Source organism: Rhineura floridana, chromosome 10 (assembly GCF_030035675.1).
Source record: "Rhineura floridana isolate rRhiFlo1 chromosome 10, rRhiFlo1.hap2, whole genome shotgun sequence".
Taxonomy (NCBI): domain Eukaryota; kingdom Metazoa; phylum Chordata; class Lepidosauria; order Squamata; family Rhineuridae; genus Rhineura; species Rhineura floridana.
Genome location: NC_084489.1, coordinates 59,205,421 through 59,349,599, shown reverse-complemented (window position 1 = coordinate 59,349,599; position 144,179 = coordinate 59,205,421). Strand labels below are relative to the sequence as shown.

Below are 144,179 nucleotides of genomic sequence, written 5' to 3'. Positions count from 1 at the left end.
TCTTTAAAACAAAAGACTTTAAAACATATTAAAACAAAACATCTTGAAAATGTCTTTTTAAAAACACCTTTAAAAGCAATTTCAAAAACAGACACAGACTGGGATAAGGTCTTTACTTAAAAGGCTTGTTGAAAGGGGAAGATCTTCAGTAGGTGCCAAAAAGATAACAGAGATGGTGACCGTCTAATATTTAAGTGGAGGGAATTCCAAAGTGCCACAATACTAAAGATCCACTTGGTATCTTCAGGAGGCCCTCACCTGCACAGCTCAGTGATCGACTGGGTTTATGAGGGTTAAGATGAGCTTTCACGTATCCTGGTCCCAAGCTGTGTAGGGCTTTGTACACCAAAACTAGAATCTTGAACTTAGCCTGGTAGCTAGTATGCAACCAGTTCAGTTCTTTCAGCAGCGAGGTAACATGATGGCGATACCTTGTCCCAGTGAACAGTCACACCACCACAATTTGCACCACCTGCCGCTTCCAGACCAACCTCAAGGGCAGCCCCACATAGAGCCCATTACAGTAATCCATCCTGGAGGTTACCAGTTCATGGACAACAGTGGTCAGGCTATCCAGGTCCAGAAACGGCCACAGCTGTCCTTCCAGCCAAAGCTGGTAAAAAGCACTCCTAGCCACTGAGGTCACCTGGGTCTCTAGCGACAAAGATGGATTCAGGAGCACCCCCAGTCTATGAACCTGCTCTTTCAGAGGGAGTACGACCCCATCCAAAGCAGGCAACTGACCGATTATCTGAACTCAGAAACCACCAACCCACAGCACCTCCGTCTTGCTAGGATTCAGACTCAGTTTACTAGCCCTCATCCAGCTTACCACCAAGTCCAGGCACTGCTCCAGGACTCAGACAGCCTCTCCCAATTCAGATATTATCAAAAAACAGAGCTGGGTATCAGTGTACTGCTGACAATCATTAGAACCCATCCAAGGGGTGGCATTCCCTGTCTGCTTCCTCCTCCTTACTCTGTGTTGCCCCTTATAGAACTCAGCAGGGAGGAAAATGGGGACAAAACTAGAAATTAGTTGGCTCTGCCTGTTATTGCCTCTGGCTCCACCCAGTACCAGTCTCCTTGCCTTCTGCCATACCAGTCCCAAAGAGCATCAGCAACCAGTAAGCCGGAGAGAAGAACTAAATCCGTCCCCACCCCACCCCCAAAATGCTTTCTCTCAACCACTTTTCTCTCGATGAGGGTTATTTCTAGTCACAGAATCCCATCAGGAGAAGAATGGCTGGGAATGGACACTTTAGTCGCCGCCGAGATCACATCACACCAGTGTTGTTCGACCTACACTGGCTACCAGTTGTTTTCCGGGCCCAATTCAAGGTGTTGGTATTGACCTTTAAATCCCTACATGGTTCCGGCCCAGTTTATCTCACGGAGCGCCCTCAACGCCACCAATTATGCCGCCCGACAAGATCGGCCACACAGGGCCTTCTCTCAATCCCGCCAACAAAAACAGCCAGATTGGCGGGTACAAGAGAGAGGGCATTCTCAGTGGCGGCCCCCACTCTTTGGAACTCCCTCCCACAAGATCTCCGGCACGCCTCTTCTTTAAATGTATTTCGGAAAGCCTTAAAGACCTGGCTCTTTCAGCAGGCCTTCGGGGTATCCGGGGAGGGTTAATTGTTATAACTGAAATGCCTCCTGCCCAGTTTTAATATTGTTGCTGCAGATGTGTTGTTTTTATATTGTATTACTGTATTTTATCAAATGTATTTTAACCATTTTGTAAGTCGCCTAGAGTGGCCATTGGCCAGATAGGCGACGAAGAAATTAAATTTATTTATTATTATTATTATTATTATTATTATTATTATTATTATTATTATTATTATTATTATTTATGATAGAAAAGGGCAAAGGCAGGAAAGTGCTTGAATTATATTTAAAGGGTATACAGTGCTCCTAGTCATATACCTTCTGTGGTGGCCCCCTTGTTGTCTGTCTTCAGAACGCTTCAGGGAGGCTTGATCTGGCTAAAACTGAGAGTCTGGGGCTTCTGAATTTCATTACAGGGACCACATGTTCTCACCCATGTTGTACATTGGTTAAATCTTTCCACTCTGCTTTATCTGTAATCAGCAGTGACTTGATGACCACTGAGACATTTACTTTCATCTTTACTCAAGAGCAGATGGGTGTTCTGTGTCTTATTATCCTTTACTGCCATCTAGTTGTGGTGTGCCATTCCCAATATTGTTTAGTACTTAACAAACCTGTGCTTTACAAAAATACCACCTCTATCTCACCTAAGAAAACCTCTATGGAATTAAACTTCACAGCTGCTCATATGCAGTCTTCAAGAAGTTGCTTGGTAAGTGATTAAAAATAATCATCATTTTAAAAGATACAAAATTGCAAAACACACACAAAAGTCAGTTTTATATACAGTACTACCAAGGATTAGGGAAATGAGGAAAGGTGGATCCAAAGTGAGGAAGGCACAAGCTCCTTGGGAGATCCTTAGGACTTTGGATTCCACAGATCCAAAACTTCTGAAACTGCAACCCCACCCTGAAACTCATTCTTTGATGGCTTTCTGGCAATGATAGCCCGCCCCCTACCACTGTAGAGCCTGGGGCCTTTGCCACAGTGGAGCCCCCACCACCAGCAACCTTCCTTTCCATTGGCAGTGGACAGAAGAAAAAGGCCTATGCTCCACCCAAGCACCCCATTCAGCCATTATCATTGAGGCGTTAGGATTGTGTCTCCTGTCACTAAACTGCAAATTAAAATTAAAGCACCCAATACCATGATGCAATTGCCTTTGGCTCAGTGGCAGAGCACAAAAGTGAAACTAAATTCAGTGATAATTTGCTTACACAAAAGCTTGGAAAACCTCTTGCACAAATGGAAGCAGGAGAACTTCCACTGAATCTACATATTATAGCACCATGTGAACCCCTTTGCAAGATCTTGCACAAATGTCTGCACAATAATACTAAATGGCTGTTTCCCTTCTACTCACAGCTCTTCAGATTCAACCCAATATTAAAGAATATTAGAAAGGAAAATTGATACTCACAAATAATGTGTTATGATAGTTTATGACTGGATATTCACTGAATTACCAAGATCATTGGAATTGATACCAGCTGCTGTTATTAGACAGAACATCCCTTGCTGCGTGTGGGGTGGGGGTGTTGTAACAGCTATAATATTAAAGTTACAAAAACAAGCCAGCAGAGAAACATTATAGAAAATGGTGGTTTAGGGCAGTGCTTTGGCCATAATGATGTCCTGGTCCCCTCCAGCCTGATTATTCTAGATACTATATTAAAACTTTCATTTTGACATTGCCTGACCAGACCTACCAAAAATTAAATCCTAAAGGGGAAGCATTGCTCTTCTCCATGAGTGATGAAAAAGAAAAAAAGAGGCAAGTAGTTATGGAAGAACATTGTCCTTAATTTTTTAGGAGGTTAGGTTAATATTCAAATGTAACTTTTCACAATTAGTGTTTAAAGTATTATCCCTTTGATTAAATATTTCATAAATGGAGTCAAGTGGTCCATTGTTCCATGACAAAAAAAATCTAGCAATACTTAAATCTTTACAGAACAAGACTGTATAAAAATGAGAAAGCTACACAAAAAGATTGAAATAAAAACATAAGGAAGTTAGCTCCTCGTTTATGGCATTGCCAAGTCTTCAAGGGAAAAACAAGGCTCAGAAGGTATGCATATTTCTCAACAAGTAGGAATTAAAAAGCTATGACAAAATGTAAACGTTCAAGAGGTTACTCAAACCAGAGACTGTCATATTTAGAAGTCTAATCTTAGCAACGTTAAGATGTACATATAAGGGGGAAATTAGAAGACAGAGTATTTAAGAAAAGAAAAGAAAATAGCTCCAAATTAGAAACACCAGAGTAGTATCAGGAGTAGAAAGATTATATAAAAACTGCTAAAAAGGAACTGTTAAAAAAGGAAAAAGGAACACCAGCTAATTAAAAAGGAGATTAATCTCTACCACAAAAAAATGAATGAATTGCCCATCCTGAAAAAGTACTTTACTGTTATGAATGTGATTGAGAGTACGTTGTCATAAGTAGTGGTGCCAAAATAAAGAGAACAAATGGGTTTTCTGGCACAGAAGGTGTAAGGCTAAGAGGAGCTGGAGAAGGGTAGGATATTTGAGGGGATAAGTTTGAACTGGTAGAACAGCATTAGCAGTCTCCAATACATAGTTATAATGGCCATATCAGATCAATTATATCACAAACCAATAAAACCATGCATTACCCAATGAAGTAAATTAGTCAAATTAAAAATAAAGGACATTCAAGAATTTGTAAAATAAGCAGAATCAAGTCATAAAGGATTCCTAGATGTGCCATCTCAAGCTGCAGACTGGGGTTGTATTTCTGAAGGGAACACACACATACGACAAGCTCTCCTTTTCTCATTGTCATGCTAGTATCTATGTGCAGAGAGGCTTTGTTCCCCAGCAGCGTCATTTAAAAATGCAGCCCACTCACCCAAAGCAGCCCAATTCAGGGAAAGCCTATGTATCACAATGAACCCTTGAGAGAATTTGAAATTAATGGATTTTTTTTTATTGATATTTTTAGCTCCACAGTTTGAAAATGATGGCAAACATGCCGAAAAATGAAAAGAAACCAAAAAGTTCAAATCCATTATTTCTAACTCCATTTATAAAGGCTATCCAGAGTCTGATTAAGTTCTTCAAATTTGAAGCCACAGTGTTAAATCAAGAATATTATAATACACGCATCATACATTCTAAATATAGTTTGGCCTTGTTCTCCAAGTGCTGGTTAAATAGTGTTTACTAACATATTGTTAAAACCAGGGCTGAAACCTTTGGTGGATTTGATTAATGGGGAATAGATGTAGCTCATATACTTCACAAGCGAGAGGTCCCAGGTTCCATAGGACTGGGAAGGACACCTGCTTGAAACCCCGGAGAGCTGCTGCCAGTCAGTGTGATTTTAAAAGATGATATTTATTTATTTGTTTATTTATTAAATTTTTATACCGCCCCACTAGCATAGCTCTCTGGGCGGTGAACAACAAAGCAATACAAGTATATACAATAAAATCCAATAAAACATACAGCAAAGTACAGAGAATGAAAGATCTAAAAACAATTACAACACACTTTAAAACTAAATTAAGTTAGATTAAAAGCCCTAGAAAAGAGGAAGGTTTTAACCTGGCGCCGAAAAGACAGCAGCGTCGGCGCCAGGCGCACCTCATCAGCCAGACTGTTCCACAGTTCGGGGGCCACCACAGAGAAGGCCCTAGTTCTTGTTACCACCCTCCGAGCCTCTCTGTGGGTCGGAGCTCGGAGGAGGGCCTTCGATGTGGAACGCAGTGTACGGGCAGGTTCATATTGGGAGAGGCGTTCCAACAGGTATTGTGGTCCCACGCCGTATAAGGCTTTATAGGTCAAAACCAGCACTTTGAATCTGGCCCGGAAGCAAATTGGAAGCCAGTGCAAGCGGGCCAGAACAGGTGTTATGTGTTCGGACCGCTTGGTCCTTGTTATCAATCTGGCAGCCGCATTTTGCACGAGCTGTAGCTTCCGAACTGTCTTCAGAGGCAGCCCTACGTAGAGCGCATTGCAGTAATCCAATCGCGAGGTTACCAGAGCATGTACCACTGATGTGAGGTCGTCCCTGCTCAGATAGGGACGTAGCTGGGCTACCAACCGAAGATGGTAGAACGCATTCCGTGCCACCGAGGCTACTTGAGCCTCCAGTGACAGGGAAGGATCTAAAAGAACTCCCAGACTACGAACCCGCTCCTTTAGGGGGAGTGTAACCCCGTCCAGGACAGGGTATATATCCACTGTCTGAAGAGAGAAACCCCGCACCAACAGCATCTCAGTCTTGTCTGGATTGAGTCTGTTTGTTAGCTCTCATCCAGTCCATTATCGAGGTCAGGCAACGGTTCAGCACATTGACAGCCTCACCTGAAGAAGATGAAAAGGAGAAGTAGACTTGCGTGTCATCAGCATACTGATGACAACGCACTCCAAAACTCCTGATGACCGCACCCAACGGCTTCATGTAGATGTTGAAAAGCATGGGAGACAAGACCGACCCTTGCGGGACTCCACATTGGAGAACCCACGGTGTCGAGCAATGTTCCCCAAGCACTACCTTCTGGAGACGACCCGCCAAGTAGGAGCAGAACCACTGCCAGGCAGTACCACCAACTCCCAGCTCCGCGAGCCTCTCCAGAAGGATACCATGGTCGATGGTATCAAAAGCCGCTGAGAGATCAAGGAGAATCAACAGAGTTACACTCCCTCTGTCCCTCTCCCGACATAGGTCATCATACAGGGCGACCAAGGCTGTCTCGGTGCCGAAACCAGGCCTGAAACCCGATTGAAATGGATCTAGATAATCGGTTTCATCCAACAGCGCCTGGAGCTGGCCAGCAACCACTCGTTCCAAGATCTTGCCCAGGAATGGAACATACGCTACTGGTCTGTAGCTGTTGAAATTATCTGGGTCCAAGGAAGGTTTTTTCAGAAGTGGTCTCACTGCCGCCTCTTTCAGAGGGCCAGGGACCACTCCCTCTCGTAAAGAGGCATTTATTACCTCCCTGGCCCAACTAGCTGTTCCATCCCTGCTAGTTTTTATTAGCCAAGAGGGGCAAGGATCCAGTATCGAAGTGGTTGCACGTACCTGTCCAAACACCTTGTCCACGTCCTCGAGCTGAACGAACTGAAACTCATCCAATAAAACATGACAAGACTGTGCTCCAGACACCTCATTAGGATCAACTGCTATAAACTGGGAATCTAAGTCCCTTATGTTTCAGGAGATGACCCAAGGCAGCTAATAATAGCTTGTAAACCACCCAGAGAGCTTCGGCTATGGGGTGGTATACAAATGCAATAAAATAAATAAATAAATAAATAATACAATCTTCAAAAATAAAAAAGTCAAAACAATTAACCAACCGAAAACAGCAGAAGCAAAAAAAATTAGGAAGACTCCAAAACAACAACTAAAAAATCCAGACAAACTAGCCAACAGAAGAATCAAAGAGCAACAACACCCATCAGTTTAATACAAATGTCTTTCGAAATACTTAGGATTTAGCCTGTTGCCTAAAAATTGTACAATATCTTAACCTGTTGGGCTTCTCTGAGGAGGGCATTCCATAATACTAGTGTCACGAATAAAAAGGTCAGGATCCTAGTGGACATTTAGTAGAGCTGATGTAGTAGAGGCATCAGGAGCAAGACAACTGATGCTGAATGGAGTACATGGGTGGGATGTACAGGAGAAGGCTATATATATTCAATTGTTTGTTTCCAGGCTTAATTGAAGGTGTTGGCTTTAATGTTTAAAAACGTAAATGGCATGGGATCACAGAGAAAAGTCTCCCCTGCTCAGAAGATTGGACTTAGGCCATTTGTAGTGCAAATCTATACACGTCTACTCAAAACCAAGTAAGTTCCACTGAGTTCAATGGTGCATACTCCCAGGTAAATGATTATAAGTTTACAGCCTAAGGCATGCTGAAATAGGCCTGGATGTCAAGTGGTAGAGAGTATAGTTCATGTATGATCTGTATCACATGGCCCAAAGTAACTACACACTGACTGGAAGGTCAAACGTCATATTTTGCAACAGCTGAAGCTTCCAAACACTTTTCAGGCATGACCCTACATCGAGCACACTACAGTAAAGCTTGCATGGATAATAGCTATCAATCCCTGCCTCTCCAGATAAGCTAGAGCCAGTGAATTAAATGAAGCATAATGGCAGCAATGGCAACAAGTCATGATGGCTCTATTATGTCCAGTATCACAGGCAGTGTGACTCTGAATAACAGTTGCTGGGGATCAAGAACAGAAGAGTGCCTATGTCCTGTTTGTGAGCTTCCCATAAGCATAAGGCTGGCCTCTGTAAGAACAGACTGATGGTCTAGATAGGCGTTTAGTCTGAGCCTGCTCTTATGTTTTTAAATCTACTGACATTCCAGAGTCTAAAAGAGGAGGAAATATGGTGCAATTCCTGAATTAATGAGCTATTGCCAGACTTTGCATCTGGAGTGACACTAAGCAAGGGCACAAAGTTCTAGTACCAAAACCAACTGCAACTTGTTCTCTGTCCAGGGACATTTGTTGTCAGGCTGGCAAAGTTTCCTGTTAAAGAAGTTTTCCTGGTAGAGTTGTCTAAACTGCAACCACTGCAGGACAGAGACACACCAGCAATGATTCTGCAAGATCTTGGCTCTGACATTCTGAAAAGTCATTAAGATTTACAGAGAAGCTCAGAACAGGAACAGCATACATACGGAGATCCCCCTTTAAATCAATGGTGCACCAGGATGGCATCACTAATTCAGCTTCTTCCCACAGAGAAGCCCATGACTTGCTGTTCTGTTTAGATGTTGTGTCTCTGCCCATAACCTCAGAACTTGATCATTATGAAGAAGAAGAGGTCACACTAATTCCATAGAAATAATCGTAAGACTTGAGAAAAAGCAGCATGGGCGGAAGAATTCAAATTCTGCAGTAGCTTCAACAAGAGTTAACAAACAAGCCTTTTAGTCAAGAAAACCTTAAGTGTAACCCCTTTCATCAAAAGCAGCAGTAATTATGTGTGGTTCTGCAAAGGATGGCTGCTGATCCTGAACATAACGTATGTGAATAACGAAAAGGTTCAGCGTTAGTTTTGTTACAATTCTGAATTTAAGTAATATATGTTTTACTTTACCTTCAGTCATGTTTATCTCGCAGCTAAAGAGTTGATTAGAGACTGCAGAGAACAGCACTGAAAATAAGTGACTCCACCCACAATTATTCCCACTAGTTCAAGTGGCTCTTCAAGCCAGGGTTTCCATCTGCAAAGTTATGCAGGCAAGGCACTCCCAGTTGGGGATTTATGTATGTTATTTTACGCTTTTTCAATTGTTCTTCACTTTTAATTTTTCTGCTGCTTTTAATCTGCTTTCAATCTGGATTTATTTAGAAGCCATTTTGAGTAATATTGCAAAAAAAAGTAGTTTCCTAAAAATTTTTAAAAATAAACAAATGTATAAATATTGAATCTTCAGTGAAATACATGGTTATTCAAACAGATTTTTTTTAAAAAAAGGGTCTTAGTATTATTTTTATTTAAGCAGAAAACATTCCACCACCTCTTTCATTATTGAAAACTGCATTGCTGTTCCATTTAAAAAGCAACACTTCTGACTGCAAATTTCACACCACCTCATGGACTTCACTCCATAACCTATGGAGTAATGGTATGAGGACTAATGCCTTTCAATGTCAGCCAACCAAATATCATGTTATCAAGAAGAAATATGTGGTTAAAATATAGATAAATTATATATTTTAATTTGTCACCTCTAGATACTTTACAACTTTATTTATCAGTGACAGGTATTCATTCACTTCACACCATCACTCCAGATATGGTACCTTATCAGTTTCACAGATAGCAAATAGTATCTTTGTGTATCACAGAAACCAACACTGTGGAAAGCTGTTTAATAAGCATCTTGTTGCCCACCTTCTTGGAGCCTGGCTCTAATTTAATAATCAAAACAACAGGAAAAGGGAGAAAGCAGTGAAAAGCAGATAACATTTTTTGTTTGTAGATATTTTATTTATTAATCTTTCACATCTCCCAGAAGAAGGTCAAAGATGGGGAGAAATTATCAGATTGACACCAGCATGGATTAACACCAGCATGAAACAAAATAATTATAATGGTAAATGGTTATAATGTTAGATTTCTATTACCAAGACTAAAGATCAGCGTCACTTTAGACTACAAAAGAACTGGCCCTTGCAACCCTGAGGAAGAGCTAACAAATCAGAACATGACAAATGTATCTTGAGAAAAAGATACATTGTTTGGAATCATGATCACTATATATTGTACTTGTGCAAAGGTTTGTTTGGTTTTTTAGCAAAAGAACTGAGTGGAGTCAGAAAAACCTGAAGATACGCCCAGGATATTTTAATATTCCTTCACAAAATGTTCATCCAGAGTACTTCTTTTCAGCTGAGTTACTGTAATTGCTTTTTTTCTGGTTTACTTATTTCAGCATTTTTAATTCTAGGGACACCTGTACTGTTGTTTTTGTTAATTGTTACTGCCTTGTAGGTTTTTATATATATATATATATATATATATATATATACACTATATACATTAACCATCATGAAAAAGTAGTAATTGTGTTAAAAACATTGTACGCAAGATGTTGCTATATTTCTGATGGGTTTGAAACATTCAGCAGCAATCTGAATAATCTTTTTAATAATCCTTTGGAACTGGAAGGATTATTCCAGTGAACTATGTGAACTATGAACTAAGTGAACTATGGTAAGGAACACATCTCATATACATGCTTGCATATATCTACATATATATAGCAGAAAATAGCTCCCTTTTCAATAACACTGAAAAGCAGAGACAAAATACGGGTTTAGAAAGCAAAAGACACCTTCTCACACATACAGTTATCGCAAATAGTACACACACATTTCCTTAAAATAGCACAATCCTACTAAGTTGAATGGTACTTACTGCCAAGCAAACATGTAGAGGATCACAGCATCAATCTCTGAAACGTTCAGTGAGAACAACTAAAGAGCAGAATGTCACAGTACAGAAAGTAACAGGTAGAAAATAGTTGCTGAAACATGAAAAACACCTACTGTGCTAAGGAAATAATCATGGCAACACACTCTTACACTTGTGCTTTTCAGAAAGTAAAAAGTGTTTGTCTGGCTTTAAGTATAGCTAAGTCATGGTTTTCTTACATTAACACATCCCAATACACTAAAATAAAATAAAATAAAAATCATACAGACAATGGTTCCGTACAGTCATTATAAGGGTCAGAATCTTTAGTGGGCTCTTAAACATGCACAACTACACATTTCTATCCCCTCTATTCCTCCATTATCTTAGTTATGAGTACGACAGCATGGTTAAAGGAGTAACTATCACTTTATACATTTTCAGCATCAACCTGTATTGTATACATAACAAATCATAGTGTTTTATTAAAATATATGCAATAAGGACCTGCCACAATAGCTCCTGATTGACCACAGCTGTCCCTGTATTCCATGTACCCATATGGGGAAAAATGCATTTTCCTGACCTAATGTGTTAGGCAGTTGCCTCTCTCCCACTAGCTTTCCAAAGTTGGGTTGTTCATACTGCTCAGATTTCCCTACAACAAACACTTTCTTTTAAGCTACTAGGGCTGAGTCTGAACAAAGACAAGATCTTTGGAAGGTCTAACACGACATATTCAAGACCATTTAGGGTGAATATTAACCATCGTGGCCTGGTTTGCACATCACATTCTCTACATTTGATCACTGTAGGCCAACTGATGAGTGGCAATGAAGTGTACACAGATTCCACTGAGGAGCACTATGTGGTGGGTGGGGGTGGGATCAACAACCAGCAAACCAACAGTTCAGATTATGGAGTTGTATCTGTGATGGTCCATTCACACATGCAGGTCATCACCTGATCCTGCAGTGATCACATGATGAACACCCACTTGTGAAGAATCTTCTTGTTGCAGTCATAATTAGGGGAATGAATAGTGCCCCCCTCCCTGCCATAATCTGAGTGCATGCTTATAAGTAAAGATTTTCATTTACACCTGTGCTTCTTAATAAAGAACCAAAGGTGGAGATAGTTGTTCCAGTTCCAGATTAATCAGCTAAGGCCTGGAATCCTAAACTCACTCTGAGAAATAAATCTTATAAAACAGAAAGGGTCTTACTTCTGAGTAAATGCCTTTAGGATTGAGCTGCAACCCTAAATATAATTGCATGTGACAAAAATCCCACTGAACACAGTACAGCTTACTTCTGAGTAAACCACACACAGCACTGGGGTGGTTAGGCTGCAGTGTTATGCACACTTACCTAGGAGCATATCCTACTGAACTCTGTGAGATTTACTTCTAAGTAGACATTCCTAGAATCAGTCTGCACCAGTACAAATGGAGCAGAATTTCACCCTATGTCCAATCTAGGATTGGTCAATAAAGGTGTCTCCTCAGCTTTTCCCTTTGAAGTGTAGCTTCACCTTCTGTAGTGGATGCCAGATTTTTAAAAAAAATTATTGTCAAGTATTCACAATAGGTATAATAATAATAATAATAATAATAATAATAATAATAATAATAATAATAATAATATACTTTGCCCAGACATTAGGCGCCAACCACCTTGGGCAGGAGCCACGCGGAAAGAAAAACACCCCCAGCTTGGCCAGCCGCCCCTTCCCTTCTCATGACCCTCCACCCTAAGACTGTACCTGCTGCACTGCCGTGACTAGCGCCGGGGGATTGTCCAGTAACTCCATCTGCATCTCCTCCGCCGCCGCTGCTGGAGTGGGAGGCGATTTGGACATGTCACTTTGGACCATTGGAGAGAGCGGGGCGGAGGGGGGGGTGAGCCACCGATAGTTTCAACAACAAAGCCTCAGCGAAGAAGCAACAGCAAAGGAGTCCGGTTTCACACACACACACCAGCCGCCGCCGCCGCCGCCGCTTTTTTTTTTTTAAAATCGGCGGTGGTCGTTGCACGAGGACTGCTCTGTGCTCCTCAGGGATGGGCCATTTTGAAACGTTTAAGCGTCTTGCTTTCTTGCCTGGTTGCTGATTGAGCAGATGATGAAAACAAAAAGGGACACGGAGACTCCGGGCTCCTGCCCAGCTGCTCGCCTCGCCCAACGTCAAGGACCGCGGTTCCTTGCCTTGGAGAACACGGAGCACGGCAACTGCTACTACAGCCAAGCAAAGGGGGAGGAGACGGGGAGGAGGCGCCTGAGGAAAGCAGAAAGTGACAACAACGACCCTCTTTCTCTTCCTCCCCCCTCCAAGAAAGGTGGGCGATGAAAAAAGCGCGGGAAAAGCGGAGACGATGGGCAGCGCGGTCGAATAATGGGAAAAGTTTAACGTTCCTGAATTTCTCCTCATGTTTTGAAGCCTGGGACAAGCCATCCAACAAAGCAAACTCCTTTCTTTTTTAAACAAAACTAACAGCAATTCCCCAGTCTGGGGCGCTGCTTGCAAACTACTGTGTGTGTAACATTGCCCCTATTCATTCTGAAGGAAAGGCAGCCCATCAGCACCCTTTTTCTCTCTTCCCTTCACCTGCCAGGCAGCAGGGCCTGTAAAAGAGCCACCCCAGCCAGGAACCCCTCTCTTTGCAGCACCTTCTCATCTGAGCTTTGCTGCTGAGAGGGGGAGCGTATAAGCAAGAGAAGCTACTGCCACTCACTCCACTCTTGCTTACACTCTCTAAGTCAGGCATCACCAATGCCGTGCCCATGGGCACAAAGCTGCTCACCACATTACCTATAGTCCTCACAGGAAATGGAAATGGACTACCTTCAAGTCGATTCCGACTTGTGGGCAACCCTATGAATAGGGTTTTCATGGTAAGCGGTATTCAAAGGTGGTTTACCATTGCCTTCCTCTGAGGCTGAGAGGCAGTGACTGGCCCCAGGTCTCCCAGTGAGCTTCATGTCTGTGTGGGGATTCAAACCAATCCACAATGTGTGACAGACTGTTTGATCATCCTGCTCAGTTCCTGTGCGCATTTGCTTGGTCTCTTCTACATGACCCTCTGCCCACTTCCTCATCAGGGGTGTAGTCGTGCAGGGTCTCAGGGGGTCTTAGACTTTACTTTTTTGGGAGCAGGTCCCAATGTCTCCAACATCCTCACAAGCCAATCAACATGAAAAGGGAGTGTCTTAGCCACTGAGAACAGTCTTCTAACATGCTTCCTTGTCCTTTCCTGAGGATTAGAGCCAATCAGAGTGAACGGAGATGACTCTTCTCAGTAGCTAACACTCCTCTTTCATGCTTATTGGTTTCTGGTGTTATCAAGGATCTCATTCTCAACCCCCCAGCAAAAAAAAATGGGGAGGGGACATGGCTGTGATTAACATGAAGGGATTCTGCACTTCTGGATTTGCCACTACACTACTGTTCCTCACCCCCCTTCCTCTGGCCAGTACGGCATGGAGTTGGTCATGGTCACGGAAGGCACAGCCACATCTTCCTCTAATTTTCTCACCTGAGTTCTTTCTCTGGTCATCTCAACAGTGGGATTCAACTAGTGAGGCAAATCTCCCGCCCCCTGCAGTGACACCCAAGAGAGAGCAAAATGGTGATCAAGGGGAGGCAGAGGAGTAGCTACCGCCACTTTAAGTCAGTGGGACTGGCAGAGCATTTATCTTATATGCAGAAGGTCCCAGGTTCAATCCCTGGCATTTCCAGATAGGGTTTTGAGTGTTCTCTCTTTGAAACCCTGGAGAGTTGCTGCCAGTCAGTGTAGATAATACAAGACTACACAAGACAAAACTAGATAGACGAATGAGTGACTCAGTATAAGCACCTCTTGCTGTTCCTTTTCTTTTTCTCAGCAAGAATGGTTCAAGAGACGGCTGCCAATTACTTGGATCTCTCACCTGTGGAAGGCTCTTACTGCTTATGTGCTTGTTCACTCTCCTGGGGCAGTGCAACAGGAAAGAATGGAGCCAACAAGGCCTTCCGGAGAGAGGGAGTGAACAAAAGGAGACAGCTAATCTTTGGAAGAGCCGCTGTGCTTACTCATCCTCTCTCACTAGGCAGCAGGTTCAGGAGCAAATTGGTCTTATTGGGCCCATTCCTTACCACCATGCCACCCAGAAGGAGAGCGCAGGTGAGCAAGTGAGAAAATGAGGTGGCTCTTCTTTCTATGACCAACTTCCTCTGTCCTACCCTGGCCAGAGAAAGAGAGTGAATGAGAAGAGTACTTTCTTTCATTTGTGCCTTCCATGATATCTGCTTGTGCCCAGAGAGAGTGAGAAGAGATAGGCAGTATTTTGCTTAGATGCTTCACAAATACGTGTTGCATAGTGTTACGAGGCAGGGCCATGGAGCCTGCTAAACTACAATTCCCATCCCACACCCCCACCTAATGGTATGGCTGGTTATGCTTTCCCACGAGGTTTTGTGTGAAGAGTAACAAGGGCAGAAATTAAGATATAAAACTAAAGCTATGGCATAAATATTCTGCATAATTGTTATCTTGTTCTTTGGCAAATTTCCCTCACCCACAGTGAATCCCATTGTTTGTTAGGAGCCTTAGTTTTCAGGGTCAGTTAGAGATACACACACACATACACAACATCACCAGACTTTCATACCCTCCTTGGCAGGAGGGGGAAAGAGGAAAAAGTATTTTAAAACCGAGACTTGAAGGTAGAAAAAGAAGAGAGGAAGAAAGAGGAAGGGGGGCTGAGGAACATCAGAGCTCCCACACACGTGTACTACGCTCTCAAGGAACGCATCAAGGACTGCAGGGACAGAACCGGGGAGATTCTGGGTCTCGGTGCAAAACCTTGAGACCAAGAGATTCCTCCCTGGTTTTGGATCAGAGCTCTTCCACATAGCTTCAGCTGTATTCAGCCGCCCACTCCGGGCATAGGATAGGTAATCTCTCCTACCTTTCACCTCTTATAGTAATAGGGTCCTTTGATTTCTTAACTTTAAAGTTATGAATGGGTTAGGATATTAATGATAAATGCTGCCACGCACCCAAGTAATTCTGTCATGCTTTCCTACTCTTTCTCTCAATAAAATCAAGCTTTGCTTTATTTTGGTTTGGACCTGCATTTCTTGGGTTAAATATATACACCATTTAGGCACATTTCAGGGCAAAGTGCTTGTTTTATCCCTAGCAAAAGATCCCCTCCTCTCAAGGAGGTGTGTTTCATGGGACATGAGGGTGGCAAATGCACACACTCAGGTTCCCAAGAGCACATGTCGTAACAATAGGGAGGAGGTGATTTTCATCAGGACTATATATAGCATGTTGGGAGGGAGGTTTAACTCTTCCCTTTCAGCTACAATTAAGGATGGGGGAGAATATTCGCTAAATTGGATTTATTACTGGATTTTGACATAATCTGACAATCCACATTGTTTCCAGACTGGCATTGTTTTCTTGTGGCGGGTCACAGCTGTCATTGGCACCATTTTAAAAAAAATCCACTCTGAATTTTACATTATTGTCTTCGTAATCAGCTTTCCTCTAAGATGATGCATTCTTAACTCAGTGGAACAAGTGCCTACAGCATAAGCATTTTCATTCACATTTTCGTAAGCAATTACTTAATTTTTTTCACTGGCAAAAACCTTAATGGGCAATTGTGCAAACAATCAGGAACAAACAAATGGTGAATCAGTACTGAAAGCCAGACTATCAGAATTCAAACGGATAGGAACCACCTACAAAACCCTATCCTTAGCCAGAATCCTGATGAAAATCCCTCCATGCTGCAATTAGTATTAGAAAAGCATTTTAAAAAGGACAAATTGCTTTATTTAAAAAAGCAAAAGAAATGTAAAATTCCCTAGTCAGGTGTGTTGAATACCAAGCCAAACTTCTCTGCCACTTTTATTTTGAAGAAAAGCAGCTGATCAGCATTTACTGGTGAGAAATTATCAAAAGGTAATAGGGAAATTTTCTAGTCTTGCACCTATTGGAGAATTTGTTTTCTTAAGTTTTTTATGTTTTTGAACTACTCAATCAAATTCATTAGCACAAATAACCCATTTTTCGGTATATTTTAACAAGATATTTGTCCATATATTTAAAAGGATGGATTTCTCCCCTTGTGTATAATAATTCCTCTTGTGCATGGTTTTCCACGTTGCAATTTAAATTGTGGCACTGTTCACTATTTTTAGCATAATACATTGGTTGCTTTAGGATTTGTTTTTGTTTGTTTTTTAACAAATGAATATGATAGCCGCTATAAAGTAGAGCAATTTTTTCATTGACAAATGAGATAGAAGTGCAAAAGCAGTGGGCGTGAAATTTGGCCTAACTGTCTGCTCAAGTAGTTTATATTCATATCTTCGACGGTTCTTCTTTTTAAAAAAAACCCCACAGTAATAGGCTCTTGGTACATTAAACATACCACTGTATGAAGCAACTGTATAAGGAGAGAGTCAGAAGGGAGGAATGCAACATTGCTCTACTAAGATGAATTTTGTCACCACTCGTCATTCACAAACCCGTATGTCTGTTTATCTCCAAAGTCAAACAAGGAATCTTACAAAATGCAGCTAGTCTCTTTTTAAAGTATCTTCAAACAAAGTTCTAAGGATAACTCATATGGTTAGCAAGCTGAAATTATATTCAGTTACAATTTGTACAACCACAGCTTTTAATTAAACAAACACAAATCTTTAGAGTGACAATAAAGCATTACTAGTGAAATCCCACTAAGAAGATGTACTGTCTTATTGCTTTCATTGATATTCCTTAAACTTTTTTTTGCTAAACAAAAGCCTCTACATTTACCTCAGTTTTTTTTCTTTCAGCAAAACTAGTGGCAAGTTGTGCACACAAGCATGCACACAAATCCTAGAGACATTTATTTAATCATACTAAAGCACTTTGAGTTTCCCCCAAAATTCTTCAGATCTTTTACCAAAGAAGAATTGTGCAAATAAGCTTCAAATGTTGCCTCAGATTAAATGTGGTAGCAGTTCTATTGTTTATATTTTTTAAAAAATGTAAACTCTTTAAGAGCATGCAATCGTGCTAAACTTGTATGCATATGATGTCCTTGCACTTCTTATTCATCTCACTGTAGAAATGTCAGAAGTAGATTATATATGTTGCTGGAACTCCCATAAAATTTTGCCTGGACTCTGTTCAAAAATAAATATATAAATATATTTTGAAGGTGAGAATAGGGCCCATGTCTTTATAAAATACTCTTCAAATGTCTGTTGCTGGATGCTTTCACAGCTGATCAACCCCTGTAAACCTGGTTGTTTGTGTTATCTCTGTCTTAGCCTGGTGAAAGAGAACTCTTTAATAGATCCCCCCAAATATGTATTCTAGAAAGCCAGGAAGTGAAAGCAAAGATGGGAATTGTGTGGGCCCCCCAGCTGTTGTTGGAATCCAACTCCCATCAGCCCCAACCAGCAAAGTCAATGGTCAGGGATGATGGGAGTCCAACAACAGCTGGAGGCCACAAGTTCCCTATGGTTAAACTTAGGGTTGCCAGGTCAAAAGCATCCCATACCCAGAGATTTCACGGGGTGGGCCCTAGTGTTGTCATAGGGGTGGGCCCAAGAGATGTCACAGGCAGGCCCAAGTGATGTCATTAAGTATGAAACATTAAGCATCACAGTTCCTTGCCACATACTATTCAAACAAAGACATTTATTTGATTGGAAATTAAGACCGAAATCTTAGCTAAAAGATGGAGTCTGGGTAGGGAACATTTAATCTAACCTACTTGCTTCTGGCACGAAGGGTTTATGTGCCCTCAGGACAGGACAGTCCCCAGAAGGCCATTGTAGGAAGAAAGGATTCTACTGTTGTGGAGATGTTCGATGGGAGCACTCAGAAGTCCAGATGGACGCCCCTGTAGGCTGCAATTCAAAATACACTTACTAAGGGACTAAGTCCCATAGAACTCAATAGGACTTACTTCTGATATGGTTTAGATATGGTTTGAATTGTGTTGGTGGTAAAATTTGACTAGGGATCCTCTGCAAAGATATCCATATCCTGCCCCTACCTTTTAATATGGCTGCTCCAAATTTGACCCTTCACTTCAGAAAGAGGTCTGAGAAATGAGTAAGAATAAGAAGATTCTCTACCCTTTTCTGTCTACCCTGTGGGCTGCTATAAACTCACTTTGACAGCCAACCCAATTCCAGTGAATAATATTTGACAGCGAGAAAACACACATGGTTTGGTCTACCTTCACAGGCGGCAGCTTGGGAACAACAACTGTAGCCACACTTCCCAGTATGTGAATTCTCTTTTATCACTATTGGGCAAAAAACAAACCACCATGCAACCAACAAGGTGCATCATCAGTGGGTTTAAGGGGGTTGCGCTGAGCACATGGAGCCACGGTTGTTGCTTCTACGGAGTGAGCTTAAAGGTAACTGAAATGCAAATAGAAAAAGGAAAGATGGTGATGATTTACAACAATTAAAAACATTAAAAACAAATATACAAATTTAAAACACATTTTTAAAAAGCAATTTAAAAACACATGCTAAAATGCCTGGGAGAAGAGGAAATGTTAGAGTCACTGTGCCCCTTGGGTCTCTTTCCAGTTTTAGGAACAAGGGAATATGTCTTATACTGACTCAGGCCATTTGATACCATCAAGCACAGTACTGATGAGATGGACTAGCATTGGCTCTCCAGGATTCCAGGCAATAGTCTTTTGCAGAAATTGAATTTTGGACCTTTACATGCAAAGCATATGCCTGACCACTGAGGTACAGCCTTTCCCCTGTTTAAAAAAGTATCTTTTAAATTGTTATTTTCAATTCACTAATGAATTCACATCATACCTAGGGCAGATCCACACCATTCATTTAAAGTACATTCAACGCACATTTAAAGCACATTAATCCCACCACAGAATCATGGGAGCTGTAGTTTGTTAAGGGTGGTGGGAACTATAACTGTGAGGGGGAAACTACACTTCCAGGATTCTTTAGGGGAAGTCATGCACTTTAAATGTGAGTTGAATATGCTGTAAATGTATTGTGTGGATCTACTTAATAAACTTTGGCTGCATGTAAATTGTTTTAATTAATTTTTTAAAATGGAAATGAGCTATACAGTTTACTGGGTGATGACGAGCTACTCACCATTTCTCAGCCTAATCTGCCCCTTGGGATGAAAAAAACAGAGGGAACCATGACCACCCCAAGGAAGAAGGGCACACTGAAACTGTAGAGGAAATAATGATGTACAACCATAGTGTGAAATCAGATACTTATCCGGACATAGTATGAAGAAATATTTATATAAGCATGCCTGTCAAAGATATTTATTATTTACACAACCTGTAAATATATTTATAGTGCAATCCTATATCTGTTTACTCAGAAGCAAGTCCCAATGTATTCAGTGGGGCTTACTCCAACAGGGAAGCGTGCACAGAACTGCAACCTAAAGTGATAAGGAACTTCACTCACCCAGCTCAAAATTCAGAATCATGCCACTTTTAAGCTGTTGTGCAACTGTTTATATTTGATTTATGGTTACTGGATTTTAAAGGGATTTATTTCTTGTTGTGAGCTGTTTTGGTTTGCAGTCCGCAACCCTACCTCACAGGGTTGTTAGAAAGACTCCATATATATATACACACACTTGAAATGTAAAAATACATACACCCCCTATAATATTTTATTGTCAAAACCAGTTGGCCATTGCAGAACATTTTTTAAAAAATCAGTATTTGTTTCTACATAATAAAAGCAGTGATACCTAAGTAAGGTAAGGTAAGCCCTGCCTAATTGCTTTAACAAATAGGATTGGAGGGAAACACGATCCTTTGCTATGTTCATCCAAAAGTCCCATTAATTTACAGCACAATCCTAAGCATGTCTACTCAAAAGTAAGTCTTGTTGTTTACTCCCAGAAAAGCGAGTATAGGATTAAAGCTTCATATTGGGAAGGTTTTCAAAACACTGCCTTCTTCAACAGCCCAGGAAAATTTAAACTTGTTTTGACTCCTACACACAAGAGAGGAAAAGACAAAGCTATATACTTACTCAATTTATGAGATCAGATAAGCAGGAAAAAATAACAGTTTTGTGGCCTTGCAATAGGGGTCTAGCTACTGCCTTGTCAATCACAACCCTGACTTCACTTATTGGCTACAAACCTGAAACAGCAGCTACCAGCTCATTTAACAGAAGTTGGGGGGGGAGCTGATGTTTTGGTGTATATCTCTTGAACCAGACGACCTAGAAACTTTTTAAAAAATGAAAGCTGAAAATGTGGAGATTAAGGTGACTAACCCAGAGACCTGGACCCCCAAAATTTGGAGTCTCTTGGTGAAAACCGGAGACCTGGCAACCCTAGTTAACCTATATGGATATATAGAGATCTGTAAGGACAATCAGTGCTGTCTTCTTTGTTACTACTCTATTATTTATTTTATTTATTTATTTAATTCAATTTTTATACCGCCCATAGCAAAGCTCTCAGGGCGGTGTACAACAAATAAAAATATGTCTTTACATTTCAATATTAAAAAACCATCTAATTCTCAAATCAACAATTAAACAAACAAATAAAACATATAACTAACAAATACAACATTAAATACAAATACTAAAATACTAAAATGTTAAAAATATTAAAAATATTAAAATGCCTGGGGAAAGAGGAAGGTTTTCACCTGGCGCCGAAAGGATAGTAAAGTAGGTGCCAGGCGTACCTCGTCATTTTGTTCATTTTAATTCTGAGGAAACCAAGAGAGGTTTTTTGATTGAACAATTCTGTGAAAGACAATCATTACGTTCCTGGGGCTTATTTCTACTCGTGGTGGTGTGGTGGCATTATTTGTAGTTGATAAGTCTATTGTGTCATAAAATCTTGCAAAGCACTTTAACTGAAGGGTATTTCATAACATTGTACAGAAGCCTGCCACCTATATGCTCAACAGGGAGCTGTAGCCAACCAGAAGAATGTACCAGTATTAGGAGTATCACCATTCTGTTGGCACTCTCAATTGAGCCTCTAGCTATCACCATGAGAAGGAACTCAAAGATAACTGGAGTCAAAATAAGTTAACACCTGCCATACAGTAAATATGTTTGCAGATGACATTGCACTGATATTATCTAGTCCAATGAAAACCTTACCTAAAATGCTGAGAACTATTAGAGAATATGGAAATGTGGCAGATCTACAAATTATTTTTGGGAAGTAAGAAATGTCATGTGTGAACATGGGGTCCCAGATGGAACAGAGGGAGCAAACAGGAATAAAAAAGTATTCTCGGATTACCTAAAATATTTAGATAAAGAAGCTAAATCTCTTTAATAAAAAAAAAACCTTCAAGGTCTAAAGTCAATTTGTCTTGAGTAGGCTGAGTGGCCATAGTCAGGAATGCCAACAGGATTTTCTGGGCCTGGTATACTGGCCCTCTGCTGCACTCCCCAACAACATAAATTTGCATACAAATTGCATATACTTTATGTCAAATGCAGATTTGTAGCCTCTTCTGCAGATGGGAGTGGAGTGCCAGAGATAAAGCAGGGGGTCACATACAAGTAATAATATCAACATGTGAAGCTTTCCCAATTCCATGCCATAAAAAACTTACTCTGTTTAATATCTGCCTGCCACATAGTTGTTAAAGGCATGAGAACTCTGCTGTCCTCCAATGCCAACCCCAAACTGTGCAAAGAACTTTCAAGTTTCATGAGTTGTAAATGAATTAACTTATTGTAGGTTAGTAGTCCACAAACATTTTTTCCTATGGTCCACTTGAAAATTGCTGAGTGTCTTGGCAGACCACTTAATGACTTTTCTCCCTATTGTAGCAATTGTAATATACTGTGCTAGATGCTGCATTGTTTCCTTTATTGTATTACAATTTGAATTCCATAGAATACAATATAAAATACAATAAACAATAAAATACAATATAAACAATAATGATACAGTTAAAAATCAATAGGAATATTTAATGTGTTGTGAACTTACAAGATCTGAACAGGGCGGTCCACGACAGATGCTCTTGGAGGTCACTGATTCATAGGGTCGCCATAAGTCATAATTGACTTGAAGGCACATAACAACAACAACAAAGTGTTGTACCCCGTTGACAGCTGCTGCTGCCGCTGCTGCTGTCACAATTTCTGGTGTAATTTATGCCAGAATACCCATACGGTACTCATAGGTAATCCCCCAATGAATTCCATGGGGATTGCTCCCTAGTTAGTATGTACAGGATTGCAGCCTGGTTAGTCATAAAAGTGTCACAAAGGTCTGTTAACAAGGGACCCATACATTTCCAGACCTGTGAGAAAATATTGTTTCCCCCTCCCCCTGCTTATTTATTTCCACATCTTTTTTCAGAATTTGGAATAAAATGTAGGGAAATAAAGTGGACTAGGACCTGGGAGACTATAGTTAAAATCACAACTCAGCCAGGAAACTCACTGAATGACCTTGGGCCAGTCACTGTCTCTTTGCCTAACCTATGTCACAGAGTTGTTGTGAGGATAACATGGAGGAAAGGAGATCCATGAATGCCGCCGTGAGTTTCTTGGAGGAAGGGTAGAGTGGTTGTAAACGTAATAAGATCAACAACAACAACAACAATAATCCATCTCCAGTCTGCCTGTCCCTGGTTTTGAATTGGGGGAGGGTGGAGGGTGCAGGTTTGGAATCATGGGGAAAAAAACTAAAAAAAAAACAAAGAAAAAAGAATCTGGAACAAAGCCAAGATATTCAGACCTACAAACACTGGACTTTGCATGTACAGTGTGTAGTTGCTTTCTGGGACAGGCTTGCAGGGTGCGTGCAGGCAGGGTGTAATCCAGGCTCCCCATATTACGTATAGGCTCTGCACACTGCATTCTGATCTGAATCTTCCCCTGCAGCTTTCTATTTTATAATAATAATAATAATAATATTTAATTTGTGTGTCGCCTATCTGGCAGATAGCCACTCTAGGCGACGTACATTAAAATGAGAGAAAATACAATAATATCAAATGCAGTCACATTAGTCTCAATAAATAAAATACTGGACAGTCATCAATACATTTATAAAATATTTACATTTGCAGCATATAATAGATGACAAAATCATGGAGATTAACCCATCCCAAGGATCTCAAAGGCCTGTTGAAATAGCCACGTCTTCAGGGCCTTGCGGAATACATCCAGGGAAGGGGCGTGTCGAAGATCAAATGGGAGGGAGTTCCAGAGAGTGGGGGCCACCACAGAAAAAGCCCTCTCCCTAGTACCCACCAACCTAGCTGTTTTGGTTGGTGGGATTGAGAGAAGGCCTTGCGTGGCTGATCTGGTCGGGCGGCATAATTGGTGGCGGTGGAGGCGCTCTTTCAGGTAAACTGGGCCGAAACCGTACAGGGTTTTAAAGGTTAATACCAACACCTTGAATTGGGCCCGGAAAACAACCGGCAGCCAGTGTAGATCAAATAACACCAGCATAATGTGATCACGGCGGCGGCTGTTGGTAAGTAAGCGCGCCGCTGCATTCTGTATAAGTTGCAATTTCCGGGTCGTTTTCAAGGGTAACCCCACGTAGAGCGCATTACAGTAGTCCAATCGAGAGGTGACCAGGGCATGTACCACGATGTACCATTTTTTATAATGGCATTTTAAATTTGCCAAAGTGTTTTATAGGCTTTTATCCTCACAACAAATCTGTAACATTACAGTTTTAGCATAACAGAGCATTACTAACATCTTAAAGACTAAAAAATGTATTGTGGCATAAGCTTTCTTGGGCTAGAGTGCATTCTTGGTAATCCATGAAGTTTACGCAACAATCAAGGCAAAATTAGTGTGGTTGGGGCCCCTGGTGCAGTTTCCACAATAGGGCCCCTTTGTCCCAGAAAGGAACATCAAATAAGGTCCCACAAAATAAGTCTTTTACAGTCTTCAAACTAACAAATTTATTATAAGCTGTTGTGGACTAAAAAAAATGCTCTGAGCATGTTCTGTTTCACAACTCTCAGCAAAACACACACAAAAACATTTTGTTAAACTTGATAAACAGAAAGAAAATACTCTGAGCATGTGTAGTTTCATATTTTAAACTCATTTAACTCATTGTTTTTTCTCACTTCTTGCCTTACTTAGTTATCACATTTATATTCCATCTTTTCTCCAAAGAGTTCAAGGTGGTGTGCATGGTTTCCCCCACGCTCATTTTATCCTTACAACAACCCTGTGAGGTAGGTTAGGCTGAGAGCATACAACTGGCCCATGGTCACCCAGAGAGCTTCACAACTGAGTGGGGATGAACCCTGGTGTCCCAGATCCTAGTCTGACACTCTGACCACTATTCCACACTGGCTCTCACACTGGCATTTCGGCCAGTTACTAATTCTCAACCTAACCAACCTCACATGGCTGTTGCAGAGATATAGAAGGAGGAACAAAAGGCAAAAAGCAACTTAGCGCTTATATCATAGGCACCAAATTTTGGTTCCTTTTATCAGAGTGAAGCATCTTTGTATAATAAAGGGCCATATTTTTCTGCCCATCCCCCTGCAAATGAGTGTGGCTCTAAGGCTTCAGACAATCTTAATCTGGCCTGATCAGCACATGTTTTAGATGCATAAATCTGTCTTGTGTTCAATTGATTTTACTCCCAAATTAGCATGCACACGGGACTGACTCCCAAGAAATGTTATTTTAGGTCTACAGCCACTGGGAGGGGGGTTGTGGAAAGCAGAGTGATTTGTTTTCATTTTAAAAATGATTTTAAGAAAAAATCACTATTTTACTTTTACAGGTAAAATAGCAAGGAAAAACATAGAAAGGTGGGTGAGACATTAGGAGAGTGGACACTTACTGCAACCTCCTGCTCCCAACTTTTCAAAAGCCTTTGGGAGCAAATACACTTCCAGAAGAGGAGGACAATTACCAAGCATATGAAGGGTGGACATGTTGGGGAATTAGAAAATAACCAGCTACCCTCCCTCCCAATAGTCCATCAAGTGTTGGGGCACAGACTACAGTCTACTATTTCTCCTCCCAATCCTTTAATAACATCTCCTAGCCTATTCACAAAAATAAATGCAAATAGTTTTAAAGGTTTAAAAAATAGATAAATATTGATTATATAAAGAAACACTGTCCACTATTATGCTCTTTCTGTTAACAAATGCTAATAATAATTACTCAAGATGCTCAAACTAACAACCACTCACTTCTCCTATATGCCTACAAAGAGCCTGCTTTGAGGTGTGGTCTTGAAGGTAACAGCTCTGAGCATGTTCAGAACAGCTGGTGGATCTACTCAAAAAGTAGCCCAGTTAAGCTTAGATACTGGGAACAGGAGGAATAATGACAAAAGGAGGGTGCTGTGAGACTCACAGACAGGGTTTTTAGCAAAGAGAGTGAAACCTGAAGCAGAAGGGTTAAGCCGTGAGAACAGAGCTCCAGGTTTGCCAAGGTCAGTAGCTGGCTGGGAAGCCTGATAAGGTGGGATGCTTGGAAAAACTCAGTGTGGGGGAAAAGCTGTCTGTGAAGAGAACTGTGTCTAATGTCTTTGCCTAGTAAAGACTCTTACAAGAAACTTGCCTGGCCTGGCTTATTCCTGTTCTATGCGACTCTTGGATTCCATCCTTGTATGATCTATACACGCACACGCCAACAGGGGTTATGGGCCCAGCTTATCATACAAGGTAGCGGGTTCGAGAGCAGTTGACGTGACGTTGGTGCAGAGAGAAACAAAGTGCAAGTAAGAGGCAAGTAAGAGTGGGCAACATGGCTGTAAACCTGTTATCCGGGATGCCGATGGAGAGGCTGAATGCTGTAAACTACTCCAGCTGGAAATGGAGAATGAGAGCAGTTCTAATTAAAGAAGATTTGAATGATGTTGTAGAAAAAACCCCTCCGGCAGCTCCTTCAGCAGCGTGGTTGAAGAAAGACGAGAAAGCGAAGGCTTTTATTACTCTGGGGCTGTCTGATTCTCAACTGTTGCTGGTGAGTAATGAGCCGACAGCTAACCAGATGTGGGAGAAGCTAAGAGCCGCTCATGTGCAGCAAACTGCGGGGAGCAGGCTGTGTTTAGCACGGAAACTTTATCAGATGCGTTTTACAGATGAAGTGACTATGACAGAGCATCTGGCTGAATTCCGTAGATTAAATGCTGAGCTGCAAGATAGAGGAGTGCATCATAGTGACATTCACATGGTCTATATACTGTTATCTTCATTTGATCAAAAATGGGACGTCATGGTCTCTAGCCTGGAAAGTTTACCAGACGGAAATCTAAATTTGGACTTTGTAGAACAGAAACTTCAACAAGAGTGGAATAGAAGACAAGAGAATAAGAAAACAGAGTTAAAAGAGACTGTGGCTGTACAACAACAACAATATCAAAGAAACAGTCAAGAGAATAAAATATGTTATTTTTGTGGGTCCCGTGGACATATACAGAGACATTGTTTAAAGAAGAGAAATAACAGGGACTTTGAAAGTCAGAGAACAAGCGTGAACTTTGTTACTAAGGAGGACAATAAACTCATTAACTCTAAGTGGCTTCTCGACAGTGGAGCGTCTAATTGCCTAATCACAGACTCTAGTTTATTTTACACTTCAAAGCCGACGCAGGAGAAGATTTATCTGGCTGACGGATCGACTCAGGACGCGATTGCAAAAGGCACGCTCAGGTTATGTAATTTGGGAACTATATTAACAGATGTGTTATTGGTTTCTGGTTTAAAATATAACATTCTATCAGTAAGAAAATTGGCTCAAATAGGTTGTAAAATTACATTTGAAGGGGATAGATGTTTTGTGAGAAAAGATGGTGAAATATGCATGCAAGGGAAATTACAGAACCAAATGTTTATGGTTGAGTGCAATCTTGATAAACCCACGTGTGCTTGGATAAGAGTTAATAAAGATAAACATGATAATTGTTTACATGAATGGCACAGAAAATTAGCACACGCACATTTCGAAAAGGTACAAAACACCCCCAAGCATAGTCAAGATTTGAAATTAACACATTGTGAGCATGTGGATGAGTGTGAAGTATGCTATAAAACAAAAATGACTGTGACTCCAGTAAATAAGAGCTGTGAAAGCACGACCACTGAACCCTATCAGCTCATACATGTGGATTTGGCTGGTCCTTTCCAGTGCTCAAAAGGTGGAGCAAGGTTTTATTTAGTGATTGTGGATGATTTCTCCAGATTTACACATGTATTCTTATTGAAAAAGAAAAGTGAAGCAGAAGAGAAATTAAAGGCATTTATACAGAGGACAGAGACACAATATGGGGTTGTTATCAAAAATATCAAATCAGATCAAGGTGGAGAATTTACCAGTAATTCATTTAAAACATATTTGGAAAAGAAGGGAATAATACAGAGTCTCACTGCTCCCTTCAGCCCATCCTCCAACGGAACTGCAGAGAGGAGGAACCGGTCATTGCAGGATTCAATGAGAGCCATGCTAGCAGATGCAGATATGAATAACACTTATTGGGGTGAATGTATTCTGTACACTGTTTATATTCAGAACCATCTCATGCACAGAACAATAGGCATGTCTCCCTATGAGAAACTGACTGGAAGAAAGCCCAGGGTGAAACACATAGAACGTTTTGGGGCAAAATGCTGGGTACATGTTGCAAAACAGAAAAGGCATGGTAAATTAGGCTCAAGAGCTCAGGCAGGACGCATTTTGGGATTTCAGAATTCATATTATAGAGTTTGGTTGCCTGAGAAACAACAAGTAGTGTTAAGCAGAAGCATAAAGGTGATAGATAAACCTTGGAGAGACAGTCAAACAGTTATACTTGATAGTGCAAGCAAGCAGGAAGCAGCAGATGTTCCTTTTGGGCAGCAAATTCCATTAAGAACTGCACTGACTGATCTAATACACGGTGGCAAACGTACTGTAAAAAGGCTGAGAGGTGAAGACATGGCAATGCAAGATACAGAAATGCCAAGTACAAGTACAGGAACAGGTGCAGGTCCAAGTAAAATAGAGAGTGAGGAAGAAATGGAAATAGATAATGTTAGAAGATCAGAAAGAAAAACGAAAGGTCAACCACCTCAGAGATTCACATTTAATGATACACAACAGAATAATGAAACAGATAAATATCCAGTAGAATGGGAAAAAGAAGGACCAATAGATAAAGAAACAATGGATCTCATGTGGAAGTTTTGTGTTGAGGAATGAAATATAAATGTGTTATCAAATAAAAGTGAACAAAATGAATCTGTAAAACCTGTGTGAATAAAGAAATAAAGAAACAAGAACTGAACTGAAAAATGTAAATAGAAACTGTAAGAAAACAAACCATGTACTGATATGTATTGTAATGAAAAGTTAATATTGTAGAAATGTAATAATGAACAATGAAGTTTTGTAATCTGTGAGTCTCAGGTGGGGGCTGTTGGTCAGTGAAGCATGCTGTGAGACTCACAGACAGGGTTTTTAGCAAAGAGAGTGAAACCTGAAGCAGAAGGGTTAAGCCGTGAGAACAGAGCGCCAGGTTTGCCAAGGTCAGTAGCTGGCTGGGAAGCCTGATAAGGTGGGATGCTTGGAAAAACTCAGTGTGGGGGAAAAGCTGTCTGTGAAGAGAACTGTGTCTAATGTCTTTGCCTAGTAAAGACTCTTACAAGAAACTTGCCTGGCCTGGCTTATTCCTGTTCTATGCGACTCTTGGATTCCATCCTTGTATGATCTATACACGCACACGCCAACAGGGGAAACTGCACAACTAGGGCAAATAAACAAGTAGCACTGGTAGGATTAAAAAAAAAATCACTTGGCTTTTCTGCCTGGAGTCAGGTGGGTGGGACCTCCTGGCCATAGCAATCCTTTTGGATTAAGATTGGCTGAGTGGTGCAGAGCTCTGATTGGCTCTCCTGTCAAACAGGAGATTGACAGGAAAGTATCCAGGATTCTCTCTACATTGAAATGGACTGTGAAAGAATGTGTGGGACAGGAAAGGGTGTGGCTTTGAGATTTTGGGAAAAACTTTGTTACAAATTTGCTGGGCATTTCACTTGGTAGGGCTGAGCCATGGTGGCCCTAATGGACCAGTTACACCCCTGCTATATGTATTGGAAGAAAAGCTTCCATTTGCACCAACAGAAATGTTTCTTCCAATGCAAATAGCAGACATTGGACATCCCAAATTGGATCGAGATAGTAGCAGGAGGAAAAGGATTAATGCTCCCCTAGACCCATGCCAGAATACCAATTAGGATCAGGGAGTCACACTATTTACTGTTTAAAAGCCATTCATGTGTGAATAGTATCTTTGTCTAGTTTGGCCCTGACTGGAAGCAGCTCTCCAGATTTTGAGACAGAGGTCTTTCCCAGAGTTATCTGGAGATGACAGGGATCGAATCTGAAACCTATGGCTCTTCCCTAAACATACTTGATATGTTAGGTGTACACTTAAAATGCCTTCCCTAAAAATATGATGTGCTATATGGTCTTGACAATATTAAGGAGAACAGTGCTTAAATGGGCTCTCTATTCATTGAAATGGAAGAGAGGCAGGTTATAACTCACAGTAAATAAATTAGAGCTAATAGGTAGGATTTAAGCCTTATAATAATAGCTTGGTGCTGGCCAGTTTTGGAAAGAAAGAAGAAGGGGAAAGGGATGTTTATTGTCTGTTTTGGATGTGCTGTTTTATAAATGCAAAGCAAACGTGTTGGTGCGGTTGTGAATCCTTGTAATCTGAATGCCTTGTTCTTCATTCCTAGGTCTGCTTTGAAGTTCTCAATCTGACTCATGTCACAAGTAGCATCTGCAATTGTTATGTCTCTGCAAACTTAACCATGGCATGGAGAACTGCATGCTTTGGGTTTTTTTTTTCCAATTAATTTTTATTCAAATTTTCAAAACCAAAACAATACAAAAAGAAAAAACACAAATCAATAACTAATACAATAAAAAAAGAAAAAATATATTAAAATATTGACTTCCGGTTTGTCGTAGTTCAGCTATAAGTCTATAATATATAACAAGCCTGTCTCTTAGTAGATTATAAAATCACCTTCCTCCAGCGGTTATCTTCATTGGTATCAAATCTCATTAACATCATATCATTTTATTCTTCCACAAAAAGTCAAAGAGAAGTTTCCAATCCTTGAGATATATGTCCATCAATTTTTTTTCTAGATAAACATGTCAATTAATCCAACTCATCAAGTCTACTAAGTCCAGTAATTTCAAATCGCTCTTCTTCCATTATCCGTGTTGGTTCCATCTTCCATCTTCCATCTTTATGCACCCAATAATCTTGCTGTCATAGTCATATAGTAAGAGTCTGATAGGAATATCCTTTATCACAAATATTTCCTTGCCATCAATTCCGAACATATCACTGAAGTATTGTTTCAAAGCCGCATCTCTGTTCCTCTTTTTTACAGAATACAGTAGCACATCTCTTGAAGATTTTTCCATTGACACAAAACAGGGATTAATTCTGTTAACTTTCTCCATTTCAAGTTCCATCAAATCCTTCCAGTCCAGGAATTTTTTCGAACTGATAATATCTTTATCTCCAATCTCTTCATCAATTCCTTCAGGGACAGCGCTGAATTCCAAACCGTAATATTTGTCTCCAGGATCCATCACAGCCAGGAAATCCAAATCTTTTTCCATGTCCATATTTAATCCAATCTCCATAGTTTGAACCTTGCCTTTAATTTTTCTTTCATCCTTTTTTGGTTTTCCAGGTCTATCTTTATTCTCCTTTCTCATAGAATCCTGAATTTCTTTCAGCTCCTGTCTCATTTCGTCAAATTCAATTCTCAACGCTTGACTATTATTTCTCAGTTGTTTTATTGAATTAATCCCATTCATTATTTTCTGAAACATGTCTAAAGATAAAGTCCCTTCTTGTACATCCATAATCTTCTTAATTGTCATTCCTAAAACCAAAGGAACAAAACTCCTTCAATTTTCAATGTCCCAAGCAAAGAGCAGTTTATTTCTTTATCCAGTTACAAAGGATTTAATCTTTCAAACCAACTGACGTCACACTCTAGACAGCCCTTATCTCTTATATGCCCAGAAGTGCGAAAACAGCTTTAGTTCACAGCGTCCAAATAACTAGTAGCAGAAAGAATGAGCACATTCGTCAAAAAAAAAAAAGTAGACCAGAAAAAATAGTCCCAGACATATATTACCCCGAGGAGGTGCGCCTGGCCCCGACACTATCATCTTTTCGGCGCCAGGTTAAAACCTTTCTCTTCTCTGAGGCATTTTAATTCCTGTTAATTGTAAATTATTATATTTTGATTTTAGACTGTACAGTTTTGTGTACAGTTTTGTGTTATTTTTATTGTATTTTTAATGTTCACCGCCCAGAGAGCTGTTGCTAGTCGGGCGGTATATAAGCTTAATTAAATAAATAAATAAATAAAAGTCTTATAAATCAAAAAGATTTTTCTTTTCTCTTCCAATCAGAAACCCCTCATCCATTGTAATCTTTATAATGCTAATTTCCATGTCAGCTTTTTGCAATAAAAAAAAGATAGGCTATTTTTATTTTCTTCCCCCTTAGTTCCGTGAGTAAAAGAGAAAGTTTTGGCTCACCCAGGTTTTCTTAATTGCTGGTTCTTTGACAAATCTCTTTAGCTGTATAGATATCAAAATAATGAGTGTAGACAGGAGAATGCTTGCCTGTTAGTCCGCTTTTCTTTGAAGAAGAAAAAAATGGGTCACTTATTCAGCTGAGCTAGCTAGAAATCCTCGCTCCGTCCGAGCTGCTGGAAGACCTTCTTTCACAGACAATTCTGACGAATTCCAGTCTCCAACAAACACAACAAAGCTGTGTGGGAAATCTCACGTTTCTTCCTTATCCGGAATAAATTATCCCCAGTCAAAAAAAAACCTTCTGACTGGATTTAAAACTGAAAAAGTTTCATCCAAGATGGGAGCCCGTCTCAGAGGCTGCACAGGCGGAGGGATCCTCCTGGGAAGTCGAGAACTGCATGCTTTGTTCATGGTGAACAAGTTAGACGATCCTTTTACCATGAAGAGGGAGCCATGCAGGTAAAAAAATGTTAAATTTCTGTCATGGTAAATGTAATTGGTGACACTGTAGCAGGGAGGGGAGGTTTTCATCAAAACAAATTGAATGTATGACTGGGAGGAGGGGAAAATCTTCCATAGCACGCAAAGGAAGCAGGTGATAACTGAAAAATACACAAGGCATTTCTGACATGCTTTTCTCCAAATTATATTCTTGGCTGAAGACAGGACAAAATAATTCTTCACAGTGACTTGAATTACATCTGAAGAAATTGTAAATTTTATCTGATATTTTACTTCATGTTTTCGATAATCTCAGGGTTAGCCTCAGCTTTTTTGCCACCTAAAATTTATTCATGCTCTCCTCCCTGATCAACGTCCCTCTCCTCACTCTGCTTCTATTTGGCTGTAACAAACTGTCAGGGCTATATTAGGGAGCAAATGCATTACACATAGACTGCCTATAGCTATGGATGGGTAAATCAATAAATTTCAGTTTCTCTCAGTTTTGCATTTTTCCAATCTTGAGTTCTAATTTTCCACATCAGTTTGCAAATTTATTTTTAAAAAACTCATGAAAATTAATCAGCATTTTAGTATGAATTTCTCCTGATATACACACGTGTATGCTATTTTGCCTATTATACACATTTTTGAAAAGCAGTTCCCCCTAAAATAATGCTGTTCTGTATGTTATTTGTACTAATATATGCATTTTTATCCCAGGATATGCATTTTTGCACACATTATTTTGGCTGGAGAATTATGTTGCAAAATTCAGAGAGCTGTGAATTTGAAAGAAGGGCTGTGTTTGGTTCTGGTATTGTTTCAGAAAGTGCAAATTAGATAGATTCACCTTCAAATGCAAACTCAATTGAATTTCTCTGCCATCTCTATCTATAGCTCCAGAGTTCTCTTTAGGTATGAGTGAGGGAGGGGCAAAGTGCTGTGCAGGGGGAATAAGATTCACAGCAAGCAGCAAAGGCCTTTTTCTTAATATAATCAACATTAAAGAGGATGAGGAGAGAATTTTCTGAACATTTGTTGTGCACCTTTTTTATATGCTTCTTTTAGGCTCCTGTGGAATAATCATGGACACAGAGGCAGGATAACTATCCCACACCCCCACCCAAAAAAAACCCCTCCACCATGGTGGTTGCTCTAGGGTGGTGCCAACATAATCATACTTAGCCTTTATATAATGCTTTGGAATATTCAAAGCATTTCATATACACTATACATTATCCCAGCAATCATTACAACAACCTGTAAACTAACAGAGCAATCCAACTCAGGGGGAGCCAGCTCAACAGAAGCCATGTAAAGTACTGTTGTATCCAATTGCCCATTTGGGAGCCTCTGGGCTGGCTGAATGCTGGCTCAGTCAGCAGAGCTGCATGCAGGGACCAGAAAGCATGAGCCTGTATTCCCAAATACCCCTGCTGGGGAGTAAACCCCAGAAAAGGTGAGTGCACTCCTGTTGAGAACACAGACATGGGGCCAGAATAGCAGGGAAGCACAGGCTTCCGGCAGAGCACTTGTTGCAGCAGCCACCCCAGGGAAGAATAGGGGACACTCACCAGGCATCATGCTGCTGCCAGGCACACAAACAAAACCTGTACCCACAGCCCCCGGGAAGCAGGCCGGGATTGGCAGCAATAGAATACACACACACCATGGAGTCAGCACAACTGTGCATCGTCCATAGCACCCCGCTAGCCAAGCACAGCAACATATCCACACACACACCATGCACACCCACCACCTGCTATGCCAATCACACACCTACACCCACAGGCAACATGACACAGCGTGACCAGGTAAACAAACACACATCACCACACACACACCCCATCGCACCCCTATTGCATACCCCGACAGCACCCCCACCACACACGCAGGAAGCCGCCACCCCAAAGAGCAAGCACCATACATGGGCAGATGCAGGAAGACCATTTATTGAAAGGCACCAAGCATATACATACCGTGTGTGTGAGTAAGTGAAGTGAGGTAAGGCTGGGGCATGCTCCGTTTAAATCCTGTTGCTGCTGCCACTTGATTGGCTGGGAGTTCCACTGAATCCATCAAGCTGTTTTGGCCAGGTACAGGTGGGGCTGGCCAGTGTGCCTGAGTCATCTCTGTTGACTTCTGTTGTAAATATTTTCTTACTGGCCTTTTTCCTGGCATAACTTTAGCTTGACATGGGACATGGGGAGTGCTCTGAACAGGAGTTGGATGTGGCCTAAGTCCCATTGGCCCCTCCCCCTCCACACCCCTGGAATGCCCCTTTTTATTTATTTTTTAGGCTTCTGCCGGGCTGGGCTGGCTGAGCTGCAGTTGAGCCAGGCTGAGGGACTTCTGTCAGTGTAGCCTGGCTGAGCCGGGACCTAGCCAACTCAGCCAGAGATCCGCTGCATCCAATTCCCCTCAGCCTGGTATAAATGCGAGTTGGATTTCACCCTATGTCAGTATTATCCCTATACTGCAATGTGAACATTTGCTGAGAGAATTATTAAGGATCTCTGGCCATAAATGTTTACATTTATTTACATAATGCTGAGAGATCAGTTTCTCTCTCTCACTTTGCACTATAAGTGGCTTCTTAGTGTGATTTTTAAAAGCTGGATTTTAAAAATTCAGCACATACAAAAGTTATTATTTATTTATTTGATTTCCTACCTGTCATTTACCATAAGATCCCAGGGTGGGTTACAACAATATAAAAACACAATAAAAACACAATATTAAAATCAGTTTATAGTCAGAAGAACAGGATGGGTCCTAAAAATATATTTCAAATGTCAGACTAGGGTAAATAAGTGTGTCTTCAGCATATGACAAAAGCTATACAATGAAGGTGCCAGACACACCTCTGTGCAGAAGGAATTCCACAGAGTAGGGGCTGCCACCTATCTGTACTCTACAGCAGATTTATTCAGGAAAAACCCAGTACATTTTGGAACCCAATCCTTCATTAGGGTAATTAGTGTATAGTTCCACGCTTGTTGTTCATGGTGCATCCATGTATTCTTTCAACTAAAACTCTTCTGTTGCACTTTGCTGTGTAGTTTTCCAGCATCTGAAGTATGAACATAGTCAGGATTAAAGATTTCTCCCCACCCTGTCCCTTCCTCCACCCAGTCCCCATACTGATTTTGCAGAGCTTGGAAAAGTTACTTTTTTGAACTACAACTCCCATCAGCCAAATCCAATGGCCATGCTGGCTGGGGCTGATGGGAGTTGTAGTTCAAAAAAAGTAACTTTTCCAAGCTTTGTGATTTTGTCATGATTCACTAATTTCTTTGGCATAGATATACTCATTTTCATTCTGTAGTATCTCTGCCATAAGGTACATAATAGAGCAATATAATATTGAAGGCTATTGCAGTCCGGAGCGTTATGTACTCAATCAGAAAACCCTAGCTAATTTATGCCAGAATAATATACTTTTAATAGCCACCTAAACAGGTATAAAGGCATAATGCAGCTTTTGTTTATGGTGCTTAGATATTGTGAGGCTGAACGCTATAGCAATCTTAGACAGGAGGGAGGTATTAAAATAACTGTGCATTTTAATTATGTCCCATTATTTATTACCTGGAGGTTTGTATGTGTGATAGGGTCAGGAAGAGAGAGATTCGGATAATGACAAACTGAATAAACTTCATTGTAAGATGCAAAGTTAAAACTCTGGGCTTATCTGAAGCTAATAGAGAACAGAAGCTCCATGGCAACAGGGACAAAGTAACACACTCTCAGTAAGAAATTTTATTCGCCACAGGGAGTAAGACTTTGCTTTCCTAATCACAACATGTAGGACAGAAGAATGTTCTTTGTTTTGTTTCTACTTTATATATTTTACAGTTTTCTAAAGTCTCCTTCATGCCATATGAATTAATATTGCTGTGAATAGTGATCATAGTATCAAATCTATGGAATCAAATAGACAACTACACTAATCAGTATGTATGTCTACTATGTTCAAATAGCTGTTCCTTCCAGCAGAAGAACAAAACGAATCTAGCATCTGTGTTCTGAAGTATAATCTCCCAAATAACACACATGTTCTTTTATATACGAAATAGACTCTTTATATAAAAATAAATATAAAAGACAGATACAAGCAGTGAGATTATAGAAGACAATAATCAGTCTTACTAGTACTTAAATAACAATTATTCAGGTTTCTATTTTTAAAGAAATTCCTTATATAAATAATTAAGCATTAAACTATATATGGATATATTGTAAAATATGTCCAGTTTTCACCAGATTTTGGCCCATTTTTGTTTTCCTTCCTTCATTTTAATTTAAAGTATTAATTTTACAATAAGAGCATACTCCCACATTTTATCTATCCTACCAACAAAGAGGCTTGTACTACCTTAAAGTCTAACCAATTTTATTACAGCATAAGCTTTCATGAACTAGAGCCCAATTCATCATATACATCTGGTGAAATGAACTCTAGTTGTCCACATAATAAAATAGTTTTTAAGGAGCCACAAGACTCATTTTGATTTTGCTGCAATAGACTAATGGCACAATCTAACTCACCTTTCTGCCAGGATTGGGTGAGTTGGATGCTGTGGAGCCTGGGCTGCGCTGGCAGGCTCCCGGCTGCGCTGGGCTCTGCTGGGCTCTGCTGGGCTCTGCTGGCAGCAGCCCTCCACCAGGGCTGAGCCATGGTGCTGCCAGGAGCCTGCTGGCGCCACTAGGGATCCACTGGGGACAGCCAGCCTGGTAGACGGAGGGCCAGCAAAAGCCAGTGGAAGCCCCCAAAAAGGGGTGTGGTGGGGGTGCGCTGCGGAAGGAACCGTGGGGGGGGCTTATGCAAGATCCTCCAAAAGGCCAGCGTGGTAAAATAATTGTCTTAAATTCCTATTGTCACCTACAGAGGGTGCATACGCCCCAGTAGGCCTATTTGTCGGAGCTGGCACTTCCTGGTCAGCTTGTGTGTGCGGCTCCTAACAGAGCCAGCGTTCAGCCAGATCCGCAGTTCCCAAGCAGGAGGAGGATCCCGCAGAGCTTTCCACTGCATCCTCCTCTGCTACCCCCCCACCTCCAACTTTCAGACATTTGGATTGCTCTGCAACACAGGTATCTGAAATAGACTATAATCACAATTATAATATGTATCTATTTATTTGGTTAAAATATTTTATACCACCTTTCATAAAAACATTTTAAAAAACCAAAATTCAGTAAAAATACATTAAAGTGATAAATTCTAGGGGTGTGCACACTACAAGATTTGCCTTGTGACTTTCCAGTTCAGCTTGTTATTTGGGTCCAAATCAGATATTTTAAACCTGAAGTTCTGTTCCCCCCCCTTATAATGGGGAATCAAAATCTGTTTATATAGCTTTCCCTTTTCATAGAAGTGGGTGAAATTTGCAAGCAAAGCAGCCCCTCCAGTGTGGATCTAAGCTTGCCAAAATGCAGATTGATCTATCTATTTTTTTCATGCAGAGAACCTTTCAAATTTAAGAAAATAAAAAAAACTCTAACTTTTTATTTTCTTCCTGGATTGGCGCAGTATGCAGATATAGTTGCCCCTTCTGAGAATGTGAATTCTGCTGACTTTCAGAATGATGGGTGTTCTGGTTCTCCCGCAAGGGTAGGCTTTACCATTTTGGAGTGGATTAAACAGAAATCCCATAACCTACACTAGCGCTTTTGGACAATCAGTCTGAAAACTGATGACATGAAATAAGTAATAATAGGTTGGCAAGGAGCAACAACTGGGAGTTTATCTAAGGGACAAGCAGACTTATAGAGCAATCCAGCTCAGGGGAAGCTGGAACAAGAGAAGTCAGAGTAAAGTTCCGCCACATCCAATTGCCTCCTTGGGTTCCTGCTAGGAGGAAGGGAGGGATATAAATCAAATAATAAAATAAATAAATAAATAGGTATTCAGGAGCCTCTGGGTTGGCTGAACACCAGCAGGGACCAGATAGTAAAAGCCTGCTCTCCCAAATACCACTACCGGGGAATAAGCCCTCTCCATTGACGACTATTACAATTCTTTTCTTAGAATAATCTTTTTCCCAGCGTAACTTTTGCCTGGATTGGGACCTGCAGGAGTGCACTGAACAGAAGCTGGATGTGGCCTAAGTCCCTTCACTTTGGCACCTCCCCCAACACCCCCCGACATGCCCCTTTTTTGGGCCTTACCCTGCTTATGCTGACTCCATTTGCGCCAGTTGTGGCTGAACAGGCTGGGTCCCAGCTGAGCCAGGCTGGCCTGGTTGATTCCTGGCTGAGCTGGGCTGAGGGACTTACGCCGGCATAGCCCAGCTGAGCCAGGACCCAGCTGGCTCAGCTGGAGATCAGCCGCATACCATTCCCTTCAGCCTGGCATAAATGCGAGTTGGATTGCGCCCTTAGCTGAGTTGGAGTGGGGAGAGAGAGTTCCAGACCTAGGGGAGAGTAGTAGCAGCAGGTGGGGCAGTGGAGACTCTTCAGACTTGTTTGCACAAAAATATAAGAAAAAACAAATGAAATGAAAAACAAAGCATGTGTTATTTGCTGGAAAACAAAAACTTATTAGAATAAAAAGGTACAAATAAATCAAATGAAGTCCTGCAACTGAACTCAGGGGGAGATAGTGAAATAACCCTATACTGAGTTCTCCTAAAAGTCTGCAAACTAAGACCCAAACGAACACAAATTAGAAAAACAAACAGTGGAATGAAACCTAACTGACTGAAATATTGATTTTTAATTGTTTGTTAGGAAACAGAAAGTAATTGGGAAGAACACCAGCATCCCTCCCGTTAATCACTGTGATTGGAAAATAATCACTGTAATTAAAAGCTAGACCTGACTGTCAAACGGAAAGATTCCTCCATCTCTCCACCCCCTCCCCGTTCAAGCTCAGGATGTTTCCCAACCAAGTCAAGCTTGGTTGTGTGTTGTTGTTTTTTAATGCAGCAGTTTCACAGAATCATAGAATAGTAGAGTTGGAAAGGGCCTATAAAGCCTTCAAGTACAACCCCCAGCTCAATGCAGGAATCCAAATCAAAGCATTCCCAACAGACGGCTGTCCAGCTGCCTCTTGAATGCCTCCAGTGTTGGAGAGCCCACTACTTCTCTAGGTAATTGGTTCCATTGTTGTATGACTCTAACAGTTAGGAAGTTTTTCCTGATGTCCAGTCGAAATCTGGCTTCCTGCAACTTGAGCCCATTATTTCATGTCCTGCACTCTGGGACGATCAAGAAGAGATCCCGGCCCTCCTCTATGTGGCAACCTTTCATGTACTTGAAGAGTGCTATCATATCTCCCCTCAGTCTTCTCCAGGCTAAACAGGTCCAGTTATTTCAGTCTCTCCACACTGGGCTTTGTTTCCAGTCCTCTGATGATCCTTGTTGCCCTCCTCTGAATCTGTTCCATTTCATTATTTTTAAATGGCAAAATGTATTTTGGGGGCAGCTGAGTCCACAGAGCAACTCACAACTTTAAGAGTCCTTGATCTGACTCAAGAGGACACCTTGTTAATGGTGCAGTCCAACTCTGGAATGTGAAAACCTCACCCAGATCACCCCTTTTGCTTCATCATTTGGTCGCACACAGCTGAAATATTTCCCCAATAAATTCAGCAGCTACAAACTGCAGGGCAAACATTCCTTTAAAACAAATACCACAAGTTGGCATCAATGGCCAGCAAAGGTCTCTGAGAACAAATGTGTTTTTAGCAGGTTTCATAACATCTAATTCAGCGCCTGTCCTTTTTCAGATGGAAGGTCATTTCACAGATTGGGCACCACAATTGAAGCCTAATTGTTAATCTCATACATTAACATAGCCATTGTAATCTTGTTGGTTAAAAATGGTCCTGTATCTGTTAAGTACCAAACTGTGGCTATCACTTTTTGTGAAACAAAGGTTGCAGGTTGTTAACATAAATATTTTGACAGATAGGTATAGTGGAACTTGGAAATTTAGGTCTACATTTTAACTCAATGGCTGAGATCCAGAGGACTATAATGGCATTCTGCATGTCCAAAAGAAATTTGGGCAGCGTACCATCCCACATGTCAAATCACTTTTGAGCTTAAAGGGACTTCTAAAAACAGTTGGGAGTGCTGTTCAAAGAAAATAATAAAAAATCTCTCTGGGCATGCCCAGGACTTAGGTGTGCCTAAGGAGTGCTTTACAATATTTGAATTTATTTACTAATATCCAGGTTGAGCATAAGTGTAGGCATAGCTTAAACGCTGCAACAGATCATTCATTGGTAGGGAATGCAGTGATAGTCCCACCATACAGCAGACAGCACTTCTCATCTTTATGGACTCAGTCACAACACCACAGGTCTCATTGCATCCTACCTAATCAGGCCAAAAGTAAGCAAAGTCCTGAGTAATAATAGCTTCCATTTTTGAAACTGAATGGAAGCTTCAATTCTCACACAATTGCTCTTCAAGCAGGAATGACAAGAGAGCTTACTCATAGGCTTGTTGAGGGCTGTTAGTTCCTCATGCTCCCTCGAGGTAGTGGTTACAAGACTGATTTGTAGAGGTGGTTGCCAGTTCACAGAGACAGTAAATGCTGACGGTACACCATCTATGCAAATATAGGCAAATAATTATGTTTGGAGAACCAAGGGTCATAATAATGGTATCTTGGTGTCCCATGCATAAATCACATCACATACTCATATTGAGAACATTTCTGTTGCTCCGACTGTCCCACTGAATACAAGTTTAAAGATATTTTTTATTTTGCTGCTGTGACCACATCCATACACACTGTGTGCTCCAAATGCTCCAAGATATTAACACAGCTGGAGTCTCTGTTCCAACAGTTGTGCTAACTAAAGGGACTATTCTCTTGATGCAGTGAGGGAGTCTCACATACAACTTCCATTAACACTAATCTCTATGCATTAAGAGCAAAGGAAGATTAGACTCCTGTGGCGATGCTTTCCAACTAAATTCCAGATTGTGAGGGAATCTCTAGTGTAATCAAGAGAACCATATAGAGTCTCATTTTCCCCCTACAGCTTGTAAATGAATTACTGGCAAAGAGAAGGGGCTTGTGCTGAAACAAAACCAATTCATTTAAAGAGCAGCATGTTGCTCCCTGAAACTGTCTAGGAATATTGTGTGAAGTGTCAAAGAGGCAACTAAAGCATGTAAATTCAAGGCAAGGACAATGGGCCTGAGAGGGGTGATGATGATAAGCTTCCTGGAACATCAGATAATTAATCTTATTTGGAGGATTTTTAGAGTGTTGGCTAATATAATTGCTATTCCCTTTCATGGTAGGAAAATGTAAAACAACAGACAGCCAAGAGGCTTGCCATTATAGTTTTCCAGATTTCTTCGACTAGGAAAAAGAAAGAATCCTTAATCTCAGCAAAAAGAGTACAATAGTACTAAGACAACACTTATGATAAGGAGGCAAAGTGATGTAAAGGGGACACTGTAGGAATTTTCATGCAAAGGATGTTTGATCAGAGGTGCTGTTTGAAAAAGTCACAAAACTACGTTATTCACTTCTGGCAGGCACTGGTCCAACTTTTATCTTGCAGTTGTGAATACCTGGAGGCACAAATTCCAGTTATCCACATATGGAATTCTCAAACTGCTTATAAGGAAATGTTAATGTGAGGAAGTTAAAAACAATTAGCAATATGAAGACTGATGAAGCAAGAAATACAAAGTATTGAGGCAATTAGCTATACAAATGTAGGGCAATTTACCTTACCTGTATCTAAATTGTATCAAACTAAGAATCTGCAGCCAAAATACAGATTCCTAGTTTTGCAACTTATTTCTGGTCATCCATCAAATTGTCGTTCTTTCTTTCTTTCTTTATTAAATGTATATCCTGTCTTTCTTCCCATAGGGAAACCAGGGCAGCAAACAGATGACAGCACTAAAAATTTCTTAAAAGGGAAACATCTTAAAAAACAATTCCAATACAGATCTGGAAGCAGTGACTACCACTCCTGCCTCCTTCATTCATCAGTCCAGGAAGGTTCCTTGTCTCATCTTTTGTCCAACTGAGTTAGCCCCCCATTTTGACCTTTACCTAAACATTTGGCTCATTGCTGTTAAGCATCAACTACTGAGGCACATTTTAAAATTCTTGAAGCCAACAAGGCAACATTATTGACTACAGTTCTTTCCTTACCTACAGACTATAGAAATACCTTAACCCATATTAAAGTGTTACTGACAAATACAGCTTGCATTTTAAACCTTGCTATTATTTAAAATCTTCCTTCTTGAATCCCAGCCTTATCAGGAATCCCAGAAGTAGGGAGAGCTCAAAGAGATGTGAGATTAAAAAAATACATTAAAAATGGGTCCCAACTTTACTTAAAATACACAGGATTGTATTCAATTAAGCCCTACTCAGAACAGACCCAATGAAATTAATGAACCTAAATTAGTCATATCTATTAACTTCAATGGGTCTACTCTGAGTTGGACTAGCACTGAATGCCATCTACAATTTGTGGATGTTTTAAAATGGTAGAAGGACTAGAAGCTCATTGTTCACAGCTCAGCCTCTTCATTCTCTCAGTCTCAACACACTTCCTCTCTATAGACACACAGGTTAGCTCAGTTCAGCTTGACTCCTCCCGACATAGCAAAGCTGTGTGCCAAGGCACAGCCACAAGACAATGCAGTCAGCTGGTGGGACCTAGAAAACAGTGTCCTTCTCCCTGTTCTGTATCAATCAGCCTTGACTACAAAGGCAGGCATCTTACTCTGATCATCCCTCGGGTGTTCTGCCCACCTTGGCTAATCTTAGGGGAACTCTAGCCCCCTCTGCTCCCTCTCTTCTGGGTTTCTGAGCCTAATTCAAATGAGTGAAGGAGAAATAGAATTCTCTCAGCAGCACACATTCTTATGTATTGCCCCCAAAGAAGAAATGTATCACCAAAAAAAGAGGACAGAAGAGAGAAGAGATTGCATAAAATTTGCATATGCTGGATTATAATTATAGATCCAATTTAGAAATAATTACCATAATTTAATTAGGAATACAGCCCTCTGTAATGGGGAGATTGTGACCATGTGACCTGTGTATCTGCTTAACTGTTATCCAGGTGCTAACTGTTGATGGACAAATTCAAGACCGCTAATTTTAAGGGTTCTTCATATTTAATCTGGATTTGGGCTGGTCAGCACTTCAAACAGGGGGCTGAACACTGTAATGTAGTACATACAGCTTCCCTACTCCAATGTGACGTGGTTTGGCCTCTGCTCAAACACTCATCTCTTACAACATAATATTAATATCCATTTTCATACATTTCTAATAATCAGGATGCTTTGGGTTATATCTCCGCCAAATTTCAGTTTTCTAGCTAGTATGGAAACAATGTAATCATTTTGGGATACATTTTAGAACTCTTGTTTTGAAGGAGAGATTTTGTCTTTCCTGCTTTTCTGTAGCCAATGTATCATAGACTGCATGTCTTCCGATTTCAGTTTTCCAGGTAGTTTAGAAAACTGTTTACATTTTGAAGGACATAAGAACAGATATAAAAAGAGCCTGCTGGATCAAGCCAATGACCCATCTAGTCCTGCATCCTTTTCTGGACACAGCAAATTGAGTTCTCTGAGTAGCCTGTCCTTGTAGAATTCATGGTCAGGACTTGCAGCATAGAACATTAATATCTCTTAATGGCTATTATAAACATCACTCGTTTTCTTTTGCTTGTTTTCCTTTCCCTGTCCCTAACTTCCCCCTCCCCCTTTCCTGCCCTATTCCTTTCCACTTCCATTGTGAACTGAATCTGCAACAAGTTTTTGTTACTCTTTGTGACTTTTTTAAAATGGAGACATTATACAATGACAAAACATATTTCCTTGCTAGTTATTTCTCTGCTCAAATTACCCCCTGCCAAACTGCTTTTCTAACCACTGGGGAAAAGATACAGGAATACTCCAGTTCTCTTCTCAGTGAACTACCTGCAGCTGCTTTGCACTATAAAAGAAAGCCTTCAGGAAAAACAATCATAGAAAAACATGGAGTCTGTTTAATAAGATATCCAGGCTGGCACTTTTGCTGGTTTGTCATATTTATGTATTTAAGTGCATAGCCTGCCTCCTCCTGAAGGATGAAGGGAGGTTAAAACAGATGAATTGCACTGTATTTTGAATCTATTGATGGATAAATCCAGGGTAGCAAAATAGAAAATCCACTTGTGTCCTCTTCTATCACTGAAAGGGTTTCTAATTTTTTTATGACCTCAATGCAAATTAGGGGAAAATGTTGCTATCCTCCTGAGAGAAGGAATTCTACAAAACTGTATTGCCCTCATGTCACCTTTTAACTATCTTTTATATGCTTTATATTAACACTGCTGGTCTATGACCATAATAAATGGATTGATTGATTGATTGATAATCCACAGGGTAGTGGATGCCATTACTGAATACTCAGTTAGCAACATCAACAATTTTGAAGGCTGGAGTGGGGAAAAGAGAGGGAGGACCTTCACCAGTGCATTAGTCATACATTTGGCTGTCCTTAAAAATCTTGCAGCAAGAAACACAGTGTACAATTCAGCAAACATTACATTTATGGTTCCATGTAGATTAAAGAGCAAATTCAGTTTAGAACTTAGAAATTCTACTGGTAAGAACTATATTCTTCCTAGTCTCATATTGTTCATATGAATATCACTTGTAGGCTAATATAGCACTGAATCTTTGAATAACAAGCACTTTGGGTGCTTGTACTGCTTTGGGTGCAGTAATCAAGATCAAATTGATCTTATGATAGGAGAGAAGGGAGGACATAATTTATTGATGCTTCATCTATATTAGTACTGTTATATGTAATAGATCTTATTCAGAATGCAATTGCCTCTGTTTCTTACTTTTTAAAAACAAAAATCTCCTAGTGTATCTTCACTACAGAAGCCCTCTTCAGGAGTTACCAAGAAGTGTTAAAAGTTATCACATGAGGGGGTCAATGGGGGCATGTGTACTACCTCCGCGGTCCTCAACTTTGTTTTGAAGTGGGGAGAATTCTGTAGAATCATAGAATCATAGAGTTGGAAGGGGCCTATAAGGCCATCGAGTCCAACCCCATGCTCAATGCAGAAATCCAAATCAAACCATTCCCGACAGACGGCTGTCCAGCTGCCTCTTGAATGCCTCCAATGTTGGAGAGCCCACTACCTCTCTAGGTAATTGGTTCCATTGTCGTATGGCTCTAACAGTTAGGAAGTTTTTCCTGATGTCCAGTTGAAATCTGGCTTCCTGCAACTTGAGCCCATTATTCCGTGTCCTGCACTCTGGGATGATCGAGAAGAGATCCCGGCCCTCCTCTATGTGGCAACCTTTCATGTACTTGAAGAGTGCTATCATATCTCCCCTCAGTCTTCTCTTCTCCAGGCTAAACATACCCAGTTCTTTCAGTCTCTCCTCATAGGGCTTTGTTTCCAGTCGCCTGATCATCCTTGTTGCCCTCCTCTGAACCCGTTCCAGTTTGTCTGCATCCTTCTTGAAGTGAGGAGACCAGAACTGGATGCACTATTCAAGATGAGGCCTAACCAGTGCTGAATAGAGGGGAACTAGTACTTCACTTGATTTGGAAACTATACTTCTGTTAATGCAGCCTAATATAGCATTTGCCTTTTTTGCAGCCACATCACACTGTTGACTCATATTCAGCTTGTGATCAACGACAATTCCAAGATCCTTCTCACATGTCATATTGCTGAGCCAAGTATCCCCCATCTTATAACTGTGCATTTGGTTTCTTTTTCCTAAGTGTAGAACTTTGCATTTAGCCCTGTTGAATTTCATTCTGTTGTTTTCAGCCCAATGCTCCAGCCTATCAAGGTCCCTTTGAATTTTCTTTCTGTCTTCCACAGTATTAGCTATGCCCCCCAACTTTGTATCGTCTGCAAATTTGATAAGCATGCTTTGTACTTCCTCATCCAAGTTGTTAATAAAAATGTTAAGGAGCACTGGGCCCAGGACCGAGCCCTGTGGTACCCCACTCGTTACTTCCGCCCAGTTTGAGAAGGAACCATTGATAAGCACTCTTTGAGTACAATTCTGGAGCCAGCTGTGGATCCATCTGATAGTTGTTCCATCCAGCCCACATTTAGCTAGCTTGCTAATCAGAATATCATGGGGCACTTTGTCAAAAGCTTTGCTGAAGTCGAGGTATATTATGTCCACAGCATTCCAACAGTCTACAAGGGAGGTTACGCGATCAAAAAATGAGATGAGATTAGTTTGGCAGGATTTGTTCTTCATAAATCCATGTTGGCTCCTAGTAATCACTGCATTGCTTTCAAGGTGCTTACAGATTGACTTCTTTATAATTGGCTCCAGAATTTTTCCAGGGATTGATGTTAGGCTGACTGGTTTGTAGTTCCCCGGTTGTACTTGTAGAGGTTCCTGGTATGATTGAGAACCTACATTTTCCAGAGTTCTAAAATGTGTGAGGAGCCTTCACAAGTAAAAGAGGCTTCCCACTTCATACAGTCACCCTCCAACTCATGAAGGGTGGCAAGAACTGTGACAAGGGGGATGGAGCTAGTGAGTGTGTTTTTCACCCCCACCCACCCACATGGTAACTTCTCATTCTCATTTGAACTTTATTGCATATAGCCATAGACCTTTGCAAAATACACAGAGAAAAATTAAAATAAATAAAACATCCAGGTACAAATAAAACAACAGCAGGACTAGTTATACCCAATTTAAAACTGATTATACTCCATAGTTCTTAATATGGCTAGCCCATAGCTTCTTGGCTGCCAGGGCAAAATTGGCGACTGGGATTGTTACTTGTTTAAAATTGTCTGCTAAAAGTTCCACAACCAGCTCCTGGGCTGGTCTATCTGAGTATAGCTGAATATAATATACCAAGAATTTCCTTCTGGTAACTTAACAGTTATTGGTGGTGCCTAAAGAGGTCTGCTAGTTGTGCAGTGCAATCCTATAGATGCCTACTCAAGACATATGCACCACTAGGTTCCATGAGACTTATTCCAGGATAAGTGTGTATAGGATTTGTGTGTATAAGGCTGCTATCAGATACACACTTACTTGGGAATGTCTCGTTGAACTTCACATACCTTGCTTCTGAGTGGGAGAGCCAGTGCTTTTTTGTGTGATGGTATTCACCAGTTCAAAGTACTAATACCTCTATTTTTTTACCAAAAGAAAAAGAAAAAAGAAAAGCACTGGGAAGAACCATGTATGACAACTTGAGCTCCTTGGAAGAAAGGTGGGTTAGAAATGTAAAAATAAATGAATATTAAAGATGTAAAGGATTGCACTGTGAAACTGATCTAACAATCATCTTCAACAAATTACAGTTCTCACAATTCTTCAGAAGAAGCTATAACTGGTATAGAATTAGAGATGGAAGACCCAGATCCATTTTAATTTGTAGCTGATTTGGCAGAGTTATATTCCAGTATGAGGGAGAAGAACCATTGCTCAGTAAGAGAACATGAAAGGTCCCCGTCTCAATCCCTGGCATCTCTAGATTGGACTCCTGCCTGAAATCCTGGGGACCCACTGCTAGTCAGCACAGACAATACTGAACAATCATCTGAGGCAAATACTAAGGCAGCTTCCCAAAAACTGGGAAATAGCTGAGTTTATTCCAAGTCCAATTATGAGTTAAATCAGATACCTGTGACATAACTGGGAGCACAATGGTCTGATTCTCTTTCTCTTCCCCCAGTAGCAAATCCACTGTGGTCTGCGCCTGGATGGGTGCCCACCTGGAAATTACATGTACACCACTTTGGGTTCTGTGATGGAAGAAAAGCAGGGTATAAATGTAAGAAAATAACTAATCAATAATAATAATTTGATGGCTGAGCAAACACAACACTATAGTACTCCTGTTTTAGAAAGTAAGACCTCTAAAAAATTACTTATCTATATGACACATCAGTTTGTGAATGGTTAATTTTCCCCCCTTAAAAAAACAAAAGGTACAAACATTAGCATGACTATCCCCTCAATCCATCATATTGTTGTTGGTGAAATGGGGTTTCTAAGACCACTATGGTAAATTATTCTGCTGTATGTTTAATGGAGAAAGGACATAAGGATCAGTGAATTAACATTTTTGTTTTTCAGTTATTTGCTATACTACATACTTTTCCTAAAATGCAAATGCCCCAGTAAAAGATTCCTACTTTCTGCTAGGGGTAGGTGGGTGGGAAGTGTAGGAAATAATGATAGCAAGTCAGCTTTTAGTCACTTTAATGGAAATTCTGGGACTGAGAATTAAAAAGACTTCTCTTTCTATTGGAGAGGATATAACTTACTTGGCTGGCTATTTTCCACTGAGGAGTTTTTCAACAGTCCATGGTGTTGTGTGATGAAGTAAAATAGTTTGTCAGAGCACAAGTGATATATGTGACTAATGACCCAGGTTGAAGAAAGTGAAAAGAATACACTTTTAATATGTCTCCAGATATAAACGCCCTATCAAATAGTTTATTCTTCTCACATTACATTTTATTTAAGTAAGAATATAGGAGAACCAGTCACATGTGTGCTTTCCACGGCAAGAGATGCATATGGCTACCCAGCTGGTCTGGGTTGATTTAACTTAATTGTTCCAAACTGGGTGCCTAAAAAGACAGTTTGGATCCATGAGTACAGTGAAAGTATGAAGCTTTTTAACATATGTTGCATTTTGAACTACATACATATCCATGCTAGACCAAGCTAATTTTCTGCACCCTGCATTCTTATGCTGAAGGGGCTATTTCATAGTGTTGTGTGTACACTAAAAGGTATACTGAACACTTATGAAGAACAGCAGATCAAACAAATGCAGACAGTTGCAATAAACCAGGACCATTTTATTGCAGTTTTAATAAAGGCTTTTCAGCTGATGGCTCAAAAGCTGCCAAGAGCCCTGGAATAATAAAATTAGAAACATCTGATCTCTCCCTCTTGACAAACCTATCTTACTATGCTCATGGCACCTGACCTATTTCCAGTACTTCTGATGGTATTTTCAACCCCTTTTTTCTATGCAAAACTCCTTTGGGATAGCATCTCAGGAGGAAATATTGCTGTGCTTGATGTCTTAAAGCACCATTCTACTGACCTAATAAATGCATAGGCCCAAATCCCCTTATTTAGAAAAATCTGCTATTGGGGTACTCAGTATTAGAAGCTTAGATAGAATGTTTACTGCAGATCGAGAAAGGTACCACCAGGGCCAAGAGGATGTCTTTGCAGTTAATGAGCAGTCAAAGAAGCTATTCGAATCATAGAATAGTAGAGTTGGAGGGGACCTATAAGGCCTCTAAGCTGAATCCCCTGCTTATTGCAAGAAACTAAACTAAAGCATATCCAAATTAAAGCTGCCTTTTGAATGCCTCCAGTGTTGCAGAACCCACCACTGTCCTGCCCAAGCCCATGGAAGTCAGATGCAGACATGATGGTGTGCTTTTTAAAAATAGGTATAATTGAAAATTTCAGTTCAGAGCGCTTCATGAATCAGTTTACAGATTACATAGAATTCAGCATCTCTACACCACATCACTAGGCACGACTACACAGAGCTAAGATGTTGTATCAGCTATTAGACATGCCCGCTTACAACCCTTAAGTAAGTGTGGGTGGGCTTCTTCTGCTTGCACGAGAAAGATGTCACTGAATGGGAACACACACACATGCGAGCATTCCTCCTTAGTGGGACGGGGGAACCCTTTGAGCCTGTCGGCACAGTTGCAAGGGTGGTGCAGACTTATGTGAGGTTCTCCTTCGGAGGAGGGGTGCTCAGTGGAGACGGTGGGGTGAGCAAGGAAGGGGGTTGAAGAGAAAGTGAGGGAGCAGCCTCCTGATTGTCCAGCGCCTCCTCAGTTGTATTTGGAGATATGGGGGCAGAGCTGTTACTGTCAGTGACACTGAAATCTTCAGCCTCAGCCCCCTCTAAATGCAAGTCACTAGTGCCCTCCCCCAAGACCCATTCTGTTTCTTCCTCTTCTTCCTTATCATTCAAAGGCCATTCCATGGGATTCATTATAACCACCTCCTTAGGTAATTGGTTCCATTGTCATACTGCTCTAACAGTCAGAAAGTTTTTCCTGATGTTCAGTCGAAATCTGGCTTCCTGTAACTTGAGCCCATTATTCCGTTTCCTGAATTCTAGGATGATTGAGAAGAGATCCTGTCCCTTTCTGTGTGATAGCCTTTCAAGTCCTATCATATCTTTCCTCAGTCTTCTCATCTCAAGGCTAAACATGCCCAGTTCTTTCAGTCTCTCCTCATAGGGCTTTGTTTCCAGTCCCCTGATCATCCTTGTTGCCCTCTGAACCTGTTCCAGTTTGTCTGCATCCTTCTTAAAGTTCTGTGTCCAGAACTGTACACAGTACTCAAGAACAGGCCTAACCAGTACCTAATGGAGGAGAATTAGTACTTCACACAATTTGGAAACTATACTTCTGTTAATGCAGCCTAAAATAACATTTGCCTTTTTTTTTTGCAGCCACACTGTTGTCACACTGTTGGCTCAGCTTGTGATCAACAACAATTCCAAGATCCTTCTTGCATGTATCCCCCATCTTATAACTGTGCATTTGGTTTCTTTTTCCTAGGTGTAGAACTTTGCACATATCCCTGTTAAATTTCATTCTGTTGTTTTCAGCCCAATGCTCCAGCCTATCAAAACATTAAAGGCAAGTAGGCTTCCTTTAGAAGATATCTAAATGAGTCATCCAAATGAGGAGAACAAGAAGGAACACAATCTTTGGCAAAAACAAGCAGACAACAAGGGATGCTAAAACAGAATTTGAGAACCATATTGCTAAAAATATAAAGACCAACAACAAATACATTATTTAAATACATTAGTAGCAAGAGATTGGCTTTGGATGACAAGAGAGTCAAAGGTATGTTAAAGGAGGATAAGAAGATTGCAGAGAAGTTGAATGAATTCTTTGCATGTCTTCACAGTGTATACTATCATTCCTCCTATTATGCAAGATAATTGAGATGAATGGGTGGCACACTTTAGTTCGATATTCGGAAGTCTCCTTCCTCCAAAACCGGTGAAAATCGCCGAGATGTTGAAGGAACTTCCGTCCTGGCCTCCGATTTCTTTGGAAGAAGTCAGAGAGTTAGTGTCCTCCCTGAAAGCAGGAAAAGCTTTACAAGATTTATCGTGGTGGGCCCCCCTTCTTGCCGCTCTTTTCACTAACATAATTAACACAGGCAATATCCCTCAGGGATGGTTAACCAGCATAGTGACCCCAATTTTTTAAAAAGGAGACCCAATGATACCGGCAAACTATCGCCCCATAAGCCTTCTAAATGTAACATCGAAACTGTTCAGCCGTCTGCTCCTTAACAAACTTAAGGCTTGGGATCAGTCAAATTCGATAATATGCAAAGAACAGGCTGGCTTCAGACCACACATGAGCACAATAGATCAGGCTTTTATTTTGCATCATCTAATAAAGAAAACAAGAGCTAAAGTGACTCAATCTTTATATATTGCCTTTATAGATTTTGCTGCGGCTTTTGACACAGTGGACAGAGGCCTTCTTTGGCAAAAGCTGGCACAAACAAATATAGACCAAAGGCTATTATGGTTGATAAGGGCTCTTTACCAATCAAATGTCATCCAGGTGCGACTAGGGAATAATGGCACTTTATCACCTAAAATCCCAGTTTATAGGGGGGTTAAACAAGGGTGCCTGTTGGCTCCCTTTTTATTTAATTTCTTTATAAACGATATAGTTGAGACTTTGTCATCGTCTAATTCCCCCCCCCTCAATTAATACAAATAAGATTCCAATTCTTTTGTATGCCGATGATGTGGCCTTATGCTCATTAACAAAAATAGGCCTCAAGCGCATGATCCTAAAATTGGAGGATTATTGCCACTCTCAGAATTTAAAGATCAATCAAGCAAAATCTAAAATTATGGTGTGCGGCAAATTCATGACTGCAAAGAATAACTGGTCAATAAATGGGGTCCCAATAGAACAGGTTTCTAATTTTAAATATCTTGGTATATATTTGTCCAACAGACTCTCCTGGACAGAACAGATTAAGGCAATGACCCTAATTGGTTCCCGAGCCTTGGGCTTGACGAAAAAATTCTTTTTTATGCGGGGGGGGGGAATTTGTTCCCCCTATGATAAAAATATTAAAAACCAAAATATTACCGAAGATTTTATATGGAGTAGAATTATGGGGGGTAACAGCAAGTTCTTCTATGGATACTCTCCAGAATAGTTTTATGAAGCAAATTTTAGGACTTCCCATGGGGACTCCGGCAGCCCATCTCAGGGCGGAATTGGGGATTCCCTCAGTTGAGGCTCGCATTGATTTGGTATACCTTAGATATTGGCTCCGAATTCTCAACATGGATGATTCAACCCTAGCAAAACAATGCTGGTTAGAATAAATGTGGCTGGGAGGATGGGCTAAGAACTGCCAGATGTTACTATCTAAATATAATCTCTCCTTGGCAAAGCTGATGGAATTAAGCAATGATGCTCTTCGCAATTGGATTTTTGATAACGACGCTGCCCAGGATCGTTTATCTATAGAAATGGCCCCTTATTCATCGTGGTTTCCTTGTTTTAAAACTAATCATTTTATGTCTAATTATTTAGACGCTCTTGACAGTGCCCCAATTAGAAGAGCTTTTACTTCCCTTCGCTTTCAAGCTATGCCCACGGCCTATATTGAGGGCCGATACAGAGGTATTCCTGTGGCTCAACGCCAATGTGTTTACGGCTGTAAGGCAATAGAAGAGATTGTTCACTATTTACTCTATTGCCCCTTATATGAGGACCCTAGGCGGAAATTTTTATCCTTAATTCTAGTCCCTTTAGCACTTTGCACAGATAATGAGAGGGTCAACTTTCTTTTAAATGATAATTATAATTCTGTGACCCTTGCAGTCGCCAATTTTGCTTTGGCGGCCCAAAAACTGAGGAAAACCTTTGTCAAAGACTTAGACGATCTGAATTGACATTGATTTTAATAGTATTTATATATATTTTTTTAGGTATTGTATGTATGTAACTTTGCACAAGGCCTATGGCTCAGATTGCAATAAAGTGTTGTTGTTGTTGATGTCTTCACAGTGGAAGATATAGGACAGTTCTCTGTGTCTTGCAAGAGTAGGTCCTATTTCACTAACCTATTTGAGTGCTTTGAGAGTGTCAGCAACTATATAAACAGGCGTGATCTAGTTGACATTGTGTACTTACACTTTCAAAAAGCTTTTGACAAAGTGGCAGTCATGGAATAAGAGAAGAGATCGTCTTGTAGATCAATAACAGATTAAGCAACAGGAAGCAAAGAGTAGGAATATACAGCTATCCCAATGGAGGTAGAAAATGGAGTCCCCTTAGTATTGGTGTTGGAACCTGTGCTTTATAGTTTCTTCATAAATAATTTAGAATTAGGACTGAGCAGTGAGGCAGCCAAGTTTGCAGATGATACCAAATTTTTCAGGGTGGTTAAAACAAAAAACCTCATCCAGCATGCACACCTTAATGTGGTGAGGGAGTTTGAGAGTGTCGAAGAAGCTGAGAGCAATGCTGTCAGGAGTCTAGACCAAGAGGCTAGATTTCTAGCAGGGTCACCCAAGGCGGAATGGTCAAAGCTGAAACACCAGACTAAGATGCATTCAAACTCAGAGGAAGGCAATGGTAAACCACTTCTGAATACCTCTTATCATGACAACCCTATGAACAGAGTATCCAAAATGCAACACAAGATAGTGCTGGAAGATGAGACCCCCAGCTCAGATGGCACCCAGTGAGCTAGTGGAGAAGAACAATGGGCAAGTACAAGTAGAGTTTTGACTAATGACGCCACTGGGTCAAAGCTGAAAGGAAGCCCAGAGGCTGATGCAGACAGATGCGAAAGGAGGGTCCGGAGTTGTACGACGCACACAATAGGAACATGGAATGTGAGAAGCATGAACCAGGGAAAGTTAGAAATTGTCAAGCAAGAAATGAAATGCATCAACATTACAATACTTTGCATGAGTGAATTAAAATGGACGGGAATGGGACATTTTCAATCAGGGAACTACAAAATATTTTATACAGGAAATGAGAAATTAAGAAGAAATGGGGTTGCTTTAATAGTGAGAAGTGATGTAGCAAAAGCAATTAGGAGCTATAACACAAGATCTGAGCGAGTGAATCAATGAGATTGAATGGGAAACCTATTAACATAACCATCATCCAAATCTATGCTCCAATGGCAAACACAGAAGAGGAGGAATTGGAGAGATTTTACATGGAAGTACAGGAAAAAATTGATCACACACCAAAACAAGATGTGCTGCTAATCATGGGGGACTGGAATGCAAAAGCAGGGAACAGAGAAGAATTAGAAATTGTGGGGAAATGGGGCTTAGGAGATAGAAATGAAGCAGGAGAAGGACTTATTGAATTCTGTGAAGTCAATAATTTGTTTCTTGCAAACACATTTTTTGAGCAACCAAAAAGACGACTGTACATGTGGAGATCACCAAATGGTTAATATAATAATATAATAAATTCAATAATACAGCGACTAGTATGTAGAGATGAGAGAACTCTTACAATAGTTATTCTATAGAAATAGAAGAGGATAATAAAAAAGATAGAACAAGAGCCCTATTCCAAAATATCAGAGAAATGAAAGGCAAATTTAAACCGAGAATAGGGATGTTGAATAATCAACAGGGAAACACACTGACTGACTGAGATGAAATAAAAGGAAGATGGAAGCAATACGCTGAAGAACTATATAAAAGAGATGCAAGGATGACAGATTCATTCATGGAGGAACTGTATGATAAAGAACCAGAAAATTTAAAATGTGAGCAGAAAGCTGCTCTTAAAATACTAGGAAGAAACAAATCACCAGGAACAGATAGCATACCTATAGAGTTGCTACAAGTTGCTGAGACTGAATCTGTCCAAAGTTTGACAAAAATTTGTTGACAAATATGGAAAAGAAAATGATGGCCCTCAGACTGGAAGCGTTCAATATATATCCCAATTCCAAAGAAACGGGATCCCAGGGAATGCAGTAATTATTGAACTATTGCCTTAATATTCCATGCAAGTAAAGTAATGCTCAAGATTCTACAACAAAGGCTCTTACCATATATGGAAGAACAAGGAATTGGGAACCAAAACATGAGTTCACAACTGCTTCTGATAAGGATGTGGATGCTTTATAAAAAACAATTTCAAAATGAAAAACATATACACAACTATCATAGCTGATTGAGCAAGAATAACTGTAACCAATTTATAAAATACAATATCAAAACATATGTGCAACCTCAAGGAGATAGGAAGGTTCCACTTAAGATTTTAATCAATCACAGTTTAGCATTATGCCTGAACCTTAAACTGTGGCTAATCTTAACTGTGATTTACTGAAACAAGCTAAGACTAATTGCAGTTTGTCCAGGTACAAACATAATCATAATCTGCCATTAGTCAATAATGGAAGCAAAAGGTTTCTGATTTCCTTGGGGCTGTGGGGGAAGAGGAGGATTATGCAATATGAACACATACACAGGCTTGTTCATGTAATGGCAAATCTTAGTTGTTCAGTATATATGAACATACAGACTTGAACTTACAATATCTGAACAGGGTGGTTCATGACAGATGCTATTGGAGGTTGCTGATTCAGGGTCGCCATAAGTCGTAATCGACTTGAAGGCACATAACAACAAATGTATGAACATAATTATACAGCCACAAGAGTGGCTGTATACTACAGCCAGCATGGATTTTTTGCATCCCACAATGTTAAATTCAAAACACCCCCATGGCATTCTGATGCTTCCCATAAGCTTGTTTCAAAACAAAATACAAATCTTATAATACTGAACTCAGAAATGCTTCCTTAACAACCCTCTCAATTTTCATGGCAATACACAAAACAGTCTGAGAGAATCAAGAGTTCAAAATGTAAAAAGAGAGAGAGAGAAACAAGGCCCCTTTTGGACTTTTTTCTGTCAAAGCTCTCATAATTTGTTGAAATTAATTAAAACTCAGCCATGTTCACAGAGTACCTGTAATCCTATTACTGACCTTGACCCATACTCTGACCTTCACCTTCTGCAGTTTAAAAGTTTAAAAAATGCTTGGCTGGTTTTTAATTAATTTAAGAAATTTAGCATTGAACTCAATAAGGCCAGGCATGCTCAGTAAGAACTAACTGTCAATGTTCTAAAAGCCAGACTCACAGCTTCTACGCTTGCCTAATCAGGGGGCCACACCCACACCAGACCTTTATTTCACTTGAGACAGTCATGGCTTCCCCCACAGAATCCTAGGAAGTGTAATTTGTGAAGGGTGCTGAGAGGAGACTCCTATTCCCCTGACAGAGCTTCAATGGAAAGAGTAGTTTAACAGTCAGCCACTCTGATTGAAGCTCTGTGAGGGAAACAGGGCATCCCATACCAACTGTCAGCACCCTTCACTAACTACACTTCCCAGGATTCTTTGGGAGAAGCCATGACTGTCTAAAGTGAAATAAAGGTCTGGTGTGGGTGTGGCCAGAGACAGCTTTGGTTTAAATTTGGATGGGAGACTACATGCGCTTGCTGTAGAATAAAAACGTGGGGAAAACCCTGAAAAGCAATTATATTGTTCACAATGTTTTCCTTTGGGAAAGGAAAGGGGCTTCCCCTCTGCCCAGTGACCACCCACCCAATCTCCTCCCCTTCCCCTCCTCCCCCTTCCCTTCCCCCCTCCCCTCCCCCTCCCCCACGGTCAGTTTTACCTATCTTAATCATGATGGCACAGGAATAAATCCCACTGAACTCAACAAGGTTCCATGGTATATCCCAGAGCTGAGAGCGATGAAACAGTATAGGAGATGGCTTGAGTGCAGATGGAGATGAACTCCTGGTGGATACAATTACACACTGGTAAGTGCCTATGGTAAGCTGTATTAAAGGGCAGTGAGGGCAGCAAACAACCAATATTTTGCTGCCACTATCAAATCATCAATCTGCCGCCCAGTGGAGCTCTTCAGAATTGTCTGGGGGCTATTACACGCTGGCCCCAAGGACATGGTAGAACCATCTGAGGCCTGCTGTAATGAATTTGCTAGGAGCTTCCAGGATAAAATCTTTAGCATCCGCCAGGACTTAGACTCCAGTGTTATAGCAGGTGAATCAAGCGGGGTATCCAGAGCATAGGCTTGTCCCCATTTCTTGGATGAGTTTCAGTTGGTACAGCTTGAGGACGTTGACAAGGTGCTTGGACAGGTTTGTGCAACCACTTCTGTGCTGGATCCTTGCCTTTCTTGGCTAATAAAAGCTAGCAGGGATGGAACAGCCGACTGGGCCAGGGAAGTGATTAACGCCTCTCTGCGAGAAGGGGTGGTCCCTGCGTGGCTGAAAGAGGTGGTAGTGAGACCACTCCTGAAGAGACCCTTCCTGGACCCAGAAAATCTTAATAACTATAGGTCAGTAGCAAATGTTCCATTCCTGGGCAAGGTCCTTGAACTAGTGGTGGCAGGCCAGCTCCAGACACTCTTGGATGAGACCGATTGCCTGGATCCATTTCAGTTGGGTTTCAGGCCTGATGTTGGCACGGAAACAGTCTTGGTCGCCCTGTATGATGACCTCTGTCGGGAGAGAGACAGGCGGAGTGTGACTCTGTTGATTCTCCTTGATTTCTCAGCGGCTTTCGATACCATCGACCATGATATCCTGGTGTAGTGGTTAAGGTGTTGGACTATGACCTGGGAGACCAGGGTTTGAATCCCCACATAGCCATGAAGCTCACTGGGTGACCTTGGGCCAGTCACTGCCTCTCAGCCTCATGAAAAACCTATTCATAGGGTCGCCATAAGTTGGAATCGACTTGAAGGCAGTACATACATCTGGCAAGACTGGCTGAGTTGGGAGTGGGAGGGACTGCATGGCAGTGGTTCCGCTCTTAGTTGGGGGGTCGGCTCCAGAAGGAGGTGCTTGGGGACTCTCCAATATGGGGTTCCGCAGGGGTAAGTTGTGTCCGCCATGCTGTTCAACATCTACATGAAACCGTTGGGTGCGGTCATCAGGAGTTTTGGAGTACACTGATGACACGCAGCTCTATTTCTCCTTTTCATCTTCTTCAGGTGTCTTTGTATTTTTACCAATTTGTAGGGCAGTGCAATATGTCAGAAAGGAGGTCAGGTCTCCTGCTTCCCTGGTGCATTCACTATACCTGCTTTTTAAAGTTTGATAGAAATATCTGCTGGCTATAGGTGTGTTCTTAAACTGCAAGGTTTTTTGCCTATTAGTGAATATATAGTAAACTGTGGAAGATAGCAGTTGCAGAGAAGTTTACTCATCAGATACTTGTGATCAAGGGGCTTGGAAAGCCAGCATCATATTTCACTGAGTGGAATGACTATTTTATATTACCACTACAAAAAAAAAAAAAGGCAAGACCCCCGTCCCCCCCAAAATGATTATGTTTCAGTTAGGAAAAATTAATAGTGAGTAATATCATAAACAGAAATTATAAAAACTGAGGTTAATAAATTGGTACTTGTGGATTAGCATAATAATTTCAAGTTCTTGATGCTGTAAATAAGGGACAGGAAAAGGATCTGCTCGTTTGTCATTGTATCAAAAGAAAAAACATGTGATTTTATTTTGCTGTTTACAGTTTTGTGTTGTAACACTTCTTGATTAAAACAATTTTAAAAATCAACAACTGTCAGACAACAAAAAAGCAAAAACAAAAATACATGCCCTCTAAATCTGACTTGCCTTACAGCCAGTGTTGACCTCTGATTTCTGTAACTGTTTGGATATTGAGGGTCATAGAGTTAATAGAGGACATTTTGGCAAGCCTTTATTTTATTTCTGCATTTGTTAACACAATGACAATTTCACATAAAACAGAAAAACATCCATCACAGCTTCTTTTTTAAAATGAAAATCCTTAAACATTGTATAAAAATGAAGATATGAGATCACAAGATTTGTAAAATTATGATAGTTTCACACTTGAATGATTCATTTGCTTTCTGTCTGCATAGTACTCTCTGATATGATGTTCAGCCAAAGATCCAGTTTGGCATAACAGAAGTATATCACAGTACGAAAGTAAATACTGTTTGGATATTTCAGTACTGCTTTGTGTCCTTGTAATGTTGCCAGTTTCAACACTCATGATCAAAATTTATCCTAGATTCAAGAAAATAATTAATGGAAAAAACTCTTAGTATATTCCTTTATTTTGTATATAACATATATTTCATATACAATTTCATATAGTCATTTCAGTAGTTTCATTTATTTCATTGTATTGGTTATTTTGGAAAATGCTGTGCAGTACTTTGTAAAATGGATATATTTCTTGGCTTCAAAAGTTACATATTGATTAATAAACCATGGTGTTGTTCAGTTGACCTTTTTTATCACAGTGCCTCAAAATACCAGAATATTTATTTATGTAAGACATTTATGTGCAGCTTAATCATTAGCATTTCTAAGCAATATACACACAAATAAAATTAGAGTATATTTAACAGTAGTTAAGGAGATGGACCTGTGGAAACGAACCAAGGAATTTAATTTTTTTAAAGCATGTATACCCCGCTCTTCAGCCAAAAAGGCTCCCAGAGCAGCTTACAGCTCAATAATAAAATAAAATAAAATAAAAACAATCCCCAACTCCAGGCTTAGACTTTTTAAATTATGCAAATAAAAATATATCTAAGCATTTCAATTAAAAACAATCTGATTTGTGAAATAACTTTGTCAATAGTTAATAATTATCTAATTTACTTCAGATACAAAAATATTATCAATTTTATATAATATCAGATCCAAAATTCACTTGGAAGTTCTCCTGTGGAAGTCCCATTGAAATGAATTTGAACTGGACAAGAAGCTCATCTTTTAAGGATGCTGGTAGAAGATCTATATTTTAATCTTCTGTTCATATATCGCTAGAAGTAAAAGGAAGAACCAACCTAATAGCAATCCAAAGTTCTGCAGGGGAAACATCAGCCAGGGCCGCTGTGTCTGAATGTGAGTCATTTCAGGAAGCTAAAAAAAGAATAAAACATCAGTATGAGAACCAAATATATTAATATCTTTGGGAGGAAGGGAGTCTTATGGGAAACACAACAAACTTCATTAGTAAAGACATTTAAACCCAAGGTTTCTAAATATAAGACACAAATCTGTAGTATGCTTGGAACAGTTTTCTACTTCATCAAAAGACCATTCTGAGATTTCGGCTTTTACACCATCGCTATAAAGGGAATTACTGGATGTTTTACAGTCATAGTATTTTGAAAAGAATCCTTCCAAGAAATGAATGTCTGATGAATGTTCTCTTTCTGAGAACACCTCAGTTTGAATATTTTTTGTCTGCACTATAACGGTATTCAGGTGATTACAGATGGCCAGGACCTAAGTGCTTCAGATAGCCATTTAAAAATGGTTTTGTTCATTTTTCAATTCCTTGTAACATAATATTTGTATCAAATTAGGCTAATTGAGTCATAGATTCTTTCTCTTTCCATGTGACTCTGTTTGAGGTGGAAGTTTTCCATTCAGAGGTTCCTAGTTCAAGGTTGCCTTTGACTTCTGTTGGGAGGGGAGGAACTCTTGCTCAGTTGTACAGCATACTTTGCATGCAGAAGGTCCCACGTTCAATCTCTAGCATCTCTAGTTAAATGAATGAAGGTAGCACACAGTGAACATTGGCCTAAGATCCCGGAATTATTATTTGATTTAAACTTGTTGACAGATGATGCCACAGTGACAGTGTTGAAAACAAAAAGCATGAAACCTTTCAGTCAGTCTTTCAGATATTCCTCAACCATGGAGGTATGAATTATCATGTAGTGTTTTAGCCCCTCCCACCACACTACACCCAATCTAGGTCACTGGGAAGAGCTGTGGCTCAGTATTAGAGTGTCTGCTTTGCATGCAGATGATCCCAAGATGAATCCCATTATCTTCACACAGTACTGGCAGAGACCCCGGTCTGAAATCTAGGAGAGCCACTTCCACTTAGTGTAGACAATACGGAACTATATGGGGCCATTGGTCTGACTCAGTATAAGGCAGCTTCCCGTGTTACTAGTGAAAAATTCATGTTTTTATTTTTGCAGTTTGGGGGACACCTTTATCCCAATTAGAATAACTGAGGAAACTAAGAAAACATGTACATAAGGTGCTAGGTGTCAAAGTGACTCCAGAAAATGCTGTTAAATTCTTTAGTTACTCCATGTTTGCAGTAGCCCAGACTTGTGCTTTCCACTTACTGTAAGACAAGAGGTCCCATCTCTGCCTTGTAGGTCCCGTCTCTGCAGTCCCAAACATTTTTATGGTACTAGCCTTACTGAAGTCTGGTAGCTGATGAGGGGTGTTGCAAGGACAGATCATGAGAATGCATGGATTCAAAGGATTGATAGCCCTTCCAGTACCCCAAGACACTCCCAAACTAGGGAGGAAACTACTCCAGCCCTAGAGCTGGTATAGTGAGTTTCCCTTCCATTTATCCCAAAGGAAGGAAAATAGGTAATTTAAAAAAAATCTGGAAGAAGATGAAGGAGCATTAGAGCTTTGCTCTGACCTCACTTCTGCCCTGCTGCTGAGAGCCCAGCAGGGCCTTGAATGTTTCATGCGTTTTTAAAAAATGTGTTTAAACTGTCCACTTTGCCAGTAAAGAAAAAACAGGTGCAGGCTCCGATGTGGGGCCAGCACCAGTTTCATGACAAAAATCCCTCCCTCCCTGGATGCTACTTGCATATAAATTGCATCTTTTGGGTAAAAAGCAGCTGGGGAGGGAATGATTTTTGGCAGGAAACTGGTCCCCCATTCAAATCAGGAGTACATTCCACACTGTGCTCCTGCAGCTGCTTTTTCTTCCTGTGAAAGTCATTTCCTGGCAAAGAACCCTCCCCAGCTGCTATTTGCCCTCTGAAAGTGTTATTTGCTTTGGGGGTAAACAGCAGCAGGAGACCCCAGCATTTGGGTGGGAAATCAACATGAGGCCATGATCTAGATCAGGAACACAACACTGGATGCAAGCCGCATGGGTGCTTTTCATTCAGAATTAGAGGGGCACTGTTAAGCATGCTTTTTCAAAAGAGTGTTTAAGTGGGTGAAGAAAAGAAAATGATTCTCTGACAGTAGCCACTTTTTATTGCAATGACATCAATTGTTGCACTTTGTATATTGATTGTAGCCTGTTGATTATAAATTAACAATCTTCCAACACAGTTGTTTAAAAGATTAAAGAGCAGCAGATAGGACTGCGGTGCTTACCATTTCTGCTAATGATAAGTACAAAAACATTCCTGCGGTGACAGTAAATATCCAGTTTTGAATGCAAGGATCTGTCGATATTGAAAGGCCAATGTAAAGTCCTATGAAAGCAGTTAGAGCACTTATGAAGTTCATTAAAATGGCAATCTTTGAAGAAAGCCCTGTACTTAACAGTACTGCAAAATCTCCTGAGGAGAGGGAGAAAAGAAAGACATGAAATATTAATTGGCTGATAAAATGCTGGTACTGTTTCACACTAGTGGCTACAATTAAGATGGACCTTTCTGTGCAAAATGTTACAATATTTCCATATGTGACACTGAAATCACCTTTTAGCTTCCCTTGTACTTTTTATGTGAATGATTAATCATTATTAATGCAGGCGAGTGGGGGACATGACATTTGTCTGGTGAGTGTACATTGTGGCCAAAGATGGTTTCATCTTTGCATAACAATGCAAACCTAAATAAACTTATTAGGGAGTAAGCCCTGTTGAACATAAAGGTAATTACTTTTGAGTAAACATGCATAGAATGTGCTGTATTGCAAAAAATGAAAACGCCCACAGAGCAATGATAGCTTTGATAACACTGCAGTTTCAAGTTATATAGCCATTTGTAATTTTTTTCTTCTAACAACAGACACAGATATTTCAGTTCCTAGTGTTCCAGCCTGGCTCACTTCCAGATGAAATTTTTTATGCTTTCCCACTGAATTGCCAAATCATTCTCACTTGGAAAATTGATGAAAAGGCATACTGCTGGATCTTATATGGTCTAGGGGTCCTTGTTAAGAAGCAATTCATGTTGGAATCAGAAGCCTTGGACCTAGTTCTTATCTGGGAAGGGCTCAGTGGTAGAGCATCTTGCACACAGAAGGTCCCAGGTTCAGTCCCCGGCATCTCCAGATAGGGCTGGGACAGACTCCTGCCTGAAACCCTGGAGAGCTGCTGCCAGTCAGTGTAGACAATACTAAGCTAGGTGGACCATTGGTCTGACTCAGTATAAGAGTTTCCTATGTTCCTATCTTGCACGTTGGTTTTTGAAAGTCATCTGAAAGATCATTTGTAGCAGGGATAGGGAGCCTTATCTCCTCCATTTCTCATGGGCCAAATTTGACAGGTGGACATGGCCACACACCTGTCAATCATCTGACATCATAATGACATGAAGTGACTGATACCTGTCAAAGTTCAAAGGAGTTCCCTGTAACTACTGATCCTCTGATCGATTACAGCAATCTTCAAAGGGGCTCCCTTTAACAAATGATCAGGTGATTGTTGGTTGGATCAAGTCCCTTGTACCCCCTGGGGACACTGAGAAAATAGTTTGTACTCAAAGCACTGGGGGAAGTGCTTTGAATACAAGCTACTTACTTTGGAAAGAAAAGAATGCTATTTAAAAATTGAGCATTTTTGCTTTCCAGTGGAAGCTTGCAATGTCTTTTGTGCAGTGCCTGCCAAGCACCTGACAGTCAGATCAGAGTTTGCCAAGCAACTTGCACAGAGCTTCCAAAGCACTGTCAATCAGCTAATTAGAGGAGTGAAAACTACTCTCACAGTGTTCTGTAAAATAAACAAGAATCAGGCCCAAAGCGCAAGAAGAAACTACAGTATAACAGATATGAAACATGTAAGTGAATTATTTCCCTTTCTTTCACTCCAAAACACTAGAAATCAGTTTGAGATGTTGACTATTATCTGCTCCATACTCATAACTGTTTTCCAAGGTCAGAATTATGCATTCACTGTTTGTCGGAAGGCAGAGCTGGGGTCCCAATCCCGGGGAGCTGGATCCCGGAGAGTTGGGAGAAGAGTATTCGGATGGATGGCAGAGGGAAGGGGGAGGAACTTCCCCCCTTTGGAGCGAAGACGAAACAAAGGAACTGCCAGTGATAAGGTCGCTTAGCAACGGGGAGCCTGAGCCCTCCCTGGACATTCTCATGCCTCCCCCTCTTTCAGGCTCAGAGCAAGAGGGGGAAGAGAGAGGGCTGCTCACAGCCGAAAAGCGGGGAGGCAGTTTACCATCAGCCCCTCCCCTATCCCCCATCCTGGAATCGGAAACTTCAGAAGAGGAGGGGGTGATGCTTCCCCCTCACCGCGCACACGCAGACAGCTGAAAAGACAGGAGAGAAGGGGGGGAAGGCGGGCAGTACCTGAGGGGCAGTTAAGGAGGAGCGAAAGATTGTGCGCCCGTTTTGCCCCTTCTTAAAGAACAGGCGGGAAGAAGTCCCTTGCTCTGTCAACTTTCTCCCAATGCCGCAGGACCTGTATCCCTGTATTGCTTCATGAGAAAACGCAGTCTTTGTTTGGACATTACCCTAATAAAACACGAATTAACTACAATCGTTGGTCTGGTTCCTGAGTCACATCCTGGGCCTGACAGCTTGACAGAGCCACCTAAATCACCCTCAACGCTCTCTTCACTTGACTGGGACAAGATGTCAAAGGGAGCAGCGGGGGGGACGAACCCCACTTCTGAGACGGAAGAAGTGGAACTCCTGAGGACTAAGGTAGCTGATTTGCAGACAGATGTTCAAGCCCTGCTAGCAGCAGTCAAGGCGCTGAAGACGGATAATCAAACCTTGAAGGCCACGATAGACCAGATGCGAACAGCCCCTCCAGCTGCCGTAGTAAAGGTTCCCATTGGATTGCCCCCAAAATACGCGGGACAAAGTGATCAGTTGGCAACCTTCGTGGCTCAATGTGAGTTATATCTGGATGTCAGGCACATGGAATTTCCAGACGATGGGGCTAAAGTAGCTTTCGTGATTAGCCTCCTGGAGGGAGAAGCTGCAAAATGGGTGACTCCGTATCTCGTGAGAAAGGATACTGTCTTAGGAAGGTACAGAGGATTTATACAGGAGATGACCGAGATGTTTCAAGACCCGCAAAGGGCTGAAACAGTAGCGCGGCAACTAGGCGCTCTGAAGCAAGCTAAAGGGACTGTTTCCGAGTACACTAACGCTTTTAAAATTCTGTCCCAGGAAACTGGTTACAATGACGCCACCCTGATGTTTATGTACCGGAGTGGATTAAATGCTGAAGTCCTGGATGAGTTGGCCAGGACCTCCCCCCCCGCTGACCTACCAGGGCTCATCTGACTATGCCTACAGATAGATCACCGGATGGAAGGAAGGTGCCTGGAAAGGAAGCAGGAGGTCCCGAGATACTCAGCCTCGGCATCCCGCAACAAGACCCTTCCCACTACAGGGATGGCAGGTAATGCAACTGAGGGACAGGGAGGGGCTAGGCCAAGACTGTCGGAAGAAGAAAAGGAAAGACGACGCCGGGAACGTTTATGCTTTTATTGTTCAAAGCTGGGCCATGTGGCCAGAGACTGTGGACTGAAAGGGGGGAAAGCTGAGCCGTCGGGAAACTAGAACACCCAGTCCACGTGCAGGCTGGTGGACTGGGGGCAGCATTGTATAAAGGCCCCCCAACAATCCAACCTCCCTCAAAGGGGGTGTTGGTCTTGCCTATTCAGATTACAACTTCCAGAGGAGTGGTGTTTAATTCCACTGCCTTAATTGACAGTGGAGCCTCCACAAATTTTATTGATGCAAAGTTAGTCAAGCGTCATGGAATTTCCCGGTGGAAACTGGACGCTCCCCTAGCTGTGGAGACTATCGATGGGAGACCCCTGAAGTCAGGAGGGGTGACACAAGCCACGGAGGAAGTGAAACTTCAAATCCCTGGGCACCAAGAGTTCATTTCGCTATACGTGTCAGATCTCTCGAACTTTGAGGTGATTCTGGGAATGCCCTGGCTAGCAAAGCATGAACCCAAAATAAGTTGGAAGGAGGCGGTGGTGTGGTTCACCTCACAGTATTGCCAGGAGAACTGTCAACCTGAAGGAATCAAGAACACCTTAGCGGGGGCAGTGCAAGAGATCAAGCAAGTGACCCTGCCGCCAAAGTATGAAGAATTCAAAGATGTGTTTGATGAAAAAGAGGCAGAGACTTTACCCCCCCACCGCCCTTACGACTGTGCGATTGATCTAGTGCCAGGAGCCAGCATCCCATCAGGGAGAATCTACTCTCTCACAGAGAATGAGAGGGAGGCCCTGAAGGAATTCCTGGATAAAAACCTGAGGCGAGGATTCATACGCCCCTCACAATCCCCTGCTGGAGCGCCACTATTGTTTGTGAAAAAGAAGGGGGGGAAACTCAGACCCTGTAACGACTATCGCGCATTGAACCAGATCACCATCCCCAACAGCTACCCGCTGCCCCTGATCTCAGAGTTGCTGGACCGACTGCGCTCTGCAAAAATCTTCACGAAGTTGGATTTGAGAGGAGCGTACAATCTGATCAGAATGAAGGAGGGAGATGAATGGAAAACAGGATTCTTGACCGCTTACGGACAGTATGAATACCTGGTCATGCCGTTTGGGCTTTGTGGAAGACCAGGAATTTTTCAAAAATTCATGAACGACGTGTTTAGAGACTTGTTGGACACGTATGTAATCTGTTACTTAGATGATATCCTGGTGTTCTCAAAGAACCAGGAAGACCACGACCAGCATGTGAAGACGGTGTTGAAGAGACTGAGAGAAAATCACCTGTATGCTAAATTAGAGAAATGTGGATTTGACCTCAAGTCTCTAGACTTCCTTGGATATCGAATCTCAGCGGAAGGCGTGGAGATGGACCCAGGGAAAGTAAGCTGCATATTGGACTGGGGCCAACCTGTCACCAAAAAGGATGTACAACGGTTTTTGGGGTTTGCCAATTATTACAGAAAGTTCATTCCAGGGTTTTCCAAATTAACAGCTCCTCTGACTGACTGTTTAAGGGGGAAGAAGAAGTTTCAATGGACAGAGAACGCCACCGAGGCCTTTGAGGAGCTGAAGAGAAGGTTTGCTACTGAGCCCATTCTGCGCTTTGCTGATCCGAACCGCCCTTTCGTAGTGGAAGCAGATGCTTCAGATTTTGCCATCGGGGGGGTCCTGCTACAATTAGACCAAGAAGGGAAGGAGCTGCACCCCTGTGCGTACTTCTCTCGGAAGTTAAAGCCTGCAGAGAAGAACTACACAGTTTGGGAGAAGGAGCTGCTGGCCATCAAGGACTCTTTTGAAAACTGGAGACAATACCTAGAGGGGACCTCTCATCGAATTGAAGTGCGCTCCGACCACAAGAATCTTGAAAGCCTCCAAACAGCCAGAAAGCTGAACCAGAGACAGATAAGATGGTCCCAGTTCTTCACTAGGTTTAACTTCCAGATTACTTACCATGCCCAAGCCAAAAACCAGAGAGCGGATGCCTTATCCAGACAGCCACAATACAAAGAAAGTGAATCCGAGGACCAGCCTCAGTACGTAATCCCGCCAGAGAAATTAACGTCGGGAGTATGCCAGCCTTCATGGGAAGAGGAACTCAAAAAGGCACAACAAGAAGATGCAGACATGCTAAAATATCAGCAGGAGACGGGACAAGGTCAAGACTCAGAAGTAACCTTTCACTGGAGAAATGGACTGTTATGGTTCAAAACCGCCAGATATGTGCCAGAAGGGGAATTAAGGCTCAGAATCCTACGCCAGTGTCATGATTCCATCACAGCGGGACACTTTGGGATTTACAAGACCATTCAGAACGTGGCCAAGGACTTCTGGTGGCCTAAAATGCGTCGGGATATTGAGAGTTATGTAAAGTCCTGCTCTGTCTGTCTGCGGACAAAAACACAAACAGGGACACCAGCAGGACTGTTACAACCGTTGCCTGTCCCACACGAACCCTGGAAGGACCTCTCCATGGATTTTATAACTGATCTACCCAAGTCCCAAGGAATGACAGCCATCTTAGTAGTGGTGGATCTACTTACCAAAATGGCACACTTTCTTCTTTGTGCAGGGGCCTTAGAGGCTAAAGAAACGGCCAAGTTATTCATAAAAGAAGTCTACCGGCTGCATGGATTGCCAAACAGCGTAGTCTCAGACCGAGGAACTCAGTTCACAGCCAAATTTTGGAGAGCAATGTGGAAACAGTTGCAGACGGAATTAAAACTCTCCTCCGCCCATCACCCCCAGACAGATGGGCAGACGGAACGCTTGAACGCCGTTTTGGAAAGATATTTACGAAGTTATGTGTCCTATCAACAGACTGACTGGGTATCATATTTGCATTTTGCAGAGTTCGCCTACAACAATTCTCTGCACTCCAGCACTCAACAAACCCCGTTCTTCGCTAATTATGGATTCCATCCTAAAGTCTTTCCAAGCAGCTCAGAAGGAATGCTGGTACTGGCAGCTGAGAACTTCCTTAAGGAATTGCAAGCGGCGCAACCGACACTGAAACAGCAGTTAAACGAAGCCAAAATGGAGTACAAGCGAGTTGCTGACCTGCACAGGAAGGAGCCCCCCCCCTTCAACCGGGAGACCAGGTATGGCTGTCCACCCGCTTCCTCCAGATGCCGGGCAAATGTAGAAAATTACAAGACAAGAGGGTGGGTCCTTTCGAAATAGAAACTCAAATCAATCCCGTGGCGTACCGACTGAAGCTGCCTGACACGTTTAAAACACATCCTGTGTTCCATCTATCCCTCTTAACGAAAGCCGCCCCTCCCAGTGAGTTACGGCCAGAGGAACCTCCCGGAGCTCCACTCCTGGTAAATGAGCAGCTTGAGTTTGAAGTTGAGCAGATCTTAGATTCCAGGATCAGACGCCACAAGCTGCAGTACTTGATTCACTGGAAAGGCTATGGGGTGGCTGACAGATCATGGGAAGATGCAGCTGATGTGCATGCTCCAGAATTGGTAAAACTTTTCCATCAACGTTTTCCCCACCATCCCAAGCCAGACAAGGGGAGGGGGGCACAGCCTGGGAGGGGGGATGGTGTCGGAAGGCAGAGCTGGGGTCCCAATCCCGGGGAGCTGGATCCCGGAGAGTTGGGAGAAGAGTATTCGGATGGATGGCAGAGGGAAGGGGGAGGAACTTCCCCCCTTTGGAGCGAAGACGAAACAGAGGAACTGCCAGTGATAAGGTCGCTTAGCAACGGGGAGCCTGAGCCCTCCCTGGACATTCTCACGCCTCCCCCTCTTTCAGGCTCAGAGCAAGAGGGGAAAGAGGGAGGGCTGCTCACAGCCGAAAAGCAGGGAGGCAGTTTACCATCAGCCCCTCCCCTATCCCCCATCCTGGAATCGGAAACTTCAGAAGAGGAGGGGGTGATGCTTCCCCCCTCACCGCGCACACGCAGACAGCTGAAAAGACAGGAGACAAGGGGGGGAAGGTGGGCAGTACCTGAGGGGCAGTTAAGGAGGAGCGAAAGATTGCGCGCCCGTTTGGCCCCTTCTTAAAGAACAGGCGGGAAGAAGTCCCTTGCTCTGTCAACTTTCTCCCAATGCCGCAGGACCTGTATCCCTGTATTGCTTCATGAGAAAACGCAGTCTTTGTTTGGACATTACCCTAATAAAACACGAATTAACTACAGCCATTGGTCTGGTTCCTGAGTCACATCCTGGGCCTGACACTGTTGTTATCATCAGAGTGTTATGTTTCTCTCAGTATCATTTGTTACATTTTTCTTTACTTTGTGAATCTAGAATTATACTTAGGCGTTTCAGGGAATTTCACTCATGTTTAGGATTCAACAAATTCATAATTCAAAAAAAGACATAACAATCTATTGTAGGAATCTTCAGCCACCGGCATCTGAACAAATCTGGTCCCCAAGAGGCAAAATGGGCATGGAGAAAGTGTGTCAGTAGTAACAGAGGCCGCATGAATGCAATTGAATGTGCTAGGGTAGGGGCAGTTGAGGCACTGTTCCAACTAGGGAAACACATAACCTTGCTTACCCATCTCATGGGGAATTTCATGGCATAATATAGCAATTGTTGTGGTCACACCCATTTCTGTTGATGATGAAAATGCTGCACCAATGGCTAAGCCATCAGCAAAATTGTGAAGACTGTCACCCACTAGAATCATAATGGCTAATAAACTAATTCCTTGACCTAGGGAAAAAAAAAACCAGAGTAGCTGCAATCAATTTATTTACACATCATCTTCCTGGAAATCCATTATTTCTTGTTCCCTTAATTCTTTATTTTCTTGTTAAATTTGCATCACACTGAATGCACCTTTCCACTGAAATGGTGCTCAGCATGTCTAATAGCAATAAAACACAAAGTAAAATACAAAATAATCAAGAACACAAGACACGGTGAATTAATTATTAGCATTTCTCTTTAAAATTACCACTAAATTGCTTAAATCCATATAATTTCATCCTTATCTGATTGCTTTGATTTTACGACTATTCTATTATAGAACAACATGATTAAAACCTATATGCAAATAAAAAATGTTGACTGAAATAGCTCCATCGTTCCTCTATATTATCATGTTTGGGCTAAGACATCACAAATGCATTCAATTTCAGAAACATAAACACGTACGGTATAATGCTGGGAAAGATGCAGTGTCTGTTTTTTTAAAATAATGGTTTTACTCATTTACAGTAATTCTGTTAACAATTAGGTTAGGATAAATGTCTGTAAGGAAATGTGCAGAAAGGGACATGAATTTATAAGCCCTCGCAAGTAATTAGTTAATTAAAACACATTCTATGTCCTGGGATGTCAACAAAGTCAATTTAAAAAGGTCAGAAAAAAATAAAGAAATTAAAGAAATTCTTGCACTAAAACCTGAGACTCAGACACTGAAATAATGCTGTTGTTACCCTGTGCCTGAAAACTAACAATGAAAGGGAAAGGTGAGTCTCCATGGTGAATAAACTGCACAACTTCACTGCCACCATGGAGAAGGTCTTGTTGCTTGTTTCTACTATCTACCACATCTCAGATGGAGAAGACTTCCATAGATCAGGCTCCATCGATCCTTATTAGGCTCTGACTCACAGGCCAAATTTGACAGGTGGGCAAGGCCACTCTCTTATCAATCACATAAAATCTTTATGATGTTACATGGGGGCACCCACCTGTCAAAATCCCTTGCGCTTCCCTTAAGTCTCCACGATTGGGGAGCTAAAGGGGAAGGAGGAGACTTGCAAAAGCTATTTGCTTTTTAATTCTTCATGATCGGGGACTCAAAGGGGAAAATGTTTTTTTTCCCAAATCTCTCCCCTTCCCCTTTAAGTCCCCAATCACAGAGAATTAAAAGGGAAACATGGGGAGACTTGGAAAACGCTTTTGCACCCTCTCTCTTTAACTCCCCATTCATGGAGAGGCTTGGAAAAGACTTTAAGATAGCCCACACACACCTGTTTGAGCAAACAGGAGCACAGGAGCTGTCTTAAAGCCTTTGCAAAAACCTCTTTGAAGTAGCTCACAGGTGCAAGCTGCTTTAAAGGCACTTTTGCACAAGGCTTTAATCCCTGCTCTACTGGTGAGTGAGGATTAAATCTTGCTGCTTTGGCTGTGTGATCTTGTTCTCTCTTGGGAACAGGATCACGCAGCCGAGGCAGGATTAAACCCTGTCCTTCTGCCCATCAACCAACACTGCTAGTAATGTCAGCTGGTGGCATGGTCTGGAGAACTGTCCTTAGAGCCCAAATGGAACCCTCTGAAAGGCCATTATAAGCCCAGAGGCTGGAAGTTCCCCACCCCTGTCATAGATGATTGGAATAATTTCCCAAGCGACATTGGGCTTATCCACATGGGAGCATAACTTCATACTAAAGATACTGTTTTTTACCTCTGTTTTCTATTTGCACTGTCCACAGTAAGGGCTCAATGCCAGCTGCAAATATGCTGTTTTGTATTCACACTGAGGGGAAGGATCAATCACGCAGTTTCCTAATGACCACACCGTCTAATTTAACATTTCCACTCCCTCTGGTTACTTGGCAACTAAGCATGCTCAGTTTATTCTACTAGTAAGTTTCTTTTTTTAAAAAGCAACCCAATTATTTGTATTTTCACTGGTACAATACAACTGAAATACAAATCTGTGTTATGCTTTTGCACACAAGTTAGGAGGGGAAAGAAAATAAAGGCACCATTTGCTGCAATGTGAAAAAGGCCAGCAGAAGGAGGAGAGTAGCCAGAATTTGCTTGTCAGCCTACAGGAAATACAATGAATGAAGGGAGGAGGAGGGAGGAGGTGTGGAGAGGGGAATGATTGACAAACCCACCTAAAAGCATCAGAGCAAAGTGTCTGCAAGCACTAGAGATACGGAGTGAAGACTTTTTTCCTTCCCTTTTCGTATTATCAGAGGATTGGGTTAGTACGTATTTACAGTGGGAAAACTGAGTGATAGCTTCTGTTTGCCAGTAACATCATGTGAACCATGCATATTTAAAGGAGATGTGAGTGGCACCAAACACCCACTAAACGACCGTGTAGATGAGCCCATCATTAGAGCAGACTGGATGGCAATCAAGTTTTGGCCAACACACTAAAAGTGAGGGGTGGGGTAGAGTATTCCTGTGGTTTTTCTGCAGAACTGGTTTTTCAGGCAACTGTTTTAAAAAGATGAGGGAGATATTCTTCTGAAACTGTCCAGAAATGAAAACCTCTAAATGATTAAAAAAGGAAACACAGCAAAAAAAAAACCACAATAAAAATATAACAACTGTATTCAGAAAATTCTGCTTAGTTGCCTGGGAGCTCTTCAAGTTCAGTAATATTGGCAGGCTTGCTAGATTTCTTTGCCAACTTACAGATGTCCCCATCTTGAACAGCCCTTTCAAAAATATGAAAGGCACATTACAGGGCAGAACAAGAGTAGCACAATAACAATAGTTTCTCTTTACCACATTAAGGACAGAATCCAACTGCTATTGACACCAGGCTGAGGGGAGTTGGACTTGGCAGACCCCCAGCTGAGCTGGGCTACTTCAGCAGAAAACCCTCATCCTGGCTCAGCCGTGACAGAGCCAAGAGCCAGCCGGCTCAGGTGCGGGTCCACCGAGGAAGCCCAGCCCAGTGTAAGGGGATCCAGTGGAAGCTGACAGAAGTCCCTGGTGTTCTGGGATTATGTCAGAGGAAGGGCAGGGGGGACTTAGGCCACATCCAACTTGTGTTCAGAGCACTCGTGCAGGTCCTGATCCAGGTTGGTCTAAGAAAATAATTGTCATGGAAGCCAATGGAGAGCATTTACTCCCCAGTAGGGGTATTTGTGAGAACCAGCTTTTACTTTCCAGTCCCTGCATGCAGTTTGCAGCTGAGCCAGCATTCAGCCAGCCTGGAAGCTCCCAAATGGCAACTGGATGCTGCGGACCTTTCCTCTGGCTCCTCTTGTGCTGGCTCTCCTTCTGCCAGCTTCCCCTGAGTTCCACCTGTTTACAAATTACTCTGCATGTTTACAAATGGCAATACACATTAGCTGGGCCAAAATCTTAGCACACTACACCTGAGGTGGTTATCCTGATTTATATATGCAACAGTTGTAAGAAAAGACAGAACTGAATGGCCTTAAAATTTTGTACTTTGGTCTGTAGAGGTGATGGGGCTGCTGAGCACTACAGCAAGGACATACCAGAGGAAAAACAATTTGTTTTCTGTGATTCTAGTGTACTTGCTTAAGCAGGGAAGCAGATGGAAATAACTGCAGTCATTGACCAGTGCTGCAATATTAATCAGAAGCCATTCAGCTTATATTATGGTATTCATATACATACTTACTATGGACAGCTGCTTATAGTAGAAAATACCTGTAGCAACTTGCTCTGTATAGATGATAATGGTTATGTGGCTACTGTGTGCTATCAGTCTCTTAAGCGAGAAAAAGCGGGGCTATACTAAGGCTGTTAATGCATGTCTCCAGTTAAAAGCTGGAACAAGCAGGTAAGAACATAAGAACATAAGAAGAGCCTGCTGGATCAGGCCAGTGGCCCATCTAGTCCAGCATCCTGTTCTCACAGTGGCCAACCAGGTGCCTGGGGGAAGCCCGCAAGCAGGACCCGAGTGCAAGAACACTCTCCCCTCCTGAGGCTTCCGCCAACTGGTTTTCAGAAGCATGCTGCCTCTGACTAGGCTGGCAGAGCACAGCCATCATGGCTAGTAGCCATTGATAGCCCTGTCCTCCATGAATTTGTCTAATCTTCTTTTAAAGCCGTCCAAGCTGGTGGCCATTACTGCATCTTGTGGGAGCAAATTCCATAGTTTAACTATGCGCTGAGTAAAGAAGTACTTCCTTTTGTCTGTCCTGAATCTTCCAACATTCAGCTTCTTTGAATGTCCACGAGTTCTAGTATTATGAGAGAGGGAGAAGAACTTTTCTCTATCCACTTTCTCAATGCCATGCATAATTTTATACACTTCTATCATGTCTCCTCTGACCCGCCTTTTCTCTAAACTAAAAAGCCCCAAATGCTGCAACCTTTCCTCGTAAGGGAGTCGCTCCATCCCCTTGATCATTCTAGTTGCCCTCTTCTGAACCTTTTCCAACTCTATAATATCCTTTTTGAGATGAGGCGACCAGAACTGTACACAGTATTCCAAATGCGGCCGCACCATAGATTTATACAACGGCATTATGATATCGGCTGTTTTATTTTCAATACCTTTCCTAATTATTGCTAGCATGGAATTTGCCTTTTTCACAGCTGCCGCACACTGGGTCAACATTTTCATCGTGCTGTCCACTACAACCCCGAGGTCTCTCTCCTGGTCGGTCACCGCCAGTTCAGACCCCATGAGCGTATATGTGAAATTCAGATTTTTTGCTCCAATATGCATAATTTTACACTTGTTTATATTGAATTGCATTTGCCATTTTTCCGCCCATTCACTCAGTTTGGAGAGGTCTTTTTATTTATTTATTTATTTATTTAATTACATTTCTAGACCGCCCTATAGCAGAAAGCTCTCAGGGCGGTGTACAACAAATAAAATCACAATTAAAATATGAGCAAGTGTGGAAAAAATATATATATATAGTACAATTATAAAACATTAATAAAATTGCCATTAATAAAATTTATTAATATTAATATTAATTTATTAATAAAATTAATAAAATTTTTGGAGCTCTTCGCAATCCCTTTTTGTTTTAACAACCCTGAACAATTTAGTGTCGTCAGCAAACTTGGCCACTTCACTGCTCACTCCTAATTCTAGGTCATTAATGAACAAGTTGAAAAGTACAGGTCCAATACCGATCCTTGAGGGACTCCACTTTCTACAGCCCTCCATTGGGAGAACTGTCCGTTTATTCCTACTCTCTGCTTTCTGCTTCTTAACCAATTCCTTATCCACAAGAGGACCTCTCCTCTTATTCCATGACTGCTAAGCTTCCTCAGAAGCCTTTGGTGAGGTACCTTGTCAAACGCTTTTTGAAAGTCTAAGTACACTATGTCCACTGGATCACCTCTATCTATATGCTTGTTGACACTCTCAAAGAATTCTAATAGGTTACTGAGACAGGACTTTCCCTTGCAGAAGCCATGCTGGCTCTGCTTCAGCAAGGCTTGTTCTTCTATGTGCTTGGTTAATCTAGCTTTAATCATACTTTCTACCAGTTTTCCAGGGACAGAAGTTAAGCTAACTGGCCTGTAATTTCCGGAATCCCCTCTGGATCCCTTTTTGAAGATTGGTGTTACATTTGCCACTTTCCAGTCCTCAGGCATGGAGGAGGACCCAAGGGACAAGTTACATATTTTAGTTAGCAGATCAGCAATTTCACCTTTGAGTTCTTTGAGAACTCTCGGGTGGATGCCATCCGGGCCCGGTGATTTGTCAGTTTTTATATTGTCCATTAAGCTTAGAACTTCCTCTCTCGTTACCACTATTTGTCTTAGTTCCTCAGAAACCCTTCCTGCAAATGTTAGTTCAGGTTCAGGGATCTGCCCTATATCTTCCACTGTGAAGACAGATGCAAAGAATTCATTTAGCTTCTCTGCAATCTCCTTATCGTTCTTTAGTACACCTTTGACTCCCTTATCATCCAAGGGTCCAATTGTCTCCCTAGATGGTCTCCTGCTTTGAATGTATTTATAGAATTTTTTGTTGTTGGTTTTTATGTTCTTAGCAATGTGCTCCTCAAATTCTTTTTTAGCATCCCTTATTGTCTTCTTGCATTTCTTTTGCCAGAGTTTGTGTTCTTTTTTATTTTCTTCATTCGGACAAGACTTCCATTTTCTGAAGGAAGACTTTTTGCCTCTAAGAGCTTCCTTGACTTTGCTCGTTAACCATGCTGGCATCTTCTTGGCCCTGGCGGTACCTTTTCTGATCTGCGGTATCCACTCCAGTTGAGCTTCTAATATAGTGTTTTTAAACAACTTCCAAGCATTCTCGAGTGATGTGACCCTCTGGACTTTGTTTTTCAGCTTTCTTTTTACCAATCCCCTCATTTTTGTGAAGTTTCCTCTTTTGAAGTCAATTGTGACCGTGTTGGATTTTCTTGGCAATTGGCCAGTTACATGTATGTTTAATTTAATAGCACTGTGGTCACTGCTCCCAATCGGTTCAACAACACTTACATCTCGCACCAGGTCCCAGTCCCCACTGAGGATTAAGTCCAGGGTTGCCGTCCCTCTGGTCGGTTCCATGACCAACTGATCTAGGGAATAGTCATTTAGAATATCTAGAAACTTTGCTTCTTTGTCATGACTGGAACACATATGCAGCCAGTCTATGTCCGGGTAGTTGAAGTCACCCATTACTACCACATTTCCTAGTTTGGATGCTTCCTCAATTTCATATCTCATCTCAAGGTCTCCCTGAGCATTTTGATCAGGGGGACGATAGATCGTTCCCAGTATTAAGTCCCTCCTGGGGCACAGTATCACCACCCACAACGATTCTGTGGAGGAGTCTGCCTCTTTTGGGCTTTCGAGCTTGCTGGATTCAATGACTTCTTTCACGTATAGAGCGACTCCGCCACCAATACGTCCTTCCCTGTCCTTCCGATATAGTTTATATCCAGGGATAACCGTATCCCACTGGTTTTCTCCATTCCACCAGGTCTCGGTTATGCTCACTATATCAATGCTCTCCTCTAAGACCAAGCACTCCAGTTCTCCCATCTTGGTTCAGAGGCTCCTAGCATTAGCGTACAGGCACTTGTAAGCAGTGTCTCTCTTCAAGTGTCTTTGGCACTTGTGGTTAGGCCTGTGGTAATTTTGCTCTTCTGAATTTATATCCTGTGCCCCTGCTCTCACAATGCCTACTTCTAGGCCTACCCCTTTTAAAATTTCATCATTTCTTTGGTTTTTATCCCAGGGGGGAGATTTATTCCGAACCGGACCTTCCTCAGCTCCTGTTGGGTTTTCCCCCTCAGTCAGTTTAAAAGCTGCTCTGCTACCTTTTTAATTTTAAGTGCCAGCAGTCTGGTTCCATTCTGGTTCAAGTGGAGCCCGTCCCTTTTGTACAGGCCCGGCTTGTCCCAAAATGTTCCCCAGTGCCTAACAAATCCGAACCCTTCCACCCGACACCATCGTCTCATCCACGCATTGAGACTGCGAAGCTGGTCCTGTCTGGCTGGTCCTGTGCGTGGAACCGGTAGCATTTCAGAGAAAGCCACCTTGGAGGTCCTGGCTTTCAGCATCCTACCTAGCAACCTAAATTTTGCTTCCAGGACCTCACGGCTGCATTTCCCCATGTCGTTGGTGCCAACGTGCACCACGACCACTGACTCCTTCCCAGCACTGTCTACCAAACTATCTAAACGACGAGCGATATCCGCAACCTTCGCACCAGGCAGGGAAAACACCTTGCGGTCTACACGCCCATCACACACCCCACTGTCTATGTTCCTAATGATCGAATCGCCCACTACAAGGATCCCTCCACCCCCTGGAGATATATCCTCAGCACAAGAGGATAGCTGCTCATCCCCCAAGGAATGGGTCCCTTCTAAGGGATCGTTTCCCTCTTCCTCAGCTGGATGTTCTCCTTCCCCGAGACCATCGTTCTCCATGATAGCAGGAGAGCTATCATCCTTGGAGTGGGACACAGCTATAACGTCCCTGAAGGCCTCCTCCACACACCTCTCTGCCTCTCTCAGCTTTTCCAGGTCCGCCACCTTGGCCTCAAGGAAATGAAGTCGTTCCCGGAGAGCCAGGAGCTCATTGCACCGAGAGCACACCCACAACTTCTGTCCAACAGGCAGATAGTCGTACATGCTGCAGGCGGTGCAAAACACTGGAAAGCCCCCACACCCCTGCTGGCTTCTTACCTGCATAGTTTTGTTTAAGGTTTATTACGTCAATGGGTTGGAGACTGCGGTTTAGTTGAGGTCAGGGAACAGACGGGCAGAGTGGGGGGAACAGACGGGCAGAGTGGGGGGAACAGACGGGCAGAGTGGGGGGCCCTGGCCCCCTCGCCCTCGCCCTCGCCCTCGCCCTGCTGCCGAACTCGCTCTGCTGCTTAACTCGCCTTGATGCTTCATCAGCTGGGGCTCCCTCTAGCTCGTGGAACAGGCTCCCTCGCTAGGGTGCTCTGACTTTATATGTGTGGCTGGTTCCTCCCAGCTACTGCTGCCAGCCAATGATGTGTTACTTGAGGCTGATGGCTATCAGCTGGGGCTTAACTCTTTAGTATTCTCTCAGGCTTCCTTCCTTCCTGAGCGAGGGGCGGGGCTGTTTAAGCTTTTGGCTGCTTTTAATCTAATCAAGGGGCTGCACCTTCCAGGCACGTCTTTTGTGTTTGTTGTTTTCCCACCTAGAACAGCCTGACCTTTCTTTAACCTAGGGAAACAGAGCTTGTGGTTGTGTTTCAGGAAGGCTGAAGCTGCCCTTTTTAGCAAGGACTGAGCTGACTCTCTCCCTGTATGTGTCGGTGGAGTTTCCTTTTCCCCCTTCTCTCCGACTGGAATTTAGCCTTGTTTACAGTGTCCCCTGAAGCTTTCCTGCTAGGGTGGTGTTGAAAACTAGCTTTCTATGGGCTTCCTTCTCCTAGGATCTGTCTCCTAAGATATATGTTCTTTCAGGATTTGGCTCCTAGCTCAGGGTGACCTTGGGCTGCCCTTATTACTTATTGCTCTGAGCTGTTTTACTTCAATTAAATAATGGAATAAATGGGAGCTATTTACCCTCTTTTCGCTCTGCTGCTTAACTCGCCTTGATGCTTTGTCAGCTGGGGCCTTGACACTTTGTCAGCTGGGGCTCCCTCTAGCTCGTGGACCCTTACACTGAAACCAAACAGAAAATAACAAAACTGGAAGCAAAAACACTGGGGAAGAGGAGGTAGGGAAGAGAAGCTGACTAAGAGGACCCATGAGGATGGAACACTGAGTTTCTGAAGGAAATTACTCTTAAAGGTTGATTTTGAAAAGAAGGGGTTTAGCTAGAACAGTGGTGGGGAACCTGTGTACATATGCTGATTTATATGTATACATGCAAATTTTGGTCCACTTAGGAACATGGGAAGCTGCCTTATACTGAGTCAGACCATTGGTCCATCTAGCTCAGTATCGTCTACACTGATTGGCAGTGGCTCACCAGGATTTCAGAGAGGGTTTTCTCCCAGCCCTACCTGGAGATGCCAGGGATTGAACCTGGGACCTTCTGCACGCAAAGCAGATGCTCAACTACTGGGCTATGTCCCTTCACTTCCATTTTCAGAAGGAAAGCTACATTATAAGTGAAATTTAAAAAGAAGCTTTTTTTAAAAAAAAGAGGTGGAGGATTAGGGATTGGGTAAAAGATTTGGGGCTCAGGCCCACAATACTCCTTTAGGGGATCTAGTTCTCCTTCCTGGCTACTGGAAAGGAAGTTCTAGTGTAAATCTACATTTGGAAGTTCTAGTGTATCCACATTTGAATAAGAAAATGGTGTTATACAAGACCTTACATAAACCAGTTGCATAATCTTGAGATGCTGCCCTGGTGCAACCATTCCATTGGCACAGTAATGATCCTTGAATTGCTTCCGGACAGTCTGTTTATTGAGCAGTCATTCTGATTTATTTGTGGGGAGGTAATATGATGTTGCTTCAAAGCAAGTACAGTATTATCCAACACTTCCAGTGCAGTTTCTCACACTTTCTTTAAAATAAAAAGTACTCTCTTTTGGAGAAGCAGGTTTGCTGTGCAAGACCTCCCAATCAACTATAACTACACAACCTGAATTTGCTGGTATGTCATTGAATCCCACTCGAAAAAGCTACAGTCTGGAAGAGCCCTTGGAAATTGCAGCTGAACTTATCTACATATACAGTACCACGGACTAGGGAACTGGGCCGTAAGTATAGCGTTGCTCCTCAGATAGTAGAAATACATAAACTGGAAGACTTTCCTGTCAACACTGTCTAAGAAAGCAAAAACCACATATCTATCTCTTTGATGCAGAGACAGATGAGGAAGTTTCCCAAATGCAGGCACAATTAGATTGAAGCAAATGATTGTTCTATTACCTAAAATATGTTTTATGTTATTAGAGTGTGATGATTGAACAGCATGGAAACAACCAGAGATGGATTAAGATAACAGCATGGAAGCTAACTCTGAAGAAAAGACAGCATTATGCTCTGAAATGGAAAGTAAGTCCTTTATGTTAGGGAACCACACTAAGAAGATAAGGATGCTACCAAAGCATTTAGAGGTCATGTTCTGAAATTCTATAAATTAAAGGAAATTGAAAGGGCAAAATATGTTTATGAGATGCACTGCCATATCTATTTGTTCCCATCTGGGCTAAACAAAGTTACACATAGGGATGGATGAATCTATCGGTCTCAGTTTCTCATTTTTCCATTCTTCAGTTCTCCAAATGCTCACATCATTTTGCAAATTATTTTTATTTAAATCCTCATGAAAAGCTCATCGGTATTTTAATGCAAATATATCCTAACACATTTTGTATGTGAATTTGCCTAGTATACACATTGTTTGCAAAGCAATCTCCCCTAATATATTGGTATATTATTGGTATATTATTTTTTACTAATGTATGCATTTTATGTGCATTTTTCATCACATTACTTGGCTGGAAAACTGCATTACAAAATTCAGAGACCTGTAAATTTTGAAGGGTGGCTGTGTTTTGGTTTGCATATTGTTTTGGAAAGTGTGAATTAGGTAGGTTTCCCTTTAACCCTCAACCCTCATCCTGATAGGGGGAAAATCCCACTATTTTGGGGGGGGGTACATTTTGACCCCAGTGATATTTCTAGTGGGAAGGTGGGGTTATTGTGTACTCCTAGAAACAATTTTTTGGGGGTGTCAGCAGAAGTGTGCTTCACAATACCCAAACACCCAGAGCCAGAAAACACTTATTTAGAGGAGGTAGATTTTTTTCTGAGCAGTAAACGCTTGCCCTGTCCTTATGCCTATTCAGTAAACAACATTTTTATTTTCAATTCCAAACAACGAAAACTATGTCTGAAAGGTTTTTTTTTTAAAGAAGTTAAAATATCATGAAAACACTGTAAACTGTTTAGAAACAACTTCAATCTGCTAACATTGGCTGGGGTCAACATAGACTGCAATGGCAAAATTCAGTTCATTTCTGGGGTTTATTTTGACCCCAGGTGGTTTTTTATTTCCAGAAGGAAAACAATAAGTGGTAACTGGCTGAAATTTGGGTATATTGTAAGTCTGACAGTCTGAGAAGGCCAATGTCCTAGAAGGCCTACCCTAATAGTCTACTTATGTGTAAACTGGAAGCGGTAATGGCCTTGAGAATCAGGATGGGGATTAAGCTTATCCTACTTTGGACACATCATGAGAAGACATGATTCACTAAAAAAGACAATAATGCTGAGAAAAACAGAAGGGACTAGAAAAAGAGGAAGGCCAAACAAGAGATGGATTGATTCCAGAAAGGAAGCCAAACACCTGAACTTACAAGATCTGGACAGGTTGGTTCATGACAGATGCTCTTGGAGGTCACTGATTCATAGGGTTGCCATAAGTTGTAATCGACTTGAAGGCACATAACAACAAACATCCGCCCCTAGTTACACATCTATCTATCCTGCTCTATTAGTTCAAAGACTTTTGGAACTGCTAACAGTTTAAAAATAATTCTAAGACCAAGACATAGAACATAATAAATATGTAAAATCAGCTGCAGTGGTTACAACCAGTAAAAATGCATACACTTCTATGACTAAAAATATCAAAAAAAGATGATGTGCCTGCTGTGGCTGCCTTAAGGTATTACATGGTAGAGATATATGAAAAAATGTTGTTTACCTAAAGTGTAAGTATCTCTCATTAAGGCTGCAATTTTATCCATGCACATGTGCCCGGATGTAAGCTCCATTGTACACAATAGGACTTGCTTCTTTCTAAACATGTGTACACTCTGTAAGATTCATTTTTACTCATGTTAAAAGATACTCTTGATGCCTAGGCCAAAATGAGTTCAAAGTCCCTTGGAAGTATACCTTTTCTGCCGGTGAAATCTGTGCCCCAATGGAATGTTGTTGTGCAAGAGAATGCATAAGAAGGCTGCTGGTAACTTTGTTGCACAAGATATTGCACAATCTGATGAGCTACACATTTGTGCTAGCCCAGCCTTTCCCAACTAGTGGACCACCAGATGTTGTTGGACCACAATTCCCATCTTTCTTGACCATTGGCAATGCTGGCTTAGGCTGATGGGAGTTGTGGTCCAACAACATCTGGTGGCCCACTAGTTGGAAAATGCTGTGCTAGCCCAACTGTTGCCTTTGATTCCTCTGCTGCACAATTCACTGACCCATTCATGTAAGAGTCCTTGCATAAGCAGACAGAGAGCACGGTCACATTTGACTTCAAAAGAGGAAACTTCACAAAATTTCACAAAAATGAGGGGATTGGTAAAAAGAAAGCTGAAAAACAAAGTCCAGAGGGTCACATCACTCGAAAATGCTTGGAAGTTGTTTAAAAACACTATATTAGAAGCTCAACTGGAGTGCATACCGCAGATCAGAAAAGGTACCGCCAGGGCCAAGAAGATGCCAGCATGGTTAACGAGCAAAGTCAAGGAAGCTCTTAGAGGCAAAAAGTCTTCCTTCAGAAAATGGAAGTCTTGTCTGAATGAAGAAAATAAAAAAGAACACAAACTCTGGCAAAAGAAATGCAAGAAGACAATAAGGGATGCTAAAAAAGAATTTGAGGAGCACATTGCTAAGAACATAAAAACCAACAACAAAAAATTCTATAAATACATTCAAAGCAGGAGACCATCTAGGGAGACAATTGGACCCTTGGATGATAAGGGAGTCAAAGGTGTACTAAAGAACGATAAGGAGATTGCAGAGAAGCTAAATGAATTCTTTGCATCTGTCTTCACAGTGGAAGATATAGGGCAGATCCCTGAACCTGAACTAACATTTGCAGGAAGGGATTCTGAGGAACTGAGACAAATAGTGGTAACGAGAGAGGAAGTTCTAAGCTTAATGGACAATATAAAAACTGACAAATCACCGGGCCCGGATGGCATCCACCCGAGAGTTCTCAAAGAACTCAAATGTGAAATTGCTGATCTGCTAACTAAAATATGTAACTTGTCCCTTGGGTCCTCCTCCGTGCCTGAGGACTGGAAAGTGGCAAATGTAACGCCAATCTTCAAAAAGGGATCCAGAGGGGATTCCGGAAATTACAGGCCAGTTAGCTTAACTTCTGTCCCTGGAAAACTGGTAGAAAGTATGATTAAAGCTAGATTAACTAAGCACATAGAGGAACAAGCCTTGCTGAAGAAGAGCCAGCATGGCTTCTGCAAGGGAAAGTCCTGTCTCAGTAACCTATTAGAATTCTTTGAGAGTGTCAACAAGCATATAGATAGAGGTGATCCAGTGGACATAGTGTACTTAGACTTTCAAAAAGCGTTTGACAAGGTACCTCACCAAAGGCTTCTGAGGAAGCTTAGCAGTCATGGAATAAGAGGAGAGGTCCTCTTGTGGATAAGAAATTGGTTAAGAAGCAGAAAGCAGAGAGTAGGAATAAACGGACAGTTCTCCCAATGGAGGGCTGTAGAAAGTGGAGTCCCTCAAGGATCGGTATTGGGATCTGTACTTTTCAACTTGTTCATTAATGACCTAGAATTAGGAGTGAGCAGTGAAGTGGCCAAGTTTGCTGACGACACTAAATTGTTCAGGGTTGTTAAAACAAAAAGGGATTGCGAAGAGCTCCAAAAAGACCTCTCCAAACTGAGTGAATGGGCGGAAAAATGGCAAATGCAATTCAATATAAACAAGTGTAAAATTATGCATATTGGAGCAAAAAATCTGAATTTCACATATACGCTCATGGGGTCTGAACTGGTGGTGACCGACCAGGAGAGAGACCTCGGGGTTGTAGTGGACAGCACGATGAAAATGTCGACCCAGTGTGCGGCAGCTGTGAAAAAGGCAAATTCCATGCTAGCGATCATTAGGAAAGGTATTGAAAATAAAACAGCCTAAATCATAATGCCGTTGTATAAATCTATGGTGCGGCCGCATTTGGAATACTGTGTACAGTTCTGGTCGCCTCATCTCAAAAAGGATATTATAGAGTTGGAAAAGGTTCAGAAGAGGGCAACCAGAATGATCAAGGGGATGGAGCGACTCCCTTACGAGGAAAGGTTGCAGCATTTGGGGCTTTTTAGTTTAGAGAAAAGGCGGGTCAGAGGAGACATGATAGAAGTGTATAAAATTATGCATGGCATTGAGAAAGTGGATAGAGAAAAGTTCTTCTCCCTCTCTCATAATACTAGAACTCGTGGACATTCAAAGAAGCTGAATGTTGGAAGATTCAGGACACACAAAAGGAAGTACTTCTTTACTCAGTGCATAGTTAAACTATGGAATTTGCTCCCACAAGATGCAGTAATGGCCACCAGCTTGGACGGCTTTAAAAGAAGATTAGACAAATTCATGGAGGACAGGGCTATCAATGGCTACTAGCCATGATGGCTGTGCTCTGCCAGCCTAGTCAGAGGCAGCATGCTTCTGAAAACCAGTTGGCGGAAGCCTCAGGAGGGGAGAGTGTTCTTGCACTCGGGTCCTGCTTGCGGGCTTCCCCCAGGCACCTGGTTGGCCACTGTGAGAACAGGATGCTGGACTAGATGGGCCACTGGCCTGATCCAGCAGGCTCTTCTTATGTTCTTATGTTTTTATGGCTACAGCCCATTAAAAAAATGCCCCAAAACAATATTTTAATTAAAAAAACAGAAAATGGGGAAAATGTGTGGGCCTTGGTGATCCCAAGAAAAACCTTTTGGCATCATGGTATCACACCCACAGAAGCAGTAAAAAAAAGGTTTTTTTAAATGACAAATTTTGAGAGGCAAATTACAAGAAAAATCTCTTGGGGGTCTGGATGTGGCCAGTGGGACTCAAGTAAGCCAACCCTAATTTAAAGAAATATATATGTGTGTGGGACAGCATAAGATGTGATGATGCTGTATAGAAAGAGAGCTAATCCACATTTATGGTGACAAGCCTATTTTAAGATTTGGAGGAATACTATTCTGTGCCATTCCCTCCTCAACACCTTTCATTTTCTCTTGTTCAATACTCACATTTCCTGATGGCTGCCTTCTTGTCTGGAGAAATTTCAGGAGACTCAGAATCTTCAGGACAATGCTAATTGAATTAAGAAAATAATAGATCACTGTGGAAGTTTATCTATTTTTTTAATCTGTTAAATGAACTCTGGACATTAAGGGTGGTACTCAATGTAGTCCTACTCAGAATAGATCCATTGAAGTTAATGGACATGACTCAGATTCATTAATTTCAATGGGCCAAGTGCTTCTGAACAGGTGTTGAGTGCAGAGATCTGCTTTCAGAACCAGAACTGAGCTGAGCTCACAGTCCTTCCACACTAGTTACGCTAAGCATTCTTCATTTCTGCAGTCTAATTTTGGGGAGGGTAGAGTGTCGTTTTGTTGTTTCTGGGAGTCAGAAGTCCTTGCTGATCTACTGTGAATCACCCAAAGTTCTACCAGCAGATCCCAATCTACCTTCAGCCCACACTGTTTTGAGTGTTTTGTGGAAACAGCTTGAAAGCATAGCTGAAAATAGTTCTGAGTCATGAGGGAAAGGAGGGTGTAAATATTGGGACCTGGTAGAGCATCTGTTTTGGATGCAGAAGGACCCAGATTCAATCCCTGACATCTCCAGGTGGGGCTTAGAAAGACCCTGTCTGAAACCTTGGAGAGCTGTTGTAGGTCAGTATAGACAATACAGGATGGACCAATGATATAACTAGGTATAAGATGGCCTTCTGTGTTTCCTATGAGCAATAGAGAGAGGCATACATATTGAGACCTCTATAAAGAAAGATAGAAAATTGGGTAGATGTTTCACTTCAATATAATTCCATGAACAGGTTTATTTAATTTAGAGGTGTTGACATCACAGTACTTGGGACTGGAAAAGAATCTATGTCTAGGTTAGAATGGGGTTATTTTTTGTAGTAGGCAGAATTGCTGTATTTTGTGGGTGAGCCCACTAGCTTAAAGTAACCTGCCTGACAGGAAGCAAACACAGTAGCTCTTCCCCACCCAGCGTGCCATTTCTGCACTTCTGTTTTCAATACTTCCTATTATATACTTACTATGAAACTTTGCTGAAAGGATAATCAAATTAATTTAAAGTGAGATGTTTGAGATCCAATTGTGGCAGGCTGGTGGAAGTGTTCCACAGTGTTAACCTACCATATACATTTTTGTAGTTTTACACTACTTCCACTTGCACACCAAAAATAGCTTGAATAACAAAACCGATTCTCCTGCTTCTGTCACTAAAACTGGATCTTGCTCAGTGTATCTAATTTAGCCTTCACAAACCTGATCTATCAATGGAAAATGAACACTGGGAATCACCTTACCTAAGTTATGTTTATTGATGGTAAACAATGTTTCTATTTCTTATGTTGTTAGCAAAATGATTAAGGAGTAAAAACAAAAATTAAACTTACATGCTTATGTGGTGACACCAAAAGAACAAATCCCTTTTCAATCAGAAAAAAACCATGGATTCCTCCAATCAAAGCCAGCATCTTCCAAACATATGCATTACCTTCATAGAAATCCCCAGCCTCTTGAATGTCATGTGTATGTAAACCAAGAACCTAGAGATGAAGCAAGTTGAGAATTATCTTGTGATTTGTTATGGCATTTAAACTATGGATTGTACTGACTGATATGTCTGCACTTTGTCTTAACTTGTGGTAATGTTATGCATTGTACACCAGCAATGCATACTGATAGACCTGCCACCAGTGTGCAGTGGTTGTTTTTGTGTACTCTGTGAAAGCTTGTAAAGCTTGTGCAAATGAAAGTACTCTCTGGATCTAGGATCAATTTCCTTATTCAGTGCTTTTCTGCAAAGTCAGGAATAGCCCATCTATGAGTGAAGAAGGCTTTGGGTCCAAACCATAGTCTAGAGCAGGCCTATTACAGCCCCATTGGCTTCAGTGAGATTACTTAAATTAGAGGCAGAAATATTTTCTTCAGATTTGAGGAAATGTAATATTACTGTCTCTATGGATACAAGAGGTGCTACTAATCTAAATGACTGTGGGCTGGTTTAGATAGCTTATTGTGACAGGAATGAGCTTCAGTGAGCCTCAGGTTTGTGAAACCCTCCTCCCCTTCCAGCATGTCCATGAGAAGTAGACTTCCATTTTGATCAACTGCAGTTTAGCATGACATCAGTATTTTAAATTGTGGTTAAACCTAAATATGGTTTGTTAAAACAAGCTACATTCACAACCCAAGTTTTGTCATTTGCTTGTTTCAAACAAATAAATTAATCATAGTTTATCAGGTCTGGATGAACTGACAAGTTGCAGCTAATAAAAAATGGAAGCAAAATACCAGAGGACGATAGGGGAGTGGTGAGATCACTAGTCCAATGATTTAACTATCATGATGTTTGAACTGAGCCTGTACGTAGCATGTGTTGATATGGCAGAGGAAATAGCAGTTTCAATGTGCAAGAACTGGAACTTATGGGAACACCAACATTACCTGTGGAATAAGATGTAGTAGGGCATCTCCGGAGAGGGTTCCTACAGCTAACCCCACAAATAGCTGTAAAATGAGGGTGTAACATTCTTGACAGGAATTGAATAGAATGAGAGCTGTGCCAAACATAGATCCAATTGTAATAAGTAAAACTGCAAGTGTGCTATAGCCATATTCTGTAGAAGAAGAAAGACAAATGCATTTTAAAGATAATACTTGCATTTTTGTTGTTAAATGAATTTAAAAGCTCAGGCTTTGAAAGCCAATTGCCAAATAAAGAAATAAAGGGGGGGCACTTCATTCAGTGAAAGTAAGTTCCATGGATTTTGATTACACTTTTGTATAAATATGTTTATGATTTTTGCCCAACCCAGGATGAAAACCATGGGTCAGAAGACTCAGAACTCATATGTGCTAGGAATATTAGGCAATTCTGTGATAAAAGGCAGATGAAGCAAAGAAAACAAAACAAGGGAAGCTGAGTGAAGGATCCTATGTCAGGCAGAATAGAGTTGGAAAAAGGATCTTACCTATGCCTGGTGTAAGATAACACAGTGAACCATTGGAGGCAAATGTGATGTTTGATTGTATAGTGACAGAATCAGTTCTTTTGCGATCCTGAAGCTTAATTAAAACATTGAAAAATAGTACTTGCAATCCTTATGCTGTTAAATAGATATTGAGAAATGAGAGAAGATAGGGAATACACTAAACGCCATAAAGCTTTTTTTCATTCGTGAAAAAATATGTATTGTATCAAAATTTTGAGTTGCTTTCAGAAATGCTGGAGTGCATAGTCTATTGTCAGAACCAATAATAGTGTTGTGTTACATTAGATTAGAGGAGCCACAAAATGGAACACTGACTTTCTGCATTGCATCACATTTATGGCTTTTTGCTTTCATATATTATTGCAACATAACTCACTTTCCAGAGATGTTGGTAGAGGTTTTATCTGCTTGGATTCCATAAGCTTGCAAGAACAGCTTAGTAATTGTTGAATGATTGCTGGGCTCATTAACATGAAATGTTCCTTAGAAATTGATGGGAGACCTTCATGAAAAAATATCTTCACAAGCTCATTTGCAGAGAAGCAATACTGTGTGGGAGACAATAGGGAGTTATCAAATATAAGAGTCAGAACAACTAGGCAATTTTGGGTATATAGTGCTTTTAAAAATGGCATTGGTCCATGCAGTGTATTTTTTGTGATAGAACTCACCGGTACAGAGTATCAGCACCTCTTCTTCTTCTTCTTCTTCTTCTTTGCTCTCATGGCAACCATTTTGTTCTGGCACTTCACAGTACTTTTACCAGGGTATGAGTACTGGCACCTCATTTCCCCCCCCCCAAAAGCACTGGATGCATGGCATTTATGGATATTGAAGTTGGTTCCAGACTGTTAGCTGGCACACCCGGTGCCAACAATCAGCCAGGTTGGACACTGGCTGAGGGTCTCAGGGTCACAGAAGGGCTTTCACCAGCACTGCCCTGCTGCAGAACTACTCACAATCCTCCTCACAGGGCTCCCTGAGCAGTCTCTATTATTATATTATAGATATAAAAACTACATATTGATCAATATAGTTTATAGCTCTAAGGCCCTACTGAACTATACATGCTATAGATTACATAGATCTATTGGCTGGGAAACACATTTTGGATAATTATATATAACAGATAGCCACCACAGATTGGCTCCCATTCAAAAATGGCAGGCTCACTTGCCTAGTGCTGATAGGACCAGCAGGGTAGGTTTCCTGCTTTGTTTGGAAAGTGTTGGGAGGAGCCAGGGAACTGACTGCCCTGTTGAAGGGGGCACCTGCAACATTGTGCTGAGGGTCCCCTAAAAACTAGTACTGGCTCTGCTAGTTGAACTTAGTTCCCATTGAAATCAATGAGATTCAAATCATGACTAATTTGTCCCATTGATCCTAAGTCTGGATCCAACTCCTATCCATATTCACAGCTTTACAGAGCAACCCTATGCATGTTAAATATGGTATATTCCCAGGTAGGTGTGCATAGGATTGCAGCCTTAATTAAGAAATGTCCTAGTTTTAGTTTTAGAAAATATGAAAAGGTGAAATTTTCAGTTGGCCGGGACTTCCCAGCTACTGTATATATAGAGAGCCTGGGAGCATGTGGAAACTCCATCCACTGTACTGATGTCGTCGTCATCGTCAACATCATTTTATTTATTAGATTTATTAGTAGCTGGTTACCCGAAGGTCTCCAAGTGACTTACAAGTAAGTAGGTTTTCAAGTCAATGTTATGCAGGCAGGTAGGGATCTAATAGGAACACTGTCAGTATAAAGATTCCCTGCTTCACAGTAGGAATGAACAGAAGATATTGGAACAAGCAGTGGCAGTTGCTCAGCTAATCTTGAGATGCTTCAGTTCATGAAGCCCTGTAGGATGAAAAAAAGACAACTCATCCCCCTAATTTCTTGTGTAGCTAAAAGCTGCATTGTGCTTTGTGGACACGATTGTTCAGAACCGTTGCTAACAGAAATGGCAGGGCTGAATTTGTGCTGAATTTGGGAAGGGCCATAGCTCAGTGGTAGAACATCTGCTTTGCAGATTCAGGTAGGGATGGGAATGTCCCCAGAATTAAATTCCAGAGAGCCACTGCCAGTCAGTGTACACAGATGGACTAATGGACTTTCTTGATATAAATCGACTTCCTATATTCTGATGCTTATTCAAATTTGTTTGTGATCAGACAGAAATAGGCCATTTATTATTTGAGGAAAGAAACCTATGTACTATTTGATGAGCTGAATCGCTGAAGAGGGTTCATAGATGCTTACTGTTTTGAAAACTCTACTTTTCTCTTTAAAATCATAGAGGCTTTTCTTTTATAGCGATCAATATAAAATAATCATGTAATTAATATAATGGCTTTTAGTTTATCAACAATATTTACTTGAAAATCACTGGCCTACTTGTATGTTATTTTATCTGAAGGAATCTTGTTTCTTAATTTAATTAGTAGCAAAAGCAAGTACCATCTGTTGCTAGTGAGAAACAATGGCTTTCTTATGAATGTGTGAAAAACAGAAGAGAAAATTTAGTAACAACATAAAATGTATCACTCTCAGCAGTGACCCTCTCAAAGGAATATGCACATGTCACTAATGAGGCAATTAAGAGAAACAAGAATAAAGGGTGATTAGAAAAGGAGTGCCTCTTTCAGAAGTGCCTGTCAACCCAGAACCCATTTAAACCTTATTTATTTGTCTTATTCCAGTCACTTTCATCCCTTACATAAGCCAATTTGATTTTCAGTCTGACTCTATGCTATAGTTTACCTGGTGTGTGGGTTAAGCTATAGTGTTCTCGAAATGTTGCATGGCCAATGGTTAGGGATGATCAGAGCTGTAGTCCAGCTACATCTAGATGAACACAGGTTCCCCATCCATGCTCTAGACCTGGGTTCAAATCCATACTAGCCATGAAGCTAACTGGTTGACCTTGGGCCAGTAGCTATCTCTCCGCCCAACCTAACTCACAAAGTTGTTGTTGAATAAAATGGGGAGGGGAGAAAGAGTCATGCAACCCACCTCAAGCTCCTTAGAGGAAGGGTGGGATATAAAAACATAATATATTAAGCTACAAGGCCTGCTGATGTTGCTCAAAGGGGTGATGAAGGCGAGAGGAGTAATTGCATCTTTAGCCCTTCTCATGTCATTTCCCGAATGTAAATGTTACCAAGCAGCATGGGATGCAGCTTCATCAAAGTGTGGGCTCTCATATTGCTGTAGTAACAAAAGGCCCAAATCTGCTGGACTCCAAACACTTTAGTTCAATTTAATTGTCAATTAGGTACTTAGGATCTATGATAGCCAATATAGTATCTCCACGTTTTATTTTAAAAGCCCTACTCTTGTTTTTAAAGATTACGTAAAATGAAGTAAATTTTGTTCATTTCAAAACACACTTTTTCAGAAGTGAATCTGACCCATCACAGGCCTATACTTCATAACTAACTTTGTTATTTATAAAATCATCATAATCATCTAAACAATCAGTCTGTTCCACAGGTTACCTGCTTACCTGCTCCCACTCAACAGAGTTTCCATTTTCTTCATGATAACTGCTCACTGCATTCCCATTCTTTGGCCTTGTGGCAACTGGAATGTTGAGATACTCAGCATCTCTCATAGTTATGCCACAGTGGTTTTGTCTATTGTTGCTGCAATTCCTTTTAGCCCTTAGCATGCTCAGGAGTTGGTCTATTCCTAAATATTTGTTAGAAAACATGAGATTACCCATTAAACTAAAACAGAAGGATGGAACATGTATTTCAATTTCTTCTATAGTGCTTCAAATATAGTTGTTATAAATTATCCTAGAACAGAGATGGGAAACCCATGCTCTTCAGATGTGGCTGAATTACAGTTCCTCTCATCCCTGGCCATTGGCCATGTTGGCTGGGGCTGTTGGGAGCTGGAGTCCAATAATATACAGATGGCCACATCCCTGTCCTAATGAGGTAGCTGCTACCACTAAAAAACAGCCGCCTTCTCCAGCCTGTTCCCTCGTGATGTTTTGGAACAACTCCCATCATCCCTGACCATTGGCCACACTGACTAGGGCTCATGGGAGTTGTTGTCCAAAACATCTGGAGGACACCAGTTTGTAAAAGGCTGGTATGTCACTTTGAGTTATTATTTATTTATTTATTAGGTTTATATCCCGCCCTTTCTCCTAGCAGGAGCCCAACGGCAGGAGCAGCAAACAAAAGCACTAAAAACACTCTAAAACATAAAATATATTAAAACAAAACGTCTTTTCAAAAAAACTTTAAAATAATATTAAAAAAAAAGCTTTAAAAACACATTAAAAAACAATTCCAACACAGACGCAGACTGGGATAAAGTCTCTACTTAAAAGGTTTGTTGAAAGAGGAAGATGTTCAGTAGGCACCAAAAAGATAACAGAGATGGCACCTGTCTAATATTTAAGGGTAGGGAATTCCAAAGGGTAGGTAGGTGCCACTACACTAAAGGTCTGCTTCCTATATTGTGTGGAACGGACTTCCTGATAAGATAGTATCTGCAGGAGGCCCTCACCTGCAGAGCGCAGTGATCGACTGGGTATATAAGGAGGAAAGGAAGGTAACTCATTATTTTCCTTTTAGCTCAGGTATCTGGTGCTCCTACATATAGACTTGCACACATCCAAGGCTGGATGAAGAAAGCACCATGTGAACTAGAAACAAAGGTACCTTGATACATACAAATGCTGCAATTGTAATAACTTTAAAAGGTCTCCTCTGATGGTAGCAATTGTATATAATGTCAATGTAGACTTATCCAAAGTGCGTTATCCAACTTCCTAAGCCTGGATTTTTTTTTTTTTTGGAGTGAGGGAGTGGGTTGTAGATACACCAGGTCATGATGTCATACTAGACATAAAGTGAAAGAGAAGGAAGAAGTGCCTCTTCTGATCAGTTTCAGAGTGTGGAAGAGCATATTAGTTTTCTTCCCTCAAATTCAAATCTAGTGGTTCTTGTAAGCACTTGGAATAAAATATATCAGAGTAGAAAAGGAAGCCAAGGTACTTTCACCCTCTTGCTACCCTCCATATCAGTTTAAAAGCCTGGTGGAATAAAATACAGTGCAGTCACGAGTTCAGGTTCCAAGTTCTGGCCATAAGCTGCTGTGTAATATTCTTATCCCTACAGCATTTGAAAAAGGAGATTTAGCAGGGGGTACTGTACTCAGCAACAAAAACTCCTGGTCTGCCTGAATCAAACATATTTTAGTCACCAAAATAAAACAAGATTGCCCCTGGCAAATTCAGCCACCTACATCCCATATGCATCATGATTCATCACAGTGGCCCTGACAAGTTTTTAAAAAGCATAAGAGAAAATTCCACTCTCCCTTTGAGATGAAGCCAACCCAACAACTAATATACTAAACTATTACAATACCAAATGAGACAGAGCAATGGTTCTTAAGGTAAGCTTCCCAACATCAAGAAGGACATGTCAACTTTCTTACTTACTTACTTACATGGTAGTAGGTGTCTACTACAGACCCCCTGGCCAAGAAGAGGTGGTAGACGAGGCCTTTCTCAAAAAAAATATCTGAAATCTCAAGGAGGCAAGAAGTAGTTGTGATGGGGGACTTCAACTACCCGGATATCTGCTGGGAGACAAACTCTGCGAAGCACAAAGCCTCCAACAAATTCCTGATGGGCCTTGCCGATAATTTCCTCTTTCAAAAAGTAGAAGAAGGAACAAGGGGATCGGCAATCCTGGACCTGATCTTAACTAACACGGACAAATTGGTCACGGGAATTAAAGCGGTCAGTACCTTGGGGGAAAGTGACCACGTAATGCTGGAATTTGGGATTCTGGGGAAAGCCAAAAAAGAATATAGTCAAACATGGACCTTGGATTTCAGGAAAGCTGATTTTAGCAAGCTCAGGGAAATGATGGGTAGGATCCCGTGGCTAGATAGACTAAAGAAAAAAGGAGCCCAAGAAGTGTGGGAGTTCATGAAGAACACATTACAAAAAGCGCAATCGCAAACAATTCCAAAGAGGAAGAAAAATGGAAGACATCGGAGAAAGCCAATTTGGCTACACGGAAGACTGGTGGAGGAGGTAAAAGTAAAAAACAGCATGTATAAAGAATGGAAGGAAGGACGCATCACCAAGGAAGAGTAACGACGAGTGGCTCAGGCTTGCAGGAATAGCTAAAACCCAGAATGAGCTGAGGCTGGTGAGGGAAGCGAGAAACAACAAAAAGGGGTTTTTCAGATATGTTCGAAGCAAGAGAAAGACCAAGCAAACGGTGGGACTGCTGCTCAATGAGGATGGCAAAATGTTGACAGATAACGAGGAAGAAGCAGAACTGCTCAACACCTATTTTGCATCCATTTTCTCCCAAAAAGGGAACAGTGTGCAACCTTGCATCGGTAGCAATCTCAGTAAGGGGTCGGGACTTCAGTTCGAGATTGATAAGGAGATAGTCAGGAAATACCTAGTTAACCTAAATGAGTTCAAATCTCCAGGGCCTAATGAACTGCATCCCAGAGTACTGAAGGAACTTGCGGATGTACTCTTGGAACCTCTTGCCATCATCTTTGAGAAATCCTGGAGAACGGGAGAGGTGCCGGAGGATTGGAGACGGGCAAACGTCGTCCTGCTCTTTAAAAAGGGTAAAAAAGAAGATCTGGGGAATTACAGGCCGGTCAGTCTGACTTCAATACCGGGAAAGATATTAGAACGGATAATAAAAGAGTCCATTGGCAACTATCTAGATGACAGTGCTGTGATTAGAAGGAGCCAGCATGGGTTTGTCAAGAAAAAATCCTGTCAAACTAATTTCATCTCTTTTTTTGATCTGGTCACTAGCTTAGTAGATGGTGGAAATGCTGTAGCTGTCATCTATCTAGATTTCAGCAAGGCGTTTGACAAAGTCCCCCACGACCTTTTGATTAGCAAACTAGTCAAATGTGGACTACATGGAAATACTGTCAGGTGGATTCACAACTGGTTGGAAAACCATACTCAAAGAGTGGTCGTCGGTGGCTCTGCTTTGGACTGGAAGGAGGTCTTGAGTGGAGTGCCACAGGGTTCTGTCCTGGGGCTGATACTCTTCAACATTTTTATCAATGACTTAGATGATGGGGTGGAGGGAAGCCTTATGAAGTTTGCGGATGATACGAAACTGGGAGGGATAGCTAACACAATGGAAGACAGGAATAAAATCCAAAGGGACCTGGATAGACTAGAAAATTGGGCTGAAATTAATAAAATGACATTCAATAAAGACAAATGCAAGATTCTGCATTTAGGCCACAAAAACAAAATGCACGGGTACAGGATGGGAAATACCCGGCTTAGCAGTAGTGCGTGTGAGAAGGACCTTGGAATTGTAGTGGATCACACAGTGTGATGCTGCGGCAAAAAAGGCAAACGTGGTTTTGGGCTGCATAAACAGAGCTATAGTTTCCAGGTCGAGGGAAGTAATAGTCCCACTATATTCTGCATCAGTCAGGCCTCATCTGGAATACTGCATTCAGTTATGGGCACCTCAATTTAAGAAAGATATAGACAAGTTAGAGCGGGTTCAGAAGAGGGCGACAAGGATGATAGCTGGTATGGAGAACAAGTCTTATGAGGAAAGGTTGAAGGAACTTGGCATGTTCAGTCTGGTGAAGAGAAGGCTGAGGGGTGACATGATTGCACTCTTTAAGTACCTGAAGGGCTGTCACGTAGAGGAGGGTACAGATTTGTTCTCTGCTGCCCCAGAGGGTAGGACTAGGTCTAATGGTTTTAAGTTGCAGGAGCATAGATTCAGATTGGACATTAGAAGGAACTTCTTGACAGTAAGGGCAGTTCGGCAATGGAACCGACTGCCTAGGGAGGTGGTGGGATCCCCTTCGCTGGATGTCTTCAAGCAGAGGCTGGACAGCTATCTGCGGGCGATGCTCTAGCTGTGGATTTCCTGCTGTGAGCAGGGGGTTGGACTCGATGGCCTACAAGGCCCCTTCCAACTCTATGATTCTATGATTCTATGATTACTTATTTATTATTATTATTATTGTTGTTGTTGTTGTTGTTGTCTTTATTTATACCCTGCCATTTTTCCAAAACTGGAACTCATGGCGGCTTCCAGATAAAAAATACATATAATTAAAAACATACAAAATCTACATTAGAATAAGATTAAACTATTTCCAATATTAAAACCATACACACATATAGCTAAAAGAGTTCAAACTAGTTTAAAAATAATATAATAGACATTAGCAATGCAGCACCCTTCACACCCTATCCTTAGCCTTCAATTCCAAAGGCTTGTTGGAATAGGAAGGTCTTTGCTTGTCAGTGGAAGGACTGCAAGGAGGGGGTCATTCTTACCTCCCTAGGAAGGGAATTCCAAAGCCTAGGGGCAGCCACCGAGAAAGCCCTCTCACGCGTCCCCACTAGTCGTACTTGAGAAGATGTGGATATTGAGAGAAGGGCCTCTCCTGAGGATCTCAGGGCCCGGGCAGGCTCATACAGGGAGATACGGTCTGATAAACAGCCTGGACCTAAGCCGTATAGGGCTTTATAGGTCATCACCAGCACTTTGAATTGTGTTCGGAAACAGACTGGCAACCAGTGGAGCTTTTTTAACAGGGGAGTTGTATGGTCCCTGTAACCAGCCCCAGTTAGCATTCTGGCTGCAGCACGTTGTACCAACTGAAGTTTCCGAACAGTCTTCAGAGGCAGCCCCACGAAGAGTGTGTTACAGTAATCTGAACGGGATGTAACTAAGGCATGTGTCACCGTGGCTAGATCAGACGGCTCTCTTCCTCCCAGCAGGAGCCCAGGGCAGCAAACAAAGGCAGTAAAAACACTTTAAAACATCATAAAAACAGACCTTAAAATAGATTAAAACAAAACAACTTTAAAAACATTATTTAAAAGAGCTTTAAAAACATCTTAAATAAAAAGGGTTAAAAAACATACTGTTTAGGGGGGGAAAGGTTTTTAAAAAACATATTAAAAGCAATTCCTTGGGGATTCTCCTAGAATCATCTCTGTCACTTGAGGTGACTGAGATGCTGCTAGTGGGTGGTTCTTCTCACCAGATGGTGGGTGTCCAACCTGTACTGCACTCCCCCTGACAGAGCAGGTTCGTAGCTTGGGGGTTCTCCTAGAATCATCTCTGTCACTTGAGGCTCAGGTAGCCTCGGTGGCACGGAGTGCCTTCTACCAACTTCGGTTGGTGGCCCAACTACATCCCTATCTGGACAGGGATAACCTGGCTTCAGTTGTCCATGCTCTGGTAACCTCCAAATTAGATTACTGCAATGCACTCTACGTGGGGCTGCCTTTGAAGACGGTTTGGAAACTGCAGCTTGTGCAAAATGCAGCGGCCAGATGTGTAACAGGGACCAGACGGTCCGAACATATAAAACCGATTCTGGCCCACTTGCACTGGCTGCCTTTATGTTTCCGAGCTCGATTCAAGGTGCTGGTATTGACCTATAAAGCCTTACACGGCTTGGGACCACAATACCTTATGGAACGCCTCTCCCGATACGAACCCACCCGTACACTACGTTCAAGATCAAAGTCCCTCCTCCAGGTGCCTACTCCGAGGGAAGCTCGGAGAATGGCAACAAGGGAGAGGGCCTTCTCAGTGGTGGCCCCCAAATTATGGAATGATCTTCCTGACGAGGTGCGCCTGGCGCCAACACTTTTCGGTGCCAGGTCAAGAGTTTCCTCTTCTCCCAGGCATTTTAGCATGTGTTCTATGTTGTTTTAAATTTTTAAATTGTGTTTTAAATTGTTTTTTAAAAGATGTATTTTAAATTGTATTTGTTTTTAGTTATTGTAAACCGCCCAGAGAGCTTCGGCTATGGGGCGGTATACAAGTTTAATAAATAAATAAATAAATAAATAAATTCCAACACAGATGCAGACTGGGATAGATCTTAACTTAAAAGTCGTGTTGAAAGAGGAAAGTCTTCAATAGGTGCCGAAAAGATAACAGAGATGGTGCCTGCCTAATATTTAAGGGGAGGGAATTCCACTGGGTAGGCGCCACCACAGTAAAGGTCCTTTTCCTGATAAGATGGTATCTGCAGGAGGCCCTCATCTGCAGAGCACAGTGATCGACTGGGCATATAAGGGGTAAAACGGTCTTTCAGGTATCCTGGTCGCAAACTGTATAGGGCTTTGTACACCAGAACTAGAACCTTGAACTTGGCCTGGTAGCAAATGGGCAGCCAGTGCAATTCTTTCAGCAGCAGGGTGACATGTTAGCAATACCCTGTCTCAGTGAGCAGTCACGCCGCTGCATTTTGTACCAGCTGCAACTTCTGAACAAGCCTCAAGGGCAGCCCCACATAGAGCGCATTACAGTAATCCAGCCTGGAGGTTACCAGTGCATGGACAATAGAGGTCAGGCCCAGTCCAGAAACGGCCGCAGCTGTCTTATCAGCCGCAGCTGTCTTATCAGCCGAAGCTGTAAAAGGCACTCCTAGCCACGGAGGTCACCTGGGCCTCTAGAAACAAAGATGGATCCAGGAGCACCCCCAGACTACGGACTTGCTCTTTCAGAGGGAGTACGACCCCATCCAAAGCAGGCAACTGACCAATCATCCAAACTCGAGAATCACCAATCCACATCTTGCTAGGATTCAGACTCAGTTTATTGGCCCTCATCCAGCCCACAACCGAGTCCAGGCACCAGTCCAGGACTTGCACAGCCTCTCCCGATTCAGATGTTATGGAGAAATAGAGCTGGGTATCGTCAGCATACTGCTGACACCTCACCCCAAATCTCCTGATGACCACTCCCAAGGGCTTCATATAAACAGCATGGGGGACAAGATGGTACTCTGCAGCACCCCACAGCACAACTGCCAGGAGGGCGAAAGACAGTTACCCAATGCTATTGTCTGAGAGCAACCACTGTAAAACAGTTCCTCCAATACCCATCTCACCAAGTTGGCCCAGAAGGATACCATGGTCAATGGTATCAAAAGCCGCTGAGAGATCAAGTAAGAACAAGGTCGCACTCTCCCTGTCCTTCTCCCGATAAAGGTCATCCATCAGGGCAACCAAGGGCAATTCAGTCCCATTACCAGGCCTGAACTCAGACTAGGATGGGACAAGATAATCTGTTTCATCCAAGAGTACTTGCAATTGCTGTGCCGCAACCCTCTCAATCACCTTCCCTAAAAAGGGGGTATTTGCAACTGGTTGGTAGTTGTCACAAACCAAGGGGTCCAGGGTGGGCTTTTTCAGGAGTGGTCGGATCACTCCCTCTTTCAAGGTGGTTGGAACCACTCGCTCCCGCAGTGATGCATTGACCATACTCTGGATCCACTTGGTCAAATCCCCTCAGCAAGCTTTAATAAGCCAAGAAGGGCAAGGGTTGAGAGGATAGGTTCTTCAGCTATAGCTGTGACCCATTTCATACAAATGACAGGGAGTGTGGTGAGACTGCTTGAAACTATATCCACGTTGCATGGATTTGTCATCCTTGTTCTGACAACTCAAATCTGGTCTCCTCTCACCCAGTCTTGCTTTCCTCCACAGCACCACAGAAGTATTTCTGTGGAAATGATCTATGTGGTAAGATGTATACATACATAAAGTGAGATTTGCATCATGTGCGGCAGCTGCCACACAAATGCACTTTCAAACAGTCCCATACCTCTGCTGACCTAACACATGAATATCAAATATTTTCTTTTTATTAAGGTCCATGTATTAAAAATAAATCACATGGTGGAAAATTATTACATATTTAAAAAAATTAGTGGCAGAATCTTGCAGTGCACAAAGAAGTCCAAAGCTACGAAAATAATCCTACATAAACCTCTGTATTAATGGGGAGGTCTTTGCATGTAGTGGGGATGCAAATAGAGAAGATGACCTTGTAGCGAATGGGGAAGCCTTCATGGGCATGGAGCTCCTGCACAAACAAGGAGCTCTCGCACAAACAAGGAGCTGGGAATGCAAGCCTACCTTTCCAATAAATGTTTACAAAATCATAAGATCTACAAGAATGAAAGTTTTTATCTAGCACTGAAACCAAAAATGGATGTTGCATGACAGCCTTTCCTAGGAAGACTATTCTGTAGCTTTGGTGCCATATCCAAGATCCTTAGGGGAAAGGTTGTAGCTTACTGGCAGAGCATATGCTTTGCATGTAAAAGATCTCAGGTACAGTCCATGGTTTCACCAAACAGGACTGGAAAGTCTCCTGCCTGAAACTCTGAAGAGCCAGAGACCAGCCTTCTCTAACCTGGTGTTAGATGTTTTGAACTACACCTTCCACCAACCCCGGCCAGCATGGGCAATGGTCAGGGCTGATGGGAGTTGTAGTCCAAAACATCTGGAAGGCACCAGTGTGGGGGAGGCTGATGCAGATAATACAGACCTGGATGTGCCAATGCTGTGGCTCAGTATATAGCAGTTTTCTACCCTAAAATGCACAAATACTTTATACTGGATTTCCATGGCATAACTGGTGCTTCCCTTATGTGCTCCCCAGTAATGTTTAAATTACATTACCGTCCCTTTTCATGTTTCTTCCTGTCTCTTTTTTCTGCATTTTCCTTCTAGCTTGTGTATTTGCTTCTCTGCTTGCCTTTTTCAGACTTCTTTTTCTGCTCAGGTTATCCATAGCAACTACCTACCCGATTAAGGAAAAGTTCAGGCTACACTTTAACAGTAGCTCTACAAGCATTTACAGCTATATTTATTGTGATAATGATTATTTTAAATCAATGGTAGTAACAGCGAGGGCAACTTCTGAGATACATTTGAAAATCTACCTGTTACATGGAGTTCCTTAGTGCTGTTTAAAGAAGTGAGAATATATTGCATAAAGAATTCTGGTGAAGGTAAACGTGTTTTAGTCAGGCAGACTCCACGCAGAGCCAATGTGAGAATGGCAGCAGCCAGCCGTGGAACTGTATTTTCATCAACACCACTGCTGTTCAGGAAGCCAGCTTCTCTTTCCAGAACACTTATGTGAACACACTGAAAACAGAAGAAAATTGGATATTAACGTATTAAAAGATTTTTACACCGCCCTTCACTAAAAGTGGTGTTTTGTAAGAAAGATAATATAAAAGCATAATACATAATAAACTTAATCACACTGTTGTACAAATAATGAGAATGGAGAGATAACTGTAAGCATTTCATAGGTGGGCTTAAGGTTGCCTCCAGACTGTCAGTATTTTACAAGAAGCAGTCAAGTGTGTACCGAAAATTTAGGTTTGCACAATTAAAGTGGGTTCTGCTGTCCTAATGCAACAAATCCACTTAACAAAATAAATAAAAGGCCTTTGTCTAATAATTTCCTAGAAAAATATTATTGAGCTGGCTGCTAGTCTCTCTCTAGGTGAGGCTTTGAAAGGCATACTTAAAGAGGCCCTTGCTGCTGCAGACTATGCAGAGAAGGAGAGAGTGAAGAAAACACACGTTGTTGTTGTTGTTTTATCTAGTTGTATTTGCTGTGGTTCCCTTCAGGCAAGTTCCTTGGGTGTATATGTGTGTGTCTGCCTACCTATCTGTATGACCCCGCTCCTATTGTGTGTTTCTGCCTGCCTGCATATCCTGCCCCCTAGTATGTGTGTATGCTTGCCTGCCTGTATGTCTCCCTTCCCCCCATTTTGCTGAGTGTACTGGCATTCGGTCCTGTCCTCGGAGGGGTTGCTAATCATCAATATAGTGCCCTCAGGCTGAAAAATGTTAGACACCCCTGAACTAGACACAGCTACCATGTTCTTCCTGATTTTATATGTAAACATACTTTTAAAATACAATGAATGTCTTATCCCCCTCCCCCAATATTTTTCCTTTTTTACAAATCTGTATTGTGGCCTGAACTCAGAGTATGAGCAAGGCAGCCAAAAGGTTATTTCCGCATGTCAAGCAAAGAGGCACAAAGCAGCACATCTTCCAAGACAATATCATTTTCTTATTAGAAAGACTTTTATATACAAAATATGTAAAGTGTTGTATTTTATTGGGCTGTTTGCATAGCTCCTGAATTAAGGCCAAATCTCACAGCTAAAGTGATGTATTGAGATGTAGGGATTGGTTATCTGGGCTGAGCCTTGGATCATGGCAGCTTGTAATGGATTCACCAAAGAGTGCATGGTATACACTTAGATCCACATTTTTCATTGGGCACTGTTATTATTCTGCCATAAAGGTTTCTAAAAGTACATTGATAAAATTGGCACCATAAAATGTGTGGAGGGGGAAATCTGCATTTGCACCAGTGATTAACCTATCTTTTAATTCCTTTACTATGTACCCAAAGGAAGCATTGATCAATCTAACTCATCAACAAACAGTCTGCAATCCTATTGCACATTCCCATTTAACACAGTGCGACATACTTCCAAATATAATAAATATGCATAAGTTTGGACTGTTTGCTTGCTATGGATCTTTAGAATGTTACCTGGTTGTAGTGAAATAGGAAACACAACTTAATTGCTGCCCTTCATGATTTCACATGGCTGCTGTTAACAAGTGGTACAGTTAGGTAGTGTTGTGATCTTACTGCCCCACCCCCTTTAGATGGCAATGTGAGTTATTTGACTTCAAAATATGTGGTAAGCCATTCCTGTTGCATCTGAGGGTCGTCCTGCTTATTAGGCACTACTGGCTGTAACATTTGACAAACTTTTTTTGAGGGAGATGCACTAGCTCAGGATTAGTCAACATGGTGCCCTCCATATATTGTTGAACTCCCAGTTCCCATCAGCCCCAGCCAGTTTAGCCAGTGGTGAGGGATGTTGGGAGTTGTAGTCCAACAGCATCTAGAGAACACCATATTGGCTAATCCTGCACTTGCTTGTGAATCCCCCTCACACAGTTTGCTTTTGAAGTGTTAACAGCTGATGTACAGTTAGAGGATGTAAAACTCAGGCTTAAACAAAATGTTACAGTAGATGTACACTCACCACCTAAAGCAGCAGCCATGTGTCTAGTTCCTGGTTGCTCTCACTATAATTTTACCAGCTGTGTGTCCCTGATACAACATCTACAGTCATTCCTGGAGCCTGATCATAGTATTTCAGGCACTGGTGACTTCAAGACTGAATTACTGCAATGCTGTAATTACTGCAATGCATTCTATGTGAGGCTTTCCTTGTGCTTGATCTGCAAACTGCAGTTAGTGCAGAATGCACACGGTTGCTAACAGGAGTGAGAATCTGTCATCATATAACACCTCTGCTCAGAGATCTGCACTGGTTACCAATATGCTACCAGGCCAAGTTCACAGTGTTGTATATAAAATCCTTAAGAACTTTGGACCCGCTTACTTGTGGGATTGCCTTACTACGTATGTGCCCACTTGACTGCTTCAATCTATAGAACTGACACTGCTACAGGTGCCATATAATACTTATTCCAAGCTTGTAAGAAATCAGTCTTTTAGTGTGGCCACACCCACACTTTGGAACTCCCTGCCTATTAAGAACATAAGAAGAGCCCTGCTGGATCAGGCCAGTGGCCCATCTTGTTCACCATCCTGTTCTCATAGTGGCCATCAAGATGTCTGTGGGAAGCCCCCAAGCAAGACTTGAGTGCGAGTGCACTCTCCTCTCCTGCAACTGATATTCAGAAGCATACCGCCTCGGATCGTGGAGAGAGAGCACAGCTATCAGGCAGGCATGTTCACTGTACTCTTTTCAACGTCTGCTTAAAACATTTTTGTTTAGGCAAGTTTATCCAGACATGTAGAAACTGGAATATGTTTTAATCTCTTTTTATGTTACTGTTGATTTTAATTATCTTTTGAATGTTTTTAAAAACCTGATTTTGACTGTTTTTATTGATAATTTTAATGTTATTTTTTGTAAACCACTTAGAGGTTTTATTACAATCAAGCAGTATGTAAATTGTGTTAAATAAAACAATACAATAATGATGTCTTTTTAGAAAACCATGTGATAACAGTTTGTATGCTTGCCATGTGAACATCCCTGTTCTATGTTACTGGATGTCAAAGGTGGTGGTGCTGGTGCTGGATTAAGTGGGTGTTCCCTAACTAGACATTACACATTAAGAGAAAAAGCAAATAATGAGGTATGTTTCTGTTGTTCAGCAGCAGCATACATTAACTCTAGCCACAGGTCTGAGCATTTTGCTTCCTGTTTTGCTATGGCCACATATCTTGTAAAAGAGCCTATGAGTTGGCCCTTAAACTGAATGTTTTATCATAGAAAGTAGGATGTTCTCCATGATATGCAAGGATGCCTATAAATATGTTCTTTTTACTCCTGTCAGATACCAGACAATGCACAGACCTTTTAGCATTCAGATATAAAATATGTTCACTAGCAGAGTACAGAATTCCAGCCTCAGGAAAATATATTTGGAATCCATTGCAGACAACAGTGATGGAGGTTTTGAGGATATAAATTGATTCTGTCATGTATTTCCCCTATTTTTGTTTAATTTTCAATGTCTAGTTTTAGTAAAAAATGTAATGCTTTCATGTATACTTTCATGTGGACTTTTAAATATATTTTAATTTTATGTGGGGTCTAAATGTATTTTATTTTGTTCTTTGATGTGGTTGTGGACTAATTCAATAAATTCTATTATACTCTAAAAGAAAAGAATTTACCAAGAAGAAAACCTCAGCTCATGTATTTGCTTGCCCAAAACCACACATCAGCTGTGGGTAAGCTCTCTATCCTAATTAATAGCATACCCCTTTCCATTCCACACACATAAGTTCCCCTCTGGACTTCATTGTGGGAACACTGATGGCAAGTCCAACAGTTCCATGTTTTCTGGGGCATATGTAATAGGGATATTGTATGCAAATTTCCCCAGATTTGAACTCATTTCATCTGGTCCAGCTCCTTCTAAGTCAAACCTGTACAGCAAGGCAGGAACATTCATATGAAACAGCCTCAAGAGTCAAGATATTGCCCCTTTGCAAGAGTGATAAAAGCGGATTGTGTTCTTCTGGAAATTCTCACCAGTATTCTAAACTCAATGTTTTGTGCACACTCTACAGCTTTCCATTCCTGACCGCTTTTTCCACTGCTTTTAATCTACATAAACGTTGAAAAGTTCATGGATGAAGCTGATTAGGAAGTTAATTTCCTATGAACTTCATTGCTTTGTGTTGAATTCATAGCTCATCATATCCTTCAAGTTTGGGCAGCAGGTGGCAAGCCATGACCCCAATATGCATCAAAATATTCACAAGGACAGTTGCTAGGACAAATGCTGCACAGCCTAGTCAACCATGTAGTGGTTTTGATTCACAAAAAGTGATTATGTTTAAAACATACATAATGTGAATAATCACCCCATATAAATGTCATTGTACTTGGGGAACAGTGAGCACAGCCAGCTAAAAGAATCTGCTCAGCATTTTACCTAGGTTTTCTCTTGCTTTATTTTTACCTGGTTTTCAGATATTTTAAAGTGTTTCCTTATTGCCTCCACTACGTCTTCAGTTTCATTCCAAGAGAAATAATGGCAGTCTTCATTGCTTCTTAAATTGAGCATACTGCTCAGGTAAAAATTATAGTCCCTGTCCCTCAAACTGAGAGTTGATGAACAGATGTCTTTTTGATGAGTGATAAAATAGAGAAGAATGAGGGAAATTTTCTGGAATACATCTTCACTAAGATGGCCTTCTAAATGCCCTCCAGCAATTAATATCAAAGTATCTGGTTCAAGGCACTGTGAATAAGAAAAACAATGATCAATGTCAAACAGGGTTCAGCATCAAGTCCCAATGAATACCAGAAGGGGTACAAATTAGACTGCTTCCGGTCTCAGATATGACCTCTGAGCTGGACTGCAGAACAGGAACAGAAGACTGAAAGAGCCAGCAGAGGCAAACCTCAAAAGAAGCACTCCAAATTGCCTACTATGTTTCAAGTATAGCACATCCTATCATTAGCAGTATATGATATGGACTGCTTTCAAGTCGATCCCGACTTATGGCAACCCTATGAATAGGGTTTTCATGGTAACCAGTATTCAGAGGGGGTTTACCATTGCCTTCCTCTGAGGCTGAGAGGCAGTGACTGGCCCAAGGTCACCCAGTGAGCTTCGTGGCTGTATGGGGATTCGAACCCAGGTCATAGTCCAACAGCTTAACCACTACACCACACTGGCTCTCATCATTACACTGGCTCTTGGTGTCCATTGGGACTGGTAGGGCTGAAGGCAGGGAGACTAACACCAGGTGGAGCCAGAGGCAATGACAAGCAGAGTCAAGTAATACTAATTTTGTCCCCATTCCCCTCCCTGCTGAGTTCTACAAGGGCAAAACCGAGACTGAAGAAGAGGAAGCTAACAGCAAGGCTGGTTGTAAGAAGGCAGGTGGGGGTGGGGGCTGAGGGCAGACTAAGGTTGGTGGGGCAGCACCTCATTTGCCCTAATGGACCAGCTTCCACTGCTCTTCATCAGATCCCTTTGCTCTGTTCTCTCAAAGAGAAAAAACTCCATATAGAAGTTGACTTGTACCAGGTCCATCTAACTGAGGGTAGAAACACACTCACTGTTCTGTCGGTTCCAGTGCGTCTCTGCCTCTCTCTTCTTCAAACTGGGGCACACGACACTAGTCAAACCCTGCCCCTTTTTACTGTAAAACCTGGTGGGAGCAGCTTGAGTGTATGCTTTTAAAAAAATAATTCAACTTCAAAGAGATTTCGCAACTGATTGGCAGATCAACCTGTTCCCCCTCCAGGTGTGGCTAATGGAAATGCTTTGATCTGGTGACTGGTGTGTTTACAGCCTCAGTATTGCGTACCCTGGCTGGAAGTAGCTCTTCATAGGCTCAGGCACCATTCATTCACACCTCTTGTTATTTGCTCTGAAAACAAACAAACCCTTGCTTCAGCCACCTTCATATCTATCGTTTCCACCACAGCTACCCCTTCCTTGCTACTACTGTTTTAGGAGCCATGATAGTGTACATGCTGTGATGTAGGGTCCTGGAAGTGGCGTTGGTAGTGAGGTGGTTGGAGGAGCATGTGGGGACTTCTGTGTTTATCTTTGCATTTGGGGAGTGTATACCTAAATGCTTAACTAGAAAGAGACCAACCTGGCCAAAGCTACCCGGCAAGCTTAACAGGTAGATGTGTTTCCCACATCTAAATTTAATACGTTACACCAGGAATGGGGAACCTCAGGCCCAGGGGTCAAATGCAACCCTTCATATTCATCTGTCTGGTTCTTGGGACTCTTCTCAGGCCACAGCACTTCCTCAGTCACACCCCTTGCCAGCTCTACTTCAACCCCTTCCCCCCCACCACACTGAGCATTTTTGCCTGGCTGAAATGCATCCTTGAACTCTCACAATGCCTCTTGGTTGCCTGGATGAAGGATAGAGAGGGGTGTGTGAGTGTGTGTAGAAACTAGCCTTTTGCCCTGGGTCTAAAAAAGGTTCCCCACCCCTGTTCTAAACGCTGCACTACCTTGGATTTCAAAAGTCAAGGAACAGGTTCCTATACTCCAAAAATTGACAGACTGAGAGAAAGACATGCTTGTAATAAATATTCTTAGGGCCTTACTAGATGAGATGCCATTCATGTAATTATCAGTTGTGTGAATGAATTTCTGAAAGGCCTTTAATCTGAATCATTTGCACATTACCAGCAATTTGAACTTTAGGCTTGCAGGAAACGGCAAATGGATCTGAAATAAGCTTGAGCTTGGCAAAATAAAACTAGCCTAGGAAGTTGCAGAGAACCATTTTACTTACTGTAAATCCCTAACCACATAGATATGACTTTGATGTACTTAATACCTTCTCCAGTGGCTGTGTAAATGCTATAGTAGAAGTGGAATTGATTATTTAGATGTTTGTTTGGTTTTTAAAAACACACACAAAATCAATTAGAAAAAAACTAAATGATAAGAAAAATGTACACATATGCTTGAAGAACATAGTGCATCTTTTCAAAACAATATATTCAAAGAATAAATATATAAGCAACACATTCCTTTTTGTTGAGCTGGGTGGTCAAAAGCATGAAAAGGAAGGTTTTGCTCTTAGTAAATTATCCACACAATTTCCCATATACCACTTGACTCACTGACCAGATTACAGTCCTCTTGCATCCCATAAATCCTTTGCGGACAAACAGTTCTCTCCAGCATTATCTTGATAATATCTCTTGATTGGTTCTGGTGGTGTTCACTGTAGTTGTTAGCTGACATGATACCTAAATCAACCTTCAAATAGCTGTACTGGGAGACAGAACTGCTGTCCTCCTTTAGTTGTTCATCAGGCTGCGTTCCTGCAGTATTTGGGCCAAATATAAAAGTCAAAGATGCTAGATAGAGGATAGAGTAGGTAGTCAGGAAACACATTTCCTCCTCTTCTTGTAGCCTGTGTTAGCGTTGTGGGTATTGAATTGTAGTTTACAGTTCGCAGCTTTGAACTTGAAACCTGAAGAATTTTTATAATAAAGATTGGGGGGGGACCCCTTAATTAGAGTGGCTGCAGTAGGTTTGGAAGGATTTATTAATTAGTTGGCTAAGCTGATTTGCAGTGACAAGCTGTTTCTGAACAATGGGGGTCTGTAGGGAATTAGCAGCAGGAAGCTAAGTCAGTTGTGGGCAGAATGGTTCAGCAGCGTTACACAGCAAAGGAGTGACTCAGATGGATCATTCCTCTCACTGCCCCCAATGATAATAATATATATTTCTGGTAAATCACTCTTTTCTCATTAACAGATTTGGTAATGATAGGTTTCTGTGATAAGTTTATGAAAAGGTCACAGGTTTTGCTTTCACTGCATAATGCAAGGACTAGGGAAATTCAGTGAAAGGTGCATATAAGCAATAGCACTAAGCAAGCATACATTCCAGTCACAACAATGAACATGAACCTATGAGCCACTGAGCTCATAGGAAACAGTACACGGGTTCTACATCTAATTTATTTATATATTACATTTATGTCCCACCTTTTCTTCAAGGGCTCAAGGCAGCATACCCCCATTTTATCCTCACAACCCTATGAGGTAGCTTAGGTTGAGAGAAAATAACTTGCCCTAGATCATCCACTTAGCTTAATGGCTTAGTGGTGATTTGAACCTGACTCTTCCTAACCATTACATCAGACGCTGGTCTCACTGGTCTCTGTTGGACCATAATGGTCTGTACTGAACTCAGAAACCAGGACAAAATTAAGCCAGTTGTCACTGAGGGCGTCCCCACATAATGAAGGAAAAATTATTTATATCCAGCATGATACTATCATGAGACACTTAGTTGGACTACATAGGCTTGCTGTTGGTGATCAGTGTGGAAGCACCTGTGCCTTGGAACTCCCTGCCTATTGACATTAGGCAGATGCCTGCTGAAAACTTTTCTGTTTTGGGAAGCCTATCCAGATATACGATTTAGTAGTTACCTATCTTTGTTTTAAAGATTTTATTAACTTTATCTTGCTTTTAAGGTGATGTTTTCACCTGTATTTGTTTTAAATTGGTTTAAGGTGGAAAGGGTCAATTTCATTTCTCCCAGTTTTTCATATTTCCAATCTTAAGTTCTGCAGCAATTTGCGATTTTTTCTTAGTGCAGCATTTTAGTGAAAATTTCTCCTACAAAACACATTTGTATGCAGGTTTGACTAATGTACACATTTTGCAAGCGATTTCTCCTAATATAATGCATTTTGTACATTGTTTCCAGCAATATATTCATTGTTATGCACATTTTGCCCTAATAACATTTGGAGGTCCATAGGTTTCCTATCACTAATCTACATACTATCCTGAAGTTATCCTCAACCAATATGGCACCATTTTAGAGCTAGTATTTAATGTGAGAATGGACTCTAAATGCAGCACCTATACATGGGAGGTTGCAGAAAACATATCCAGGTGTGCCAACAGGGGCCATAATAACTTAACTTTGCTCATCACATGGGTGATCCCAGTGGTGTTGACAGTCTCAGCATCAGCAACAATCAAAGAATATGTGATGCTGGTTTGGAGCTATGGATATGGTGAACAGGTTTCAATTATGAATGCTTCCTCATGGACCTGCCATTTCATGGATTTCCGGTGGCCTCTCACATTTGAATGTTGGCCTTATTATATTGCTAGTACTGATATGTGAGACAACAGGCCACAGTTACCTCCCCTCCCCAGTGTTCCTTACAGAATGTAATCCTTGCACCCTGAACATCATTGCTAGACATCTGTGGGTTGGATTGCATTCCCTCCAACTCTTCACACATAAAAAGGACAATAAGAATATAGGAAGCTGCCCCATAGCAGGTCAAATTATTTGTCCATCTAGTGCGGTGCTGTCAGAGACTCTCTAGGGTCTCAGGCAGACTTCTTTCCCCATCATCTGCTACCTGATCCTTTTCAGTGGAGATGTGGAGGTTAAAACCTTCCTTATGCAAACATGTAAATTACACCAATTACTTGTGTAACTGAGCCACCTTGAAGCCCTGCTGTAGGTCAGAATAGTCATAAAATCTGAAGATTAAATGAAGAAAAAAATCCCAGCCCCGTTCTCAAATCACACACCATTGTCTGAGTGTCCTTCACATTTACTCTGCAATAGGAGATGAGGAAAGGTCTTTTTCTTTAGCATTAGGACTGGCCCTAATGTCAGGCAGGGTGGGGCAGGCCCCTCAGACTCTAGATTCTTAGGGTGGAGAGTGGACAGAGCTGTGAGTGCCACATGGCCTGGCTATGACTGGTGCCCTCAGGTGTAGTGGGGGACCTTGTCCCATTGCCAATGTTGAAGTAAGATTCAACTCCATGTCTGATTGGCTTTTGTCATGAAATGAGGGGGGCACCATCTTGTCCTTCACCTTAGGCAGCAAAATGTCTTGGGCTGGCCCTGTTTAGCCTCCATTGTAAATGTATCTATTTGGAGTACCTTCAACATAGGATGCTCTATATCCCTTTCATTTATTTTGATACTGCCATGATAAATGCACTTCATGATTTACCACATGGACCTTGAATTAACATGATTAGATCCTAAGTCAAGTTAACTTTACGAAGTTCATGGAAGGAAAATTTTCCCATCCCCATTTCCTCCCTGCAACCAGTCACATGCCTCCCATAGGGTTGCCAGATCTCCGGTTTTTGCTCAGAGACTCTGTTTTTGGGGGGTCCTCTCTGGGTCTCTGAGTGAGTCATCCCAATCTCTGGACTCTTAGCTTTCCTCAAAAAAAATTAAATTTCTAGGTGGTCTGGTTCAAGAGATATACATCAAAATGTCAGCCAGCCATCCTCCTGCAACTTCTATTAGAAGCCAGCTGCTCTAATCCCTTCCCTTTCAGGTTTTTAGCCAATAAGTAAAGTCAGGGTTGTGATTGACAAGACATATGCTGATCTCCAAACAATAGCTAGAACCCATTGAAATCCTGAAAACAGTTTCATTTTCCTGTTTGTCTGCACATCAGAAGTTAAGTGAGTGTATAACTTTCAGCAGCAGTAATATTGCTTTTCTACAATAATATACCAGGAAATCTAGAACTGAAAGATCACAGCAGGAACTTGGTAGGCATACTCCATAAACAATTTCAGTTATTATGATTATAATAAAATGTATGTGCAGGTTTTTTTAATTACTTGCAAAAATAGCATATTATACATTTTATCTTTCAAACAATTTTTGAACAGAAATTTGAAGAAGTATACATGCTGCAGATCATGATGCCATTACAATATGCTGTACTATTCTAACTATAAGGAGTCAAACAAGTTTAAATTTTCCTGGGCTTTTGAAGAGGGCAGTTTATTTGTCTAATACATTTCCTGTTTTGAAAACCTCCCCAATATGAACCTTTATTTCTATATCCACTTTTCTGGGAGTAAAGCTGCAATGCTAATCTCACACACCTGAAAGTAAATCCCACTGAATTCAGTAGGACTTACTTTTGAGCAGACATGGTTAGGATTGTGCTTTAAATCAATGGGGCATCTGAGTGAACATACAAAGGATTGTGTTATAAATCTTTCTCTCCCCCTCCAGTCCTTTTTCTTTTAAAGCAACTAGGCAAGGCTTAATTAGAATTATTATTAGAATTAGAATATATTACCCATCCTTCATCCAAAGGTCAATGCTTTTATTTGGTAGGAAACTAATACTGATTTTTTAAAAAATGTTCTGCAATGACCAACTGGTTTTGACAACAAACTATTAAACAGGGTGTATGTCTTTTTACATCTCCAGTGTATGTGTATATGGAATCTTTCCAACAATCCTGTGAGGTAGGGTTGGAAACCAAGGCAGCTCATAACAAGAAATAAATCCATTTAAATTTCAATAACCATAAAACAAGTATAAAACAGTTCCAAACAGCTTAAAGTGGCATGATGCTGAATGTTGGGTTGGGTGAATGAAGTTCTTTATCATTTGAGACTGCAGTCCAGTGCATGCTTCCCTGTTTGAGTAAGCCCCATTGAATACATTTATTATACATTGTGTAAATAATAAACATCTTTGACAGGCATGCTTATATAAATATTTCTTCATACTATGTCCGGATAAGTATCGGATTTCACACTATGGTTGTACATCATTATTTCCTCTACATTTTCAGTGTGCCCTTCTTCCTTGGGGTAGTCATGGTTCCCTCTGTTTTTTTCATCCCAAGGAGCAGATTAGGCTGAGAGATGGTAGTAGCCTATGGTCACCAAGTAAACTTTGTAGCTGATTTCCATTTAAAAACATAATTAATGATTTAATTATTTATATGCAGGCAAATTTTATGAAGTAATGCAGATCCACATAATACATTTAAAGCACATCCAACTTGCATTTAAAGTGCATGACGTCCCCTAAAGAAACCTGGGAAGTGTAGTTTCCCCCTCATAGTTATAGTTCCCATCACCCTTTAACAAACTACAGTTCCCATAATTCTGTGGTGGGATTCAAGTGCTTCAAATATATGTTGAATATGCTTTAAACGCATGGTGTGGATCCGTCCTAAGTATGTTGCACATTCATTAATGAATTGAAAAGAGCAATTTTAAAAGATAATTTTTAAACAGGGGAAGGGCTGTAGCTCAGTGGTAGGGCACATGCTTTGCATGCAAAAGACCAAAATCCAATATTTGGAAAAGGCCTGGAATCCTGGAGAGGCAATGCTAGTCCATGTCATCAGTACTGAGCTAGATAGTACCAAATGGCCTGAGTCAGTATAAGACATATTTCTTTGTTCCTAAAAAAGGAAAGAGACCCAAGGGCCACAGTGACTCTGAAATTTATTTATGTATTTTACTTACAACATTTATATACCACTTTATTGTAAAAAGCCTCAAAGTGGTTTACAGAAGGAATTAAAACAATAAAAGTATTGGCAAAAACAGTTAAAAACAGGTATTCAAAACATTCAAAATAATAATAGCGATAATGAGTTAAAAACAAATAAAAAGCATAATAGCTTCTATATGTCTGGGTGGACTTGCCTCAACAAAAATGTTTTCAGCAGGTGTTGAAAAGGGTATAATGAAGGTGCCTGCCTAATGTCAGTAGGCAGAGTTCTAAACTGTAGGTGCTGTCACACTAAAGGATCGATTTCTTATAAGAGCTGAACAAGTACAAGTGGCACCCATGTCATGGAAAGCACACCTTGAACTTGGCCTGGTAGCAAATCAGCAACCAGTGCAGATTTCAGAGCAGAGAAGTTATGTGCTGATACAGTCTCACTCATGTCAGCAATCATGCCACAGCATTCTATAGTAACTGCAGCCCCTGGGTCAGATTGGGCTGCATGGGGATTTCTGTGACCTTGGCTGTCTGGCTGCCAGTTTTCTTTAGTTTTGTTTTTTGGTTAGGAACCCTGACTGGTTGAGGGATGCTGAATTTTCTGTCTTATAGGAATCTTGATGTGATTGGTATGGTATTGCATTTAATAAATCATCACTGTCTTTTTCTTTTTTCTCTTTTCATTTCATTTATCTCTGACTTCACTCCCTTACATCCATAAAAGTAACAACAGTGGTTCCATGCACTCAGTTCAACCCCCTTAAACCCACTGATTATGCTTCGTTGTTTGCATGATGGTTTGTTTCTTGCCCAATAGTGGTAAAAGAGAATTCATATACTGGAAAGTATGGCTTCAATTGCTGCTGTTCCCAATCTTCTGCCTGTGACGGTAGACCAAACCATGTGTGTTTTCTCTCTGTCAGTTATGACCCACTGGAATTGGGTTGGCTGTTAAAGTGAGTTTACAGCAGCCCACAGGGTAGACAAGAAATCTCAACTCTTACACACTTCTCAAACCTCTCTCTGCAGTGAAGGGTCAAGTCTGCAAACAGGTTTGCAGCAGCCACATTAAAAGGCAATGGCAGGGCATTCCAGACAGGGGTTGCCAACCCTGCTTGGATATGGATGTCTACTCAAGCCTTACCAACAGCATAATCTTAACCATATCTACTCAGAAGTAAGTCCTACTGAGTTCTATGAAGCTTAATCCCTTAGTAAGTGTGTTTACAATTGCAGCCTTCAAGGACATCCATCTTTACTACTAAGTGCTCCCATCTAACATCCCCACAATACTAGACTCCCTTTTTCCAACAATGGCCTTCTGGTGACTGGTTTGGCCTGAAGGTACTGAAACCCTTCCTGCCAGAAAAACGTAGGCTAAATTAAAGTGTTCCCTACCCAGGATCCCTAATCTGGTGAGAAGGAATGATCCCATCACTTCAGCTGGACCTGGAAACACACTCATTTAGCTAAGATTGCCGCCCTGGGCTCCTACTGGGAGGAAGGGCAGGATAAAAATCTAATAAATAAATAAAATAATTAAATAAATAAGATTTCTATCTTAATTTCCCATTGGATATTTTTTGTTTGTTTGAGTGGTATGCTCCAAGCAACTGTGGTTTATTTATTTATTTATTTTTTATTTATTTAATTGCACTTTTAAACCGCCCTATAGCAACAAGCTCTCAGGGCGGTGTACAAGATAAAACCACATTTAAAATACGAACAAGTGTGGATTGCAGTATACAATTATAAAAACATATTTAAAAACAAAATTAGAATACAAATTAAAATAAAAATTGCAATTACAGTTTAAGTTTAAAATTAAAATTAAAAATTAAGCTTAAAATGCCTGGGCAAAGAGGTAGGTTTTTACCTGGCGCCGAAAGGATAACAAGGAAGGCGCCAGGCGTATCTCATCTGGGAGGGCATTCCATAATTCGGGGGCCACCACGGAGAAGGCCCTAGATCTAGTTGCTGTTCTCCAGGCTTCCCTATGAGTTGGGACCCGGAGAAGGGCCTTGGACGTCGAGTGCAGTGAACGGGTCGGTACATAGCGAGAGAGGCGTTCCATCAGATATTGCGGTCCAATGCCGTTAAGGGCTTTATAGGTAAGAACCAACACTTTGAATCTGGCCCAGAAACATATTGGTAGCCAGTGCAGTTGGGCCAGAATAGGTGTTATATGGTCAAATTTCTTCGTCCAAGTAAGAACTCTGGCCGCAGCATTCTGCACTAGCTGAAGTTTCCGAATCGTCTTCAAAGGTAACCCTACGTAGAGTGCATTACAGTAATCCAATCTAGAGGTTACCAGAGCGTGAATAACTGAGGCGAGGTTCTCCCTGTCCAGATAGGGTCGTAGTTGGGCTACCAGCCGAAGCTGGTAGAACGCATTCCGTGCCACCGAGGCTACCTGGGCCTCAAGTGACAGGAGCGGATCTAATAAGACCCCCAAACTACGGACCTGCTCCTTTAGGGGGAGTGTAACCCCATCCAGGGCAGGTCTGACATCTACCATCTGGGCAGAGAGCCCCCCCACCAACAGCATCTCAGTCTTGTCAGGATTGAGTTTCAGTTTATTAGCTCTCATCCAGTCCATTATCGCGGCCAGGCAGCGGTTCAGTACATTGACAGCCTCACCTGAAGAAGATGAAAAGGAGAAATAGAGCTGCGTATCATCAGCATATTGCTGGAAACGCACTCCAAAACTCCTGATGACCTCACCCAGCGGCTTCATATAGATATTAAAGAGCATGCGGGACAGAACTGAACCCTGCGGGACCCCATATTGGAGTACCCAGGGACTCGAGTAATGTTCCCCAAGCATTACCTTCTGGAGACGATTCTCAAGATAGGAGCACAGCCACTGCCAAGCAGTGCCTCCAACTCCTAAATCCGTGAGTCGCCCCAGAAGGATACCATGGTCGATGGTATCAAAAGCCGCCGAGAGATCAAGGAGAACCAACAGAGTTACACTCCCTCTGTCTTTCTCCCGACAGAAGTCATCATACAGGGCGACCAAGGCCGTTTCTGTACCAAACCCCGGCCAAAAGCCCGATTGAAATGGATCCAGATAATCAGTTTCATCCAAGAGAGCCTGGAGTTGGTGAGCGACCACGCGCTCTAGAACCTTGCCCAGAAATGGAACATTTGCTACCGGTCTATAGTTGTTGAAATTATCGGGGTCCAAGGAGGGCTTTTTTAGGAGTGGTCTCACCACCGCCTGTTTCAGGCAAAGTGGGACCACTCCCTCTCGTAAAGAGGCATTAATCACCTCCTTGGCCCAGCCGGCTGTTCCATTCCTACTAGTTTTTATTAGCCATGAGGGGCAAGGATCCAGAGCAGAAGTGGTCGCCCGCACCTGTCCAAGCACCTTGTCCACATCCTCGAGCTGTACCAACTGAAACTCATCCAATAAAACCGGACAGGACTGTGTTCTGGACACTTCATTAGGTTCAACTGCTACAATATTGGAGTCAAGGTCCCGGCGGATGTTTGTGATCTTATCTTGGAAGTGCCTCGCAAACTCATTACAGCGGGCTATTGATGGTGGTATTGCGTCCGGAGGACCAGAGTGTAAAAGTCCCCAGACAACTTTATAAAGTTCCGCTGGGCGGTTACAAGATGACTGAATGGAGGCAGCAAAGTACTGCTTCTTTGCTGCCCTCACCACCTTCACATAGCGTTTGGTAGAGGCCTTCACAAGAGCATAATTACAGCCGTCGGGAGTTCGCCTCCATTTGCACTCAAGCCGTCTCCTTTCTTGCTTCATCACTCTTAGCTCCGAGGTAAACCAAGGAGCCAATTGAGCTCTGCAAAGGAGAGGGCGCACCGAGGCGATTGTGTCAACTGCCCGGGTCATTTCCATATTCCACAGAGTGACCAGGGTTTCGACAGAATCGTCAGTTTTATCAGCCGGAAATTTCCCCAGAGCCCTTTGAAATCCCTCAGGATTCATTAGTCTCCGGGGACGGACCATCTTAATTGGTCCTCCACCCTTGCAGAGGGGAGAAGACAATGTGAGTCTAAATCTCAATAGGCGGTGATCTGTCCATGACAAAGGAATAGATGTAAAATTCCTCACTCCCAGATCAGCTTCCCCTAGCCCAGTGGCAAAAATCAAGTCTACATGCGTAGGGCCAGTAACAAACTGAGACAGTCCCATGGCTGTCATGGAGGTCATGAAGTCCTGAGCCGCTCCAGACAAAGCAGTCTCGGCATGAATGTTGAGATCCCCCAATACCAAAAGTTTGGGGGATCGCAACACCAAATCCGAGACCACCTCTGTCAGCTTAGTTAGGGAGGCTGTTGGGCAGCAGGGTAGACGGTACACCAACAGTAATCCCAGTCTGTCTCGCTGACCCAACGCAATGTGCAGACACTCCAGGCCATTAGCCACCTGGATAGGGTGCCTAACGAGAGGGATGGAACTTTTATAGACCACAGAGATTCCCCCTCCCCGACCCTCAGATCGACCCAGATGCTGGACCGAATACCCAGGTGGGCACAACTGGGAGAGATTAATACCTCCCAGGTCGCTCACCCAGGTTTCGGTAATACATGCCAGATTGGCCGCCTCATCCACAATTAGATCATGGATGAAGGAGGTTTTATTATTTACCGATCTGGCATTAAAAAGCAGCAACTGGAGATCCGAGAGCTGATAGAACTACCAGCAATCCTGTGGGTGTGAGGAGGACCGGAACACGGCACAGCCACCAATTGTCTTGGCCGAGTTCCCCTTAACTGGCATGTCCTCCTCACAGCGCCATACCTCCCATTACCCGTCACTGCACTGATTGGGGCCCCCTCTGGTCCTCCCTCCCAACACACTATCCTCTCGCCCAGGCACATAATAAAAATAAAATAAATAACAAAACTCATACTTTATACACAATCACACACTCACTCATACAGTTGATGCTTAACATATATTCTTAATGACATCACTAGGGCCTGCCCCTGAAATCTCAGGGTTTGGGATGCTTCTGACCTGGCAACCTTACTCCCCACCCTTTCCTTAGCCTGAGGGGTGGGGTTCCTAAGCAATGGGGGATCGGGCAGGGGGAGCTGATGAGGGAGGAGAAAATGGCCCCAAACTCATTGTAGGATCCAAGGCATTGATCTCAGTACTGACATTAACAACAGAAAATCCTGTGGCACCTTAAAAACTTAGAACTTTATTATGGCATAACCTTCTGTGGACCATAGCCTAGTTCAGTAGGTGCCTGAAGTGTAATTCTGAATTGGCGAGCATGTTTACACATGGTGGTGGTTGCAAAGCATGTAAGCAGTGTGATTAGAGAGAAAAGAAATGTAGAAAGAATGGAGAGCGACAATCAAATGAAAGCAAAATTACAGTGACCAATGCACAAGGCAACGTTGGTGATAACATAAACATCCTGGCACTGATAAGCTAATTAACACAAGCAGCGTGATAAAAAAAGAGTAATCTTGATTTAAGGCAACAAAATTGTCTGATAAATACTGAAGTTGTAGTCTGATTGTGCACCATCAGAAACAGTTATTTGTCTGAGTTATTTTTTTCTTGGGTTTTTTTTTTTTGTTCAATTTTATTTTATATTATTTAAAAAAGCTTTTAATTCTCCTTAAACCTTTGGATACATCCAGGAACCAATCTACTTAAGCTCATTCATTACTTTAAATATATTTGTAATATCACCTTTGGGCTTAAAGCTAATAATTTATTCAACATGCTGAAAGAATTGTGTTGCAAAGATGTTAATTTCGACAAAATGTTATTAGAAATGTACCCAAGATTCCCTTGCGCCCATGCAAAGATAATCCTACAGACATACAATTTATTCTAAATGTATTTTCAGATACCACACAGGACATCTCTCATAAAATGTTCCTCATCCCAGTACAATCTCTCTGCTGCATCAGAAGACAAACATTAGCTTTGAAATAGGAAATTTGGCCTACAGCAGTGTATGCATGGATTCCTTTACTGGAAGCATCCTCTGTACAGCTTTCATGCCTGGTATACACAATATCAGACCTGATTTACCATAAAAGAATGTAGGTTTCTTTGCACAATAAAGCTGTGCTAAGAGTCTGTAAAAGTAGAACAAGTTAAAAGCGCCTGCCAAAGCAGTGCCTGGCGTACAGTCAGATGGAAAATTAACACTTTATGGCTGTTGCAGAGGAGCTTGTGATGGTTAAGAATGGTTTTCGTTTTAGGATGATATTAAGAAAGAGTTTAGCATTGAAAAAGCATTAGAAGGAAACCTCCATCTTGAATTCTCTCCTCTTACCTTCTCTCAGAGGGATAAAAGGAAGAACACTGTATCTTTGGCTTTGCAGCCTTTTGAATCCCTCAAAGTATTTAGCTGCTGGGAAGTCCAGTGTTTTATAATTCCTTAGCGGTGCTCTGCAACCCGAAGAGGATTAGTTTATTCCTGCCTTGAAAAGTTTCTGGTTGCTATGGAGAGAGTTGCATTTAAGGTAACAATGGAGGTGGATAGACATTTTGTACAAGTTCTTCCTGGCAGGTTTCAGAAACCATTTCCTAAAATATAGCTAATTATTTCAAGTGTGTTTGTTATGCAAATATTTTCTAGTTAATACCATCAGAAGGCAGGGTACAAATCTGCACAACAATTTATCCCAAAGAGTTTATAAAGTAATTCAGAAGCACCATTTCTCCACAAAAGCTTATCTTTTAGATAATATTATTATGCAAAAGAGAAATACATAGTGAAAATGTTAAATGTTTTCTATTTAAAATGTCTAGATTTGTCTCCCCCTTTAAAGTGAGAGTAACTGAAATAAGAAACCTCTGTATCCATTTGTAATAATATTTGGGTCACTTCCAGATGACTATGAACATTCATCTGGATGTTTTCATGGGGAGTTTAGATGATGTGTCAAAGCAAATGTTATCCCACACTTTCCAGTGCATTTCCCCATCACTTTCCTAATTACAAAAAGTCCAATCTTTTTAGGAAAGTGGCATTATTGTGCAAGACCTCAAAATAAATTTTAAGTGCACATCGTGAACTGCGCAACTGTAATTTTACAACTTCCTCCATGGTCGGAGACAGTATGGTTCTGGATACCAGTTGCTGGAAACTGCAGGAGAGGAGAGTGCTCTTGCATTCAGGTTCTGCTTGTGGGCTACCCATAGGCATCTGGTTAGCCACTGTGAGAATGGGATGCTGGACTAGATGGGCCATTGGCCTTATCAAGCAGGCTTTTCTTATGTTCTTAATTTGCTGGTATGTGGTTGAATACCACCCCAAAATAGTGATAGTCTGGAATCACCCTTGACTCTCATGTTTGACCCACCTAAATGTTGGACTTAGGTTGGGGGAGGGTTGGATAGGTGGTTTAAATGCCCTCCAACCACTTGGTAATTCTACCCAATTTAGCTTCTATTGATGATCTATTACAGACCCATAAGTCTGTTGAGTGTGATCAGCAAATTATATGCTAAACATCTGCTAGCAAAACTCCAATTCTGGCTTGAGCAGGAAAATATACTTGAAGATGAACAAGCTGGGTTTAGGGCAAACCGTTCTACACTTGACCACCTACTTGTTCTAAAACATTTAATAGACAAATATTCAAAGCGCTCGGGGGGGGTTATATGCAGCTTTTATAGATTTTAAATCTGCATTTGACCTAATCCCCAGAGACAAACTGTGGGCCAAATTAGAATCTGCAAATATAGATAGGAGACTGTTATTACTTATACGTACCCTTTATTCAAATACTTACGTTCACATCAGATATAACAGTGTTGGCAATTTAACGGGGCATATTCCAACGACAAATGGAGTAAAACAAGGCTGTATATTGGCCCCAATGTTATTCAATTTTTATGTGAATGATCTAATTAAAAGCCTTGCAAAAATCCCTTCCCGCCATCCTACGCTCTCAAATAGACCAATCTCAACATTGTTATATGCTGATGACGCTGTGTTAGTTTCTCTTTCATCTGTCGGTCTTTGGCGTCTCCTTTCAGCTCTTAGCAATCACTGTAAGGCTGAGGCATTGGTAATCAATTATGAAAAGACCAAGGGGATGGTTTTTACCAAAAAACGAACAAAACACCGATGGAATCTGGAGGGTAATGCTATAGAACAAGTAACTATCTATAAATATCTTGGCATAGTATTACACTCATTGGGTAACTGGCAAGCTCAGGCCAAATGTGCGCGGATAACTGCCCAAAGAAGTGTAAATGCCCTTCTTTCTTTCTACTATACTAAGGGTGGCCAACATATCCCATCAGTCTTAAAAGTATTTACCTCCAAAATTGTTCCACAACTACTATATGGTACCCAGGCTAGCGCACGTACAAACTTCTCTTTATTAGAAACAGTACAAACAAAATTTCTTAGGTCCATCTTAGGAGTCCCACCCTGTGTATCAAATAACATCTTACGGCTGCAAGCTGGTCTTCCAACACTGGAATCACGTATTTGGATCTTTAAATTAAAATTTTGGTTAAAATTAGTGTTTCTTCCTGTGGGATTGGCTCCCTTAGTACTTACTGACTCCTTCCAGTCGGAGTGCAGAAATTCCTTAGTACTAAAACTTACATCTTTAGGCCTATTCCTGCCCTTTCTCCTTTTTATGGGATTCCAACAAGCTAATTTATTAATCACCAAAAGAATTTTGGATACGGAAATACAAAATCAACGCTCTTTTAGATACATCAATATAAATGGGGAACCACGTAACTCGTCCTATACGCCTGCGAATCACCTGAGGATCTTAGTGGACTATAGAATAAGAAAAGCATTCACGAAGGCCAAATACAATGTTCTACCCTCTACCTTATTAAACGGCAGATATCAAAAAATACCGCTGTTAGAGCGTGTCTGCCCATGTGGCAGTGGCTCTTTAGAAAACATCGACCATGTCCTGTTAAATTGTGAATTTTATAATGAGTTAAGACAGCGATTTATTACTCCTCTTATCCAACGAATCCCAGGCCGAGATTCTGCATTATATACAAAATACCTTTTACCCTTCTGTTACATTCCCAGTTGCAAGATATTGCACTGCAGTAATAAAGCAGCGCACCTTGGTGGTTCCACACGGTGTTTTATAATTTGATAGTTTTTAAAAATATTTTAAATTGAACAAAATTTTGTTCATTTTACTTAAATGTATGTATCATTGGATATTGTTTGACTGCTGGTCTCTGAACGTATTAATAAAGATGATCTATTGTATGATGTAAAATTAATCTTCAACTTTGTTCATATACAGAAGGATAATCATTTCTCCTTCTAGTTTTGCTTTGTGGATGATAAGGACTCATATGTTCTCAGTGCTAGAGAAAGATCCAAATAATGGCTGGCTTTTATATTTTTCAACCATTCCTGTTTCTATGTCCTAATGGCCCTTGATGGTCCCTCATTAGTTTATGCCAAGGATGACTTACACCAAGGAAAGAATGGTGGGAGTGCAACCCTATTGATTCTCCTGAGCCTCTCATCAGCTTTTGAATGCCATACCTGATATTCTTCTGGACTGTCTGACTGAGGGAGCGGGAGCGGGGTGTTATGGTAGCTCTAGTCCTTTCTGGATAACCAATCTCAGAAGGTGCTACAGGTGGATATTTGTTCCATCCCTTAGCCAGTGACCTGTGGGCTACCTCAGGGCACTATTCTGCCTCCTGTTTTTCATTATCTACATCAGGTGTGGAGAACCTTTGGCCCTCCATATGTTGCTGAACTACAGCTCTCATCATCCCTGGCCACAGGCTATGCAGGTTAAGGTTGATGGGAGTCGTAACATTTGGTGAGCCAAAGGTTTCCCACAAATATAATCTACATGAAATTGCTGGGAGAAGGCATGATGGTTTGAAGTGCCATCAGTATCTCATTTTTACTTCTGCTGATCCCAGAGAGTCTGTTGAACTTTTGAATATATGCCTGGAGGCTGTTCTGAGTTGGATGAGGGTAAACAAACTGAAACTTAATCCAGACAAGACAGAGCTGTTGTGGGTTCAGAAACTGACTGCCCTGAATAGAAGTTTTCAACTGGGTTTAGATGGGGTTGCACTCCTCTTGAAGGACCTAGTTCACAGTCTGAGAATGCTTCTGGAGTAACTGGAAGTGCTCAGGGCACTTTTTACCAGCTTTGGCTGATAAACTGACTGCAAGCCTATCTAGATAGAATGGACCTTGCCTCAGTTATCAAGGCCACTAGTGACATCCAGGTTAGGCTACTGTAATGTGTTCTATAAGGGGGTGTCTTTGAAGATGATTTGGAAACTTCAGTTGGTGCAAAATGCGGCCTCCTGACTTGGGTCAGGGGGTCAGAATATATCACATTGATATTGCACTAGTGGAGTGGTTCCCAATATTTATGACTACTTACCCTTTGTAAGCTAAAAAATTTTTGTGACCCCCCCCACTAATTATAATTTTAGTCTGTTTTAATTGGAAAAAATGGTGCGTGGCAAAAATCACACCTCAAAATATCCCTTTCCATAAAAAGCTCCCTGCAAACAGGGAGGTGTTGCTTTCTTTTCTTAATGCAAATCAAATATGTATCCCCTCCCCCCCATATGAAGATGTACAATCTTATCTCCAAATACCAGTGGGTTACAGATGCAGGTTCAAATCCCCACCTAGCCATGAAGCCCACTGGGTGGCATGACACAGTCTCAGCCTAACCTATCTCACAGGGTTGGTGTAAGGATAAAATGGAAAGTGGGGAGGAACCATATGCACCACCTTCAGCAATTTGGAGGAAAGGTGGGATATAAATGAATAATAAATAAATAAATACATTTCAGCTGCAGTATGTGCACCCGAGCCTCAGCCAACCTGCTCAGCTTTTTAATAATAATAATAATAATAATAATAATAAAAAGGAAGCAGCAGTATGGTAGTAGTGGGGATGCTAGATTGTGAAGACAAAAGGATGGATATATTGAGGAGGGGGTTAGTGCTTTCAGGCCTTGGGATGATCGTCAGAACTGATGACTTGGTTAGTGTGCAATTGGGGAATCAGAGTAGAACAGAAAACATCAGTGCACGCTAGAGATGGAAAGATCCGTCTGTTTCAGTTCTCTCAGTTTCTCATTATTCAAGTGTCCAATTCAGTTCTCTACATTTCTACAGCGATCTGCAATTAAAAAAAAAATCCTCATGAAAATTCTTCACCATTTTAGTGTGAATTTCTCCAAATAAACACATTTTTGAAGGCAGTTTTGACAAAGGTACACATTTTTGCAAGCCATTTCTCATCATTTCATGCCTTTTGGCATGTTATTTTCACTCAAGTAATAATTTTTATGCACACTTTCCCCTAATATATGCATTTTTGTAAATATTGTTTAGTTGGCGAACTGCATCCGAAAATTCTAATAAATGTGAATTTCAAAGGATGGCTGTGTTTCGGTTCTCATATTGTTTTGGAAAATCTGAATTTGATAAATTCTGCTTGAAATGTGAACTGGATCAAAATTCTCACCCATCCCTAGCACATGCACATACATAAACACACCTGCCCCTCCTGCAAGCATCTGCAGGCGTGCATGCATTTGGGCACGTGGGAGAGGGGAAACCCTCAACTGCTGCAGCATCTGGGAGAGAGAGGTTGGGGGGGCGGAATGTGTGTGGAAGAAATGCAGGCCACTGGCACACACGTAGCCTCAGAGATGGGGGGCAAGCAAGTCCTGAGCTTCCTCACTGCTCTTTGGTTCCGTCTGGGCCGAAGGCGAGATCTGGGTGGCCTTGCAAATCAGAATAATTGGTAGGTGGCAACAAAGCAGGAGCCAAGAAAGGCAGGCAGGCTGGCTGCCAAGAAGGAAGGGGGAAAGCAGCCTTGCTTCTTTTTACTTCAAGAAAAGCCCTCTCCTCTTGTTCTGATCAAGGGTGTTGTCAGCAGCAGTAGTGCGAGGAGATGGGAACTGGTGATAGTAATCCCCTCTTCTTCCTGATAACCACCCTCAACCTCCTTCGGCGTCTGCCATATATTTGATAGACAGATGCCTGCCCTCGATGCACCTGAAAGATGCTCTGGCACTTTGGTAAAAGTCTAGCCCTCTCATTTGGAGCAAGGAGGAGGTGTCATCTGCAGTGGCAGTGGGGAGCAGACAGCGTCCAGGGAGTGAAGACTTTTGTATATAAAAAAAAAGTAATTCATTTCTTTACTGTTCACAGCCCCCTCTGGATTACTTAGCGCGCGCTCCGGGGGTCATAGCCCCCAGGTTGGGAACCACTGCACTAGTGCATTTCTAGGCCCAATTCAAAGTGCTGGTGATGGCCTTTAAAGCCCTAAACAGTTTGGAACTAATTTACCTTATGGACCGTCTGCACCCATATCAACCTGTCTGTAGCTTAAAATATACTATGGATGTCCATATTGAGAAGTTTGCCTGGCAAGACAATCAGGTTGGTGGGCATGTGGAAAATGGCATTTTTGGGAATATCACCACAACTGTGCCATGTGATTCCAAGTGAGATCAAGCCCCATGTCTCATTAATTTTAAACAAGCCCTAAAGACTTTTTTTTTACCATAGCCTTTGGGGGTTAATTATATTATGTAGAATGGATACTAGTTTTTGGAGCTAGTTTGGGCTATTTTTAATAGATGGTATGTTGGGTTGTATATCTTGTGAAGGAAATGGAGGTTTAAATGTTCAAATGGTCTTAGTATTATATTTTATGGGGTATTTGTTTGGATATGGTTGTAAACCACTTTGGAAGGCATCTTTTGCCTGAAAGTGGCTAGTATGTTTATTAAATAAATAAAGGTTTCTCACATTCCAGACAGGCATGTTCTTTCACGTACATAAACCATTGGGTCCATCATAGCCCTGCATGTGAGGATATTAAGTTGGAGTTGGATCTGGGAGATCTGCTTCTTTTATTTATTAGATTGTATTTTATTGTATTACAGTTTGAATTTTGTGGAATGCAGATTGTAATACAATAAAATACAATATAAGAAATAAAAGAAGCAATACATATGAAATTTAAAAATTGTGCAGCTTCTAGCATCTGCAACAGGCAGCAAAATTATTAAGTGGTCTGCCAAGACCATCAGCAAGCAGTCCATGTGGGGAAAGGTTTGGGAACAACTAGATGATTAGCATATCTTGTCAGCAACTGATTTTGTCACATCACTGAGCTGTCTGAAAAGTGGAGGCGATGTCATCTGACAGAGTCCAGCAGCCACCTCTGATGGTAGTTTCTGGGGTGGGAATGTCAGTATTTCCCCAGCACCACCATTCCTTTTGAGCCCCCCCCCGGTCCCTTTTGTTGGAAGACAGAGCTGTGTGAGGTAAGTGGCTTGCTCTGTTATCCTTAAGCTAGGCTGCTGTTCTCAAGAATGGTGGAGGACATTGTCTTGTTGCTAGTCTTAGAGTAAGTCCAGTCAGTTTCTGCACATGGAACTGGGGGTTGGGACACCACCTTGCCCTTTGCATCAGGTGTCTTGGGCTAGTCTATATCTGGCTGCTCACTGCCAGACAGAATGCTGGACTGGGTGGCCTTTTGTATTGATTCAGCAAGAGGATTCTTATAGTCTGTTCCTAGTTATTCATCATTTTGAGGTCTGGTCTACACATGCAGCAGAATGAGGTGCTAAAATCCTGAGGTAGTAAAGTAGACGTCTGTACCACTTCAGACTGTAAATGGGGTGGGGTGCCATTTTTATTGCTCTCCCAAGTACCAAGCTTCCTGCAAGTAAAAACAACAACAAACACCTAAACACAAAGGTCTGTCCCAGTCCCACTTCCTGCTATACTAGTTTCTGACAGTGAACTTTTTAAAACAACAACAAATACAAAGGGAAGTATTCAAAAACGTGATTCCTCCATCCATAGTCTGAAATGGTACAGGCCATTCTACCACTTCAGGACTCTTCTGCCGATTTGTGATTCTGCTCCATGGGTAGACCAGACTCAGAGCTGGGCACCAAAGGAAATAGTTCCATCATGCAAATATAAATAAATATCATGAGTTGCATCCAGACTAGTAGAGGCTCTCACTGGAGGCAGGGTGGAAGTGATTTCCATCAATTCTTCCTTACCCTTGCAGCTCCCATTGTCCCCTTACTCTGTTCTGGAGCAGATTTTCAGGAGGCAAAAGGACTACAGGGGGAAGTAGGAATTGGTGGAACTCCACTCAGGGAAACTCTGTTTATGCTTCCACTTATGGGGTTAGATCCAAAGAGGAAAAGATTCCACCATGATTTATCTCAGAGTTTCTTACACCATCCCACACACCTGTTGGCAGAACTATGCCATGTAGCTGTTAAGGGTCCCAAATTTCTCTGCTGTAAACTTCTTTCTATCACTGTCAATAACTGAATAATATGAGAATATTAATAAGCTTTATCAAACTCTGTTCTTGGCTAACAGCAGAAAGAACTGTGTGTGAACTAGCAGTTCAGCGTTAGAGCTTAGTTTTATTTACGCAGCAGCGTGGGAGAAGATATTTTAATGATGCCCCCTTGGTAATGTGCAGTTTTCTGATACAGACATTCTGATACAATTTGCTGAGCAACTGGCATTACTGAACTGGCGAACAACTTATTTTGACAAACTTAGATAATGAGCTGTGAGCCGTCTTACTAAGCACAGCAATTATGAGGAACAAAAAAGGGAACATGCACAACCTGATTTTCTCCATGCTATCAGTGTGCCATGTGCACATCTCCTGTAATTAGATCCAAGGGGGTGCATTTATTAATGAAAGAATCATATCCACTGCACAAAACAAAGTGGTGGCGGAGTGCATGCAGCAAGTCTGCCAACCTAAAGACAATGCATAAATACCACCCACACTTTGGAGCAAAAGAGAAGTACCATGCACCAGTGTAAATGTACAGTACTGGATCAAAAATTCTTCTCCTTTGATCTAAGCCATCAGATAGTCCTCCCACAGTGACTTATGTAATCTGATGGATTCCTGAATGATCTGGAGGATTTTCCATTAGCCAGAACTTGTGATTCTGTCAAGACCCTTAGTGTCACTGAGAAATGGCAAGATCATCAATACAATTGCTCCCAAGTGGCATCTCTGACACTGTGGACACCAGCAGGGCTCCTGGTTTACTGAGGATCCCTGGGCAATTAAACAGGTCAGAAGTGGCATAAGACTCCATAATGAGAGTGATTGAAGACAAAGCACATAATCATGCCTACTCTGTGGTGGTGAAGGTGGGCAAAGGCCTACTTTGCTGTCTTCATCAAACAATTTTGAGTCCAGCAGAGTATTCTCAAGTGGTATGGGAGTGTGCTTTCATCTACCCCTCTAAACCTAGTACACAGACCCACTGTGATGCTTTTGCAATGCATTTTGAAGACAGAATTGCTCACTTTCATGCCATCTTGAACATTACTGTTGATACATAGCCTGTTGAGGTGTCCAATATTTTGTCCTGTTTTATGGGATCAGTTTCAGTTTTTGAAACCTGAGGATGTGGACAAGACGTTAGTATCTGTGTGATCTGCTACATGCTATCTTGACCCTTGCCTATCATGGATAGTTTGAGTTAGCCATGGTGAAGATTAATTGGGTGCATCCAAGAAGTGGAGAATGCATCGTGGCATGATGTGGTGACCCTCACTGCCTTAAAAGAGGAAGTAGTGTTAATGCTTTTGAAAAAGGCCATCATAGATTACAACCCTACTGTTGTATTGCATGAAAGGAAGGTGAAAGATTTTATTAGACATGGTTTACTCTGTTTCAGTTTATTTTAATCTCTGATTTACATCTTGAACATGTAGACAACCAAGCAAGTTCAAAGGGTGTTGTGTCCAAATAACAGTTTGAGTATACAGGCTCATAGCAAGAGACCATCCTCATCCAGGCAGATGATAGGTAATACAATCCCTAATATTAACCCACCTCCCCAAAGGGATAGGTAATATAATTAACAGGACCATGCAGAGTTGGCTCTGCCATGCAGCAAGGTGAAGGGATCTACTTTCAGGTGGCACCATAACGGGGGTAGATGAAGGCAGTAATTTGTGTATGAAATGATGGAGCAAGACTTTTAAAAATGTTGACCCTAGAAGGAGGGAACAATTTGGACTCTGCTTCAGGCATCAAAATGTCTTGGACCAGCACTGAATCGAGCTTCAAATAAGAGTCACCTAGTACAATTTGAAAATGATGACAAAGTCCGAATCATTACATTATCCTGGCAGTTTCTGAGAAAGCACTAGTTCTAAGACTGACAAGGATAAATGATATCAGATCCTGGAGGTCTATAAAACAATGGTTGTGCTCAAGCCTCAACTATGCAGCAGTTTAAATGTTTAGCCTATTTGAGGAAATGCAAAGTTAGATTCCAGTGAGCTGAAAAAATATTTGAGCAATCATGGTTACAGGCAATGGAAAGAAGAAACTAAGAAATGCAAGCCCTTCACATCACAAGGAGAAAGAGAAAGCAGCATTAGAAGGAAAACAAAAGAAAGAAGTTTTACCAAGAATGCTTGACTGTTATTATTACAAAAAGTAATTCAAGCTGCCTTTTGGAGCTACACTCGCACAAAATCACGTGGAAGATTTTGAGTTTTCCAGAAATCTTCATCAGGCTAGATCAGGGTTGGGGAACCCATGCCTTGAAAATGGCCAGAAACCTTTAATTGACGCAGGACGTGGCTACAAGCGTACTAACTGGAACTGGGTGTTACAAACATATCATGCCAGTATGCCGTCATTCTCAATGGCCACAAGTCTATTTCTGAGCCCAATTCTAAGTGCTGTTTTTGACCTTTAAAGCCCTTCACTGTTAGGAACCTGAAAGATTGGCTTTTCCCATTTTGATGGGTCCCTGACCGCAATAATAAAGATTTGATTTGATTTGATTTGGCTTTTCCCATGTATACCTTGAGATCAATATTTCACCACCCTACTTTTTAAGATTTATTATGCACCCTTCACCAGAAGATCCCAGGGTGAGTTAAAACAGTGCAAAATACAGCATTTTTATTATCATTAACCTTACATTCTAATGTCTTTCAACATCTCTTCTGGCCTTTCCCCTCAGAGAAGGGAGACCTGTCCCCCACCCTCCTGTGCCTCCTGACCACCTTTACTCAGTATGTGCTAAGGATGGATGAGAAATTAGATTCAATTTGCATTTCCAGCTGAATCTATCAAATTTGCACTTTCTGAAACAATATGAGAAGCGAAACACAGCCATCCTTCGAAATTCACACTTATATGAATTTTGCCATGCAGTTAGCTAGCCAGCCAATGTTTACAAAAATGTATATGCTAGGAGAAAGTGTCCATAAAAATGAATATATGAGTGGAAATAACATACAAAAATGCATTATATCAGGAGAAATTGCTTACAAAATGCATACATTAGTCAAAACTGCCTACAAAAATGTGTTTATTAGGAGAAATGCACATTAAAATGGTGCAGAATTTTCACAAGGACCTTTTTTTAAAGAATCGCAAATTGCTGCAGAAATGTGGAGAGCTAAATTTAAGATTGGAAAATGAGAAACTGACAGAACCAAAATTGACAGATCTTTCCATCCCTACTGTGTGGGGATTTATTGTTGCTGGCATTGCTACAACCAAAAGGCTATGATGATAAGGCAAGTGAGTGAGGAGGCAACAGGCAGGCTATGGCACTGAGGCCCACTTGTTCTCTCTGGCCCACCGTTTGAGGAATACTGCCATAAAAGAAGCACCATGTCACTTGGGGACTGAAGGATGAGAGCAAAACTATTTCTTTTATAATAGATTTCCATTGCTCTAGATGTTAAATTCTAGTCTAAACCATGGAAAAGACAATGAATTATACATGTGCATGTCACACTACTGCCCTCTACTGGGCAGCCTTTTGCATGTTCCACAATTTGTGATTTCTTAAATAAAGAGGAACCAGCTGTTGCTTTTTTAATAACATAAATCCTAATAAGAAACAGGTTGGAGGAATATTAGTTACTGTTAATATTATTTTGTGTGCCTTTGCCCAATTTGTTAAATTTTTCTCTCACACACATACCAATGAAATGCAAAATGTCTGCCTAATTCATGCAACTGCATGAAAGAAGCAGAATCTGTTCCTTATTTCTGAACTGAACAGTAGCTAAGAATAAGCAGTTCTATTCCAGTTTGAAGCCCTAAGTCCAATGCATCATTTTGCATTCAGTGACAGCAGGGGTATCTATAAGCCCCTCCCCTAATAATTTCAGAAATGCTGCATTAAATCAATCTGAAAGATAGCAGAAATCACAGTTTGAGAATCTACATATTCAGTGAAGAAGCATGAAACAATAGTCCTGTCCCTGTGATAAATGTCTGTTAGAAAGTCATTACCATTAGCAAATTCCACTTGCATGACATAAGTGGAACAGAAAAAAAAGGTAGAAATAATGGGTGCTATTCAGTGCTAGTTCTACTCAGAGTACATTCATTGAAGGTAATGAACATGACTAACTTAGATTAATTGATTTCAGAGGGTCTACTTTGAGTAGGACTTAGCTGAATTCAACCCAATGTGGTGTTGGGTGTAAGTCTAAGAAAGCCATTTCATAAAACGGCTGCTGGCCATCCTCTTGGCAGCATTTATCTTATGGGTGTCCATTGGCTCTGTTGCGCCAAAATAATATGGTGAATCAGGGTGGTTCAGGGATCTTTCCCCTCTCCTGACTAGGTATGATTTCAAGACACACACACCATGAATCAAATCGTGTCCCACAACACCTCATGCCACTCTTGTAATTCTGTGTCTCTGTGTTTTCCTTTATCTTCATGTTTCTATAGGTCCATAGGCTTTGCAAGAAGTGAGGCTTTCCAAAATGTTGCTTGTGGAGCATTGAAGAGCTCTGGAGTTTTATTTTATATGTTGTTAAAGCACAGCGCTGGAGTATTTTTTAAAGTAAAGACCTTCTTTTAAGCTTTTTTTTTTTTTAAATCTGTTTTGTTCAGCTCTGCTTTAACAAAACCAAACCCAGAACTCTTCAGAACTCAGCAGACAACATTTTGGACAGCCTCATGTTGTCAGGAATATCACACGCCTGTAAAGCCTATTGGACAACTCACCTTGTATTTAAGCAAGCTCCAGCTGGGCCACAACAAGTACATTTCCCCAATAACCTACTTTCTAACACCAAAATACGTTGGAGGCTTAATAGCGACACTTTGTGGACAAATATGTTTGAATTTTAAAGGCCAATGTGTAGCTCCAAAGTTTTAAAAAAATATCCACTAACAGGCAAAGAACCTTGCAGTTTAAGAATGTACAGATAGCCAACAGATATTTCTATCAAACTTTAAAAAGCAGGGAAATTGGGCAGTTATAGTGAATGGACCAGGGGAGCAGGAGACCTCACCTCCTCTCTGAGATATTGTACTGCCCTATAAATTTGTCAAAATGGAAACGCAATTTGGGTTGGTCTTTCACAGTCCAATCCACTTCCTGTGTAGCTTGGAAGAATTTTATATTTTACCTGATACTTGGAGAGCAACAGTATCATTGTCCATGTGTGAAAACCAATACTCTGTGAGCAGGACATATCTGCTTTCCCACAGTAAGAATGATGTTGTCCACGGGAAGGGAGAGCAATGGCAGTACTCTCTAATTTACTGTTATGCCACACACCCATAACAGCCATGTTTTATTATGCCATGCCCCCACAGCAGCCATTTAGTGTTGTGCCATGCCACCCAATGCAAGCATTTTGTGACTGGCACCAAAACACTTTCCCAAAATTGAAAATGTGTCCACTGGTCCAAAAACATTGGCGACCCTGCTTACAAGATAGCATTGAATTGCATCTGGTGCAATTCTTGTTCACGTTTTTTTTCTGCAATGCTGTCTCCTGTAGAAGGAATTCAGCTATAAGCTATAGAAATTTATTACATGTATTTATTTATTTACATATGTATTTCATTCCTTAAAAGATCACTAGACATCTTATCATAAAATAAAATCAATTGAATCCAGATGAAAAAATAGTATAAAAGCAAACTAGAGAAATTATAATTAGCACAAAAATTAATCATAAAAAGCTTCCAAGGAGCTGCTTATTGGGCTAATTTCATTTTACCCTCAGCAAACCTATGACAGAGGGTAGGCTGAAATGAGTTTCCCAAGGCCATCCAGTGAGTTGACAATAACCTGAGCACAGTGTGCTGTATCTAACGTTAGTCCTACTCAGAGCAGACCAGTTGAAAGTAATGAATATGCTGAACCAAGCTCCATTCATTTCAGCCATTCTACTTTGAGTATAAAGTAGAATACAACCTGGAGTGTAACATGGGCTCCCTATATCCAAGGATAATACTCTAGTTACCGTATTGCATACACAAGTTCGCATATGTGCTTTTCTGGTTGCTTTTAAGTGTCATTTATTTTTGTGGCATCTTTCCAAGTAGACAAAAAAAATTCAAACATATTTGTTCACAAGGTGTTGCTATTAAGCCTCCAACGTATTTTGGTGTTAGAAAGTAGGTTATTGGGGAAATGTACTTGTTGTGGCCCAGCTGGAGCTTGCTTCAATACAAGGTGAGTTGGATAATATTGGCCTCATCAAGGTTGGGTGTGTATGCAAATAGGATTTTTAAAAATTTAACAAGACTATTGTGGTCACTTAACTTTGCCCAGTGGTAGGGCTGGCTCTGCTCCTTCACATTACAAAAAAACGCAGACTTCATCTGGGATGGGTGGGTGTGTCTTGTGTCATGCTACCTTAACCATAATGTTATTAGACCAAAGGCCTATTTAGTTCAGAATTCTGTTCACAGAGAGGGCAACCAGATGCCCATGGGAAGCCCACAAGCAGAAAAATACAAAGTAGCACCAATGCTATAAGTATACAACTGGAATATCAACCACATATATGTGCTCTAAAAATGAGAAAAAGCTCACAAGCAGGGCATGGCTGCCACTTGTGGTTCCCAGCTGGTATTCAGAGACATATGGCCTCTGAGACTGGAAGTAATATAACCACCATGACTAGAAGCCATTGACAGCCTTCACCACTGATATCCCCTTCTTGTAGCATCTAATTCATTATGCTTTGTGTCCTTCTGGCATCATTATGTTGAGTGGTTTTTGCTTTTCTTACCAGCAGTAGCCCATGGGTGTTTCTGGAGCAGGGACAGGAAATAACATCAGGACACGGGGTATAAAGACATGTTTAGAGAAGAGGGGATGAGGCTGCTTTTCTGCCTTGTGCATTTGAAGTACTGCCTGTCTCCCATGACATCTGGAAAATGTGAATCAAACACAATATAAAATGAGACAAAATGTGTATTTATTATTTATTTATTATTGGATTTATATCCTGCCCTTCCTCCTAGCAGAATATAAAAAATACTGAGAAGTGAAAGTAATCTGTTTTGTTAAAAAGCTTCTGAAAATTCTGGAAAACAATCAAGTGACTTCTTCATTCCAATGGTCAGGTTATTTATAGATAATTTAGAAGCAATGCAATATGAGCATCTCACAAATCATTTCCAGATGTATCATAAGATAGGTGCATATGTGTATAAAAAATTAAGGCTGCAATCCTAAATATAAATAAGCCCCTCTGAATACATTATATGTGTGTATAAGTGAGGTTTCTGCATGTATTTGTGTGCAATTGATTGTGTATGTATGCTTTGGCCTTGACCAATCCCAGACCATAATTTCTGAAGGAAAAATGGTTCTCCAGCCATGAGACACAGGATTGTGCTGCACTATTGCTTCACATGGTTAGGAGTCATGTGTTCTACTAAACTTTACAAACTTTAGTAGTTTCTAAGGGGAACCCTACACAGAGTGTGCTGCTATAATTCAGTCTTGAAGTTATTAGTACCTAGAACACTGTGACCAAGATATCCTAGCCCAGCCTTTCCCAACTAGTGGGCCACCAGATGTTGTTGGACCACAACTCCCATCAGCCTCAGCCAGCATTGCCAATGGTCAGGAAAGATGGGAATTGTGGTCCAACAACATCTGGTGGCCCACTAGTTGGGAAAGGCTGTCCTAGCCAGATATCCCAAGAATGGTCACAGCTGTTGTCCTCCCTGAGGGTAGTAAAATTTGTTCATAGCCACTGAGGCCATCTGGGCTTCCAGTGACAAAAGCAGATTCAGGAGTGCTCCCAGATAGTGTACCTGCTCCTTCAGAGGGAGTGCAATCCCATACAGGTCAGGCAGTTGGCCAATTTCTCAGATACAGGAACCGCTCACCCACAGAGCCTGTTTTGTCAGAATTCTATCTCGCGTTATTTGCTCTCATGCAGGCACCAGTTCAGGGCTTGTACGGCCTCTCCCAAGTCCAATTTTATGGAGAAAGAGATGGATGACATCAGCATACCAATGGCACCTTGCCCCCAAATTTCCATATGACTACTTTCATGGATTACTAAGAATGATGCATCTGATGAAGTGGACTCTACTCCAAAAAAGCTTATGTCACAATAATTTTGTTAAGTCTTTAAGATGCTAGTACCGTTAGTCCAATGTTTGTAGCCGTGAATATTCAGATTGGTTTCAGATTATTTTTCTTTGATTTTTAGGTTGTTTGTTTTGATTTTTAGGTTGATTCCAAACCTGGCTACACACACACACACCTACCCTGATTGAAAATAAGGAGCAGGTAGGCTGTAGAAAATACTTATTTTTATTATTATTTGTTTCTCAGTATTATGTTATATTCCCACTTTCCTCTAAGTGGCTCAAGATGGTAAAGCATCTCCAAGCTGCCTATAGACCACCAAACCAATTTTATGATCCTGCTTCTTTTCCCATAGGTCTGGAGGTGAAATCCCTCCAAGAAAACACAGAAACCAACAGTAATGTGATCTCTACCCCTCCATTAATCACTGTACTACACATTTATTGCTTTTAAAAGTGTGTGTGTGTGTGTGTGTGTGGCTCAGTACTGTTTGCAGATGTGGGGCAGAACATCTGGAGGGTACAGATTTGTTCTCTGCTGCCCCAGAGGGTAGGACTAGGTCTAATGGTTTTAAGTTGCAGGAGCGTAGATTCAGATTGGACATTAGAAGGAACTTCTTGACAGTAAGGGCAGTTCGGCACTGGAACCGACTGCCTAGGGAGGTGGTGGGATCCCCTTCGCTGGATGTCTTCAAGCAGAGGCTGGACAGCTATCTGCGGGAGATGCTCTAGCTGTGGATTTCCTGCTGTGAGCAGGGGGTTGGACTCGATGGCCTACAAGGCCCCTTCCAACTAGGATTCTATGACTACTGAGCTGCTGAAGGTTACCTGAACAGTGTTGGGTCAGGGTAAAATGGTGGTGAGGTTGGGGTTGCGCTAATCCACTGCAGCTCTGACCTCGCCACCGCCCTTCCCCACCTCTCTAGGAAAACTACAGCCACTCCAGTATTGGGAGGGTAGCTCCCCTGCTTTGACCCACCAGACTGGCTGCTTCTGGGTGGGGTATGTGGAAGATACAACAAAAAGACCCAAGGGAACAAAAACATTTCTCTGTCATGCATAAGGAACAAAGAAAAGCATGTAACTTTAATCCTTAAACAGAAATGCCCCCAAACAAGTAAAGGGCAGAGGCACTATGCAGGCAGAAGCAGGCTTAACTGGATATGGAACTGTGTCTACAACTAGGTGCTAGGCGTGCAGTTACTCTGTGAACCAGCACCTGGGCTGCAGATATGGAGCCTTTTCCTACCTGATGAGTGGGATTTTTGCATTCTTAAAAAGGTAAAGGTGTCCCCGCACTTATAGTGTGAGTCATTTCTGACTCTTAGGGTGATGTCTTGCGACATTTACAAGGCAGACCGTATATATGGGGTGGGATTGCCAGTTTCTTCCCCAGCCTTTCTTTACCCCCCAGCATATGCCGGGTACTCATTTTACCAACCATGGCTGAGTGGACCTCGACCCCTTTTACTGGAGATTCGACTTTCTTCTCCTGTTGGAATCGAACTCCGGCCGTGAGCAGAGCTTCGGCTGTGTTACCACCGCTTACCGCTCTGTGCCACGGAGGATCTTTGCATTCTTAAAAGGGCTTTATATATGAATGCGCCACTGATTTGGGACAAAAATGTATTTCAGGATCTTGGTTGTCAGAGGATACCAACAACATGATCTTTACTGTGAGGAGAGGTCGCGGAATCTTCCTGTCTGGTATACTGAGGTGTTGGTGGTCTGGGTGGAAGGTGAGCCTGTCAGACTGGAAGGGACCAAGCAGGGAGACCACACTGAGGATGCATTGCTTCTCAGACCAGAGGATAAAGGTGGGGTGAGAGATGCATTAGGTGTGGGTCCCAGACACCAAGAAAGGGAAGGGAGGGCAGGAAAGGAATGGGAATGCGTGAGTGAACGTGAAACAGAGGAGGAACAAGCACACAGCCAGGTTTGTTGTTTTGTGCCTTCAAGTCAATTTCGACTTATGGTGACCCAATGAATCAGCAACCTCCAATAGCATCTGTTATAAACCACACTGTTCAGAACTTGTAAGTTCAGGTCTGTGGCTTCCTTTATGAAATCAATCCATGTCTTGTTTGGTCTTTCTCTTTTTCGACTCCCTTCTGTTTTTCCCAGTGTTATTGTCTTTTCCAGAGAATCATGTCTTCTCATTATGTGTCCAAAGTATGATAACCTCAGTTTCATCGTTTTAGCTTCTAGTGATAGTTCTGGTTTAATTTGTTCTAACACCCAATTATTTGTCTTTTTCGCAGTCCATGGTATGTGCAAAGCTCTCCTCCAACACCACATTTCAAATGAGTTGATTTTTCTCATATCCGCTTTTTTCACTGTCAAACTTTCACATCTATACACAGAGATCAGGAATATCATGTTTTGAATGATCCTGCCTGTAGTGTTCAGTGATACATCTTTGCATTTGGGGGCCTTTTGTAGTTCTCTCATAGCTGCCCTCCCTAGTTCTAGCCTTCTTCTAATTCCTTGACTATTGTCTCCATTTTGGTTAATGACTGTGCCAAGGTATTGATAATCCTTGACAAGTTCAGTGTCCTCATTGTCGAATTTAGAGTTACATAAATCTTCTGTTCTCATTACTTTAGTCTTGACGTTCAGCCGTACTCCTGCTTTTGTGCTTTCCTCTTTAACGTTCATCAGCATTTGTTTCCAATCATTACTGGTTTCTACTAGTAGTATGGTTTTGTCTCCATATCTTAAATTATTGATATTTCTCCCTCCAATTTTCACACCTCCTTCATCTTGGTCCAATCCCGCTTTCCATAAATTCTGCATATAGATTAAACAAATAGGGTGATAAAATACACCCATCTCACATCCTTTCTGATGGGGAACCATTCGATTTCTCCATATTCTGTCCTTACAGTAGCCTCTTGTCCATAGTATAGGTTGCACATCAGGACAATCAGATACTGTGGCACCCCCATTTCTTTTAAAGCATTCCATAGTTTTTCATGATCTACACTGTAGGCTGACTACAACATCGGTTGTGACCCCTCGTGTGTAGCCCTAGACCTTCGGACTGGACCCCTGGCTTTCTGAACTCTCATCCCTACCTGGACGACACTCTTGGACACTGCTACTGTTTTTATTTCAGAATCGCAATATATTTCTCTAGTGAAAACAAAATGGTGGTTTCCCTCCCCCCTCGTTTATCTGAAAATCTCATAAATTGGGAGAGCATTGCCGCGCAGGGAAGACGGATCTGCTGTTGCTGCTGCTGTTGATGGATCATCGCTTTTCCCTGTGGGATTTTTGCTGCATATGACCATCTTGCAGGACTGGGCCCAGCTGGCGGAGACTGCTCTCTACCATCTGTCCCTCCTGAGGGATTCATAAATCGATTGGAGGGATATATAGATTTGGAAGATCTAGTGCCACAAGAAGAGGAGAATATCATTGCACAGGGAAGGAGAGTCCTACGGCTGTTACAGCTGCTGTTGGATTACCATCTCCACCCCCATCTTTTTTGAGGGGGTTGTTTTAAGAACAGGGGTCTGCCTGAGTGGTGGAAGCCTACATTGGGGCATGTGTCAATCAAAATGGAGTGATGAGAGAAGGGTGGAAGGCCAATGTATATCGAGGCTGGGCGGCTGATGCTGGAGGAGAGCTAGAGGCAGGTCATGTCAGGTGAGAGGAACTAGGGAGAGATGTATAATATCTGTCCCTTGTTCCGGACCTGCCCGGAGCCAACAGATAGCTGGTGGATGCCTGACTCCAGACTCTGGCCTTCGAGTGCTGCTGTGCAATGCCAGGTCTGTTGTTCAAAAAACATCACTCATCCATGATATGATACTGGATGAGGGAGCAGACCTGGCATGTATTACGGAAACCTGGCTGGATGAGGCTGCTGCTCCTATTCTAGCGGCCATGTGCCCGGCTGGGTTCTCGTATGCACAGCAGCCAAGGGTCGGTAGTCGGGGAGGAGGAGTGGCGGTTATTTACCGAGGGTCCTTTCTTCTCACCAGACCTCCTCTCTGTGAGACCAAGGTGGTAGATTGCATGTACTGGAGGTTGGGCCCAAAGGGTAGTCTAGGGATTCTGCTCATGTACCGTCCACCCCGCTGCACGGCAGACTCCCTGGCTGAGGTGCTAGAGGTGGTCTCGGATGTGCGAGTGCAGTCCCCAAACCTTTTGGTGTTGGGGGACTTCAATGAACATTCGGAGGCCAACCTCATCGGGGCACCTCGGGACTTCCTGGAAACCATGGCTTCCTGGGAGCTGCGCCTTATTTTAACGGGGCCCACCCATGTAGCCGGTCATGCACTGGACCTGGTGTTTGTCTCGGGAGAGGAGGGGAGTGATCTGAAAATTGGGGGTATATCCATCACCCCCTTGTCATGGTCAGATCACTATCTGGTGAGAATAGACGTCTCGATGCCATGAACCCTCCGTGGGGGTGGAGGACCTATTAAGATGGTCCGTCCCAGGTGTCTGATGGATCCTGATGGATTCCTGAATGCGCTTGGGGATTCATTGGAGCATGCACACGGCCACTCGGCTGAGGCCCTAGTGGAGGAGTGGAATACCGCAATCGCCAGGGCACTAGACCGGGTGGCTCCCAAACGCCCTCTCCCCCGGAATAGAGCTCAGACGGCACCGTGGTTCACCCCACGGTTGCAAGTTCTGAAGCAGGAGGTGAGACGGCTAGAGCACCGGTGGTGAAAATCTCACTCTGAAGATGACCAAACACATGTTAGAGCGGTTGCAACAGCCTATCATGTGGCAATAAGGGAAACAAAGAAAGATTTTTTTGCTGCCTCTATTGCATCTGCAGAGTGCTGTCCCACGAGACTGTTCCAAGTGGTCCGAAGCCTGGTCGGTCCAGTTGCTCCGGAACCAATGGAACATGATAAGGTCTCCTGTGACGAGTTTGCTAAGCACTTTGCGGAGAAAATCGATCGTATTAAGAGTGCTATACCGCACACTGTGGACACAGTGAGTGAGCCAGAGGTGACCAATGGAGCTCCGGTGTTGTGGGATCGGTTCCAGCTTCTTCCATCCGATGAAGTGGACAAGATGCTTTCAACCTTAAAGCCAACCATTTGCTTACTCGATCCCTGCCCATCATGGCTCATTATGAGCTGTAAAGATAGACTGGGTGAGAGGATCAAGATGGTGATAAATACATCACTTCAAGAGGGAGTAATGCCATCAGCACTCAAGGAGGCAATAATAAAACCAATCTTAAAAAAGCCCTCCTTGGATCCTCAAGATCTGAACAACTTTCGCCCAGTCTCAAATTTACCATTCTTAGGCAAGGCGGTTGAATGGGTGGTGGCAAAACAGTTGCAGGCACACTTGGAGGAAGCGGATTATCTAGATCCATTTCAATCGGGCTTCAGGCCTGGACATGGGACTGAAACAGCCTTGGTCGCCTTGGTGGATGATATGAGGAGGGCATGGGATAGGGGCGAATGCACCTTCCTTGTCCTCCCTGATCTCTCAGCAGCTTTTGATACCGTTGACCATGCTATCCTCTTGGACCGCCTAAAGGGGTTGGGTATAGGGGGCACTGTATGGCAGTGGTTCCATTCCTTCCTCTTCGGTAGGTACCAAAGAGTAGCATTGGAGGAGGAGGTTTCGGATCCTTGGCCTCTCACTTGTGGGGTGCCACAGGGTTCTATCCTCTCCCCGATGCTGTTTAACATCTATATAAAGCCGCTGGAGGCAATCATCAGGAGATTTGGGCTGCAGTGTCATCAGTATGCGGATGACACGCAGCTCTATCTCTCATTTAAATCTTCACCAAGGTTGGCTGTAGAAACCCTGTCCAAGTGTCTGGAGTCGGTGAGTGGCTGGATGGGAAGGAATAAGCTGAAGCTGAAGCTGGATAAGACCAAGGTACTGTTTGTGGGAGACAAGGGAAGGTTGGGGGATGTGGACCTGGTGCTCAATGGGGTACGTTTGCCCCTGAAAAACCAGGTCCATAGCCTGGGGGTCATTTTGGACTCCCAGCTGTCCATGGAGGCTCAAGTCTCGGCTGTGAGCTGGAGGGCGCTGTATCAACTCCATCTGATATGGAGGCTGCGCCCCTACCTTCCCAACCATCTGCTCCCACCGGTGGTACATGCCTTGGTCACCTCTCGCCTAGACTACTGTAATGCGCTCTATGTGGGGTTACCCTTGAAAATAGTCCGGAAGCTGCAACTGGTACAGAATGCGGCGGCTCGTCTGATTAAGGGCAGCCGCCGGCAAGATCACATCACTCCTGTGTTGAAGGAGTTGCACTGGTTACCGGTTGTTTACCGAACCCAATTCAAGGTGTTGGTTTTGACCTTTAAAACCCTATACGGTTTTGGCCCAGTCTATCTGAAGGAGCGCCTCCAGCATCGTCAGGGATGCCGCTCAACAAGATCAGCCTCAGAAGACCTTCTCTCGATCCTACCGGTAAAAACAGTGAGACTGGTGAGGACTAGAGAGAGGGCTTTCTCAATAGTGGCCCCCACCCTATGGAACTCTCTCCCAAATGATCTTCGTCATGCCCCTTCTGAGATGACCTTCCTACGGACTTTGAAGACCTGGCTCTTCAGGAAAGCTTTTAGGATGGATTAGGCTTTTATTGTTATGTTTTAAATTTTAATGCTTAATGTACTGTTTTTATCTTGTACGTCGCCCAGAGTGGCTGGTCAACCAGCCACATGGGCGACTAATAAATTGAATAATAAATAATAATAATAATAATAATAATAATAATAATCAGAGGCTTTGCTGTAATCTATAAAGCACAGGGTGATTTTCTTCTGAAAGTCCTTGCTCCGTTCCATTATCCAACGTATGTTTGTAGTATGATCTCTTGTACTTCTTCCCTTTCTGAATCCAGCTTGGACATTTGGCATTTCTCGCTCCATATATGGTAAGAGCCTTTGTTGTAGAATCTTGAGTATTACTTTACTTGCATGGGATATTAAGGCAATAGTTCGATAATTACTGCATTCCCTGGGATCCCCTTTCTTTGGAATTGGGATGTATATTGAATGCTTCCAGTCTGTGGGCCATTGTTTTCTTTTCCATATTTGTTGACAAATTTTTGTCAAAATTTGGACAGATTCAGTCTCAGTAGCTTGTAGCAACTCTATTCATATGCCATCTGTTCCTGATGATTTGTTTCTTCCAAGTATTTTAAGAGCAGCTTTCACCTCACATTCTAAAATTTCTGGTTCTTCATCATATGGTGCCTCTGTGAATGAATGTCATCTTTGCATCTCTTTTATAGAGTTCTTCAGTGTATTGCTTCCATCTTCCTTTTATTTCATCTCGGTCAGTCAGTGTGTTCCCGCTGATTATTCAACATCCCTACTTTTGGTTTAAATTTCCCTTTAATTTCTCTAATCTTTTGGAATAGGGCTCTTGTCCTACCTTTTTTATTGTCCTCTTCTATTTCTGTACAATAACTATTGTAATAGTTCTTTGTCCCTATGTACTAGTCGCTGTATTGCTGCATTTAGGGTTCTAACCATGTTTCTG

At 41.8% G+C, this 144,179-nt stretch overlaps 1 protein-coding gene across 1 annotated transcript; it reads right to left on the bottom strand.

Annotated features, from left to right (window-relative positions):
* Positions 1–60,450: 60,450 nt before the first annotated feature.
* Positions 60,451–120,690, bottom strand: SLC39A12 (solute carrier family 39 member 12). The gene is made up of 12 exons (XM_061585685.1): positions 120,611–120,690; positions 109,182–109,381; positions 106,530–106,811; positions 101,912–102,119; positions 92,664–92,848; positions 89,531–89,702; positions 88,607–88,779; positions 87,553–87,705; positions 86,150–86,213; positions 70,607–70,765; positions 62,815–63,002; positions 60,451–60,579 (listed from the first exon to the last, which is right to left on the bottom strand). The coding sequence occupies exons 2-12, from the start codon at positions 109,299–109,301 to the stop codon at positions 60,451–60,453; spliced, it is 1,833 nt and encodes a 610-aa protein (XP_061441669.1). The 5' UTR covers positions 109,302–109,381; positions 120,611–120,690.
* Between the last annotated feature and the right edge of the window lie 23,489 nt (positions 120,691–144,179).

What these genes read in the sequence shown, in the direction of transcription:
- SLC39A12 (XM_061585685.1), bottom strand. Translation starts at nt 109,301, where the DNA reads ATGTCAGCTAACAACTACAGTGAACACCACCAGAACCAATCAAGAGAT. An exon ending in GAAGGCAGCCATCAGGAAAT is followed by an intron (nt 70,766 to 86,149) that starts GTGAGTATTGAA and finishes TTTTTTCCCTAG; the next exon opens with GTCAAGGAATTAGTTTATTA. An exon ending in TGAAATTCCCCATGAGATGG is followed by an intron (nt 63,003 to 70,606) that starts GTAAGCAAGGTT and finishes CCCTCTCCTCAG; the next exon opens with GAGATTTTGCAGTACTGTTA.